General features: G+C 35.8%; 12 protein-coding genes, 1 long non-coding RNA gene and 1 other non-coding gene across 34 annotated transcripts; 4 read left to right on the forward strand and 10 right to left on the reverse strand.

The window, feature by feature from the left end:
* Nucleotides 1-2,583: 2,583 nt before the first annotated feature.
* LOC121261601 (histidine-containing phosphotransfer protein 1-like) lies at nt 2,584-7,165 on the reverse strand. 2 transcript variants are annotated; one of them, XR_005939931.1, is made up of 7 exons: nt 6,972-7,165; nt 6,483-6,613; nt 6,280-6,348; nt 5,888-5,959; nt 3,670-3,742; nt 3,130-3,299; nt 2,584-2,962 (listed from the first exon to the last, which is right to left on the reverse strand). XR_005939931.1 is itself a non-coding variant. In XM_041164047.1 (6 exons), exons 1-6 carry the CDS (start codon nt 7,032-7,034, stop codon nt 3,267-3,269), a joined length of 441 nt encoding a protein of 146 aa, XP_041019981.1. In that variant the 5' UTR covers nt 7,035-7,165; the 3' UTR covers nt 2,977-3,266. The 2 variants fall into 2 exon arrangements, 1 of the variants encoding a protein (XP_041019981.1); XM_041164047.1 differs by lacking the exon at nt 2,584-2,962 and having other exon boundaries at nt 2,977-3,299.
* Nucleotides 7,166-11,461: 4,296 nt separating this feature from the next.
* LOC121259503 (autophagy-related protein 18g-like) lies at nt 11,462-23,966 on the reverse strand. 2 transcript variants are annotated; one of them, XM_041161111.1, is made up of 10 exons: nt 23,159-23,966; nt 20,172-20,636; nt 16,069-16,506; nt 15,305-15,550; nt 15,062-15,191; nt 14,352-14,881; nt 14,113-14,270; nt 12,956-13,089; nt 12,272-12,784; nt 11,462-12,085 (listed from the first exon to the last, which is right to left on the reverse strand). In XM_041161111.1, the coding sequence occupies exons 1-10, from the start codon at nt 23,336-23,338 to the stop codon at nt 12,081-12,083; spliced, it is 2,799 nt and encodes a 932-aa protein (XP_041017045.1). In that variant the 5' UTR covers nt 23,339-23,966; the 3' UTR covers nt 11,462-12,080. The 2 variants fall into 2 exon arrangements, with proteins under 2 accessions (XP_041017045.1, XP_041017044.1); XM_041161110.1 differs by having other exon boundaries at nt 14,352-15,191.
* Nucleotides 23,967-31,423: 7,457 nt separating this feature from the next.
* Nucleotides 31,424-34,875, reverse strand: LOC121261707 (receptor-like cytosolic serine/threonine-protein kinase RBK2). Of its 3 annotated transcripts, none has more exons than XM_041164200.1 (9): nt 34,712-34,875; nt 34,177-34,252; nt 33,680-34,036; nt 33,312-33,563; nt 33,052-33,206; nt 32,880-32,959; nt 32,663-32,798; nt 32,407-32,556; nt 31,424-31,917 (listed from the first exon to the last, which is right to left on the reverse strand). In XM_041164200.1, exons 3-9 carry the CDS (start codon nt 34,032-34,034, stop codon nt 31,789-31,791), a joined length of 1,257 nt encoding a protein of 418 aa, XP_041020134.1. In that variant the 5' UTR covers nt 34,035-34,036; nt 34,177-34,252; nt 34,712-34,875; the 3' UTR covers nt 31,424-31,788. The 3 variants fall into 3 exon arrangements, with proteins under 3 accessions (XP_041020134.1, XP_041020133.1, XP_041020132.1); XM_041164199.1 differs by having other exon boundaries at nt 33,680-34,051; XM_041164198.1 differs by having other exon boundaries at nt 33,680-34,054; nt 34,712-34,874.
* Nucleotides 34,876-38,035: 3,160 nt separating this feature from the next.
* Nucleotides 38,036-38,108, forward strand: TRNAA-UGC. Its single transcript has one exon. It is a non-coding gene; the product is annotated as a tRNA-Ala (tRNA).
* A 69-nt stretch (nt 38,109-38,177) lies between these two features.
* On the forward strand, nt 38,178-47,471 carry LOC121260899 (protein tas-like). Of its 3 annotated transcripts, XM_041162973.1 has the most exons (12): nt 38,180-38,363; nt 38,449-38,548; nt 38,737-38,845; nt 39,566-39,654; nt 41,835-41,891; nt 42,059-42,167; nt 42,256-42,357; nt 42,498-42,562; nt 43,616-43,719; nt 43,818-43,882; nt 46,408-46,462; nt 46,802-47,471. In XM_041162973.1, the coding sequence occupies exons 1-12, from the start codon at nt 38,306-38,308 to the stop codon at nt 46,960-46,962; spliced, it is 1,074 nt and encodes a 357-aa protein (XP_041018907.1). In that variant the 5' UTR covers nt 38,180-38,305; the 3' UTR covers nt 46,963-47,471. The 3 variants fall into 3 exon arrangements, with proteins under 3 accessions (XP_041018906.1, XP_041018905.1, XP_041018907.1); XM_041162972.1 differs by having other exon boundaries at nt 38,178-38,363; nt 43,622-43,719; nt 46,408-46,943; XM_041162971.1 differs by having other exon boundaries at nt 38,179-38,363; nt 46,408-46,943.
* Nucleotides 47,472-52,849: 5,378 nt separating this feature from the next.
* On the forward strand, nt 52,850-61,825 carry LOC121259254 (serine/threonine-protein phosphatase BSL1-like). 2 transcript variants are annotated; one of them, XM_041160761.1, is made up of 21 exons: nt 52,850-53,229; nt 53,322-53,382; nt 53,486-53,564; nt 53,705-53,784; nt 53,888-53,982; nt 54,462-54,561; nt 54,662-54,731; nt 56,130-56,231; nt 56,536-56,617; nt 57,178-57,348; nt 58,220-58,409; nt 58,514-58,706; nt 58,789-58,956; nt 59,041-59,279; nt 59,961-60,045; nt 60,154-60,252; nt 60,327-60,526; nt 60,605-60,680; nt 60,885-61,020; nt 61,095-61,234; nt 61,350-61,825. In XM_041160761.1, exons 1-21 carry the CDS (start codon nt 53,025-53,027, stop codon nt 61,431-61,433), a joined length of 2,655 nt encoding a protein of 884 aa, XP_041016695.1. In that variant the 5' UTR covers nt 52,850-53,024; the 3' UTR covers nt 61,434-61,825. The 2 variants fall into 2 exon arrangements, with proteins under 2 accessions (XP_041016695.1, XP_041016696.1); XM_041160762.1 differs by lacking the exon at nt 52,850-53,229 and having other exon boundaries at nt 53,715-53,784.
* Nucleotides 61,826-62,746: 921 nt separating this feature from the next.
* LOC121259258 (SOSS complex subunit B homolog) lies at nt 62,747-64,286 on the reverse strand. Its single transcript, XM_041160778.1, has one exon. The coding sequence runs from the start codon at nt 63,290-63,292 to the stop codon at nt 62,882-62,884; it is 411 nt and encodes a 136-aa protein (XP_041016712.1). The 5' UTR covers nt 63,293-64,286; the 3' UTR covers nt 62,747-62,881.
* Nucleotides 64,287-64,482: 196 nt separating this feature from the next.
* Nucleotides 64,483-70,468, forward strand: LOC121259255 (pentatricopeptide repeat-containing protein At2g22410, mitochondrial-like). Of its 13 annotated transcripts, none has more exons than XM_041160765.1 (5): nt 64,486-64,851; nt 64,951-65,200; nt 65,308-67,276; nt 68,324-68,576; nt 69,951-70,159. In XM_041160765.1, exons 3-5 carry the CDS (start codon nt 65,377-65,379, stop codon nt 70,018-70,020), a joined length of 2,223 nt encoding a protein of 740 aa, XP_041016699.1. In that variant the 5' UTR covers nt 64,486-64,851; nt 64,951-65,200; nt 65,308-65,376; the 3' UTR covers nt 70,021-70,159. The 13 variants fall into 13 exon arrangements, with proteins under 13 accessions (XP_041016701.1, XP_041016699.1, XP_041016700.1 ...); XM_041160766.1 differs by having other exon boundaries at nt 64,487-64,851; nt 69,961-70,095; XM_041160767.1 differs by lacking the exon at nt 68,324-68,576 and having other exon boundaries at nt 64,483-64,851; nt 69,951-70,103.
* A 187-nt stretch (nt 70,469-70,655) lies between these two features.
* Nucleotides 70,656-74,291, reverse strand: LOC121260214 (sister-chromatid cohesion protein 3-like). Its single transcript, XM_041162052.1, has 9 exons — nt 74,188-74,291; nt 73,433-73,513; nt 73,163-73,308; nt 72,961-73,076; nt 71,998-72,171; nt 71,469-71,630; nt 71,177-71,377; nt 70,964-71,101; nt 70,656-70,865 (listed from the first exon to the last, which is right to left on the reverse strand). Exons 1-9 carry the CDS (start codon nt 74,289-74,291, stop codon nt 70,656-70,658), a joined length of 1,332 nt encoding a protein of 443 aa, XP_041017986.1.
* A 1,042-nt stretch (nt 74,292-75,333) lies between these two features.
* LOC121259257 (protein SLOW WALKER 1) lies at nt 75,334-77,296 on the reverse strand. The gene has a single exon (XM_041160777.1). The coding sequence runs from the start codon at nt 77,101-77,103 to the stop codon at nt 75,532-75,534; it is 1,572 nt and encodes a 523-aa protein (XP_041016711.1). The 5' UTR covers nt 77,104-77,296; the 3' UTR covers nt 75,334-75,531.
* A 3,018-nt stretch (nt 77,297-80,314) lies between these two features.
* LOC121259253 (sister-chromatid cohesion protein 3) lies at nt 80,315-90,985 on the reverse strand. Of its 2 annotated transcripts, none has more exons than XM_041160759.1 (23): nt 90,717-90,985; nt 90,390-90,612; nt 89,114-89,226; nt 88,781-88,873; nt 88,442-88,605; nt 88,113-88,349; nt 87,880-88,024; nt 87,600-87,778; nt 87,331-87,476; nt 87,117-87,244; nt 86,153-86,326; nt 85,624-85,785; nt 85,332-85,532; nt 85,120-85,257; nt 84,818-85,021; nt 84,509-84,653; nt 83,674-83,807; nt 83,400-83,537; nt 82,613-82,878; nt 82,195-82,319; nt 81,560-81,850; nt 80,775-80,847; nt 80,315-80,654 (listed from the first exon to the last, which is right to left on the reverse strand). In XM_041160759.1, the coding sequence occupies exons 1-22, from the start codon at nt 90,762-90,764 to the stop codon at nt 80,834-80,836; spliced, it is 3,468 nt and encodes a 1,155-aa protein (XP_041016693.1). In that variant the 5' UTR covers nt 90,765-90,985; the 3' UTR covers nt 80,315-80,654; nt 80,775-80,833. The 2 variants fall into 2 exon arrangements, with proteins under 2 accessions (XP_041016693.1, XP_041016694.1); XM_041160760.1 differs by having other exon boundaries at nt 83,674-83,780; nt 90,717-90,984.
* A 4,522-nt stretch (nt 90,986-95,507) lies between these two features.
* Nucleotides 95,508-99,956, reverse strand: LOC121259259 (NPL4-like protein 1). The gene is made up of 2 exons (XM_041160779.1): nt 98,739-99,956; nt 95,508-96,111 (listed from the first exon to the last, which is right to left on the reverse strand). Exons 1-2 carry the CDS (start codon nt 99,717-99,719, stop codon nt 95,860-95,862), a joined length of 1,233 nt encoding a protein of 410 aa, XP_041016713.1. The 5' UTR covers nt 99,720-99,956; the 3' UTR covers nt 95,508-95,859.
* Nucleotides 99,957-104,012: 4,056 nt separating this feature from the next.
* Nucleotides 104,013-105,560, reverse strand: LOC121259260 (peroxidase 3-like). The gene is made up of 4 exons (XM_041160780.1): nt 105,282-105,560; nt 104,805-104,996; nt 104,517-104,682; nt 104,013-104,416 (listed from the first exon to the last, which is right to left on the reverse strand). Exons 1-4 carry the CDS (start codon nt 105,498-105,500, stop codon nt 104,013-104,015), a joined length of 981 nt encoding a protein of 326 aa, XP_041016714.1. The 5' UTR covers nt 105,501-105,560.
* A 6,485-nt stretch (nt 105,561-112,045) lies between these two features.
* On the reverse strand, nt 112,046-113,260 carry LOC121259261. The gene is made up of 3 exons (XR_005939545.1): nt 113,221-113,260; nt 113,047-113,116; nt 112,046-112,233 (listed from the first exon to the last, which is right to left on the reverse strand). It is a non-coding gene; the product is annotated as an uncharacterized LOC121259261 (long non-coding RNA).
* Nucleotides 113,261-126,234: the final 12,974 nt, after the last annotated feature.

Raw genomic sequence — 126,234 nt, forward strand, 5'->3', positions numbered from 1 at the left:
GTCATTACTTTCCTAGCTTTTGCTTCTGTAGTTACTTGCTCGATCGGCATGTGTATTTATGTAACTTCCTTGTGTTGTCCTTTTCCTCCACCCACGCTATATACGTACGTACCTTCCTTACCACGACCCTTCCATTACATGATCGAATATGATTCTCGGATCATTTGTCTTCAACATCACCTTCATCACTAAAAATAAATCAAATATTACATAAAAATATTCAACTAAATTAGGCTTTATTTGAAATTTAAAATCATCTCAACTCATCTAAACTTATCATTATAATTTTTTCAAATTCCAATACAAAATATAATAAACAATTTAATTTTTTCAAATCTCAAAATAATAATAATATTAAAAAATAATATTCTAATAATATTTTATCATTTCAACTCAACTCAGTTCAATATCTAAATATAATCTTATAATATATAGATCAATAATATATATTTATATATATGCTTATGATATATTAAGGATGGCCACCCATTCTAAGAGATAGTTCGACCACTCCAAGACAGTGTTTGGGTTGGGCTAACCACCTCAGTTATAGTAGCTATGGTGGGCTAACCACCCTAGTTATAGTAGCTACCTCCCACCCTAGTTATAGTAGCTACCTCATGGATGGTAGGCCGGCAACAACCACGTACGTACCTTGTGGTGGTTTTGAATCTTTGATCCACCCATGCGAGGTTTACATAGTTCACCCTCACATTTTAATTGCAATATATGAAAACTTTAGATGTAAAATTATAGTATTAATCATGAAAAAATGCAAATTTAAAATTTATTTTTTTCGTTCTTATTTTTTACATATTTTATTTTTCACTTTCTTAAAGGTATTCCTAAAAATCTCAATTCAACTATTAATTCAACACCAAAAATTATATAATAAATTTTGAAGAATAATCTAATTTAGTGCAACCTTATTGAAAAATTGTAGAATTCTTATGTGGCCCCGTCTATGATTTGAGGGTGTATCGTGAGAGTAGATGTTCGCCAGCTAACTTCTTCATTTTTTAAAAAAATTTAATTTAATTTCTGTCATAATTAATATATAGTGTACTATTAAACTATTGACTTTTAAATTTATTATTCTAAAAAAACAAGAATTTATCTTGATGGACAATACCACATTGGTATAATATGAGGAGAGTGAGATATGAATATAGAATATAATATAACTAGCTTGGTTTGTTTTCGCATAAGAGATGAGACAAATTGAGATTCAAGTTGAAAATTGAATAAAATATTATTAAAATATATTTTTTTGATATTATTTTTGTCTTGAGATTTAAAAAATTGAATTATTTATTTTACTTTGCGTGAAAATTTGAGATAATTGTAATGATTATATGAGATGAAACATTTTTTATATCCAAAAGGGTCTAAATGTTGCCTACAGTTTTAAGCTAAAACAAACTCATTGAATACACAAATTAACCATGCATTAAGATCATATAAAGAGGGTTGAATATATATGATATCTGTTACAACAACTAATTATATGAGTGAGGAATCCAAGACATTATATATTAAAAATCTCTCTCCTATAATATTTTGTTATTAATCTTCCCTTGTCAAAAGGGCTCTCATCATGTCTACATGAATCAGCAAGATCAGTAGTTTGCTGATCAATGCATGCATGAGGATCGTAAATTTGGTCTCAGGATGAAACCAGAAAATGAGGTTTATACAATACGTCATAGCATCATTTGTCCATTTTGTATTATAAAAGCAACCCCATTTAGCGATCAAACAAAAAACCTTCAAATACGTTGTTCTATTTCGAGCGAGGCAGACCAGACCGTAGACTCCACGAGGACTCTCTCTCAAAATGTTTCCAGATAGCATTTTCTTATCTTGAGATGATTACTCTTCTGTGGTCGTATTTATTCTTACATATTAAAATGTCTGAGGCTGCCAGCTTCATGCACTAATACTCTCTCTCTCTCTCTCTCTCTCTCTCTCCCCCCCCCCCCCCCCCCCCCCAATCTAATGGCTAATCCTATGATGCACAGCCCTCGACAAAAAAAGAATTCCCAAATAGAAGAGAGGGTTATAGAATGACAACATTCTTGTTGTCATGCTATGATTTTTCTCCCGTTTTTGGAAGTTAGAATCATTCCAAATTGGGTTATGGGAACACACTACATGGCCTCCTCATATGATGATGTGGCATGTATGGTAATGTGGCATGACTTGTGGACTCACATCATATTGAGGCAAGAATATTAGGGGGAAATCATTTCACTACAACAATTACATACAAGTTTAGTTCTGGCAAATCAGGGTTTGTAATTCCAAGCTTTTCTTGCTTGAATGAAATGGAATAGAGAGCCCAGAAAAAAGGGCTGGAAATCCATAGAAATGCTAAAACAGGCTTCGTTTGGATTTAGAGATAAATTGAGATGATTTTAGATAAGTTGAATAAAATATTGTTAAAATATTATTTTTAATATTATTATTGTTTTGAGATTTGAAAAAATTGAATTGTTTATTATATTTTATATGAAAATTTGAAAAAGTTGTAATGATGAGATGAGTCGAGATGAGTCTCAAATCCAAACAAGGCCTGATAACTATTCCTCAGCTGGTTGTTATTTGAGATTTTCTGAGTCAAATCTCCATCATTTAGGCACTTGAACTAAAGGTCAATCACTCCATCCAGAAATGTCAGGTAATTAACAAGATGCCCTGGTAAGGAACTAACAAAGAAAATTATACTATAGATGTATATCTAGAGAAACATCCCATTAAAATGGGACCATCATGACCTTGGTAGCATGCTCAATAACTGAGCAAGCTGCTGCAATTGTTACAACCGTCTCAGGACCACAGCCATTATAAAATTCTACACTGCTTTCAATCACCTTTAGTGCCATGAATTTGTGCAGTGTATATAAAAGTTAATTGCTAACATGAACCTGTGATTCTTGGAGGCTTGCAAATGAAAATTCCCCTTCACCCATCAAAGAAAGAAACACGAACATTAGCCATGCATTTTTAAATTGGTGGGTAACAAAAACAACGTTTGGAAAAGTCCAACCATCTGATCAAAGAAATATAAAAGAAACTCTGAATGGTGGACAGGAACAGAAACAAACTATACGTTCTGTAGATACTCACATTAGCATTTTTCTCTCGTAGAAGCTTTCAACATAAATCTTCGTAAGTCTGAGAATATACTTTCTACATTAATATAAATAATCTGTAACATCAAATCCTTCACTTCTTTTTCCAGCCTTCATGGGATAAGATCAAGACTACCCACCAGCAGCTCGGATCTGTTGCTCCAGCTACAGTGATCAAACAGAGAGAAGTAATTATTTGTAAAATACAGATCATAAGCTAATGTTAAAACAAACCATATAATCAGCCAAGGGCTAATGTTCAAGGATGCTTTTGAGCGTCTACCGGGAAGAAGCATTCAAAGAATTCTCCCTTCAATGATTCGGCATCATGGGATGAAAAACATAATCAATGCTCAAACCATGATGGGGTTTTAAAAGGCCAAAAAATGAAATTTCAATGATTTTTTTAGCATACAAGAGGTTATTTTCCTCTTGAAGAAGTAATTACTATATGGACATATTTCCTGGTTCACTGGAGGATCGAAAACATTCTCAAACAAAATACCAGCTTCCTTCAACAGAAGTATAGACTTACCCTGAATAAATATTCAAGCTGGTTTTTCAGTACAGAGTATTCAAATTGCAGTTTCCGTGTACATCTCAAACACCTGCACCAAACAATCTTGTGTCATTCTGGTTCTGAAAAACAATTAGTTCATTAGCCTAATTCATCATGTTTAGGATTGTGTGAAGGAACTTTTTCAATATTTCGGTCTCCTCCAAGAATGTTTTCTAGCACGAATATCTTGTGATGCTAATTGTAGTCAATTTTGATCAGATTAAAATAATGTGAGGTAGGTAGGAACCTAAGGTTTAGCAATTCGAAAATTGGGGTTTCCTCTATATGATCTTTAAATGTGGGAACCTTGAAATTACATTACATATTGGAACATCTGATTTTTTGAGTTGTGATCAAATTGATCGAATGAAAGTTTAGGAATTTGTAGCTCCAAAATTGGGATTTTATGTTCTCCAGTCATTCATATTCTGGTGCAAGATCCACACGAGTCTTATCTTTTATCTTTCAATTGTGACATTACGATTGTCAAGTAATCTTTTAGCTTCTGAATGGACTATGAAGCCCATAGATGTCTTGGCCTAGTAATGAGTTACTATTATCAAGGAATAAATGTTGCCGGTCCAGAGTCTATCAACTGAAAAAACAAAGAGAATTTTTTTTAGGGTTTATTTAAATTTATGATATCATTCAAAGAAAGACCTAAATTATATTCAAAATATTAGAAATTCAAAGAGCAACACAATCCACACGACTCTCAACTTTTATCATTCACTTGTTACTCTAAGATTGTTAGGTAATCTTTTGGGAATATTAGAAATTAGTCCCTGCATTAAAAAAAAAAAAAAAAAAAATTGATCCTTATGTTTTGTGATTTTTTTAGATGGTTCTTCCATCAAATTTTCAATGAAAATTTAACCAAAATGCGGATGTGGCATGCCAAGTGGGTCATTATGGACATGTGGAATGCCACGTATGCAACAAAAAAAATGTAGAAAAAAATTAAAATATGTAAAAAGAAAATTTCAAAAAGGCAAAATAAATAAAATTCAAGCAATTAGGAAGTCATAAAAACATAAAATAAAATAAAAAAATACGAAAAGGTAATTATAATATAAAAAATCCAAAAAAATAAAAGACTTAAAAAATAAAGCTAAAAATATAAACAAAACAAAGCATAAAATGTAAATATAAAAAATGACTTAGATAGAATGCAATAAGATTATAAGAAAAATTAATAAATCATTAAAATAAAAAATAAAAGCAAAAAAAATAATTAAAAAAAATGCATATTAAAAAAAAAAAAATCATCAGGAAAGGTTTCCCCCTCAGCTCCTACACCTTGCCAGGCAGGAGTTCGTGTTTCCTTGCCCACCCACTAGCCCCGTCCAAGGAGCCCCCAAGTGGGAGGGAAATGCGGGAGAATGGGGACCTGCCTTACACCGTGGGTGCAGGATGGAATTGGGGGTACACCTCCCACATAATTTCTTCTTTCTAAATTTTGTTTTTTTAATGACCATTTTTTAAATAATCACAAAACCTACAAAAATTTCTTTTTTGAAACCCAGGATCCTTTTTTTTTAAGTGGTGTAAATCCAAAGATTAATTTTTAATGTCCCTAACCTTTTAGCTTCTGAATGGACTATGAAGCCCATAGTCTTGGCCAAGTAAAACAGATGTTGTCAGTTCAAACCTATGAACTGAAAAAATGGTAATTAAGTTTTTTGAGGATCAACCTTATCTTATGAGATCTTTCAAAGAAGACCTAACTTATATTCAAAACATTAGATCATCAAAAGAGTAACGCATCTCTAAGGTCTCGCAAAAATGACCAACTCATGATTCTGAGTGAAAAGAAACTGCCAGCTGCAGCTAATCCATATATTGAGTGAACCCTAAAAACTCTCCACATTTGAAGACTTTTGGACAATTAATCCAGAATCCCTAAAGAAAGAAAGGAACTATAATCCCCTCATTTTAGTTACTTTTTAAATAAATCATAGCCGTGAGTGAATTAAGTAAATTGTCCAAGACTAGAGCATTTCAACAAACATTTGCTACAGTCAGACATCAAGGACTTCATGATTATGGACATAATCAACAACGCGCAGACTAGTCCAGAGATTTTTTGGAAAAAAAAATATCAAATAGACAATGGATCAGTTCTGAGAATTTTATGGTGCATGAGAAATGGGAAGGAAATAAGAACTGCACCATGAGAATGCAGATAACTCACTCTTCAAGGTTCTGTGCCTCACAGTAATTTCTGAACTCGATGCACACATTTTTAACTCTCATGGCACCGATGCTGTACGACATAGGAAGATAGAAGGCAAATGTTTAAATTAACATTTTAAAATGTTAAACCAAGCAAACAATCAAATAAACACACTAGATGCAAAACCATATTATCTATAGGATGTAATCTTAATTTTGAAATACAAACAGATCCAGTTTCAGATTCTTCCTAGTACCATATAAGCAATACCAGGGAAGTAACTGCGCACATCATAGCCATTTCCAAGTGTTTGGAGAATTTAATTCGGCACAAGATAAGATAACCACATCAGGCATTTTAAAAAACGGGAAAGAAACAAAAAGAGTGTAAAGGAGAAAATCAGCAAATACCTGGCACTACTCCCCTTGAACTGATGAACATGGGCATCTACCTGTTTGAAATCCACAACTTTCTGTTCTCTACGAAAGTGAAAAAAATTCAATTCAAATTTTCCACTATTAGTGAAGCACTTTCCTTCCACTCAACAACAAAATGTAAATACATAAACCCACTCTCTCCAAAATCAACCATATAGATTAGACAAAATACTCACAGAGCTCTGGCCATATTGCTGAGGAGTTTTTCAGAATCATCAAAGAAAATAGACACAACCTCGATCACAAAATCTGGGCTGCTCTCGTCTTGCAGTTTCTGAAGTTGTTCAAACTGGTCGTCCAAATATCCCTTCTCTCCAACAAAAATCCATCATCAGAATTCCTCTAGTTTAAATTCTGCTTGTCTCAATTGTAAACGGGTTAATTTCCGGGAGACTTTGAAAGACTTCATATGTTTTGATCAATTTTAAGTCTATACGTATGGAAGAAAAACATAGTATGTCATCAATTTCATCTGGGCAACTAAGATATTCGTTTTATTATTCCTCCAGGAAAAACTAATCTATTCCCAAATCAAAAATCCCAGAAAGAATTTCCAAAGAAATAAACAGATGCTTAACAGAACAAAACCCACCCACCAAGAGATCCTTTTTACAAAATCATATTTTGAACAAATGATGATGATGATGATGATGATAAAAACTGACCTCCTTACGCAGAAAAGCCGAGTGTTCAAGCCACTGTCTCTGCAACTGGCTCATAACATCCATGGCTGCTTCTTAGTCCCAACTGTGGGACTTTGTCACTCACCGAGAACGACCCAAAAACGATGTGTCGAAATAATATCCCGGATTATGAGGGTTATGGCTAATAGTGAGTTAATCAGACGTGACGGCTGCTCCAGTAGCTCGCTCATTTGATCGATAGTTAATTTTGTAATTTTTTTGTAATTTTATAATTTATACTTTTTTAATATATTTAAATATTTTTAAAAAATAAAACAATATATATATATATATATATATATATATATATCAATACATTTAAAATTACTTTTTTAACCACTAAATAAAAATAAAAAGAAAAAACTTTCCAAACGGTCAGAACGGCACAACTTGGCAAATTAATTTTTTCCTTTTGGGCAAGCGTACAAATGACTTGCCAAAACAGGGACTCGACGCTAATTTAGTTATTGCCCATTTTCATAATTGTAATTTGTACGTACAACATTTAATTCTCTTTTTCTATGGAAAAAAAAAAAACACATTCCATCTATTTAGATCTAATTTATTTTTATAGATAAGATGAGATGGATTAAAATTAAAATTAAAATTAAATAAAATATTATTAAAATATATTTGTTTAATATTATTTTTATTTTAGAATTTGAAAAAGATGAATTATTTATTTTATTTTGTGTAAAAATTTAAGAAAATTGTAATGATTAGATGAGATGAGTTGAAAGGAATTGTGAAAACAAACAAGGCCTTAGAGCATCCTCAATAGATTAGCTAAAAACTAAATCTATTGAGTATTTAGCTATTAAAAAATAAAAAAGGATCACAATGAATTAGTCAAATTCCTATAGTCACATTCAAAATAATTTCCAAATTTGAATGAGCTTGTTCATAGGCTAAATTCTTATTTTATGAATTATTTCTCTCTCTAGCAAACCAATATGTCCAGTTTTTAGAAATATTTGTTAAATGAATGCTCTCTTCAAGTGCACGGGTTCATGGATACTCTGTCCAAATTTGATAAAAAAAAAAAATATATATATATATATATATATATATATAATTGAATGGAAATGATAGAAATTAGTAAAATATGATAAAATAAAATAAATTAGTAATTAAAAAAATATTTTTTTAATATTAATTACTCATTGCTATATAATGAATAAATGGATAATCCAATGTAAAAATTTGATGTGAATATCCAAAGCCAAATTTATTTTATTTTATTTTATTATTATATAATGAAAAAATAACTATTCTAATGTGGAGATTTTTGTGAATGGAATAGTCAAAAGTTAAATTCATCGTACATTCATAAAAAATGTACTTTGGCTTTAGTTAATCCATTGAGAGTGCTCTAATTAGTGCTGGTTTGAATTCAGAGGTGAAATAAGATGGTTTTAAATAAAAGATAAAAATTGAATAAAATATTGTTAGAATATCATTTTTTAATATTATTATTATTTTGAGATTTGAAAAAGTTAAATTATTTATTATATTTTGTTTGAAAATTTAAAAAAATTATAATAATGAGATGAGTTCCTTTCCGAATCTAAATCAGACCATATTATTTAAGAGCATTATCTATATTCCCTCGTAGAAATGTTACAGATACACCAACTCCTTTTCTGAGTAGTGTTAAACAGTATAGGTTGATGCCCTTGACACATTTTGTTTGATGCTACAATGATCTTTCACCTCAACTAAAAAGAAAAAGCAGGTTTGAAAATCTAAAGGGGTTTTTCAAATGTATCTAAAGGAGTTTTAGGGAAGAATCGAGTGTTTGAGATTTGACTTGAGATCTCTCTTGGGTAAGGAAAAAAGGTGGACAAATTATAGATGAGTAGTGCTACCGACACATAAAGATCTCATAAAAATAAATTTATAAATTGATATCGTTTTATATGATACATTAGATCTATTTTATAATAAAATAATTTTATAATCTAATACACAATATTAAATCTAATTTATAAATTTATAAAATTTTATTATGACTAAAACATTTTTCATGTGAAAGGCGAGAGAGATTCTGATGGAGGTGATGGAGTTTGAAGTTCCTCCATCCATTTCTAGATGAAGGTTTTTACTAACATTCTTGTGAAAAACTTTGTACCTCCTCCTACATTATCTCTTTCATTTTCAAATATTTCTTTATATTTAAGCTATTTATTTTAACAGCTTGGTTTTTTTTTTTTTTTTTTTCCCTTTAACCAAAGATTTTAAACTTTCAAACACCGAACTTTCTCTCTCTTAATTTACAGTTTTACACTTCCTGTAAAATTTCTTCAACTTCATTGTCAATTTCATTTTGGATTCAATTTCAAAAAAAATAAGAATAAGAAAACCATTTACTATTTGAATTAATTTTTTGAATTTCTGCTGAGACAATAATATATTTGTACATTTCTTGTGCCGATGCAAGAAAATTCATATATTTATATTAAGAATAATACTAGATACAGTCACGAGCTATGTAAGTATTGTGCATTATTTTTAACAAAGAGTAGAGTCTATCATTAATGTAGATCCTATATTAACGTACTTTTTTAAAAAAGAATACACGGTGCAACGGTTTTGCACTCTATAACTGTAGATATGATTTTTTTTTTTTTATTAACTCTTTGATGTAGTACAATAAAAGAAAAAGCATTGCGGAGTTCAGTAAAATTCACTTTAGATTATTTCAGGACCTAAAAGAACATCAAGCTTCGTTTTAATAGTTGATTGGGAAAAAAAAAAACTTTAAATATATTAAGAAATAATTATTTTGCCATTCGATCTCTTTGTTAATGCTAAATGGATATAAATTTATTTTTAATATATAAATTTATTTTTAAATCATGACTTCGTCCCTGACACCATACATGCAGAGCAAAATGAAAATAACTTAATGATAAGGATGGAGAGAGTGCATGATTCTACCTTTTTTTTTTTTTTGTAGTTCTTGATATTCCACTTGCATCCACCATGATTAGGGTTTTCATAATAATGTGATGTTTGGCTTTCAATTAAAGTAAAAGAATGACGGGATAAGTATCAAGATTGAGCCATTTGTTGGTGCCTTTTTTTGAGCTCGACAGTTGATTATATGATCTTTATAATGGCTCAGATGGCAGAGGTGTGAATCCATAATTTAATAAAATAATTAGAAAAAAAAAAGATACCAGAATTTAAAGTAGTTTTAACACTATAAGAGACAGTTTGGATTGGAAAATGAATTGAGATCACTACTATTTATTATTATTCACAAATTTCAATTTATAAATTTTACTATTATTTATAAACAATTCATCTCATCTATGAATCCAAACGGGACCTGAGATCTACGTGGATGGATTAAAAGAGAATAATTCCTCTATAAATGCATTTTTTTATACAAATTTCCGGCTGGAGGAAATAATGTGAAGCCATAGCAGTTTTATCTCCACCAATATTAGTCAGCATTTTTCTTTCCGAGTATGCTCAAATTCAGAAGGAAAAAGAAAAGGCAGTTAGTCATACCTTACATTATTAGTATTTTGTGATGTGATTGTGAAAGATGATTGTGTTTATTTGGTGGTAGGCAGATGCTTTTTGTAAGGCTTTTGGAGAACATGAATCTACACCAAAGAAATTAGGAGACCCATCAATTTATAGGTAAGAGGAAAGGTGGATGATTGGATAAATATCCAAAAGATCCCCAAATCTGTGGTTCACAAACTCTCCCCATAAAGGCTCCTAAAATCTATCTACACTGCAAAATATTGTAGAGAAATTCTATTCATCATTTCCACACTACACATCACATATGATTTTTTAATTTTTTTTTTTTTTTTTGACTTACCAAATGTGTGGTGTATGAATTATGAATAGAAGAACTTAATTACTTTAGAAGGAATAAAATCAAAAAACATTAAAAATAAATAAAAATAAGTGTTGTATAGAATGATGAGTAAAAAAACTTTGTTATAAGGAGAAAAAGGAAAATTTTTCTCATCAGTTATTATTCACTACTTCACATTTCACATCCTATGAAAATCACCCACACACTCTATAAAAAAAAAAAAAAATTGTAGATTTAGAAGTATGGAAGTAAATAGTGACTGATGTATAACATTTCACTGCCAATGAATTTCATTCTTTCCTAAGCAACGAATATTGTTTCACTTGGGACCATATTCATTATTCCACAAAATTAGCCATTATTTGCACATTCATTTTCCATTACATGCAGTAGTCATTGCAGATGTAAGCAATCATTAAAAGTTGATGCCACTTGTTTTTGGTTAAAATTGAATTGTCAACATAATTCCCCCAAATAAGGTGCAATTAATTTGAGTAACAATAAATTTCTGCTATTTACAAGTTTATAGGTAAACACACTACTTATTATGCAATTAGAAAAACATCTTTGTTGACCTTTCCCTGACTAGGTTCTCGTTATATTGATGATGCAAAATAGGTGACATTCCAAATAGCACAAAACATCAGATATATTCCTCATCCCCACCACTTTCCATCTTTTTTCTGTTTTTGGAACACCATGCCGACCCGTCCAAATCTCCAATGCTCATGCTATGCACCTTCCACCAGCCACAGTCAAGGGAAAAATAAGAAGAAATTGTGAACACCATGTCATTTTGTATATGTTTTTTTTCATTGTCATTTTCCTTCTTAATTTTTTCGCCCCCAGACGAAATTAAAAAAACGTAACGTTATACACATCGAAAAACTTGCCCACACCAATTCTTCTGTACAGAAGGTCTTCACTGCGACTCAAGACCAGAAAGGTAAACCCATCTCTACTTTCTACCAGAGTTCTATAACTCACCCCCTTCCCCAAAACAAGCACCCCGCACAAATTTATGAATTTCAATCTACAGAATGTACATTAGACGGATGAATCACATACTCACCCTGGCAACGCTTCACTTAATTCGTCGCCCACCCATCACATATTATTTACGGTTCAGTTCAGTTTTATAGTGAAAAAGTTCTACACCGTCAATTGAAGACCCAAAGCAGTGCTTCCACCAAATCTTCAATGAACCGTCTCCATAAATGGCACAATAGAGGCTTCTCTTAATTTATGCATCAGCCTGCGAAAAATTGGGAGAATGACAAGCACATATGAAGTGTATCACATAAAACTAACAGCAACAGAATTCACTGTAATCAGAAATAATCAGTCATTATTAGTCAAGCAGTTGTTACATATATGGCTTCAAGCACTTGTGAAAAAAAAAATACTAATCAAAAAACATATGTGGCTTCAGTTTTTGTACCTTCTTCGGAAAAGGCAAACATGCCACCAAGCATATCATCATCGTCCCCTGGTTTTTCCCTCTCACAGTGGTTACTGTTGCAGTCAACATCAACAGCACCAACTTCAGTTAATCCATGGCTACCATTGCAGGGAATCACCTCAAAGTGGCCTGCCTGAAATAAAGATCCAAAATCTACGGGATTGTGCACGGTTATAGGCTCCTCATCAGGAGTAATCAAATTAGAAGCATATCGGTCAGAAGTTAAAACCAATACATCAGTTCTCCCACTACTGCTTAGGCACAGGGCTTCTCTTTTGATACAACCATCAACTTGAGAATCAGTATTTTTTGGATGTTCAGATAGAATAGGTACAACGTTTGAAGAGTTCCGCTTCAGAATGGAATGCTCAACAATGGCACACCCTCTTCTTTCATGGTAAATCTCATTCAACAAATGGAAACCGGGTGCACAAGGCTTCTCACTATTAATTTGATCCAAGTCAAGTAAATTCTCGATTCTTCTTGATGACCCTGACAGGAATTTGAACATCAACAAAATAAAGTAGTATTCATATGGACTACATTTGTTCAAGTAAAAAATAATAATTCACTTTTAGCAGTTTGATGTAGATTGCTTCTATCAATAACAATATTAAAAGATGATGTCTTAATATAATCTCTCTTTGAAAATGTATTTCTTACCCCCATCCGAGCTTTCAGTTGAACTAAGCGAAGATGGTTTTGAGTGACAAATGACAGTCTCTTCTGTGATCTTGCCTTCACCTGGACGAGGCCCTGAGGACGTTGAAGTTGGATATCTTCCACCAGAAAGGTCTCTGAATCAAAGCAACCAAGCATGCAGTTAAAAAATAACAGAAACAATCAGCATAATAAAACAGATACACGCAGATACAGAGCCTCTACAGGACAACTGAATCACTGATAGGCTTGATGATGATAGATAAATTTTGGCAGTATCTGACTGATTGAAAATCTCAGTAAGCAGATGACAGTCCAATGAGTCCTACTTGCAAGCCGGTGTGGGGGATAATCTCCACAATGCTGACATGACAGGAGTTGACTTCAAAGAAAGTTCAAAAATTTGAATTCTAAATTGTGGAGGACACACCCCTGACATGGCAGAAGTTGACTTGAAAGAGGTTCAGATTTTTGAATTTTTATTTTTTAAAATCTAAGATGTTTGACTTTTAAACTAGCTTTTGTCAGGTGTGTGTTCTCCGCACCAGCTAGCAAATATTTTTCTTTTGGAGTAGTTAACGCTACAAAGTTGACATATGCAGAAGTAAAGATGATTTGGACTTTCTCAGCAAATGCCTCTAGACCCCGTGATAGCACATTTAAATCACTGGACAGCTGTAAATTGTAACAGCCAAGTAGTCAGTGTCTATATCAGGTATATAATTTGTTATCAGTATGTTTACGACGAAATATTGAAAGAAAAAAATGCAGTTGTAGGCATCGATCTTTATTCTAAAGCATATATAAAATTGACTTGAGGGGATAAACCTCAAGGCTATAGTGACAAAGCTATAAGCCATCATCAAATATTTTGAGATGCTCTACCATCTCAGTGCTTTGGTATCAATGACAATAAGGACCCACACTTGTTCCTCTCCCATGACAGTGACAAGAAGATCAGTTGAAAAAAGGTTGTTGAAAGGTTACTTTGACACGTCCCTTTTCAATTAGCATTCCAGTAAACCATCATCCATGTCCAACACTAAGAAAGATTAAACCAATCTTAACTAGAATCTTTTATCAAGATACAACACCAAAATATCAGGATAGGAACCACTATACCAATTCTTATGTAGATATTAAAGGCAGAAAGGAATTACCTGTCACTCCAGTCTGATTTTATGCTAAGGAAATGGTCGAAAACAGGCAATAATTCCTTCCGCCTTATTTCCACTTCATGGATGTGAACTTTTTCAATTTCATACTCTCCACCAGCAAGAGTGTCAACTCTTGGAGATTCCATCATATAAAAACAAATCTAGAACAATGAAATAAATAAATGACAAACAAAATATAGCAGAACCTAATGGGCATCACAACTTTTAACTCAAACAAATACCTTGGATTTTTGCCATATTGGTAACCTGCCAGAGCTTATCTGCACCTCTGCATTGGATAGGTACCAGTGAGATCTTTCATGAGGCTTTCCAGAATAAGTCTTCACCATATTTGTCCCCGTCATACCACCATTTATGCACAGAAAATCTATTCCATAGTCATCTGCTGAAATGGAATTATTCTGAATAACACCAGCAGCATCCTGTCCATGAATATTGGTACCAGAACCAAATTCCTCTCTTTCTTGCCAATCTGACCTTCTGCATACATCCCACCACTGATTAGGTTCAACTTTAACTCTTAACTCATCCTCCTGCATATGTACAAATGAAGCTGATTGGGTCCTCAAACCGCTGTCAGATCCTTCGATCCCTACTGATGGCAAAAGTTCATGTTGAACTACATATCCTGATGGAGTATAAACCAACAGATGCTCCAAGGTATTGGCCTTCAAGTTAGCATGCTGAAGAGTTTGAGATAACGAGTTATGGAAAATAGCAGCAACAGCTCCAGATGGCACAAAAACCTTTCCTGTTGCAGAAGCAGTGGGATTGCTAACCGTATTAAGCCATCCAAAACTACTATATTTTATTCTGCTCACAACAGAGAGAGCAATAGGTGGTGGTGGAGGAAAAGATTGCTGATGAATGACGCAAGATGAAGTAGACCACCAAGGCGCAGACAAAGCTGGAAACAGGGAGGGCTCCTCACCTTGGGAACTTATAATTCTGAAACCCGCATCACCACCAAATGGGGACAAAACAAAAACATGGCAAGTCCCCTTGGACGAAACAACTGCAATCCACTGACTATAATGACTAAAGCAAATGTCCTGGATTATCTGCGAGATAAATAAAACAGAAAAAGGAACAAAAATAAAACCTCATAAATCAAGTCCATACAAAAAAAGAATCATAGAAAGCAACAATAATTTTTAAGTTCAATTATACGGACAGCTGATGTTATTCCACGATGTAGCTGGTAAAGATGCACGTGAGAAGAGCTCCAATCATAACTGAGAACACCCGATCCACTTCGAGTGCAAGATGGCATTATCCGGAAAATATTTATGTTATTCCCATACACTGAGGCAGTAACCAGAAGAGTCCCACTAGGGTCAAAGCATAGTGCAGATATTGGACTGGTATGTGCTTTAAATTGTGATATAACAGCTCGGGAAACAAAGTCCTTGACAACAACCTGCAGTCAACCATTGTTAGAGAGAGTCACCAACTATATCTCACTTCAATATCATTATGAGGAATACTAAATGATACATTAGTTTGGTTCAACATGAAAGAACCCTAAAGGTAGACAAGCATTATATTCAGGTAATTTTCACACATGTTCAGCTTTTAATGATGATCAACAATATAATGAAAACTTTGCATCATACAACAAGAAAGCATCAATGAACTTGCCCAGCAAACCAAAAGACTATAAATCTAGTCTAAAAGGGAGTTCATTTCCAGCATTTGGGTGAAGTTTCATGTCGTAATATAGCATATCGTAATATAGCATATGATTTTATCATGATGCAAGCATAAAAATAATATGGTTGGCAAGCACATTTTCAGCATAAACAACAAACAGAGCCCTAGTTTATAAAAGAAGTAAACTTTAATGCTTAACAGGAATAGCACAGATACTAATAACCTTCACAAAATTTTATATAATGGTTAAAATACTTAGCATATACATAGGGAATTAATACTAACCATCCCTGCGTTATCCATATCTGTTCCTGAATGCCTACCAACTTTCCAGCCTGAATTTGGTGATACCGGAGAGTTAGATCCATCAGGGAGCAGTTCTTGATAGTATTTTGACAAAGTTTTGTATCCCATGTCTCCCAGGTTGATTATTCCAGCAGCCAATTGTTTACTAGATTCCTTTGCATAACGGGCAACCAAACTACCACTTCCAGGTGATGTCGACGGACTAACTCCTGGAGAGGGAGTGAGGTTTTGTGGGCTTAATCGACCCATATTAGAAACCAGAGGATTGTTGGATGCATAAGCTAACCATCTTGGACCCACAGCCATTGGACCATAACCAACATTAACCCCAGTGGCTCCCTGTCCTGCTAACTGAGGAACAGGATAGGTAAGAACACTGAATTTATTCTCGAGAGTGAGCGCATCAATGCAGTAAATCTGCCACCAAATACCATGAAGTTTTAGTCAATTGGGTGATCCATAAGCCTTACATTACAAATACTGCCGTCAATAGATTGGTAACAGGGCATCACACCTACAGAGTAAGATCGACTTCTTAAGTCCTGACTACCACAAAAAACTACAAATTTTTTTTTTTTTTTTTTTATATGTAAGAGATAAACTTTATTGATATGAATGAAATAGGCATGTACCAAGTACACAGGAAGTATATAAAAGAACACCTAAATACATTCTAAGAGCTATGAACTAAGGACAAGAAATCATGAATATCATCCCCGTTTAATACAATTGTGGAAAACCAAAGCAATAAAGTATGTAGAAAAATTCTTCAGCTCCACCATTGTGCGTTCCTTATCTTCAAAACATCGCGTATTCCTTTCCGTCCAAATACACCAGATGATACACAACGGAATCATCCTCCAAACTGCTGCCACTTGATGACTGCCTTGCAATTTTCTCCAACAACCCATCAAATCCACCACCCTCATAGGCATTACCCAAGCAACACCAACCCTTCGAAAGATCTCATCCCACAATACCCTTGTTACGTCACAATGTAGTAAGAGATGATCCACCGATTCTCCATTCTTTTTACACATGTAGCACCAATCCAACACTACACATCCTCTTTTCCTCAAGTTGTCCGTGGTCAAGATCTTCTCAAGAGCGGCATTCCAAACAAAAAAAGCAATTTTAGAGGGCACATGAGACCTCCAAATGTTCTTCCAAGGGAATGGAGTGTGATCCTATGTAGTCAATAGGTTATAATACACCTTTACTGTACATTTCTTGTGATCCTGAAACCTCCACTTCAAGCTATCATGTTATGCCATAGTAATCCCCGAGGAATGTAATAGGCTGAAAAAGTCTGAAACCATAGATAATTCTCAGTCATGAATATCCCTATTAAACAAAATATTCCACTGATGCGAACCATGAGCTGATAACCGCACATTCGCCATTGAAGCCTCCCTATTAGCCGCAATACGATATAAAGCCGGAAAAACCTTTTCCAATGCATGATCTCCACACCACACATCCCGCCAAAAGCTGATTCGGTTGCCCTCACCGGCGACAAAGTGAATATGATTTTCAAAGCATGTCCACCTCTTCCTTATAAACTTCCATAACCCCACTCCATACACCCTCTACTTCTTTGGAATACCAACCACCCAAAGTAACACCATATCTAGCGTCTATAGTTTCCTTCCACAATGATCCCCCTTCCAAATGATATCTCCAAAGCCATTTCCCCAATAACGCTTTATTAAAGGTTCTCAAATTACAAACACCCAACCCCCCATTCACAACTAGGGCACATACTGTCTTCCAACTAACCAAATGAAATTTTTGTTTCTCCCCTGTGCCTCCCCATAAAAACGCCCTAAAAAGCTTCTCAATCCTATTCACCACCCCTACAGGCATAGGAAAGAGAGATAAAAAATATGTGGGGGAGGGTGCTCTTGATAAGAGTGAGACGGCCCCCTTTTGATAGATACACCATTTTCCATCCAGACAACCTTTTATTTATCTTCTCCACCACCTCATCCCATATTCCTCTATTCTTGAAAGTTGCACCTAACAGAAGGCCCAAATATTTTATTGGGAAAGAGGACACCCTGCAATCCAAAACACTTGCTAAACTGCGTATATTAGGGACCACACCCACTGGAACCATCTCAGACTTGCCAAAGTTCACCTTGAGCCCTGACACTGCTTCAAAACAAAGTAATAATATACATAACGTTTGGACCTGGCTACTATCACTTCACAAAATACCAGAGTGTCATCTGCAAAAAGAAGATGTTAGATGATAAAAGGGCCACGAGCCATTTCCCACCTGAAAACCAGATAAAAAACCTCCACCAACAGTATCATGCACCATCCTACTCAACGCCTCCATAACAATAACAAATAGAAGAGGAGATAACGGATTACCCTGTTACAAACCCCTCGAGCTATCAAAAAAACCAGCAGGAGTGCCGTTAACTAGAACTGAGAATCAGGCAGTTGAAATACAATGACTCATCCAAGAAATCCAACTATCCCCAAAGCCACACCTCTTAAGCAAGTACAAAAGGAATTCTCAATTCACACAATCATAAGCCTTCTCCATGTCAAGCTTGCAAAGAATACCTGGACCTCCCTCTCGCAATCTAGCATCTAGGCTCTCATTTGCTATGAGCACTGAATCGAGTATATCTCACCCATGAATAAAAGCATTATGAGGCTTGGAAATAATATTTTCCAACACTGGACTAAGCCAGTTAGCAAGAACCTTTGATATAATCTTAGAGACACTACTAACCAAACTTATTGGACAAAAATCCTCAATACTCAAAGCCCCATGTTTCTTGGGAATGAGAGCAATGAAAGTCTCATTAAGTGATTTTCAAACTTCTGAAAAGCATGAAATTCACTGAACACCAGCAAGACATTACCTTTCATCTCATCCCAATAAGTTTGGAAGAAACCCATTGAGAAACCGTCCGGGCCCGGTGCTTTATCCTTAGCCATACCAGAGATGACCTTGAAAATCTCTTCTTCATCGAAAGGTCTCTCCAAGACACTTACATTTTGCGGATCAATTGCCTCAAAAGACAAGGCATCAAGCTTCGGCCTCCAAGTTGCCGATTCGGTGAGAAGAGTCTCGTAATAATGTGCAATATGATTTTCTAGTTCAGGGGGAGAGGATAGCACCTAAGTACCTAAATGAAGCGACTTGATAGCATTGTTACGCCGATGTGAATTAGCCACTTTGTTAAAGAACTTCGTACACCTATCACCATCTTTCAACCAAAGGGCTCTGGATTTTTGGCGCCATAATGTCTCCTCTGACAACAAAACCCTTTCCAACTCTGCCACCACCGTGGCCTTCCTCAATAACACCTCCTCCAAGGCCTCTCCCAATAGTTCCTTGCCCTCTAACTCCTGCAATTCCTCCAACAATGTAGACTTTTGATTGTCAGTGTGACAAAAAACTTCCAAATTTCACTTTTTCAGATCTTGCTTTAGAGCCTTCAGCTTACCTGCAAGAATGAAACTTGAAGTACCACTAAACTGGTACGATGCCCACCAAGTACGCACCAACTCTACAAACCCATTCGCTTTAAGCCACATGTTCTCAAACTTGAAATACCGACGACCCCGGTGAATGCCCCCACAATCTAGGAGAATGGAAAAATGATCTGAACAGTCTCGAGCTAACCTTTTCTGACTTACTTCTAGATAGTGGGCTTCCCATGACGGCGAGACAAGGAATCTATCCAACAGTTACTGACTGAAAAATACCATTATCATTAACAACTTGAGTAGATATCCTTAGATTCATGATAAGAGTGGTTCTCATTATATGTCCTATGTACTTGGGCACTTGCCAATTCTTAAATCAATAAAAATAAAAAAAATAAAAATAAAAATAAAAAAGTTAGCAATAAAAAAAAAAAAAAAAAAAAGAGTGGCGCTCACTCCAATGTCCGCCTCAACAAGAAAATGTTTAAGTGAACAAGTTTGAAAGCCAGACAAATGAAAAGTACTGAAAAGGGGTAAAATCTATATGAAGGTTGATATCATTCAACCTACATATCTGTACTTCTAAACTTAATAGTGAAGACTAAATGCCACAGATAAGGCCATCTTACTTGTGTTGCAAGACCCACGGCTACAATTCGAGGACTGCATCTAACCATGCACACTGCAGACCGGAATCTCAGGACATGCACGTAGCAATGAGACCTAAGAGAGTAAAATCGAACAGCTGTAGGAGAGTTGGCAGAGTTTCCTGATCGGGACTCCAAATTACCATCTCTTCCTAAACCACCCAGATTGCTACGATGTTGACTGAGGCCTGAACTGTTCATTTCATCTCCAGCAACAACCAGCAATAAAGGATGTGATGTTTTAAATCCTTCACCACCATCACTCAATGCAGGGAAGGGCTGAATCTGTAAGAATGAAACCGGGCCATCACGCTTCGAAACAAGTTCACTGAAACTAGAGGCATCCTCCACATCAAGGACTTGAAAACCATTCTGATAACCAAGCAAGAGAACATGTTTGAAGACAGATGGACCAAACTCAAGCCTGTCAAAGCCAGCCCAGGTTACCTGTCCACGTACAAAAATTCAGAAGGCAATCTGGTGAATGCAATTCTAGAGAAAAGAGGCCAGATACATAAAGCAAAATAATCAGGAATCCAATACATGTTGCAGCAGGAAGTACACAAACACCCAACAAATTTACTGAATATGTTTCATGCCAGCCCTCATAAGCTGGAAGAAATACAACTAGAGACAACACCAAGAACATTATCTAAAAAAAAGCACTAAGCACCATTCTATAAATTTAGATGCCAAAATAATTGCCTGAATGACATAATTCATTTGTCTTTTCAATAAGGCAAAGTAGTCATATTACTTGTGAAACTTATATAAATTGGAAGTAAAAATATTATATGTGCAAAGGGCATAACTCGAGCACACAGGAAGTACACAAACACCCAACAAATAGCAAAGATAATGAAAAGGAGTACAAAACTCTACAAAATTAGAAACATTAGTGAGGGAATTAAGAAACCAAAGTTGTAAAGCATTTCCAAATAGCATTGTTTCTTCAAATTAAGGTTATATTTCAAATACAATTCAACTACTAAATATTGTTGGGAGGAACTATAGACTCAGGCATCTTAACTTCAATTCTACTAAATATTGTTGGGACGACCTATAGAGTCAGGCATCCTAACTTCAATTCCCAACCAGGAGTTCCCTTAGATTATTTGATACACAATTCTAGTGGGTGGGTAGTGTGTCCAAGATTTACTCCCCAATGATAGGTCCAAAGGGCCCCACCTTCGTGAAGTTTCACATCATAAAAAAACTAAACGTAGTGACATTAGAATGACTTTCACTTCCCCACAAGGGTCGTTGTCGTGCTCTTTTAGATTTTCTTCCAAACTAAATTTCACCATCTTCTGGTAAGCACTGACAACGGATGGGAAGAAACAAATGCACCAGATTTTGTAAATAGTCTATGTTCTTCACCCATCTGTGTGACAGGCCAATGCCCATAGAAATAAGATGTGTTAAAAGAAACTTCTTGGCTCACCCAAAGTGCATTCTCGATCTTCTCCTGCCTTTCCTTTCAAGCGAACTGCACCACATGAAGCATAAATTAATCAAATTCCATATAGCAGAAATAGGAGAATTGCCCCGAAGACCTATCCAACAAGCAAAAATATCCACAACCCTTCTAGGCATCACCCAAGCCAATCCAAACCTTCTAAAAATTCCATCCAATAACACCCTTGCCACCTCAGAATGAAGTAATAGCCAATTCACCGCAATTTTTACGCATAAAGCACCAATCCATAACTATAAGCCCACACTTCCTTAGTTTGTCAATGGTTAGGATCTTCCCAAGAGAGGCTGTCCAAACAAAGAAAGCAACCTCGGATGGCACTTTACACCTCCAAATGCAATTCCAAGGAGAAGGATTATGGTGCTAACAAGATAAAACCTAGTATATGGATTTAACAGTAAACTTCTTGTTCCCAGAGTGGATCCAAATCATCTTACCGCCTCAACCCGGCCAATACTTGTAGCATACAGCAAACCAAACAGATCAGAAATACCACCAATCTCCAACTCCTCCACAACTCTAAGAAAGCACACATTCCACATAGAAGATCCACTAGAGATAACCAAAAGATCCGCCACCAAAGCATCCTGATTATGGGCAATCCAGTAGAGTGCAGGGAATGAAACCTCAAGGGATGCGCTACCACAACAATAGTCATGCTAGAAGCCGACTCTGGAGCCCTCACCAATCACAAAACGAACATGGCTAGTGAAATCTACCCAGCCACTCCTAATATACTTCCACAACCCTACACCATGTGTGCCTTTATTATACAATGATATAAAGTGTTTTGCACATGAAACGAGTGCACCTTTCACATAGTAAAGTTTCCATTCTCAATATCATCTTTAAGCATAACTTTTCTGGAATTTTTTACGTGAAAAATATACCATATCATAACTCACAACTTTCCTAAAACACCAAATATTCGCTAGACACCTTTTCATTTGAAATTAGTTTGTGTATGTACGCATAAGTACAACTATATAAGTACACATATTCCATAGGTTTTAAAGTTTGGTTTTCAGATATACCATTTATCCAAAATATTGTGGGACTTCCAATCTCTCCCCCAATACTATGTTGGTTTTCTTCCCTCTCTTCTTATAGTTACCAAAAAAACAAACTTATTAGATTGAAGGGAAGAAAAAATGCGTAGTTTTATATACAGTGTGGCATATAGGTTCATATTTAGACATCTTGTAAGTCCATGTGTGTTAAAAGCCCATTATTATATCTATAGTCCAGAAGAACTGCATATACTTAAACCACTTCAAAACTGAACTAAAAGTCAAAGTCTCAATGACTAGCTAGCTATGTAATGAAACTGAGAAATGTACAAGGTGCAAGAGAGCTTAAAATTAAAAGTACTTCATGCGAGGTAGGAAATGATGAAGAGTATTAACTTAAATTTGGGGTATGTATCAAGTCGGTACAAAATTTACAAAGAAGATAGAAATTGGAATAGAGAAATGAAAAATCAAAGCGATACCTGATCTTTGTGATCGTCAGAGGAAGCGGAAGAAATCGAAGCAGCGACCGAGGAGCCGGCCGAGCGGACAGTGGAAGCGACGGTGCTGGCATTCGTGGACACGGTCTTGAGGCAGGAAGATATGATCCTCAGAGAGTTGGGCAACAGGCCGTTGTTCTTTCCCTTACCCTTCTTCATCATCCTCCACCTCTCCCAACCACCACTGCCGATGCCGACTCGCCGGAGCTACTCCCACTGCCACCGCCTTCTGCCTCCGGAACAGCCGGCACCAAAGCCGCAGACAAACATAACCGATCTCCAAAGACGATCGGAAAGGTCATCCGATAACTTCAACACGATCGCAATCGGACACAAAAAATAAAAAAACAATAATAATCAAGCAAACAGAAAACACCAACACAGATATCTTCCCCGTTCCCTTAAGAGTTTGACTTGGAAACCTTGACAACGAAGCAGCCGTCTGCCTCAGTCGCTCTATAGAGTTGCTTCAATCGAAGTTCACTCTAGTTTCACTCGCTTCCTTTCGCTTTCCCTCTCTCATCTCGATTATCATCTGCGTGCTGTGCTAGTGTAAAGAGTTGGAGGCACACCGCTTGGGAGGGTGTAATCGAAATTGTAAAAGTTATTGTGTGTTCGTTTTAAAAATGGGGGAATATTATGGAACAAAATGGGAATTTAAAGAAAGAAATTACAACTTCTTCGACAGACATCACCGCTACTGGGGAGTGGCGAGACCTCTTAAGAATATCTCTTTGTGATGCTCAAAGTTAACCACTGACACACGCTGCGAGGGACAGGGACTCTCTCTCTCTCTCTCTCTCTCTCTCTCCTTTTTTTTTCTTAAAAAAAAAAATTGAAAGTGAAAGTTGTTTGAGTTTCTTTCTTTGTTTTTCCTTTATTTTAGATTTTAAAAAATTAAAAAAATATTAATTTTCATTAAAATTAATTTTCATCTAATTATAAACCAAACATAAAAATCCAAGAGTAATATTGATAGATACTACACCCATCGAGAATTCTACCAATTGTTTTTTATTTTTTTTCAAATATTTTTTAAATTTTCTTAAACATTTAAAAATACTCGTAAAGTTATTAAAAAAAATACTTCTTTAGCTATTAAATAGAAAAAAAAAATAACCGGTGAGAATTCTCGATAGCTACTCTAGAATCTCGCTGAGAGTGGCATTTTTCATATTAGATACAGTCTAAAGTGTAAGATTCACGCACTTCTTTTATAATAATTACTTTTAAAAAAATTATATTCCAACATATTTTAAATTCTATTTATCTATTTTTATAACTCTAGTATAAAACATATTTTTTAAAAAAATTCTTCAAAAAATTCTCTTTTTTTCTTAAACCTAATAAATAATACAGCTTAACAAAAAAATTTATTTTATGTTCCAATGAGATATTAACATTTTTTAATTCACAGATTGAGCTGGATTGGGCTTGCCAAATATTTTTAGTTTACAATATTTTGAAATTTAATGTTTAAATTAAACCTGTTTTATTAATTGAGGCTGTAAAGGGTTGCCATTTAGGTTCATAAATCCGGTTAGTGTTTAGTGTTGTCATGTAAATAAGATTATACGGCTCAAGTCTAAGGGAATTCATTTCTTTAAATAAGTCAAATCAAATACGACACAACCATGTTCATAAATGAATTGTATCATATCAGCCACATAACTCATTTAATACATTAATTATTTTGAATTGATTTGAATATCATACCCATTGATTTATTTTGATGGATTTGACATATTAATTATATTTACTAATAACTAAATTAATTTGATATTTGACTTCGTAACACTAACTTTTTTTTATCGCTTGTTGGGTTCATTATCCTTGTATTAAATATTATCAATCTTATTTAAATGACTGATTTTGGAATTCAATTTAAAAGTTATCAAAATGACAACATTTTTTGTCATGTTTGCTTTAATCATTGTCAAGGTGAGACCATTTTGGCTGGAAAATTGCCTTGAGAGATGAGGTCATATATTCTATATAGCATTAGAATGAGAAAAAAACTATTTTGTCCTCCCAAATTTACCGCTCAATTTGATCGCTTGCCATTTTTTTTTTTTATTTAGTGATTAAGGAAGTGATTTTAAATGTATTGGAATTATTTTTATTTTTTTTTAAATATTTAAATATATATTTAAAAATGTAAAAAATAAAAAAAATAAAAAAAAAAACCAAAAACTGAATAGCGGTAAGCTTGAACGAGCTACTCTGCAGCCCGATTCGTAGAATAAATATAATTGAAGTTTTGCTCATTTTGTACTTTAATTGACTTTTTCATTAATTGTACATAATCAACTCTACTATTTTTCATCCAAAATTTACTTTTTATCCACTTGTTGGGTTCATATTTGAGAGTTGTATTAAATATTATCGATGTTATTTAAACATTTGATTTTGGGATTCAATTTAAGAGTTATCAAAATGACATCATTTTTTGTCCTATTTACTTCGATTATGGTCAAGGTGAGACCATTTTTGTGACTTGAGAGATGAGGTCATATCATATGAGTGAAGTGTTGCTCATTTTGTAACTTTAATTTCAGTATGTTGTGGATAAATGACTTCCCTTTTTTTTCCTGAGGCGTGCCTCTTTGATTAAAGTAAGGGACAAAACAGTGTCATTTCAATGAAACTGTTGTAATTTATTGTTAGAAATACTAGATCATAATACACAATGGAAGCAATATTACCGTCGAAAATATGTTGGATCTAATGCAGTTGTTCCATGGATTTTTCGTCGTTGTTGTTCATCCGAAATCTTTACGTATTGATGGTGAAGTGTGCTACATGATAAGACCGAGCAACACCCATATATTCCACAGCCTAAATACCGAGACTAGAGAGAACTATATTGAGAGAGATTTTCAGAAGCTATATAATATAGCCCCTCTAAGTGTAACCATTGGCTGGCCATTAAGGGTCAGCCAGCAAGGCTTATAACCCCTAAGAGAATGGGAAGGGGTGCCCACTATGGGTGCCCCTTTATTACGTCTCTCACTCGTATATAATGGGCAAGATCTCAGACCTACATTTCTCAATATATTCTCAATCTTTTTCTTACTAACAAATAAGTTGTGCGACTGTCGAGCACATCCGTAAAAGAAAAATGAAAGCACTATATCAAATCTCTCTGAGAGAAGACCAGCATAGCAACATCCCTAAAACTACCCTTGGTTTGGGTTGTGAGAATACCTGAGAAGTGTTAAGAATGTTTGTGAATAGTAATGAAAAAGTAATAATAAAATATTGAATAGTAATAAAAAGTAGGTGAAAAGTAATAATAAAGTAAAGAATAGTAGTGATAGTACTTGAGTCCGAATGACTCAGAGCAATGCTCAATCTCCATAAAACATGATGTACTCATAACTATATCGCAACTTTCAAGAAGCAACATAACTTGCCAGTAGTGAGTACACACCAATATCAATGTGTTACCAAATAGTCTTCCATTCGCCCTCATGTTTTTTAGTTTCAGTCCAGTTGTTTTCCTAGCAATGCTTCTTTACACCTCATCATCCATAGTCATAGATAACATGTCTAAGTAGAAGGCACTAAAATATCAACCTCATGACACAATCAAATGTCTGATAAGGACATAAATAAATTAAGATCACACAATTATGACCTATAGGACTCACAGGATAAGGAAGCAGGGATCCACTCACTCACCTTTACTGTTGGTAACAAGCACATGTAGTTTAAAATATATGCTATGGTGGAGTTCTCTTTCCAAAGAAAGAGCATATATCTAATCTCAATACACTGTACAGATCTTAGTTTAATCGTTATCTCAGCACCTAACCCGAATACCTCCATTTGCTCGATATCCGAAGCGCTAAAAAGGATCTCGCATATGGCTAAACCACAGGCTACATGGATTGTGGGTAATTATGCACGGTCCTCTTAAATATGACGGATCTCATCTTAGCTTTCACTAAGGCTGCATATCTTTTGTGTCTTACAACTTATCCCTCTTTGGACAAGTATCAAGTGACAAATTGTCTCATCTTTGCTAGCTACCCATTTGTAAAAATAATCGCTCGTGTGAGTGAACTGGTCTATGCATGTCGACATACCTTTTTCACCGTAACTCCCAAATTTATGCTTACAAAAAAAAAAAAAGCTTTCAGTCACACCACATGATCATAGAACACATTAGTGTCATGTGCACGAAGAGCAATACCATAACAGAGAGAAATCACATGCTTAATTAAAAATAATCAAACCATAACTCTCAAGTGGTGTTTTAGAACCATTTATCTCCATGTGCATTATCATGTGTAGTAACTTTTCAAAAACATGTGTCTACTAAGAGACTCTGTTTTTTATAAATAAATAAATAAATAAATAACTTTGCGCAATCGTGAAGTCAATGATTCATCGGGAATTTCACTTAAGGCTAAATTCACAATATAAACCGTATATTCTAGTCAGCAAATATAACTGTGACTTTTAAGAATATACAAAGTGACCACAAATAACGTTTAGCAAACTTAATTTGTGATTTCAGGATTTCATATGAATCTCTTATACTTAACAACAACATGTGAGATAACCAAATTTTGTTATTTATTAAGAGTAAAGCGATTAAGACCTTAGCCCCCAAAGATAATTACAACAATCTAGCTATTACTTTTAATGATTTATTTAACTCGCATCACAAATTCACTTTAGCAAGTAAGTCATATTTACCCCTTAATAAAATCTCAACCTCTAACTCTCATGAGTAAACCATAATAGAAACACCAAATAGTATATGTAAAACTATTTTTTGACATTTTTCATCTCATTAATTGGCTATGAATTTTGAACAAAAGTTCTTAGAAACTATTTTGCTTGTAAACAATCTCACAAGACATGAAATTTGAGCTATTTTTCATAAACTCATGTCCACTATCTCATAGTATAGAAAATTACTCATTAGGCGACAATTAATTATATAAGACAACCAGATCATCATCTCTATTAAGAGGACATTTTTCTAAGATTGTCAATAGTGTTCAAAAAACCTCATTTTATTCAATAGGTCATTAATAAAAATGACTAGGTACATTGAGCATTTTTGAATAGACAGTTCGTTTAAGCCACATGTAAACAGTACGAGCATCATTCATTTGCTTTTTGTACCAAAATAGTACAAGCAACAATCATGCACTCATAGTACTTTGTGCCTAAATATCACAAAAAGCTAATTATCTAATTCTCCTGCAAGAATCAACTATTTGACTCTTTCAAGAAAAGTTCCAATAAAATTGCGAGATAAATTGCTCTCACCATGTAATTCATACAATTGTGATTCAGAAAATATTTTACCTTAAAAATATATATTTTTTTAAATAAATAAATAAAATTTGAAATCTCATCCTTATGATGAGACAATTTTTTTATTTATTTCATGTCCTTAGTATGCATGTTTAGGAACTTTAACATAAAAAAATACTCATATTGCATTTTCTCATTGACTCTACTAAATAAAAGAGAGAGATCTTATTAGCGAGAAAACCTTTAATTTTTCAAACTTCACACCCATCATCTTATGCGTTCACCACACATTTTAACATATTATCTATCCACCTGAGAAATAATATTATTGAGATAATAAGTGACCATTCAACTTCTAAACATCTAGGAATCCTCACTAACAACACTACTTTCAATGAGTCTTAAATCAAATTAGGTCTAAACTTCACTAATATCGCATTAAAAGTGCTAAAAAAATCTCCTTCTACAATAAATACAGTCTACGACGTTTTAGCAGCTAACTAGTGATATCCCTATTTCTCGCTTAATATTTTTCATTTTCTCCAATTCACTATAGGAGAGAAAAGAAAACCTTGCGAGAAATTATCTTAGTCTAAACCCCATCTTGCATCAGTTCAACCACAAGCAAGACTTTTCAGTTTAATTAAGTCGTACCTAATTTGTTAACCGTTGCCAATTGCAGTGTGCCGTCCATTAATAGCGACTCTGAAGCTCTTGGCAGAGGCACCAAGTCGTGGAAGCGCTGCCCCACGCTACACAGTGTGCTGTGCTACACCATGGCAGGGTTCCTGACATTGTATCCTGCGCAGCTAGCACCTTTGGGCAGAATGCTGTATCTTGGGGGTGACGGCCTAGTTGGTGTGCGCAAAGCCATGTGCGGTGCAGTACCCCGATGGTGTGCCCACACTAGTGCTTTGTACACTGTGCCACGTCACGGTGTGGAGAACGTGACTAGTTCTAGCTATGACACCGGTTGACATAGCACCGAGGCAAGCACATCACCACTAGAGTGCACTGTGCACAACAGGTGGGCACTATGTCTTGGGAACGCAACACTCAGCTGATGTGTGCAACACCCTTGTCAACGTAGCGCCATGAGTGGCGCACCATTGCTACACCTAGATGTGCTTGTTGTTCCACCTAGATCACGCTGCTCTTGCTGTTGCGCAACACCACATACGCCGCTGCTTATCGCGTAGCACCCAGTGTGGCACTGCTTGTCGCGTAGCACCCATACATCATTTTGTATGGCTGGTGCTCGTAGTGACATGGGCAGTGAGATCTCACTATGCCCATCTAGTTAGCGAGGTATGGGTGCGGGTTGCACCATGAGCCAGCCTTCATGGTAGCGTTGTTCCTTCCATGCGCACGATACAGTGGCCAAAGTGCCACCTAATGAAACAGGGATGACAATGGTCTGGTGCGTACTATTGTATGACCTAGTCGCTCTGGGCGAAACAAATCTCGCGCACAACATCTTTTTCTATGTTATGGCTATTTGCAGCACCTCTCAAGCAGCCATAGTTATCGATAGAGGAAAAAATTCTTGAAAATGTTTTTGGAAAAAATGCAATACAGACAACAAAATATAAATTGGGAAGAAACCGATCATGCTCTGATATCAATTTTAGAAATACTAGATTATAATACATAGCGGAAGTGCTATTACCGTCGAAAATATCTTGGATCTAGTGTAATTGTTCCAAGGATTTTTCGTCGCCGTTGTTCATCTAAAATCTTCAAGTATCAATAGTGGAGTGTGTTATGTGGTGAAACCAGAGCAATACATACATATTCCACAACCTAAATACCAGAACTAGAAAGAACTATATTGAGAGAGATTTTCACTTTCATATTCACATGTATTCATCCAAAATGGGGAGGTACTGTATAATAGTGCCTCTAAGTGTATCTGTTGGCTAGTTATTAAGAGTCAACCATCAAGGCTCATAATCCCAAGAGAAGGGAAAAGGGTGCCAACTATGGGTGCCCCTTTATTACATTTATGTTTTCTCAGTTGATATTAATAGAACTTGCAATAATGACATAATGTCATCCAATTATAGGTATAGACCATTTGAATTGTCATCGCTTTTAATTGAGCAACGTTTTCTTGACTTGGTAGATCATTGTGAGAAGAGTTGATGATTCTATGAAGAAAAAATATGAGTTTTGTTATGTACAAGCAAGTTTGTATACCAATCTGCGTACTAATGTTGTTTCTTTCATATTCCAAATTCAAATTAGTACTGTTTTCAATAAAATCTACTTTCTGATCAATCATATTGAATGGGTGTGCATATTAGTGCGCATAATCGCTTTCAATTAGATTTTCCAATATATATATATATATATATAAATTGAGATTTTTGTGATACATCAAGTCACATTTAGCAATAAAAATAGTCTTATATTTTGATATATTACATCCAAACACATCAATTTATAAATAATTTCTATTATTATGAAGTCTCTCTTTATTATTTTGAGGCATGTTTCATTCTAGAGAGAATGAAAATCCCACGACAAGCAACCCCAAAAGAATAATGGTAAATCGAGACTGATGAAAGCCAACCCTTGATAAGAATGGGGGGTTTGACTTAAGTGCTAATAGATAATTAATGGTAGACATTATCTACTCGGCCGATTCATTTTAGCTGTGATTATTGTATGGCTAACCATACTCAGTCCGCACAATCTTTCCCCCTATTCTACTCATTTTAGGTGTTGCATTAATAAAAATAAAGTTTACAAATTGACTCTGATGCATCTGATTATAAATTTAATTTTACAGTAAAGAAAATCTAACATATCATATCTAAACTATGTCAGTTTGTGAATTTTATTTTGTGACGTCTTAGCATTTCTCTTAACTAGGAAAAGCATTTGACAGCTCCAAATTGCTGTTCAATGAATATCAGACACTCTTAAGAAGGATATGCAACTGCAAATGACCTTGAAGAAAGTTTCTTTAACTTGATCCATGTAAATTAAACTGTACAGCGTATTCTCTACAATGAAAGCTAATTTGACATTTTCAAGCTTCGTTTCCTATATTCTTTTTGTGCACTTAGGTTTAAAACCAATGTCATTCATTCCATTTGTTTTTTAACTAAGTACACAGGTTAAAAAGCATAAACATTCCTTTCTTCCATCTCCAACAGAAGCATATAATTATTCTTTTCTTCTGGGTCCAACATACTATATGGTTGATGGGGCAAGATGAACCAAAGCTTTGTTTCATTCATCAACAGCATAAAAGATGAATGATGAGATACGATCATCGTTGCTGGGAATTCCATATCTGATCCACCAATGATGATGTTTAATGCTAACTAAATCTTGGTTGCGTAGCACTCTTCTGCATTGATGAACTCTTCATGGAATGCTTTTCGGAAGAATTCGGTTCGGCTCTTTCTCATGCATTTCAAGCAGCTAAGGTCGCCACTCAGAAGCTGCAGAACCTGGTACCCATGTTCAAATGTAAGCAATGGAATTTGTCACACATGGTGTTGTGTAGCTACAGAGTTATCTAATGTCAATATAAAACAAGTATCATAGCTTACTTTTACACCTACTAGGAAAGACAGGACATTCACTTATAAAATAATAAGTAGATCAAATTAACTGACCGAAAAGCTAAAGAATTACAAGCTCAGTTATCATACTCAAGACCTAGCAGCCAATCGGATATAAAAAAGTTACCCAATACCATATTACTAGAATGTCTTGAAAATGAGAGACAACAATGAAGCACTGACATTGAAAAACATGTATATATTAGTCTTACTAAATTTCCCTAAACCTTGCCTTATCTTTTATAATTAACTAATATATGATAAAGTCAGTCTTTCAGGTAAGTAACATTCCAAGAATCAACCATTGTGTCCCTCTCAACAGTTACCGGGAAGTTTATCCCTTAATTTCATTATCACTTCAAGAACAGAACATGCCTGGCTCATACAGGGCCGTCGAATTGAGGACTGTTGAATGCATAAAGAAGCAACCAAGAGCACAAGATTTATCTGAGGAGAGTTGTAGTTATCACCAAGAGAAGGATCAATGAGCTCGTTGATGTGGTTCTTCTTAATCAAAGGTTTTGCCTGATCCAGTACAAAGAGAGGCACTAATCAATAGCCACCCATCTGAGTTGTAAATTTAAGATACAAGTCCAGTACCTGCACATGACCAAATAAGCAAGAAACATACCCATAAAACAAGGCTTTGCTGGGAGTAATCTAGTGCTCGGCGTCCAGTGACTATTTCCAATAGCAGCACACCAAAGGCAAAAACATCAGTCTTTTCATCAACTATGCCATGCAGTAAGTACTCGGGAGCAAGATACCTGCACTCTAAGAATTGAAGCAATGAGTCTTCAAGCTAAACATGTGGTGGATAACTGCACAAAACTAAGTTGGTTTCAAACCCAAATGTGCCTTCAAATTTTGATACGATATGGTGAGTCCACTGCTCTGGCAGCCATTTTGCAAGTCCAAAATCACAAATCTGTACAAAAGATCAGTACTGAGTCCATACTACAATAATGTCCAAACAAAGGTTGCTTACATAAGTTGATGTTAACTGACTAAAAAGGGTACCTGAGGCTCAAAGTCCCCTGTAAGCAAAATGTTTGAAGCCTTAATGTCTCTGTGGATAATTCTTCTCTGACAACCCTCATGAAGATAAAGTAAACCCTTAGCTGTCCCTAGTGCAATCTTATATCTAATACCCCATTCCAGCTTCTCTTTTGAACCTATAAAAACATGCATCCCATTTTGCCGCAGGAGAAGAATTAATGAGGATCCATTGAATCAATCGTCAAGATTTGAAAAATAGTAACCCAAAAACGATAACTGACCATAAAGCAGGGAAGCTAAGCTCCCATGTGGAGATAGTTCAAGAACGAGGTGCATTCCTCCTTCAACCCCATAACCAATTAACTTAGCAGTATTTGGATGGTTCACATGTGCCATTACTCCAAGCTCTGATAAGAAGTCCGCTACAATTTCGTCGGCTTTCCCTTTTGTCAGACGTTTGATTGCTACCAGCTGCCCATCTCGTAAACACCCCTTGTAAACTTCAGCATAACCACCCTTTCCAATCAGATTCTCTACACCAAAGCAAAGCTTTATCTTGGTATGGCAGAACTAATTTCAAATGGGTGTGCTAATAAATAAATTTCCAGATGTAAAATTGAAATCTTGAAGCATACTACAAAGTACAAACCGTGGCTGAAATAATTGGTAGCAGTTTGTAGCTCATACAAGCTGAAATTCTTCCATGGTAAATTGGTATAAGTCAAATCGGGATGGACACGAAAAAAAGGCACCATGGACATGGCCTCCCTCATACTACCACTCATTCTTCTTGAGAGCTTGGTGACACTGAGAGGATGCAATGTGTCTAATGATTTCTTGGATCTATTTCTTAATAACTGGACAAATCCACGCCAGCCTGAAACGGGTTTTGAGTTTTTGGAGACTATAGCTAGTTCTTTCGAGGAACATGTTTCCGATTCTGAGCTCTTAAAGTAGTCCTCAAGAACTCCAACAGGAGAAGATGAATCTACCTTCTTTTTCATATCTGAAGATCAGAAACCTACTGAGAAAAGAAAAAGAAAAAGAAAAAGAAAAGAATGTATACAACATCACTATCATGCTAGCAATGGTATTAGAGAAATGTGCAATTTTGAGTAAAATAAGTGAGAAGATGGGAATTTTTACCTTAAGGAGAATCAGAGGCAGCATAGATAGCATCTGTTGTTCTTATTTTGATTTCGTTAATAGCATTTCGTTTTCTCTGCAAATACGACCCCCCCCCACATTTGGATTAGAAGGCAAACCATGAACAAAAGAAGCCAATTACAAGTAAAAACCAAGAAAAAGTCTAAATCAGAGAGAAAATTTATATATACATATTGATTAATGCCTTAAAAACATATGAAACAGACACTGACGTAGGTACAAAGAAATTGAACTGATGTGACACTGGGGAAGAAACTGGCGTCTTGGAAGAGCAATAAAAACATATGAAACAAATACCGACACCCTTAAAATTAAAAAACCACAACAATAATCTGAAGCCTATTGAAGTACCAGACCAAAAAAGAGAATAACAAACAAAATTAATGAATTATGAAGAGAAGCGTGACCCCACATCAGAAACAAAACTCAAAGTTGATGCCATAGACAAAAAATTCATAATTTTGGGATAGAAATTCAAATCACTAAAGCAAGTTAAACTCGGGTTTGGACATACCATGAAGAAGAAACTGAAGGTTATATATCATGTACGTTCCATCGACAAACAGAACAAAGAAACAGAAGAAGCTAAAACCAGAAGAGAAGATAACGCAGAGAGAGAGAGAGAGAGAGAGGAGAAGAGAGAAGATGCGGGGTTTGATTCGGGTGAAGTCTTGGCGCTGCTTTTGTATGTTTCCCGGGTTACTGTTCACAGTTTTTTTTTTTTCTTTTTTTTACGAGTTTCAATTTTGATAATCCTATTGAAATTACTTCTTTTTTTTTTTTTTTTTCCAATTCAATTTTTGTATACCTTAAATTTTTTTTAAAATAATTCACAACAACATTAAAAACACTCATTTTAATCACTAAAAAAAAAAAAAAAATTTGTCGGGACCGACGATGAGAGTAGCATTTTTTTCGCAAAACCGACGGTTGATGACATGTTTGTGTCCTGGACAGGACAAGGATCGAAAAGGATCTTCTTCTTATCCGGACAAAACATGGTAACTTCATTGGTCAGAGACGCTTCTTTTGCCTTATTGGTCGGTCTCCTTTGAATGAAGCGTGCAGCCTTACCTTTTGGAGCACAAAAACATGTCTTATAACCAATTTTAGAAACCATTTAATATTTCTCTTTGAATTTATCATCTTGAAAATTCAACACAATACATTACTACGAAAAAAGAGTCTAATTTAAAATTAATAATAAATTAGGGTAAAATAATTTCGATTATTATAATATGGACTACAAATCAAGACGTAAAAATAGCTCCACGAGTGATATCTACTCATCTTATTATTATTATCATCATCATCATCATGTTAATCAACAAATTAATACTATTACGACGAAAATGATATTGTGAGGTCAAAACTTTTCTACTCATGCACGCTTCCTTAGCTATGTCATGTATTTTTTTGTTTCGGATTTAGCTATGTCATGTTGCAGCGCTATAATACAACCTTTCTCGTCCCCACAGATACACGACAGCCGGTAGCTAGCCTTTACTTGTATGTGCTACAAATCCATTGCGTCGTGGTTACAAATGCCTTTGAAAATATAACAACAATTTTAAAAAATAAAATGCTAGGTGCATATAGTACGGATCGAGCTGATCTTCCTTGTAGGAGGCATTAGATCTTTAGGAGAGATTTAAATAGTGAGTTGAGATGAGATGAAATTTAAAAATTAAATAAAAATTATAATGATTAAATGAGATAATGAATAATTTCTCTCTTAGTTGTGAAAATAGTAATTTCAAAATTTCGATTTTAGGATTTGTCATAATCTACGGTCTTTGTAACATGGTATTTCTCTACCTTACGTGACGACTTTAATAGAATTTGGGGCATAAACTTTTATTTTTTAACTAAAAAAGTGGTTGCATAAATCAACATTTGGTAAGCAATTTTTCAAATCATTTGCTTGGAAATCATTCCAAACATAAATTAATTAACACAATCATGCATTAAGCATTAAACCAAAAATCCCCATGCACGCAAGGAGCTATATAAAGTATATAATGGGGTATGATGAAGGGCATTCTTCACCAACAATTCAAGACAGCTCATGTACCAACTGATACTATCATATCGATCTAAAGAATTATACACTCAATTGAGTCAGTTTCCTTCTTTTTTTTTTTTTTTTTGGTCTTGTCTTTTCTATAATTATATATACAATGTAATATTTATTGTTGCTTCTTTCACAAGCTTGTTGATCCGGTGAAGGTCCTTATTTAGATTATAAATATCAATTAATTTAAGAGTAATACTAGATACAATCATAGATTGTATAAGCGTTACGTACTATTTTTAAAAATGAGTGAGATCTACAATTAAAAAATCCTATATTCATTTTTTTTTAAAAGAAGTGCGTAATGCTTACGTATTCTATAATTGTAAATATCACTTCTCTTAATTTAATTGAGTTGGATTAATGGTAGAGATGGACGTAATTAAGGAGTGTTTACATCCCAATTTGTGTGTGGTTGGTTGGTGGCTCATAATTACCATCTTACCTTAAAGTATATGTATTTGTTAAGATAGGTATACTATTTATCAACGACCCTTTGGTTGACAGCAACTTATGATCTTGTTCTCTCTCCGACATAAAGTTGACCAATAATTGAATTTAGTGACACTTTAACTAAGTATAATTTATTCCACTCAATATATAATTACTTGAGAGTTTCAAAAATAGGTTAAAAATTATTTAAGATCTTTAAATTGTCTCAACATCTCTAATTAAAAAATAATAATTTAGACACTATTTTTTACAATATTTTATACAACTTTGTTTTAAATGAGAGGTATTTTTATAAAACATCTATAAAAATAATATAATTTTACAAAAATATTCTTATTTTATAACATTGTTATATAATATATTGTATAATGTATTATATATATATATCATTACTCTTAAAATATATATATATAGTTTTGATTGAAAAGCAGCCAAGGAAATAATGAAAATTAAATTGTATTTTTTTTGGAACAAAGGGGTTGGGCAGAGGATGGCCAATCACCACGTACTTCGAGTCAAGGGCTGGTGAAAGTGTGTTCGCTATAGCTACTTTCATACAAAAATATCTCCCAATGTCACGCTCATAACTCATTAAGCCAAAGATTCCAATTGAGATTTCTTGTAATTTTTAGTCCAAATATTTTGTTAGAATCAGGATAGAGACATCTACAATATGTAAATTTCACTATACTTAGACTTAGATTGGGTAGTAGAGTGGGTAGTGAGAACACTATACTACTATTTATTATTTTATCATTACTTTTTATATATTTTTTTACTAATATTCACTAGTATTTAATATTTTATTATTATTTTTTAATTACTATTAACAAAATATCTGAGACTATTTTACTATCTAAATGAAATCTAAGATGTTATCTGTGAATTATTTTGGTATAACATTTAATATAGTGGAATTTACGTGTGTCTATTTCTTTCTAAATTGTACAAAATATTTATATAAAAAAAATTGTAAGAAATCTTGATTGCAAAGATCCACTGTGAAAGTGAAACTTCAATCTTTAGAGATGGCTGCTCAAAATTCTAAAAAAGAATGATTTGTACAAGTTTCAAATAGATAAATATCATACAAATTTTTATAAAAAAAATGGACTCCATCTTAAAAAAAAGGTGTAAATAAATATTTTTTATTGATAAAACTTACTTTTTTATACAAGACTTATATATAACTTGTTTATTTGAGACTTGTACCTAGAAATTAAAATTAAAGCAGAGTCGGTGGCCAACACAAATTATTTTAAGAAATATTTTTAGAGTTTTAAAATATAAGTGATGGACGTTGTATCGAAAGGGGATGTAGCTCAAATGGTAGAGCGCTCGCTTTGCATGCGAGAGGTACAGGGTTCGATCCCCTGCATCTCCACTTAGTAGTGTTTTGACTTTTCGTCTTAGGGGAATCTTCTTATTCCAGACTTGACTTTACTCCTCGCTTAGTTTTTTCATTTTTTGTAGGATAATTGGGTCTACTCCTTCCTCACTTGGCGCTTTTATCAGCAAACTTGAAACTAGTTACGATTGCTTTTCATCTCTCGTTGCGTCGACCACTGCTCACACGACACAATGTCTGTTCCTCTCTTCAACCTCGCTCCCAATCTGACAGTTTCAAGGCTTTGCTTAGGTCTGGCTACTTTTGCTCTTTTATGGAAGTCGCTACTCTCTAATTCTTCAAACCGAGATTAACTTTATTTTTTTGTTTTCCTCAGGAACCATGACTTTTGGTGAACAAAACAGCTTGCCCCAGTCCTTTCACCTTCTCGACGAAGCTTTCAGTGCCGGAATCAACTTCTTCGACTCTGCAGAAATGTATACCCCCTTTATCCCTTAAGGTTCCTTTCTGGGTTCTTTTTTTTTTTTTTTTTTTGGTTCTTTTTCAAGTTAGTCTTTCTTCGGCTACCCCCATGTATATGTTATATGTCTATAATTCTGGACGCCCTTCTTAAGTTCTATATGCTTTTTAGATTCAACTTCTGGGTACGTTGCTATGTTTGTAGGTATCCAGTGCCTCAGCGTGCTGAGACTCAGGGTAGGAGCGAAGAGTACCTGGGCCGTTGGGTTAGAAATAGGAAAATTTCTAGGGATCGCGTCGTCTTGGCCACAAAGGTCTCAACTCAACTCTAAAGCTGTTGACGTTTATAGTATATGGCATACTTCTCGGGTAGCCTATTACCGAGTTAGTTCCAAAAGGATCATCTTTAATGTATTTGCTTTATTGCTTTGCTCTTAAGTTTTATCTTCCCTTCTGTATTTGCTTTAGTCACTTATCTGTCTGAGGACCAAATTTTCAATTCTAGTACATGACCAAATTGACAGTTTGTTGAGGGTTTCTATAGTAGTCCCCTGTGAAAATTTCTGCTCTGTATGCGATTGCTTTCAGTTAGACGTGCTCTTAGGATCGGTTAAACTTAAATGTCACAGAAATGTACAATTTTGTGCTATTTTTTTAGGCAATTGTGAATGCATTTCAATCTGACTTTCATTTGTTGAATTTGGTTTTTGCTCCATAATTATTTCTTTTGGGTGGTGGGTAAAACGCTGAGGTATATTTTCTGGATTAAGGTGAGAGATTCTATAAGCACATGAAGGTACCTTTTCTGTGGCCTCTGTACTATCGTTTTACTGTAATTATTGCTGTAATAATTCCAAGTCATGTATGTTATACGCCTCTTCGTACTCGTCTGACCCTAGTGTACTACCGTAATGACAGTAAGGCTGTATATAGCAGGAAGTTTGTGAGCTTTAATAGACAGTTTATGATCCATGTTAGTTTTTTATAATTGTTTGAAATTTGAGCTTTGAACATTGTGATTTGTTTCTATCTAGGTGACTGGACCATCTGGGCAAATGACTTGGATACGAGGTGGGCCAATGTGTTTAGATGCCTGGAATATTACCAAGGCCATTGACAACAGGTTTGACTTTAATGGCATGGACCTTCATGACTTTCTTATTTCTTTGGCGCCTTCTTAATTAGGGCACACAGTGTTTTTTTCTTATTTGTATCGGGCTTTGCCTAATTCTTTAATTAATAAAGTTTTGTTTACCTATTAAAAAAACAGGTTTGTTTTTACACCTACTCATGTGAAGTTGTTGTAAGCCCAGATATCTTGTATTAACGCTGTCAGATGGACTAAACTAGTGAGAAGTTAGTCCTAATTGTTTGCATTTTATGTACACAATATATGTTGGCCAGCTTGCTATTGTCTTTTATTTTTTAATTCATATTACATTGAGGTATTTGTTAGTCCCATCCCCACCTACTCCCATGCCCCTGGTGTTCTTAGGTAGTCATCTCTTGGTTCTCTTGTATGGTGAAGATAATCTCTCATGATTTCTTGTCTTATCTTAGCATGTTTGCTCAGACAGACTTAGTTCAGTCTGCAGTAGATTCAAGTTTTGGAGATCTACATTCTTTTATAAGTAATAATTCTTTTATATAAGGTGCAAAAGGCACAACCAAAGTAGACAGGAAGCATACAAGAGAGACATCTATCTAGAAGGAAATGGACATTAACATTCTTGAAACTAACCAGTCCTCCAAAAGAATGCTCTAGCGTATGTAAATCCTTTTTTTTTTTTCGTTTTTCTTTTTTTTTTTTAAATTTTATTTTGATAAGTAAAATGAAAATTTTATTGATACGAATGAAGTAGGCGAAACCTGTGTACATAGGAAGTATACAAAAGAACACATAAATAAATTCTAGGAACCTAAAATTAAAGACAGAAAATCATGAACACTAGTTCCAGTAAGCACAATGGCTGAAAACCAAAGCAATAAGGTGTGTACAAAAAAGTTCTGAAGTTCCTCCAACGTGCTCTCCCTATCTTCAAAGCACCGATCATTCTTTTCCATCCAGATACACCACTTAATGCACAAAGGAATTGTCCTCCAAATTGCAGCCACCTGGGGGAAGCCTTGAATATTTTTCCAGCAGGCTAATAAATCCACCACCCTCAAAGGCTTAACCCAAGCCACGCCATTTTTTTTTTTTTTTCTATAAGTAAGATAACATTTTATTAATAGAAGTAAATAGGCATAGCCCAAGTATACATGAGGTATACAAACAACATACACCTAGTTACATAAAAAGGAGCTAGAAAGAGATTTCAGAAACTCATTGAAGCAAGCTCCATTAAGAACACAAGAAGATGCCCAAAGAAATAAAGAATGGAAAAAGAAACTTCTAAGCTCATCCGGAGAACGTTCCTTGTTTTCAAAACGTTCCTAGTGTATGTAAATGCTATTCCATCGTGATTGAAAAAACGTTGATTTGGAAGCATAATTTGCCATTTGACTATCTCTGAACTAGGTTTTGTACTCCAATATGATATCCACACTAATGGGGCCTAAAGAGTGTGGGATGAGATTTCTCCAAAATATAGTATTATCAGTGGCCATTGCCTATGCTTCCCAAAATAACATTAAGCAAAAGTCATACAATGTCTTCTGTTTTTATTCAATAAGTTAATATAAATTTTGTTAATTATAACAATGGGCGAAGCCCAGGTACACAAATACAGGCAAACAGTTGGAATTAGAAACCGATAGTACACAAATACAGGCAAACACCAGTTGGAATTAGAAACCGATACAAGGAAATCATGAGACTTAATTCATTAAAATCTAAAGCTATTGCCCAAAGGAACAGAGTTTTTGATAGGTGCCCAATGGAACAGAGTTTTATAGAAGAAAGTGTCGAGTTCATCCAATGACCGTGCACAATCTTCTAAGTTTCTATCGTTTGTCCTCCGAATACACCACAGTAGACAAATGGGGACCATCTTCCACATAGCAGCAATTTGTGTGTTGCCACTAAAACCCTCTCTTGGCAGCAAAGAGATATACACATTTTATTAATATAAATAGGCATAACCCAAGTACACTGGATTTATACAATAGAAAAAACCTAGAACTCATACTGAAGTTATACAATGTTATATTTGGTGTTAGTATGATATTTTTACCTAAGATTTACAGCCCATGGTTTCTTTTAATGGAATTGTTATAGCATTATGGAGGATGAGATTATTTACAGTTATTTTTAAGTAATTTGTATCATGGTTTGATGAGTTATTTATTGTATTGGTGCAGCTTGCTGCGCATGCAAACTGACTACATTGATCTTTATCAGATTCATTGGCCAGATCGGTTTGTATGTGGATCTTTACCTCAAATATCTGTAGGCATTAAAGTAGCTGCATGGCTAAACACAATTTGGGGATATATGAAAAAAATAATGCTCATCTTTCAGTTTTGTTTTCTTTCACACCAACCCAATGTTGTACTCTTGAATTAACTAATGGCTGATTTTGTAGCTATGTTCCCATGTTTGGAGAAACTGAATATGATCCAATCCGACAGTTCAGTTCAGTTGGCATAGAGGAACAACTTGATGCTCTTGGCAGAGCTGTTGATGCTGGTAAAGTGAGTGATGATATCATCCGTTCTGCCTCTATATTTCATCTGTAAATAACGTGACCTTTCGAAGTTTGATGGAAATTTTTGTTTGTAGATCAGATACACTGGTCTCAGTAATGAAACCCCATATGGTGTCATGAAGTTCATTCAGACAGCTGAAAGGGCTTCTCGTTGTCCTAGGATAGTATCAGTACAGGTTGTGTGAGTCATCTGGTTCAGAACCGCGAGGCTTCCTGTTCTGTTTTCTTATTCCTATTCCTCCATTTCTCTTGCTATTTTTCTCTCTTTACTTTTTTTATTACAATGCTGATGTACAACTCATTGTCTCTGTGATAGAACTCATACAGCTTGCTTTGTCGAAATTTTGATTCTGGAATGGCTGAGTGCTGTCACCATGAGAGGTAGTCATGTGTTTATGTCAATGTATTGATGATTTAGGGTGGAATTTAAACTGATCTACTCGGGTATGAAATGACATTTAAAATTTGCTCAACTTGCACAAGCTAATTTATGAATAAAGCTGTTTTAAAAAAGGTTATGGCATTCAGATATAGTTACGTGGAGTTTCTTGGGTTTATGACTGTTAATTAAAAATGTTGAATATGTTGGCATCATCGGAATCGTGAAAGTAATGTTCAGGTTGTTTGAAGTAGCAACGTGATTCAATGATGGCTACTTGGCATAGTCTTATTATTAGTCATACCAACTTCGAGGCTTAGAAGATGGTCCCCTTATGTCTCATTTGGTGTACTTGGTGGAGCACAATGCCTGGATTTTTTAAGATTGGGAGAGGACAGTGATAGATTTACGAGTCCTTATGTTCAATTCTTCTTATGTATCGATGGTGGTGCAATTAGTTTCAGCTCCTATAGCTTTCTAGAATTTATGGATTTGTGTTCTTTCTCTCCTTCCCTATAGTTGGATGTTTTCTATTGGGTTGTGTTCATTTGTGCTTTGAATAAAATTTGCGATACTTATAAAAACTTTGTAACTTGATTCAAAGCAGCTGCCCCTTGCTCTGCCTTCAAGAGAAGATTTAGTATTTGATTCAATATGCGCTGTGTTGGTGCTTTCCCACTTGTGTATGGAATTCATTGCTAATGATTTCGAATTTGGTTTAAATATCCTTTTTTTCCAGAGTGGTGCAGGATGGATTCAACTAAAAAGAAGTGATTTTTGTGTACATGGTTATTATTTATGTGAAACAGGAAAATTAATTAATGATATTTAAACTTGGGACTTCAAAGATGTATATAGGGGCAAGGATTTTTCTGCCAATGAGAAACTTTGGTTTGGTTTTACTTATCATGTGTGGCTGCACTTTAGATGGACAAAACCCATGTGGGGTATCTTAAATGGGTCTTGCTGCATTCATATCGTTGTAGTTTGAAAATCGAAACAATCTGCTGAAAGTAATTGTCTTATATTTGACCTCCTTTTCATTATATTTTTAGGATCAGCTTATTGGCCTACAGCCCCCTGGCAATGGGCATTCTCTCAGGGAAGTATTTTTTGCCTGATGGGGGTTCAGCACATGCTCGGTTGAATCTTTTTAAAGGTTACTAACAAATTACCTACATTAATAATTGGCAATTATCTGCAAAATACTAGTGAACTTTTCTCATGTGGAACTGTTGTTTTGTTCATCCTTCTCAGGTAGGTATTCAGAAGGGGAATCGAGGTATAACATGTCCAATAGCATCATAAAAGCAGCTAGCATGGTAAGCAGATGCTCATCAGATTTGATTTTAGTAGTCTGAGGGGCTTATTAAGAAGCTGTATAGTTTTTTTTTAATAAGTAAATGTAATATATTCAATCTCATCAGGTGGTGACATCCAAGTCCCCAAAGAGTATTTGATATATACACCTAAACATTAGAAGAAAAAAGAAAGAAAGTCCTGATGTAGAAGATCATTATCCCAGATATGACTGACCACCCAAAGAAATAGGGTTTTAGTGAAAATAAATAAATTCTAGTTATCCACTGATTTCTTACAGTCCTCGAAGCAGCAATCATTTTGTTCTCTCCATAGACACCTCCAACGTGCAAGAAGATCCACTACGCTTCTAAAGTAGGCTGAAAGTATTCCACAGAGCATTTGCCACTTCACAATGAAGCAAAAGATGGTCAACAGTTCACTTCTATGGTACATACAAGTTACAATACCAAGCAATCACCAATTGTTCAATGTGAGAAATGGCAAGTTTTGCCTATGGCAGCTGTCTGCACAAAATAGACCACCCTGTGTGGAACATTAGTCCTCCTAATTCTCTTCCGAGGAAAGGATTAGACCCCAGACCTGTAACTTGGAAGTGAAATCTTTTTTTTTATTTTTTTGATAAGTAAGAAAATTTTATTCATTGAATGAAATAGATGAAGCCTATGTACATAGGAAGTAATACAACAGAAACAAACTTATAAAAAAAAAAGTATACAAAAGAAGCACCTAATTATATTCTAGGAGCATAAAACGAAAACAAAAACTCATGAACAGTCCCTCCATTAAGTACAATAGCAGAGAACCATTGAAGCAAGGAGAACAAAAAAAAATTTCCAGATTTCCTCTACAGTGAGCTCCTTATTATTAAAGCACCGCTCATTCCTTTCCAGCCAAATACACTAGATAATGCACAAAGGAATCATCTTCTATGCAGCTGCCACTTGAGAACAACTATGAAGCCTATTCCAACGCGCAAGTAAGTCCACCACTTTCTTAGGCATTACCCAAACCAGCCCAGCTCTACTAAATACATCATCCCATAAAGCCTTAGCCACCTCACAGTGTAAAAGTAAATGATCCACTGATTCACCATATATCTTACATGAAGCACCACACCATAACAATCATGTCACGCTTCCTCAAATTATCAATCGTCAAAATATTCTCAAGTGATGCAGTCCAAATAAAAAAGGCAACTTTGGACAGCACGTGAACTCTCCAAATACTCTTCCACAGAAAAGAAGTGTGATGCTGAACTACACCTCATAATATGACCGAACCGAAAAATTTTTACTCCCTATATGCTTCCATAACATTCAATCGCTCTCATTTCCTCCAATATCCAGAGAATACAAGAAACTGAAAAAATCCGCAACCTCATCAAGTTCCCAATCCTGAACAGCTCTAATAAAACTAACATCCCATTGCACAGCTCCATTAGAACGGATCAACAAATCTGAAACAGATTCCTGCTGATTAGCAACCATTCGAAAATAGCCAGAAACACTCTAAAAAGAGCATGTTCACCACACCAAACATCAAACCAGAAACTAATTCTTGAACCCTCTCCAACATCAAACTTAATTTGTTTCGCGAAATCTTCCCACCCCTTTCTAATAAATTTCCAAAGACACACTATAAGTCCCCCTAATCTCCTTAGAACACCAACACCCCCCCCCCCCCCCCCCCCCCCCCCCCAAAAAAAAAATCACTCCCATATTTCCGATCAATAACCTCCCACCACATCGATTCCCCTTCCAGTTGATACATCCACAGTCACTTTCCCAATAAAGCCTTATTAAAACTACTCAAATCTCGAACCCCTAAATCTCCAATAACAATAGGACAGCAAACTCTATTCCAGCTCACAAGATGAAATTTATTCTCCTCTCCCACACCACTGCACAAATATGCTCTAAATAACTTCTCAATCCAATTTGCCACACCTACAGGTAATGAGAATAATGAAAGAAAATAAGTAGGAAGGTTGGAAATGGTACTTTTGATAAGAGTGATTCTACCCCCTTTTCCAACCCACCAATCTTTTCTCAATCTTCTCTACAACCCCATCCCAAATATTCTTTGCCTTGAAAAACGCCCTCAACGGAAGACCAAGATATTTCATAGGAAGAGAAGCAACTCTATAACCCAAAAGTTCCGCCAAGCAGTTGATATTCCTCACATCCCCCACCGGAACCCAAAAGTGAAATCTTTATTCATGATTCATTGTTGACTAGTAGCAGAAATAAAGACTGGTCTGAAACTTGATTGGGAAATGGTGATTGTTTAAGCAGATTTTTCTGTTAGACTTGTTTGAATCTGATTATCACATACCATTGTATAGCAATTAATGGCTTGCACTGTCTTTTCAAAGCAATTAAGAATACATACTTTTTCATGTATTTTGTGGATCTTTGCCGCTTTCATTGTTTAGGTTAGCATTATATTTTCATGTCTGCCCTGTGCATGTTGATCTGACTGATTCCTCTATACTCTCTCTCTCTCTCTCTCTCTCTGTGCGCAGGAATATCTTCATATTGCTGGAAAATATGGTCTTCATCCTGTATCCCTTGCAATTGGTTTGATATCCTTCCTCTCACTCCCTCATGCCATGTATACCCATTTAATGAAAAAATATCATGCCATCTATGAAGTTATGGTTATCTGTGCATGGTATTACCATTTGAAACATATACTCAGTTCAATGAATGGAGCTTCTCAACTGATGGGTGCTCTAAGTTTGGAATGTCTTTAATGTTTAGATAGAGTCTACACATACCTATAAATTGGAAAGATCGTTAATATCCTCCATTGATTGTGGTCCTTGAACATATCGAGCATGGGTGATCATTTTATAAGCTATAGTTTATCCATTCTTAGTCTATTTATTTATCTAAGTAATATAGTTCATTTGGCAGCCTTTGTTTTGAGACATCCTCTTGTTGCAAGTGCTGTTTTTGGGGCTACTAAGTTGTGGCAGCTTCAGGAGGTTCTCGATGCAATGAAAGTTGAGCTCACATCTGAAATAATTGGTGACATAAACAAGATTCATGCAAGGTTTCCTAATCCATGCCCCTGATCAATCGTTAACGCTGTTCAATTTCATTCCTATCAGGAAGATTTACTAGGCTGGCTAAATGGATCACCTGTACCTCCTGCACTTCCTTTTTTAATGTTAAATTTATGACATTATTGGCAACGTTGGGCTGCAAAAGATCCTGCTTTCTTGTTGGAAAATTCAGAAGTTACAATTAGTTAGTAGGAACAGAAGCCTGCCTTTTGTCCTACCATAAATTTTCTTAAGAAAGCAAAAGAAGGTTGCCACTTTAGTAAGTGCTTTGCTGGTGGGGAAGCCATATGAAAAAAATTGATGCCTGTCATGGAGTGCATCATCAGCAATTTCTTCAAGAGAAACATGACAGTAAAGGTTCGCTGGGCACTGTTCCATCTTGATAATTGTTCATGTGGGTAGCACATGTGAACCAATTTAGTTTTGTATACTTGGGGCTCATGTGGACCCAGATTTAAAAAACGGTTGCATCTGAAGTTGACAAAAACTAATATATTTTTTAGAATTTATTGCGGTGATACTCTGCACCTATTGAGTGCCTATTGTGTGGGCATCAATTGCCATACTCCTGCTTTTCTGTGATCAAACGCTTTCTTAGGATTTGGAAAGTTATTGGGTCGTAGGCTCTGGGTCCCAAACTTACAGGTCCACCTGGTAATGACAATGTAGTTGAAGTTTATCTTTTCGGTTTCTTTATTGTTGAGTGTTGAATGAGCACCGCTCATGAACTTTCTGAGAAATGATCTGATCAATGCATGCGTGCAGAGAGTGTAGATAATTCCTCCTCTTTGCAGCGAGGACAGTCGAAAACCATGATCCAAGGATGCTCAGGGTGCGGAGAATAACTTGGGGTTGTCTTTACAGTGAAGGAAAGGCAAAGCCCTTTCTGCATATATTTTGACATTTTCATTTTCTATGTACAGAGTGATCAAAGCACATGTTAACCCCCAAAAATATGAGCTTCTTCCATGCTAAACAGCCCCCACCTTGTTCCACCATTCTTCTACTGCGTGGTTGGTACCTTTTCTTGACGGATTGATTGGGAAAACAATAGGGGCACGTGAAGATCTTGAAAAAGGGTCCTGTTTACTGCATAACGCAATAATTCAATCTTAGAGAGATCTTAACAGCATGGACTTGAGGGAATATAAAAGGAGCTTACCACTATGGATTGCATGATTGTTTGTCTATCCTTATGGTCCACATAATGTGATTGCAAGACAAATTTTACCTCCTCTCTAACTCCCAAATTCCCCATACAACAAATGGAAAACCTCATGGTTTTGAACACCCAAATCGAGGAATCAGACAATGTGATTCACTCTCACCATTCCTCTTCATTTTAGGTAGTGAAGTTCTCTCTAAATTGATAGTCAGACAAGAACAAATGGGAATAATTTGAGGGATTCAAATCAGTTGGAATGAGCCTTACTTTTCCCATCTGCTTTTTGCAGATGATTTAATTCTTTTTGGCACAACCACTGCTCAAAATGCACAAGCTTTTGAATAATGCCTTGAGATTTATCAATTTTGGTCTGGCCAAAAGATCAACTTAGCCAAGTCCTCCATTCAATTTAGTACGAATGGTAGGCAGCATTTGATAAGAGAAGTTAAAGCAACCTTTAATTTTAAGCTTTCCCAATCAAAAATCAAGTACTTAGGTCTGCCACTCAATGTTGGGGTTCCTATGAAACAACATTGTCAAGAAATCATTAAAAAAATTCAAAACAAACTGACTAGTCGGAAATCAAAACTCCTCTCTAAAGCTGGAAGAACAATACTTATTAAGTCAGTAGCTAGCACAATCTATTCCTATACTATGGCTACCACTTGGCTTCCTAAGAAAATCACCAAACAAATTGATAGAATTCAAATGCGGTTTTGGTGGGGGTTTAAGGCTAACAAAACTCACAATCTTATACTAAAATCTTGGAAATCAATTTGTTGACCTAAATCCTTAAGAGGTCTAGGAATGAGAACTGCAACAAATTTTAATAAAGTCCTTCTGAGTAAAGTTACCTAGCACCTTATCAATAAGTAAACAAGTACATGCAAATAAATGCTCATTCAAAAATGCATGAGACATTCAAATTGGAACAATATCTCTGCAAAACCAAAAGATTCTAGTTTCTGGAAAAGCATTCTCAAACAAAAAGATTTCATTCTCTCGAATCTCTGTATCTAGATCAACAATGGGGCATGAACTAAAGTTTGGTCAGATCCATGGGTACCTTTTATTGATAGATTCACTCCAAAACCAAAAACACCTGATACATGGCAAGACCCTCAAATGACAGTTTCTGAACTCATTCTTAAAGAGCCAAGAAGATGGAACATAATTTTATTACAAGCTCTTTTTACTCAAGAAACAGTAATTGAAATAATAATAAAAAAAAAATCCATTTAACTAAGCACCATTATCATAATCAAGTGGACAATTCAAGATGGACTCAACATACAACAGGTCTTTTTTTGTAAAATCAACTTATGCAGCTATTTTTCTCCAACAAAATGAACAAAATTCAACAAACCTCACTCTCTCATGGAAAAAACTCTAGTCCCTTAAACTTCAAGACAGGCTGAAGCTTTTCCTTTAGAAAGTGTTAAATGACATTTTAATTACTAAGAGCCTTCTTAGTAGGTTTATAGCACTTTCTGAGGAACCAAAAATCTGTCCCATTTTTCATCAGGATGAGGAGACTAATGAGCATCTTTTTCTAAGTTGCCTTTTCACAAGAATACTTTGGAGACAGTCACCTTAGCCACTAGACATAGAAGCATTCAAACCTTTAGGGATCAGAACTTGGATTGAAAATATTCTTAACCCTACCAAGCTAAATCTCTTTGATGAAGAAGCTCATCATTTTCAAATTTTTGCTATTGTGGCAATGGATAATATTTGGTTCACTAGAAATCATAAAATTCATACAAACAACAATATAGCAGTAGATCAATTTGTCAAAAAAACCTTAGACATGTATCAGGAACATTGTAAAGCATGGTAGAAGAAATGTTCAAAATCTGACCCTAATTCCAACTGGAAACCACCTGAACTCGAAGACACCTACTCCATCACAATTGATGTTGTAGTGAGACAACATGGTAGTACATCAGCAACAATTTGCAGATAAAATATGGAGAAGTTCAATTTGTAGTGACAAGGTTTGTATGTAGTACTGATCCCAATCAGAGTGAAGCGATGACAGTCTACATAGGAGTTCAAGAAGCATTCACAAGAAATATCAGAAAAGTTGTCATTGAAGGGGATTCACTAAATGTTATTAACAACATTAATCACTCACAAAAATCAAGCAATTGGAAATAAGAAGGAGTGGCAAGGGATACCAGATTTTTGTTAAAAGACTTGGAAGAGTTGAGAGCGGTCAAGATATATCCTAATAGAAATCCCTCTAATAGAAATCTCAGTATGTTTATTAGATTTTCATAGTGGGAATGACTCTCCTTTAGATATTAGAAGCATCATCTCATTAAATGATTTGTAATATAACCTACTCTTGTACTAATGCTATTTTATTAAAGAAGTCACTTGAGAAAGAAGGGGAAAAAAAAAAAAAAAACTACTTTAGAAATGGTTCTGGGCATTACTCCCAAAATAATAACACATACTCAAGCCCACAATTCAGCATTGAATAATGATCTTCACCCTCTTTCTCGGCTCGTCCACTGATAAAATCTTCCCTAAAGCTATTATCCTTACAAATAAAAGAAGCAAACTTTTTTCGGATGTTGTCTCGTTTATTTTTACAACTTCTTTTAATTCGTTTTAATTCATTTCATCTAATCATTACAATTTTTTTAAATTTTCACACAAAATAAAATAAATAATTCAACTTCTTCAAATCACAAAAAAAATATATATATTAAAAAAATATATTCTGACAATATTTTATTTAATTTTTAACTTTAGTCTCAATTCATCTCATTTGTAAAAACAAACGAGACTTTAATGTTGTATGTGCTCAATCCAACTTTATAATACAAACCATTGAATTTGAGAAGTACTCTACTTTTCTATTGCTATAAAACCATCAATGCTTCACAACTAAGGTATAATTAGAGTCTAGAGAAGAAGTAAGAACAACTCAAGTAAATAATCACCCTATTCTTCTGTTAAACATACCACCTTCAATCCACCAAATGAGATTTAGGTCGTGTTTGGCAAACATGAAAATATCTCAAAATTTTTTATAATTTTATTCTAAAACATCATTCAAACACAAAATATGTCAATTCTAAAATTTTAACTTTTCCATCTAATAATTATCTAAGAAGATAATAATTAGATTTTACCATTATCAATATTGTTTTTACAAACTTCAAAACAAAAAGTATATTTAAAAATTATATTCAAATAAATTTTTAAATTTATCTATTCATTTTCATTTTTCACCAACTCCACCACAATACTTATTTTAAAATATATTTTTATCGATTTTTTTTCTCTTTTCCAAAATCATCCAAATATGCATTTAATTAATCACCAACACCATTCCATGAAAAATCATCGTTCTCCTTAATTCCCTTCTAATTTAGATAGACTCACTTAATTCAAACTCTGCCTTATTAAATTCTGGAATATGGAATCTCCTCTCTGCATTCATTCAGCTTCTAGAATAACATGATGTAATCAACTAAGAGCTTTCATAATCAATATAAAAAAGTAAATGAGCTGGTCTTCCTTCTTTTCATAGGCAGGTTTCCGGCCACCAGAAAGAAATGGCCTGCACTTTTTCCTTTTTTTCTTTTTTCTTTTTTAAAGCAATATATAAAAATGAATAATGCTACATCCATAATATAATTATATAAAAATAATTTTATAAATTGATGTAATTTTGTTTGATATATTAAATCTATTTTACAATAAAAATAATTTTATAATTTGATAAATCATATTGAATTACATCAATTTATAAAATTATTTATATATAATCTATTTATAGTTAGAATATTTTTCTAATTCCAATAGATGCCAGAGAAGATGGATCCATACACAAGGAAACCGCTACATCTGCAGTGCCACTTGGATTTTACTGCGAACTTTCTTTCCTCTACCTCCTACTTCTTCTTGCCTTGTAAAAATTCTAGATATTTAGATTATGCTTTCTATTTTTATCTGTATTTGGGATTATTAAAATCCCACGAGATTAAAACATATATATATTTTTAAAAATAGTATGTTTAGTAAATTTATAAAAAAAAAAAAAAAAGGTTTTAAGCATTCTATTTTTTTTTTTTTAAGATCTAAAATTAAAATTTTGGTTGAAATTGCCTCGAAAGATTAGCAACACACGGAAAGTAATTTAAATATATATTTTGAATAGTGTAGAGTCTAACATGGATTCGACAGGAGTTGTACCTCAATCAACCTCGTCAACCTTTTTGACAAAAAAAGTTCATAGGTAGACTAGTAGTAAAATCCAGAGACGCTTGCCATTTTTTTTAGCTCTTGCCAAAGTAATTACTCAAATAAAGAAATTTCTCAAATATAGAAATTATTTACCTCTTGCCATTTTTTTTTAATTCTTTCATTTTCGTTTAGATATTGAATTAAATTGAATTAAATTGAAATAAATTAAATTTAGATAATAAAATATTATTTTTTAATATTATTATTATTTAAAAATTTAAAAAAATTAAATTATTTATTATATTTTATATTAAAATTTAAAAAAATTATAATAATAAATTAATATGAGTTGATAAACTAATTGTATTATAAAATAAATAATTTAAATTTAAATTTTTTTTAAAAAAAAAAAAAGAAGAAAAAAAAACACCAAAGCTCCGTCAAAGTTTGAACTGAAACCCCCCGAAACCAAAAGTAAAGAAAAAAAAAAAAGCCGAAAGCCAAAACCCAAACCCCTCCGGTCGGAATTAAAAAAATTCAACCGAGCTGGGTCCGGAGCCTAGCCCCGCCCGGGCCCCACTTCCAGCACCCCTCTCCTCCACCATTTCTGGTACCTCTCTCGCTTCTCCTTCTCATTGGTTTTTCTCTCCTTCTCGCTTGGGGGGTGCTGCCTCCGTATAGGAGCGAATCTAGAGACAGATAGATGGATTCGAAGCCATGGCTGTCCCCGGCTCCTACCTATCGTAGCTTAGAGACCTATTGGGATACCGACGACGACGCCCCTGGTCCCCGGTGTAGTCACACGCTCACCGCCGTCGCCGCCACCAAATCCCTAGGCCCCCGCCTCATCCTCTTCGGCGGCGCCACTGCCATCGAAGGCGGCGCATCCTCCTCCGCCCCTGGCATCAGTATGTGATGATAACTCTTTTTTCGTTTGCTCTGTCTGCTTCAAAATTCAAATGGAACTTACTTGTTTCATTGCTTGTTATTAATTTTGTAGGGTTAGCCGGTGTGACCAATTCGGTTCATTCTTACGATGTTCTCACCAGGAAATGGACCAGGTGATTTCTGGTTCCTTATTATTATTTTTGCTTTACGGTTTTGAATTGAGTTAGATTGGATTTGATTCACAGTTTTGCTAAATGGGGTGCATGCATTTTGCAGAATTAGGCCGGCCGGCGAGCCTCCTTCACCTCGGGCTGCGCACGCAGCGACTGCAGTTGGTACTATGGTCGTTTTTCAGGTGATTAAAAAATAACTTTATTTGAAAAACAATAGAATTCTAAGCATATCGTTCTTCGGGCTTTTTTTTTTTTGTAGAGGCTTTTGTTGCTGCAGTTTGATAATATGTTTAATAGTTATTGATTCGTGCTGTATGGCTAGGGTGGGATAGGTCCTGCTGGGCATTCTACAGATGACCTATACGTGCTGGACTTGACGAATGACAAGTTTAAGTGGCACAGGTGAGATTAGTTGGCTGCAGTTAATCGGCATTTTCTTTTTCTGGGTTTCTTGAATTTTGATTACATTCTGATATTGATCATTCTAATTCTCATATGAGCATAGAGTGGTCGTACAAGGACAGGGACCTGGACCTCGCTACGGGCATGTAATGGACTTGGTTGCTCAAAGATACCTTGTCACTGTCAGTGGCAATGACGGTGAGGGAGATTCACTGTCCAGTTATATTTTATCTGTCTGACTTGTTTTTTTAAAAATAAAAAATTGATTGTAGTATGCATTTTTGGAAGAGACGGCATGTCAAAATCCAAAGGAAACTTGATTTCTTATTAGACGCATATTGTGATTTGTTGATTTTTGCTTCTTTAAACTCTGTACCCAATAATTTATATGTACACCATGTGCCTGCGAAAGTATTTTGGGGCACTGATTGGATCTATTCACTGAATGTTATACTTCTAGTACTTATAGTCTGACATAGTTAGGATGATAATATTCTCACAACCTCCCTTCACCTAACCTTTTGCTGTGACTTATTGTTTATTTTTTATTGCTTGAGTTCAAACTTGATCATGACTAGTTTCAGAAAAGAGAATGCTTTTGCTTGTTGATTTGTTGCTGCAGTAAGAATGCATTTTGTCACATATCAAAACCATGTAATATTTTTTTTTGGGGTTAGGAAAAAGAGCTCTGTCTGATGCTTGGGCTTTGGATACTGCCCAGAAACCTTATGCATGGCAGAGGCTGAGCCCGGAAGGTGATAGACCTTCTGCTAGAATGTGAGTGTCTTTAGTTTGTTGGGAATCACAAAATTATTTACTTGTGTATTCGTTCAACTGTCCATGTGTAGAATAGTTATGATTCAACATTCTTTTGTAGGTATGCTACAGCTAGTGCCCGTTCAGATGGCATGTTTTTGTTGTGTGGTGGAAGAGACTCTACTGGCACGGTAATGATATACTTATGTATGAAGCATTCAATTTATAACAAATAGTCTCTGCATGTTTGCCAATTTGGTTTACTGGGCTCCTATGTTTTTGCTTGGTTTTTGGGCATCTAGCTCAATTTTAATTTTGAATTGGTGTGTTATTGTGATTTGCTTAGAATTTTTAAGGCACATGAAAGATGTGAGGAATTAGACGATTAAACCAAGGATGACTTTAATGTGCCAATTTGTGTCTGCTAATTTGTAGCATCTGCATGGAGAGCGTGTCCCTTGAAACTCAATTTGCTTTGGATAGCATATACCCTGCAAGTTGAACAAACTTAACTATTGAAAACTACAAACTCCAGTTTAAATAAAAGTAGGTATCGAAGAAGAAATGTCTAATTTCATCCAGTGAGCATTCCTTATCTTCAAAGTTCCGATCCTTCCTTTCCCTCCAAATGCACCATAGTAGGCATATGGAAACCATCTTCCATACTGCTGCAATTTGCAGCATACCATGTAAACCTTTCCAGCTGGCGAGGAGATTGACCACTTACCTAGGCATCACTCATTCTAGTACCAGTATTGAAAATATCATCCCATAGCACCTAGGCATCACCCATGCTAATCCCAAATCATAAGGTATTCATCAAAAAGAAAAAAACCAAAATCATATGGGAAACATGAAGCTATATTTTTTTTATAAGGAATAAATGTTTATTAAAAAGCGCAAAAGGTGAAACCCAACATAAAGCTAGAACTGATTTGGCATGGATAAGAACTTGGGGAGTATTCATGTGAAGCTCTGATAAACTGAGGGAACTCATGATGACCTTAAATAAGAGAGAAAATGAGAACCTAGTCCGAGTTGATTAAATAATTCTAGTGAAATTTCAAGGAAAAAGTTAAATGATATATTTTGATAAGTAAAAGGTTTAAGAAATATCAGGAAAGAAAGGAAAAGTATCACAAATATCACACAAAATATTATTATTTTGAGTTTACATAAAGCAACATTATTTTTTTTAATATTTTTTTTTACAAAAAAAATTACACATAAGAATGCAAAACATGGTGAATTTTGTTGCTTATTAAAATGAACATGGTGAATTTTGTTTGTTGAGCTTTCCCTCGGAATGATCTGGAAGTTCCCCAGTAGTGCTCCAACTGTTTCAAAACAAATTTCCCCAATATCTTCAAAATTATTTCCTGTGCTTACCCATTGTACAAAACCTGTTGCCCTAAGTTGTATGGAAGTTGCATCTTAATTCCATGTAACTAGTGAGTCCAATCTTACTTACTTGCCCCTTTATGTAACTTTCTGAAGTTTGTGTAACTAGTGAGGTGCATTTGGTTCTATGTAATAAATGAATCTTTAAGCATTTTAGATCTAACTCTCCAATGTGTATGCTTCCACAGCCACTCGCAGATGCTTATGGGCTGCTCATGCATAGGAATGGTCAGTGGGAATGGACTCTTGCACCAGGTGTATCTCCTTCACCAAGGTATCAACATGCTGCGGTAAGTAATGACATATACAGTAGGAGTTATTATTGTCAATTTGTTAGTTATTATGTATGCATATATCTTCATCCATTGTGTGCTTAGGCATAAATCTAAAGTATTGTTAGTTTTATGTATTTTTTAATATATTCTTTGTAGTGATTTAGTTAGACACAGTTTTTAATGGGCCTGCACAGTTCATTGAAACAAGTTGGTTGGTTTAGATGATAGGTTTTTTACACTGTGCTGTCTCTTGAGTGAACAAACTCTCAAATCCCGAGCATTATTTCTTATCACTGAACATAAGATTTCTGGCTATCAGGTTTTTGTTGGTGCACGATTGCATGTTACAGGAGGTGCTCTCAGAGGAGGACGTGGAGTGGAAGGTGAAGCAACTGTTGCAGGTAATCTCTTGGCTTTTAAATTCATCTGAGATATACATATATATTATGTGTTATTGTGTGCAGAAGAGGAGGGCCACACTTCTTATTTTCATCATAATAAAGGGGCACAGCTCATATCATTAATACAATCGTTTACTTATAAAAAAAAATAAATAAAGGGGCACAGCTCATGCAGAGGATCAATCCTTAATGAGATTGAGTGCTGTTGCCCTTGATTTCCTGAACGGGGGGGTACACTTGGCCCCCCTGAAACATCATGTTTTCATATCCTATCATCTGAGAAATCAGGTGATATGACTGTTTTATTCTGCTTGAAGCCAAGCAGAAAGGCGATTCTTGCTGCAGATCATATTTCTGACCTTTTCTTCAGTCTTTGTTGAGCAGTCAGTTGCTTCATTCCATTGAATGGATTGAATATCCTTAATCTCCCCTGCCCGCCCTTTTTTCCTTTCACGCTTGCAGGATAATCCATTTCTTTTCTTGTATTGTTTATTATGATTGATATATAGATATGGGGGTATTCTTCCTGCAGAAAATCTTATACATCTTTTATTTGGTAGTATTGGACACCGCTGCTGGAATTTGGTTAGATAGAAGTGGGCTGGTCACCTCTTCACGCACAAGCAAGGGACAAACTGAATATGATCCTTTTTTGGAGCTTATGCGTCGTTGTCGCCATGCAGCTGCATCTGTTGGTGTTCGAATATACATCTATGGTGGTCTCAAGGGAGGTAAAACTCTAAATGCAGTCTTGAAAACATATTGAATGTCACTATAGAAGTGAAAATGTCCCTATTTTATATTTTGAAGAACAGATGTACTGAAAAATGTTTTAGGAAGGATGCAACAGTTGCAACTGATAGAGTGGACTACCAGTTATTCTTGGGTTTGAAGTTTAGGTTTCCTCTATTGCAAGATTCCGGGCTAAAACTTTAGATCCTTTTTTAATAAAAAATGATTTTTTTAATAAATTCTATGAAACCCTAGAGAACGTAAAAGCTCCAGTCCAAAATTATGAAGTTGTGCAATTACTTGTCAAAAGAAGAAGAAAGGGAAATCTGAAGCTTTGACTTAAGTGTCAAAATTTGTGCGTGCCAACTGCCAAGGTTGCTATACCCCACTGAGAAACTAGAGAGGAAACTGTCATCCGCATCACCTGAAATCATTTTACTGTGAGTCACGACCATAACAAAAGTAATGGAGATAATGGATCACCCTGTCACAAACCACGAGAACTGTTGAAGAAGTCCAATGGTGTACCATTCACCAATATAAAAGAGCAGACTGAAAAATAGTGAAATACAATGCTATCCAAGAACACCATTTCCCCCCAAAATCACTACACTGAGGCATGAGCTTAAGTTCACGCAAGAAGTAGAGTGCATATTCCAACTCTTCCTTGGATGACATGGTTAAAGAAATGAATCATTAATGGGATGTTATCTCCAGCTAGGTTGACAACATAATTTCACATTTATTGATGTTCTTGCTTCTTTCATTATGTTTACTGGTCTTGCTATGTGTTCTCTTGTTTTTTTTTTTCTACAGCTATTGTTGCAAGTCTTGTGACAAAAATATAGTCAAATATGTTACTCTGTGCAGATGTGCTGTTGGATGATTTTCTGGTTGCAGAAAATTCACCTTATCAGCCTGACATTAATTCTCCTGCAATAACATCTGAGAGAGCTCCACCAGTAACAAGTACCAAAGTGAATCAATCTAGTATGATTCCTTTTGAGACAACACCAACTTTGGATGGTGGAGCAGAGATTCTTTCATTGGGTGGCATGAGGTATCACTCACTGTCTCCTTCCCTCCCTCTCTCTCTCTCTCTCTCTCTCTCTCAAATGCTCTCTTCATACTTATAAGAACTTTCATGATGCACATCCTAAGCAGCATGGACAAAAATTCTATGGAGAAACTGAGGGAGGCTTCTGCTGCTGAAGCAGAAGCAGCTAGTGCTGTCTGGCAAGCTGTGCAGGCTGCATCTGCTGAAGAGACATCTGTCTCGGATGACAACTCTCAAGCAACAGAAACAATTTCAGATGGTAGTGATACTGAGGCAGATGTTCGTCTTCATCCAAGAGCTGTATGGCCTTCGCATCATTGTCGTATATCCAGATTTTTATTCCTTCTTCAAGCTGCAAAATCATACTCTTCTATGGTTGCAGGTTGTAGTTGCTAAAGAGGCTGTCGGTAACCTGGGTGGGATGGTAAGACAGTTATCTTTGGATCAGTTTGAGAATGAGAGCAGACGAATGATTCCATTGAACAATGACCTTTCATACCCTACTAAAAAGTTCGCCAGACAGAAGTCTCCTCAGGGCTTACATAAGAAGGTAAGCATTATTTAAATTTGATGTTCTTCGTTATTTCTTTTGGATTAGGTTTATGTACTCAGTTGTTAGTTGTACCCTTGCCAGATTATTTACACATTGCTCAGGCCTCGGAACTGGAAAGCTCCTCCAAATAGGAGGTTCTTTCTGGATTCTTATGAAGTGGGTGAGCTCTGTTATGCTGCTGAACAGATCTTTATGCATGAGCCAACAGTTCTTCAGCTGAAAGCGCCTGTTAAGGTATTTGGTGATCTTCATGGACAATTTGGCGATTTAATGCGGCTATTTGATGAATATGGATTTCCTTCCACTGCAGGAGACATAACGTAAGTTTGACATTTCAGTATGATATTTAGTTTAGCTGGTTTTTGGTAGTAAATCTGATTTCAAATAAGATATTATCAGCTTTAGCTTTAGATTTTATGTATTGTTAGTTATGTCATGACTATGAGTCTCGGGTCCTTACTGTAGAACTCCAAATTCTATGTTGTGGTTCTATTATAACTTAGGAGAATGTTAAATCTTATGGGATTTGCAGTGAAAGCTATGTCCTAACGTCCTGTAAAATGAACCAATTGCACACATTTGTAGAAGCACAAATTGTTGCCTTGTTTTAAGAGTACACACCCAACATTGGAAAAAGGTTGCAGAATCTTGCCTGCAGTTGACGCTGTTCAGGGTCAGGGTTGCAACTAACTACGTATATTAATTGGAAGCTATCTTTTCCTAAAAGTTGGGATCTATGTGCTAGACCTTCCCTTAATGGATTAAACCGAGTGGATTAGTAGAAGCTTGTACTTTGTATGAAAAAAAGTATATGTTTCCCTTAGCCTGTTTGGATGTTCTCTGTGATAATGTTGCCTGTGCAGGACATGTTCTTCTAGTTAATGATCAAGGGAAACTTGATAGAAGGCATCTTGTGGTGGTTTATTTAAATCTCTATCTTAATTAAGAATCTTAAAAAACACATTGGAGTTGTTTGATGAGCCTATATATTTATGTTTCAGGTATATAGACTACTTGTTTTTGGGAGACTATGTTGATCGAGGACAGCATAGCTTGGAGACCATAACTTTGCTCCTAGCTCTTAAGGCATACATCTGTTATAGTATTCTAACTTTGGGATGTAGCTCGATTGTGTCATATTGTATCATATTTACATATATTTGACACCCTATTGCCTTGTTTATAATTTTGCAGATAGAGTATCCTGAGAATGTCCACTTAATACGTGGAAACCATGAGGCAGCTGACATAAATGCTCTCTTTGGTTTTCGCCTTGAATGCATTGAGAGAATGGTATGGATGACTTTGCATATTATAATAGATTCTGCAATTATGTGAATGCGCCCCTATAACATGTCAACTTGTAGGGAGAGAATGATGGAATATGGGCATGGACACGATTTAATCAGCTATTCAACTGTCTTCCACTTGCTGCACTTATTGAGAAGAAAATTATCTGTATGCATGGTGGCATTGGGAGGTCTATACATTCAGTAGAACAGATAGAGAAGCTTGAAAGACCTATAACAATGGATGCTGGATCTATAATCTTGATGGATCTCCTATGGTAGGATCTCGCCCAATTCATCTCTCTATTTACTATTTCTGGTTTTATTTACCAGTTCTAATAGATCTAATCTTACAGGTCTGATCCTACAGAAAATGATAGTGTGGAGGGTTTAAGACCAAATGCTAGAGGGCCTGGTCTTGTCACTTTTGGGGTACGTGTTATTGTTTAGTTGGAAAGTGTTGGATTGAATCTTGAAGGTATTTTGTCATATTTTTAAAGTACAGAGCCCCCCCCACCCCACCCAACCCCACCCCCCAAGGCCAAATAATTCTTTTGGCTATGAGCCACTCACAGGGATACTGTTTTGAAATAATGTGCTAGCATGACTCAGCTATTTAAGTCTTGCTGCTTGCAGCCTGATCGTGTCACAGATTTCTGTAAGAAGAACAAATTACAGCTCATTATAAGGGCCCATGAATGTGTCATGGATGGTTTTGAACGGTTTGCTCAGGGACAGTTGATAACCCTTTTTTCTGCAACGAACTATTGTGGTACGTAAAATTGCTTTGGGATTTCTCCTCTTCGAGTGCAAGTATACGTGGTCTCATGCTTCATATATATGTAGGGACGGCAAACAATGCTGGAGCTATATTGGTAGTTGGCAGGGGGTTGGTTGTGGTTCCAAAATTAATCCATCCCTTACCACCACCACTTCAGTCTCCAGAGACATCTCCTGAACATGTCATTGAGGACACGTGGATGCAGGTTGGTTTTTGCACTTACAAATGTTTGAATTGTGCCTTTGTATATAAGGCAATCTGAAAAATAATGAATTATTTTGACCGGCTTGTGTGATACTCTGTGTTCTGGTGCTCTGCAGGAGCTTAACATTCAAAGACCACCAACTCCTACTCGTGGTCGACCACAGCCTGACCTTGACCGGAGCTCACTTGCATATATATAATGTTACCTGACAAAGTTGTGTAATTTACAACATGTCAGAGTGCCAATTATGCACGTCTCTGACAGGTTTGACCCACACAGGATCAGATAAGTTTTCCAACCATGGCGGATATGCTATGTTCCTATTGTATTTTGAAAATATGAGTTGCAGAAGATAAATCATTGTCTATTGTTCACATAGCTCGAGAATGGTAGAAGCTGTAGCAGTTAGCCAATTGTCTATTGAAAATATGCTGTCTATTGCTCATAGTCTCCAGGTTTGTCATATATGTACAATTTAGAATGTGAAGAGGCTGCAGCCACCATACAGAGAACTTATAGGGAGAGTTTGTTTAGCAACCGTGTATTGTAATATAAACTATAATATACAAGTAATTCCTTTATAGCGTGTAATTGCTTTTGATGATGCAATTTTCAGAAAAAAAAGTTTGGACTGGCGAGTATGTATGGTCGGTCTCCACTAACACAACAGTTTTTTAAGGTTGTCAAATTTTGGTTTGGGAGTTAACTAAAGAAGGCTTTTGTAGTTGATCAAAGATGTGTTCTTTTATAGTCGCTATTGCTCACAATTTTATGTTACCTGCAGCGCAGTCGTGAGTCCAAGTCCAACCATTTATAGGTTTGTCATACATGGGATACTCATTCTTATTGCAGACCAGCATTGATGATGGGATAGACGTATTTGCTCATTGAATGATTTCTTTTTATTTTTTATTTTTAAAAACGGACCATTTAAGAGCAAAACCTTCTTTCTTGGAGCAACTCAGCCCAAGCCCTGCAGTAAATTACATTACAGTTTTACAGAATATGTAGTGTTTGGTCTGTTCTGTGCTAAGATAAGAGCTCGAATTCAAAACCATCCTTACACAATTAAAAAACCTAAACGTGGAAGTTTGTAAATCATTGTCTAATTTATTTCTTTTTATCACTCTCTATTTATTTTTGTCTTTTACGATCAAGTTTTATCACTCTGTAGAAGAGCCCTTATTGCATCATGGCATCCATGCTAAAACGATACCTTCTCAAACTATCGAAAAATTGCAATAATACCCAATAATCAAAATTCTGCTGAAGTGTTTTTTTTTTTTTCGGAAGTGGTAATTTTATGATGCAATATCTCAAAAATAGTAATTTGGACACCATTGCAGAAGAGGTGACAATTTAGGAACGAAAAGGTAGTGCTGCCTAGAGTGATCATGGTCGGATCAGAGGCATTTCTTCATTTGCATGAAATGGTATTTCGGACACAAACTCCCCAAATCAGATAGATAAAGAATGGTTCACCAACCTTGAAACAAATTCCGAGATGGCCCATTGCAAGTAAAATCCCTTTGTTGATTAAAGATGATTTGAAGAGAGTAAGAAATACATGAAACTACAATCTCATCAATGTTGATAATTCTGAAATGCAGTGAGAAGGGCCATTACGTGAAACAAAAGGTGCAAAAGTTAAGGTAATGGCGGGAAAATGCGTGAATGGGGTGAAATAACAGCCTTCTGCACGAACTTGGACTTGCTTGGATCATGAACCCATTCAATCTCGCTCATGTTGGGTGTCTCAACATATGCCATGGTGAATTCTCCCACCTTCTCTACCTTCCCTCTCTTGCCTGCCCTCAACACCCAACTTCTCCGGTTGCAAGAGAATATTCCATTTGTTAGACGGATAATATCACCAGGCTCAAAGGCATCACACTCATCCCCCCAGAGCTGGAAGTGAACTGCGGCTGTCTCATCAGCCACAAGTGCCAAGCATGTCTTACTTTGGCCCTCTGATGCTGTCTTGCCTTTGTTCAGAACTATGAACTGTGTATTTATGTTGTTCTCAGCTGCAGGCACAATGTCTTTAAGAGAGTACATAGCTTGCTTTCTAACTGCAAAAATCTAAACAAAATGAAATTATTTCATGTCCAACCCTTTCTTGAGAAGAAATGATAAATTAATGTTCATCATGCAGATGAGTGATGGTAGCCTATATGGGACCAGGATGTTCTAAACAAAACATAATTGGTTGGGAAACTGACTTTGAATGAAGCAAATATTTTAATCATTTCTACAGCATATGGGCAGTGGGAATGGCACACGTACTTGGTGGTAATTATAGTGTCAATGAAAGCAAGAAAATTCAGCATGAGCGATCACAACAGAGCAAACAACACCAATGAAACATTAAAATCTGCATGGTTTACCCAACTAGGGCTTATGTCCATGTGTGAAAACAAATCAATGAATACCAATACATACAACTCAGTTCCTATTATTTGGCAAAAAATAGATAGATAAACTAACACTTCAAACCAAAAAAATCCCCCCAGCACAGAAAGTGAAACTAAGAAACTTCTAATTGGCAAGTTACACACGCACACACCAAATGTCTAACCCAAAATCTGACCCCATTCATCTCATTCTTATAAAGCGACAGATACCAATATTGCCTGAGCCGGTTGGCAAGACTAGAGATCATGCAGTAAATCTTTTCTAAAACTCACTAAAGATTGATACAGAGTTACAAACTTCACTAGAACACCTATTTAGCTCCAGCTAACATAGTAATATCAGAAGCCACATGTGAGTACAATGATTTTGAGGACCTTCTCTGCATCAATGAAGGGAAATTTTATAGTGAATATAGTAGCAAAGCAGGCATCCTGATTCCAAGCATAAAGGTACTAATCCATTGGAATCATATCTTCGAACATCTAGCATGCACGCCAGTCAAAGCATTGCAATTTAAATAACACCAAACTCTCAATTTTAGTTCGAAAGGATGGCGATTCTATTAATGCAGGGGCACATAACGAAAAAAATCAGTCATAAAAAATATTGCAGAGTATCACAGACTTCTTGTAACATCCAGACCCAAAAAGTGTGATTTTATAATAATAATTATTACTACTATTTTATTATATTATTAGATATGTATTGACGTAGTAATTTGTTTTGAATAGGGAAAAAAAAAAAAATTGTTTTGAATAGGATTTCTCTACTGTTAAACTATACAGCTATTTTATTTTCTGTTTGGTCTCTTAGATTGGAATAGGTTGCATATGATCCACGATACCCCTTCTCCTTGCCCATAAAACCCACCCGAGACCTCCAGAAATAAACACAAGAAAACTTTATACACATAGCCACCGTAGCAGCTTCCGCAAACCAAGAAAACCACTCTGACATCCAACCGAGACACTTACCTCGCCGGAATCCACCACAGACGCCGCCGACGGCAAGCTCTCCTCCCACCTAGACGTACGCCGTCGCCGTTCAAGCCTTTCCCGTCGTTTTTCCTTCTGCCGTTAGTGACCAAAGTCGCTGGGTGTTGTGGCTAGCCACCGTCGACCACTCTAGAAGACGTCAGACCACCTCTACAAGGCCACAGAGATCGCCAACCTGCCCAACCCCGTCGAGCCCACTCCTTTCCGGTAAGCCACTGCCGTCCGCCACCCTCCGCTCCCTCTATTTATGTCGATTTTGATAGTTCCTCTCTAAACTCTCCCTCTCTCGGTGTCGCACCAACATAGGTACCCCCAGCTGCGCCGCCAGTCCCTCCCAGCCACCCAGAGCCGCCGCCGCGCATCAGCTCATTGTCTCGGTGAGTCCACTGTTATCACACGGCAAATTCCTTCAGTTGTGTTCGGTGAATACTGTGTCTTGCGAAGTTTCCATGGTCGGGGATCGGAGGAGTAAAGAGGATGGCTTTGTGTAATTTTACAAATGCTGCTGCCGAGGTTCTAAATGGCTCAACTGTTGGTTCAGATATGGTCAAAGTATGTCAACAAAAAGATTTTTTTTTTCTTTTAAATAAAAATAAAAGCAATGGGATTTTTGCCCAAGCCCTTGAACAATTTATACAAGAACAATTTATATATGCCACGTATTTGCTAGTACAACGCCCTGCACCCGCACCTTCGTGATGCATTTCAACGCCCGCTCCATTCCAAACTCACATGAAACCCCTTTTCCCTTGTACTCAGAACTCAACCTCACTGCTATTTCTCTCTGCTTTCACTCTCAGGCCCCAAGTAGTACTCCACTTTCTCAGGCCATTCTCTTCAACCTCCACCAGGAGACCCAAATGGAACTCAACCACTAATGTTATCATCACCAACCCTACTCTGCTAATCATGGAGTCATGCACGACCATGCTCCAACTGAAGCAAATTCAAGCCCGCATGACCGTCAATGGCCTCATTACTCACACATTCCCTGTGAGCCGGGTTGTAGCCTTTTGTGCTCTTGCTGACATCGGTGACGTTGATTATGCCCATGAGTTGTTTTCTCAAATCGAAAATCCCAATACTTACATATGGAATACGATGATCAGAGGCTACGGTAAAGCTAAAATTCCCACTGTGGGTTTTTGGTTTTTTCGTCGTATGGTAAGAGAACGCGTCGAAATGGACCGCCGGAGCTTTGTTTTTGCGCTCAAGGTGTGCGAGCAGTTTTGTGCAATTTCAGGGGGGGAATCAGTTCACTGCAGGATTTGTAAGATGGGTTTTAGTTCGGATTTGATAGTACAAAATGGATTGGTTCATTTCTATGCTGAGCGCGGGTGTTTGGATTTTGCGCGCAAAATGTTCGATGAAACTCTGGTGAAGGATGTTGTTTCTTGGACCTCGATAATTGATGGACATGTGGTGCATAATTGCTCGGATGAGGCTTTGGAATTGTTCAATCTGATGCTGCTGAGTGATGTTGAGCCAAATGAGGTTACCATGATTCCGGTACTTTCGGCGTGCTCACTGAAAGGGGAATTAAGTATGGGGAAAAGTATCCATGAATACATACAAAAGAAAAAAATTTCTTGGAGCCCGAACTTGCAAAACGCCATGTTGGATATGTATGTAAAATGTGGTAGTTTGGTCACTGCTAGGGAGATTTTTGACAACATGAAGAATAAGGATGTGTTTTCATGGACTAGTATGGTTAATGGGTATGCAAAGTTCGGGAAATTGGAGCTGGCAAGGAAGCTTTTTGATGACATGCCCGTGAGAAACGTGATTTCTTGGAATGCAATGGTTGCTGGTTATTCTCAAAATAATCAACCAAAGGAAGCTTTGAAATTATTTCTTGACATGGTAGAGGCAGGATTGGCGGCAACAGAGAACACTTTGGTCTGTGTGCTTTCTGCTTGTGGTCAACTGGGTTCATTGGATTTGGGTCAATGGATTCACCACTATTATATCCATCAAAAGCGGATTCAATTTAGTTTGATTCTGGAAAATGCTTTTGTTGACATGTATGCAAAATGTGGGAGTCTTCATGCGGCTGCAACTATCTTCAATGAAATGGTGGAGAGAGATTTGGTTTCCTGGAATTCCATGGTTGCCGGATATGCTTCTCACGGACATGCTAAAAAAGCCCTCGTCCTGTTCGAGCAGATGACCCAATTGGGATTTAGGCCAGACGACATCACATTTGTGGGTGTGTTGTCAGCTTGCAGTCATGGGGGTTTAGTTTCAGAAGGTCAAAACTATTTCAAAAGCATGAAAAGAAATTTTGGGATAGAACCAAAAGTTGAACATTACGCTTGCATGATTGATTTGTATGGTCGAATTGGGCTACTAGAAGAAGCTTATAAATTTATAGCAAAAATGCCAATGGGAGCAAGTGTAGCAGCATGGGGTGCTCTTCTTAATGCTTGTAGAATGCACGGGAATGTTGAGCTGGCTAAGGTTTCTGCCTATAAGCTGTTAGAGTTGGATCCTGAAGACAGTGGCATTTATTCATTACTGGCAAATATTTTGGCTCATGAGAGAAGATGGGGTGATGTAAGGATGGTGAGATGTATGATGAGAGAGAAGGGTGTCAAGAAGACTCCTGGACGTAGCTTGATTGAGATAGAGGGTGAGTTTCATGACTTTTTGGTTGCTGATGAATCACACCCTCAATCTGAAGAGATGTATAGAGTATTAAACCAAATATTTTTGCTTTGCAAACTGGAAGACTGCATGCCCAATGACGAAAAGCTCATAAACTTTCATATGGATTATGCTGAGTTATAGATTTGAGAAGAATTTTAGAAACAAGATTCAGAAAAGATTTTAGAAGAATCTGTTGGCAAAAAAGCACATCACATGGACCACGGTCTTCGGGCCTTAAACAACTGGTGGTAGGTGATTGGTTTCAAGTGTAAAAGTTGACATTCAAGTTGAACAAAGCCTATCAATAATGCTAACCTCAGCCATATTTATTAATTTGGCGTATTTAACTGATATTGTATGTCCAAAAGCCACCTAAAAATGTATCATATCAGTGTTTACTAGTAGTATAGTGTGTTGTTAAGGTATTTATTAATTATTTTAAAAAAAAGGTACTTGCAGCTTTGTTTTCATGCCAACTGAAAGTTCTGCAATTTTGTTTCATGAGAGTTTACTGTGTTTTCTTTTCAATTTTATGAGGAACTTTAGTTACTTGTTAAGATTTATCATATCAAAGTCGTTCTTTTCCATTGACATTGTCATTCGATACCTTTTAGGTTGTGTTCTTCTATGATCTCAGAATGTACAACATAATAATAGGTGGTATATTTTTACTATGAGTAATACTACATGCATTTACAATTTTACGTACGGAGTAAAAGACCTATTTTATCAATTTTTTTTTAATTAAAATTTTGAATTTCAAATTTCATAATTTTCAACATATCAATAACTGACATGTTAGCACATATTATTATATGAGTAAAAATTGTAAGTATAAAGGAAAATACTATTTGTACTTGCATAACAATATGTGCTGACGTGTTGGTTATTGATATGCAAGTTCTTCTACGGATCAGCCACTGTTTATGGCTGATCCGTAGCACACCTTACCTGTCTTTTTTTTTTTTTGGTCTAAATGCTCATTTTACAAATACCCAATGCATTTCGAATTTGCATTGGGAGCCTGCAGTGCGTTTTACATTGGGAGCTCCATTTGAGATTTTGAAATCAGAAACCTCCCTCCCTCGCCCAGCGCCCACCTTTCTCCCTTTCGCCCCTCGCCCCTCTGCCCAGCGACTGGAGTTCTCCCTTTCACCCCTCCTCTCTTCTCTTCGTCTCTCCCTAATGGTGCTCCCGGTGATCTCTAATAAAGTCTTCTTCCTCTTCATGAAAGGTAAATCATTGCAGATCTTTGTTTGGTGCCCCTCTGCCCAGAGAAGCAGGTAACTTTGCTGTTCCAAATTTCTTCATTCAACTGTGTTACTGTGGTGCTTTGTTCGGTTTAATCTATCATACAACGAAAGATTTATGTTTTATTGTACTTCGGGCTGTCTCGTATAGAGAAAATCGGGATAACTGCGTACTAGTTAGCGATATTGGTGCCCCTTTGTCGGTTTCTCTATATCCCTCCGTTTCTCAATCTCAGTATTCTAAACAAATTTTACAATTTTATGATGTAGATTGTAAACATAAATTTAAAAAATGTTAACTTTTAAGTATTCCGGTTGGTTTCTCTTTTACTGCTCTGGGTTACTTGAATTTGAGGTTAACTTTCCATATGTGGCTACTTGATGCTCGAAAAGCCGCTTGAGATTGTCAATAGGTGAAGCTACTGGGGCTTTGTTTTTGTATTTTTGGTGGGGGTCGTTGTAATTGGATTACCATATTGCAAATCCCTCTGTTGAATATGAAGTTTTCTTGTAGAGAAATGTAGATTCCTACTCTTAGCAAAGGAGCATTGTGTTATTTTGTTCTATCCTGACAATGCATTGCCACCTGGGTCCATATGTCCTATCAAATTCCTGCTAGATGACATTCCCAATCAATAATCCAGAAGACTAGTCATTCCAATGTTTCACTTTTGCATAGATGCATGGAAGAAGTAAACTTTAGTGCTCTTCATGCTCATGTTTTTGCAAGTTTCATCAAGTTTTTAATGATTTCGTGAAGCTCAGATTTACTACATGATCTCTAGTCTTGCCAACCGGCTCAGGCAATATTGGTATCTCTCGCTTTATAAGAATGAGATGAATGGGGTCAGATTTTGGGTTAGACATTTGGTGTGTGCGTGTGTAACTTGCCAATTAGAAGTTTCTTAGTTTCACTTTCTGTGCTGTGGGGATTTTTTTGGTTTATAGTGTTAGTTTATCTATCTATTTTTTTCCAAATAATAGGAACTGAGTTGTATGTATTGGCATTCATTGATTTGTTTCCAAATAATAGGAACTGAGTTGTATGTATTGGCATTCATTGATTTGTTTCCACACATGGACATAAACCCAAGTTGGGTAAACCATGCAGATTTTTATGTTTCATTGGTGTTGTTTTCTCTGTTGTGATCTCTCATGCTGAATTTTCTTGCTTTCATTGACACTATCTATAATTACCACCAAGTACGTGTGCCATTTCCCCTGCCCATATGCTGTAGAAATGATTAAAATGTTTGCTTCATTCAAAGTCAGTTTCCCAACCAATTATGTTTTGTTTAGAACATCCTGGTCCCATATAGGCTACCATCACTCATCTGCATGATGGACATTAATTTATCATTTTTTCTCAAGAAAGGGTTGGACATGAAATAATTTGATTCTGTTTAGATTTTTGCAGTTAGAAAGCAAGCTATGTACTCTCTTAAAGACATTGTGCCTGCAGCTGAGAACAACATAAATACACAAGTCATAGTTTTGAACATAGGCAAGACAGCATCAGAGGGCCAAAACAAGACATGCTTGGCACTTGTGGCTGATGAGACAGCCGCAGTTCACTTCCAGCTCTGGGGGAATGAGTGTGATGCCTTTGAGCCTGGTGATATTATCCAACTAACAAATGGAATATTCTCTTGCAACCGGAGAAGTTGGGTGCTGAGGGCAGGCAAGAGAGGGAAGGTAGAGAAGGTGGGAGAATTCACCATGGCATATGTTGAGACACCCAACATGAGCGAGATTGAATGGGTTCATGATCCAAGCAAGTCCAAGTTCGTGCAGAAGGCTGTTATTTCACCCCATTCACGCATTTTCCCGCCATTACCTTAACTTTTGCACCTTTTGTTTCATGTAATGTTCCTTCTCACTGCATTTCAGAATTACCAACATTGATGAGATTGTAGTTTCATGTATTTCTTACTCTCTTCAAATCATCTTTAATCAACAGAGGGATTTTACTTGCAATGGGCTATCTCGGAATTTGTTTCAAGGTTGGTGAACCATTCTCTATCTATCTGATTTGGGGAGTTTGTGTTCGAAATACCATTTCATGCAAATGAAGAAATGCCTCTGATCCGACCATGATCACTCTAGGCAGCACTACCTTTTCGTTCCTAGCTGATTTCCATTTTTACCCACTTTCTCCCCTTCAGCGTAGGTGTTGAGAGAGTACTGAAGTAGCTCAAAAAAGGTACTGCGCTTAGATAATAGAGAAGATAAAGATGCTTCAGACACAGTTTCGCTATTTACAATGGAGTGCAGACACCACGCCAAATGCAAATACATGTTCAGAAGAAGAAAACTGACAACCTGTGCCAGCATGAGCAGCAAATGATTATATATAAATGTAACAAAGTGAGTAAGAGAAACAAATGTCTGATTCTTCCGCAAGCTAAGACTTGACACACCTCATCTTCCATATTTCTAAACCTAGTGAGAACCATGACAATACCGTCATATAAGCTCTCAATAGGCACGGCCCTTGACAAATGAAGCTCATACAACCTTTTCGAATTTACAAGAAGTGAATATTCATCGTCACCATCCTGCAGGGCTGAAACATATCACATTTTACCCACCACAAATCAAGGAAAAAAAGAATGATTATTACTGAAGCATACCGCTACTTCTTTGATTGCAGCTTTAAGTTTAGCAATAAGTTCATCCTCCAGTTCCTTTAATTTATTACGAGCAAAATCCTGCAGCTCCCCTTGACTCTCGGTGGAGCAAAAGCTAAAAGCCCTCACACAAGATCTCAGTGCCTCCTTCTCACCATGCTTAAAAAATGCCTCTTTCATAAGCTGAAGGACATTTTTAAAATTCTGAAAGGTAAAGCCTGTAAGCTTTTGCTTTGAATTTTAAGTTGTACAAATATCAAACAAACCGACAGGCACAAGAAATTCTGTGGCCCACCTGCTCCTGTCTCTTTAAGGAATAAAGCTCAAGATTCATTTGTAAAATAATCTCAACTAGTGATGGCATTTTTGCTTTGTCTGCCACGAATTTGCGTAAGAGCAATGGATAGTTCTTCATCATGGCAACAGTAATATCCCGTCTGTTGTTTTCAAATATTTCCTGACAATTGGAACAGAAGTAATTCAGAATGGTGTCCTAATATATGGTGTCCATGATAAACTGCATAAACTGAATTTCCAAAAGAAAACCAGTTTATTTAGTTCAATTTTTACTGACGTGGAACTTCACCCACGAAGACCCACCTCTAGAGAGTAAGCCCAAAAACACAAATCCACTCGCCATAATCGTGTATCAAAACCAATTTACTTTCTTAATAACACCTGATTATACAAAAAATGGATATTTTGGTACAAAACATGCTGTATTCTACTATAGTGCACAAAACATATTTAGAGCTGGCAATATGAAAAAGGTATATGAAGGTATTTGAGCAAAACAGGAACAAAATGCATGAGGAATTACACACTTTTTGAGCTTTAGGGTAATATTGCTTCCGATTATCAGTAGCAGGGACAATCCTCTCTCCAGCAGCCTTTTTGACAGATGCACAAAGAAGCCGAACCAAGTTTGTTGCATCCTCATCAGTAAGCTCAATCAACGGATTCTCATCCAAGAGAATGGAGACAATACACTTCAAATCCTGCAAGTGAAAAATCAACTACCATTATAAAGTGACCCAAGAAATTCAAGAGAAAGTTAATACTATTAGAAGATTTCATTATAAATCTAATCTAATTTATTATATACTGCACCACAACAGTGTCTTCTCTAAGTTCCACTCCAGAAATTTGTTGAATAGAAATGCCAACATAGAAAGTAACGCGCAGCTTAAAGGTGACCCAACCCCAACTGTCACAAGTTTAACACGCTGACCAAAACCATAACCCTCTGAGAATAAAAGTTGACCAACCCAAGTGGCTCTGCATCCCAGTTGGACAAGTTGGTGCAGCTACAACTTCCACCAGATCCTACATACATTGTGATCCCTAATGCTTCAAATATAATGTACAAATTAAATTTGAAATTACTCAACCAGGTATACATGAAAAACCAATATAAAGTTGTTTGGAAAAAAATATAAAGTTTCAGCATAAAAGAGAATTTTGTTTTCGAAAAAACACCAAAGCAGAAGAAAATATAAATGAAATCCATTAGAGCTACTTCAAATTTGGGACATAAAACTGCATTAATTCAATGTCGTCCTTGTTGCATGGTATGCTCAAAAAAAGAAGCTTGGTTCTAAACTTGCAATAAATTTTTAATGCAACTGAAGTTTGGGATCAAAGTACAGCCATGCCAAAATAGAAATATCAATGCCTACCCAACTGCATGTCAAGTAAAGTCAGCAAATCCTGACCCAGTCAGGTTCGCAAATCACACTCTCCCACCCACCCACCCATAGCCTACAATGTGAGTCATAAAAACATACCTTCATAGCCTTCATATACTCCCAATCATCATCAATGACGTAAATGCTTAAAATTGGATCTCTCAGAATTTGCAGCATTCTGCCAAGATGGACCTCTGAAGAACTGCTATCATCGCCTAGAATGAAAATAGTAGTCATCATAGTGAAAGTTGATAGAATCATAGCATACACATGAAACTAGAGAATCAAGGAAGACTAAAACCTTTTAAATCAGACTGGGAAGTACTAAACTTTTGAGCAATCAGATGATCACAAACTAATGCTCCTATGGCATGCCTGATTTCTGGTGGATCATCAATCAGTAAATCATAGAGAGGACCCAAGTCATGATCTGGTATAAGTTGATGTCTGCAACAGATAGCAGCCAATTCTCAGTGCATGAGTTTTGCATAAACAGTCACCAAGGGGAAAAAATGATTTATTGTTTACTGTTAACATTGAATTTTTCAAAAGGTTGATCGACAAGTATCACCTTAGTAGTTGTTTTACAAGTTCTATGGCACAAACAGCAACAGAAACATCAATGTCGTCAGCAAGCTCAATCATCAGATTTCTGTAAGAAGAACAAATTACAGATCATTATAAGGGCCCATGAATGTGTCATGGATGGTTTTGAACGGTTTGCTCAGGGACAGTTGATAACCCTTTTTTCTGCGACGAACTATTGTGGAACGTAAAATTGCTTTGGGATTTCTCCTCTTCGAGTGCAAGTATACGTGATCTCATGCTTCATATATATGTAGGGACGGCGAACTTGGAAGGGGGTTGGTTGTGGTTCCAAAATTAATTCATCCCTTACCACCACCACTTCAGTCTCCAGAGACATCTCCTGAACATGTCATTGAGGACACGTGGATGCAGGTGGGTTTTTGACTTACAAATGTTTGAATTGTGCCTTTGTATATGAGGAAATCTGAAAAATTATGAATTCTATTGACCGGCTTGTGTGATACTCTATGTTCTGGTGCTCTGCAGGAGCTTAACATTCAAAGACCACCAACTCCTACTCGTGGTCGACCACAGCCTGACCTTGACCGGAGCTCACTTGCATATATATAATGTTACCTGACAAAGTTGTGTAATTTACAACATGTCAGAGTGCCAATTATGCATCTCTGACAGGTTTGACCCACGCAGGATCATATAAGTTTTCCAACCATGGCCGATATGCTGTGTTGCATTGTGAAAATATGAGTTGCAGAAGATAAAGCATTGTCTATTGTTCACATAGCTCGAGAATGGTAGAAGATGTAGCAGTTAACCAATTGCTCATAGTCTCCAGGTTTGTCATATATGTACAATTTAGAAGGTGAAGAGGCTGCAGCCACCATACAGAGAACTTATAGGGAGAGTTTGTTTAGCAACCGTGTATTGTAATATAAACTATAATATACAATTAATTCCTTTATATCGTCTAATTGCTTTTGATGATGCAATTTTCAGAAAAAAAAAGTTCGGACTGGCGAGTATGTATGGTCGGTCTCCACTAACACAACAGTTATTTAAGGTTGTCAAATTTTGGTTTGGGAGTTAACTAAAGAAGGCTTTTTTAGTTGTTCAAAGATGTGTTCTTTTATAGTAGCTATTGCTCACAATTTTATGTTACCTGCAGCGCAGTCGTGAGTCCAAGTCCAACCATTTATAGGTTTGTCATACATGGGATATTCATTCTTATTGCAGACCAGCATTGATGATGGGATAGACGTATTTGCTCATTGAATGATTTCTTTTTATTTTTTATTTTAAAAAACGGACCATTTAAGAGCAAAACCTTCTTTCTTGGAGCAACTCAGCCCAAGCCCTGCAGTAAATTACATTACAGTTCTACAGAATATGTAGTGTTTGGTCTGTTCTGTGCTAAGATAAGAGCTCGAATTCAAAACCATCCTTACACAATTAAAAAACCTAAACGTGGAAGTTTGTAAATCATTGTCTAATTTACTTCTTTTTATCACTCTCTATTTATTTTTGTCTGTTACGATCAAGTTTTATCACTCTGTAGAAGAGCCCTTATTGCATCATGGCATCCAGCTAAAACGATACCTTCTCAAACTATCGAAAAATTGCAATAATACCCAATAATCAAAATTCTGCTGTAGTGTTTTTTTTTTTTGGAAGTGGTAATTTTATGATGCAATATCTCAAAAATAGCAATTTGGACACCATTGCAGAAGAGGTGACAATTTAGGAACGAAAAGGTAGTGCTGCCTAGAGTGATCATGTTCGGATCGGGGGCATTTACTCCGTACGTAAAATTGTAAATGCATGTAGTATTATTACTCATAGTAAAAATACACCACCTATTATTATGTTGTACATTCTGAGATCATAGAAGAACACAACCTAAAAGGTATCGAATAACAATGTCAATGGAAAAGAACGACTTTGATATGATAAATCTTAACAAGTAACTAAAGTTCCTCATAAAATTGAAAAGAAAACACAGTAAATTCTCATGAAACAAAATTGCAGAATTTTCAGTTGGCATGAAAACAAAGCTGTAAGCAGGTACAAAAATAATACAGCTACATCATAAAACAGGGAAATGCAATCAATATAAGTGTCATGTTTTCATCTCCTCCCAGCTATCCTCAACAAAGGAGAAATGATACCCTGTATCTCTTGCAATGAGTGTTGTATCCGTATCTCCTCCTCAACAGACCGCTTAAGGTTTCTAATTTGATCCTTTAAGGCCTCAGAACATCTAATATCTTCAATCCGCATTTCAAGCACCTTCTTCGTCAACCCCATCAACAAACCAGAGTATCTTGGCACCGTTGTGTACTTATGCAAGAACATCAACAACAATCCAAGCTCCTCATTGTCCAAATTCTCAACACATTTGAGCAATTTCCTCCTTGCCACCAATTCCTCCATCACTGCAACCACGTTCTCTGGATTCTTGCCGTCTAACACCGACACCAAAGCCTCTTTATGCCTAAACTTCTTAAGCAACTTATCATGCTCTGCCAACTTCAGCTTTTTTGGCCTCATTACCACATAATCCCCCTCCTTTGGCTTCTCCCCCTGCCCTCTCTGAAAATAGCGAAAATACGAAGGCCTCATAACCCTTCTCTCCTCCTGCCCTAAGCTCCAAAAACTCCTTACACCACTCTCCACATTCTCCTCCTTTGTTTTCTTCTTCCCAACATACAGTACCCCATTAGAACTACCAATCACTCTCATCCCACAATCTGGCGAAAACCCAATTGACATAAGTGGTGCCGGGAACCGCATGGAATGTGTGATTTTCATCCTACCATAATCAAAAACTTTCATATACCCATCCAATCCCACACTCAAAACCCTATTCTCCCTCCCCTCTTCTCCACTCTCCTTCCCAGCTCTCCCTGCACAAATGGAAGTAACTGTCTTGGTATGACTCTCCATTGAAAAAACCAGTCTCCCACCGCCAATCAAATCCCATATCTTAACCGAATTCCCACCTGCCGTAGCAACTAGCCCCCCAGAAGGCAAAAATATCACATCCTCAATGGGTTTTCCATGGTTCACCTCCAAAACCGATTTGGAATCGGCTACTCTCACATCCCATAGCTTAACCGTATGATCATATGATCCAGTCACACACAATTCATGACTAACAGGTGAAAAATCACCACTACGTACATAATCCTTATGTCCCTGAAGCTCTAATATTGGTGTCTCGGTGGCGACATCCCAGTACTTAACGAGGGCATCGTCGCCGCCAGAGACCAAATGGAGCTTATCATGAACTGGGTATTTGACAAAACGTACCGGGCGTGTGTGGGACCGGAGTTTACGCAGTGGGGTCCGGGTTTTGACATCGAATACTTTAATTAGTCCGGAGAGATCCGAGGCGGCAATCAAGAGGCCGTCACAGCGAAAGGAGGCGGAGGAAACGACGTCGGAGAAAGAGGAGATAGTGGAGGAGGGAGAGAGCGTCTGTGGGCTGAAGAGGGTAAGCGAGGTCGAGTAGGTGGCGGCGAAGGGGTGTGGAGTCGTGGGAGAGAAGGTGAGGGAGGTGACAGAGGAGATGAGGTTTGGGATTTGGTGGGTTTTGAAGGAGGACCAGTACTTGGACTCTGGGGTTTGCTTGGGGGTTCTGGGTTTGGGTTTGAGCTTGGGTTTCACAGGTTTAAAGCTTGAACTTGGTTCCGCCATTGAAGGAGGGTTGTGGAAGCTCAAAAAAGTTGCGCTAGGGTTTTTAGATACGGGAACAAGATGTTACACATCTGGCCGTAGGTGTTGTGAGGGTTGGGTGCAGCGGCATGAAGAGAGAAGTGAAAGGGAAGCTTGCGAAGTGGAATGTCGTAAGCCAAGTCTAGGGTTAGAAGGAGAAGACGCTGGAGTGTTCTGTGACCGTTGATCTGAGGAAAGGCTGAGATTATGCCAGCACATTAAAAGTGAAGATAAAGACTAGTGTTCTAGAAGATGTATTTCGGAAGAGGAGCCCGTTTTGAAGACATGTACACAGAGAGAGAAAGAGAGAGGTAACGCCTACCGTTATCGAGCTCGGCAATGGGCGGAGTCGACAGCAAATCTCAAGCACCCGTGATGGTGTACGACTAGGAAAGCCCACTGAGAATGACCGGCGTGAGGAGTCTCGGCAGCAACCCAAAATCCACAACCCACACAATTTCAGCAACAAACATCCAAGAAGAAAAATCGTGAAAGAGGGCGAGAGAGTGAGAGTAAGTTTGTTATGAGAATGTGAGGGTGAGGGGAAGATGCAGATGATTGAGCAACGGAAGGGTAAGTGGGGGGAAATGGGATTTCGTAGGAGAGCAAATGCGGAAGAAGGGTTAACGGGGAGGAGGGGATTTCGGGATGAAAGAAACTGTGAGAGAGAGAGACAGAGAGCGCGTCGGGGGTGGGGAGAAACAGAAGGGAAGAAAGCATCCCTGGCCATACGGCGTCGTTTGCTAGGGTCTTCGAAGGCACGGCGTCGTTTGGCTCATGAAATGGAGCTCGTTCGGCTCTGGGCGTTACATGATGGAAAAAAACACACAATTCTCTTCCTACCTATGAAGGAAGAGGTATTCATTTGAATCCACATTTGGAAGCAGCCAAGCTAGGCTTAACGGCAGTTTCTCTTAATTAAATGCCATCCCTCCTTTACTTGCTTCATCTGTAGTTCTTCTTGCAGTGAACCAAGAAAAGGGAATGGCTTTGTTCATGTCTTGCAAAGTTTCAGAATGTTAGGAATACTGTGTCTTGCAAAGTTTCCATGGTCGGGGATCGGAGGAGTAAAGAGGATGGCTTTGTGCAATTTTGAGTTCAAGGCATCTACAAATGCTGCTGCCGAGAATCAATGGCTCGACTTTTGGTTTAGTTATGGTCAAAGTATGTCAAGTCAACAAAAAGTTTTTTTTTTTTTTAAATAAAAGCAATGGGATTTTTGCCCAAGCCTTCAACAATTTATACAAATGATTTCGAAACTCCATGCCTTAAGCCGCAATAACCATCTCACAAAGTCCAAAATTTGTCCCAAAATTCACCTCTCTTATTATACAAGTAGAATAATAATACGGAAGGAAAAATGCACGTTGAAGTTACCTACGAAGCTGAGTAGAGAGAGCTCAAAACTCATGAGCAGAGGAGCGACGTTGGGCAGACCGAGGAGCCAACGAGGGGTGGCGCTAGAGCTGGACAGAGGGAGGGGCGTCGCAGGGTGGTGCTTGGCAGAGGGCGGGAGGGAGGGGCGACGCGGGTGGGGGGAAAGTGCAGACGGAACGCGGGGTTGGAGATGGGAAGAGGAGGTCTACTGGGCATTTCAAGGGTGAAATTTGAGAGAGGGAAAGAAAATGTATTTGCATCAGCCCATAGTCACAGCACAAAGCACGTAAAAAAAAATTAAAATAAAAAAATAATGTGAGGTGTGCTGCGGTTATAGGCTGATGCATAGAAATGCTCTGTGCTTTTTTATACAAAGAGAAATTGGTCATTTTATTAGGGGTGTGATCCGGCTTATATAAAATAGTGGTCTCCAGAATTTTTCATTAAGATGCTAAAAATTATGAAATTTAAAATTTGAGTTTAAAAAGAAAACTGATAAAATTGGTCTTGTATGTAAAATTGTAAGTATATGTAACACTATTCAAGTATAAATAACATTTTTATTTTATTATATTATCAAAGGCCAAATTTTGAAATTGAGATGTGGATGGGAAGCTTTCACAAATGAACTTTGCCTTTACAATGAGGATGGGTTGTTTCAGCGCTATCATATACTTGATGTTCCATTTACATGAGTTCCACTTACTAGTTCATGCAAACCTGGCTGTTTTATTGTGAATCTGGATTTATATATCTGATTGCCGATTGCTTTTAAGTCTTATGTATCTATCAGCCATTACACTTTTTTTTCATTTTGGGGGGGGGGGGGGGGGGGGGTTTAGGAGAGCAAGCCAGAAGACGGAAGGTAGCAGGGACCAACAGAAGTAAATTGTGGTAAGAAGTATGAAACAGGTGGCAGGTGAAAAATTAAAAATATTAGGTATTTGAAAGTTATTTTCTTGGCCCTTTTTATTTGTGGGGAAGATGCTGCTCACGCGTGTGCGATAAACACAAATTTAAAGCTTCTAATATAGAATCACTTTTAATGGTATGTAAAAATAGTGAGATGATCTCAGATGATCTGTGAATAATAATAATAAAATATTAAATAATAATAAAAAATAGATAAAATAATAATAATAAAATAATAAATAGTAATAGAGTGATCTTAGATCACTCCACTACCAAATCACATCCTTAAGCACCTATGACTACCTTTATAACCCTACCTATTCCTTAAGTTACACATGTTCGAATTGAGGTGTCCTAAACAAGTGATATCCTCTTAAATTTCCCCCTCAGAACATGAGATGTTCCAATATCATATCCACCTACATCTACACCATAATCATTAAAAGACTCGTCAATTTAAAACTTGCCTTAAAAAAAGCCCAATTTTAACGAGTAGTTTGCCAGTGTAGAACTTAACATCCATGACTACTTTTAGATAGGTTATTCGATTTTCCAATATGGGTCGGGTTACACTAAGGGCTTCGTTTGAAAAAAAAATTCATCCCAAAATTATCATTTCATCTACTCCCCAAATATCACTCGAACACAAATACTTTCAGACTAATCATTACAATTTTACTAAACTTTCAAATAAAAAATAAATACAATTCAAATTTTCAAATCCCCAAACAAAAATAATATTCTAACAATATTTTAACTCTATAATTTTTTTATTCAACTTTTTCTCTCATTTCTCATAACCCCATAAAACATCAAGTTTTTCTTCTGTTTACTGAATTATGGTCGGCGGTTCTGTTCACGTCGACCAGTTTCTGGTATGAGCCATCATTGACAAGGCAAAACATACACCCAAACCAACTCAGCTTACTTCCGTAATAAAGCTACAAGAGTCTACTACATCCATGGATCATGTTTCAATTGTTTCATACCAGATTTAGGCCAATGCCGATGGAGTATTAAAAAGGAGCGAGCGAAAGCCGTAAACTAGAATCGAGTTATCCTTGAAGATAAGACATATTGGACATGTCACAGACCAACTCCACAATTTTTCCTCGTCTGGTTTTCACAACATAAAACAAAACAAAGAAAGAGAAGAGCTGCTTCAAGGCTTGGAATTATGGGGTAGTCCGTCTTTCCCAGAAATCTCGGCTTTGCATTTGATCAACACTTTAATTAGAGATTACTTAACAATGCAGTTCAGCTATAAAGGCAAAAACATGGAAGTAACCTAAACAAAGATGAGCCAGAGCATACTGTTACAGATGGTACGGCTCCAAAGCCTCTTTTTTTTTTTTTTTTCCTACTTGGACCTATGCTGCCGTAGCTTGCTTGTATAAACAAGTCTGAAGTGTTCTTCTAGTCACTAGCTGGAGGCCCCTGCTCAAAGAAAAGATCAAATGGTCAAACAGAAAAAACTAAATATGATCAGCACAAATTATCAACTAAAATCTCTCAATTCAGAAACAATACATGAGCTTTTGATAAAGTTAAAAGCATAAACTACATTCCTTGTAGCACTCAGGAAAAAGAGGGATCACAAAAAGCAATATTTTTCAATCGCTAACTAATTGAAAGGGCTAGCCATTGCAATTGAAAAGTCAATATTCTTCAGTTGACTAACTATTTATCAGAGGTAATTTATTCAAGCAGAGAAGATATCATGATGTAGGATGGCTGCTCCATTTTATCATTAGCCAACCATGATGAAATTTTTGTACTTCGTGTGCGCATTTTGAGCTCTTTAACGAGCAAGGCACTAAGTTCTCATAAACATCAGGTTTAATATTAACAGATAAAATGCATATCAGTGGTTACATTTTTTTTATAGGTAAACAAGAAGTTTTATTTATAAGAAGCGTATCAGTGGTGGCATATTACCAACCAGGCTACCATTTTGCTCAGGTGGTACCTTAGTCTAACAGTAGTGCACCTTGAATGTGTGCTGACTGAATAATCATAAGTTGCAAACAGAAAAGCAAAACCTCCTCTCAAAGTGAAAAATGTACACAAAAGTTGAATCACTTTTTTCTTAGCCGATGAACACACAAAAAATGAAGCATATTCAGCAGAGGACAAAACGATTCCATACCTGATGTCGATGCAGCTACATTATCTCTTGCTCTTCCAGAATCTCTTGTCCTTGTCCGGCCTTTGTTTTCCTCTTTTGAAAGTCTCAATGCTCTCAACTTGGATGATGGCCTAACTGAACGTATCAAAGGAGCATCTTCCTCTTCCTCTTCATCTTGAGCATCTTCTCGGTCGGATGCACTAATTGAATCCTCTTCACTTGAACTGTGCTCATCAAAAAGTCTCTTTCCCTCTATATTACGCCGCTTAGGGGGACGACCCCTGCGCCTTACGGTGGCCCCTTCTTTCTCCTCTGCAAATCAATATATTAGTCTCACCCTCATAACTCTCATAGGCAAAAGATATATACACAACGATCAATAATTTTAAATGATTACATAATAACTTAAAAATAAACAAGTGTTTGCATGTGATTGTGAGAGAGAGGGGGGGGGGGAAGAAGAACGAAGAATAATGATAAATAAGAAAACAGCTTAATGAGATGCTTATTTTTTACCACTACAAAAAAGAATTGCTTATTGTTTAGCAAAAGGAAAGTTTTTTAAAGTAACAGTTATTGAGCAAAAAATGCTCAATAACGAGAAGTTACACACTTTAGATCTAGAGGGAAGCATTGAAAGTATATTACAGTGGTACCTTGAAAACCTTCATTCTTTGCATACTTCTCTCGTAAACTGTCAACAAATGTGTGGTAGGGGCGCCAGCCACTGGGATCTTCATCTGTATTTACATTCTCTGTACGTTTTTGGACATCCTTGATACTGTTTGCAAAGCAATTAGTGTCAAAGTGTGTCATATTGGAACTTTAATCTGAAATTATATTAGATTCCTACATTAAAAGAAAAAAAAAAAGAGAGAGAAGAAGAGAAAACTGTTATTCGTCACCCTTTTAACCATCATCCTCTCAACATCCCTTAATGTAACATCAAATGATTGGTAGACGAGTGAAATATAACAAATAATTTTTCAATCATTTAGTGCCACATCATAAGATGATAAGAACGATGAATAAAAGGATGATGAGTAGCATTACTCAGAAACAAATAACTCTTACATGTCGAGCACATCAGGTGTAGGAAGTTTGGATACGAAATGGAGGACGGCGCCTTCCAAAAATGACAACTGCTTCGGAGCATCTACAAAAGCATATTCAATACCGTCCTTGACAATTTTTAGGATGTCTGATCTATGCTTATTCCGAGCAGTGCCCATGAATGTTCCAGACAGCCGAGTAGCCAGCTCTTTACACTCGAGAAAAGACTTGCTAGTCAAGGGTTCGTCCTCACTTAAGGAAAGTTCCGCCATATACCGATGGAAGGCCTGTTTGAATCCAGAATAGGATGCTTTTAATAGTACTTAAAATAGCAGATCCATAATAGGATGCTTTCAATATTATCTAAATAACTAAAAACACGTAGACTACATAAATTAGAGGAAGGGACACTACCTTTCCCCTAACCTAACTAAATCCCAAAAAAGTTATCTGTACATCATCTCAAAGCAAGAAGTCCAGAGGGACTTGTGGCACCATTTTAACTTTGCTCATAACTTACCTAACAATAAAAAATGGATAAAAATTGAAGCTGAAAATAAAAAATACTGAAGCTAACGATTCAGAGGAGAGCTGAGATGAAAGGCAAAATTAGAAAAATCATATCACAAACTAAATCTCCTTTAGTATTTTCTCCATGAATCTCATTTTTATGGATCAACACGCTAAGAAAATGCAAGAAAGTCCCATTTTCATTCACCAAGTAAATTAAGACCATCTGTACATTAGAACATATTAGTCAGCATCTTAGATTAGATGAAATTCCTCGACCCAAAGTCATTATTCTCACCCTTTTCAGTGCTTCAAGAAAGATATTGGAAAGGTCATGATCTTTTTTCTTTAGAACAGTGATCAGATGCTTAACAATTTCTGCCACACCCGTTCCATGCATAACGAAATGAGATATAATCTCAGGACCGAGATATTCCTGCATTAATAATTGACAGCTCAGGATCACACAGATATCATACATGCAGAAAAAAATTGTCAACAGGTTTATCCCAAGTGCGACAAATAATCATACTCAAAAGACAAAACAGAGGACAAAACAGAACCATGTTCACCTTAGGAACTGCATCCCCAGCAACCAACTTTGCAGCAGCAATCATGACTGCATCTCTATTTGTCTCCTCAACATACTCTTTGTTCACCTCTTCATCTTCTGTCTCGTCTGTAAGAAATGTGCAGGAATAAGAATCTAGATTTCTAAACATGGAAATCCAAATAAGTACAGCAGGGAACAAAGCTGGTAATCGTATCTTCTAAGTATCAACCTTGATCAAATTATTAAGTCCATAACTGTTGTTGAGTCTAGAACCCAAACACAAACAAGAAGCAGTACACTAGAAGTATCAAAATTCCTGATGATACCAGTTTTTTAACAAAATGTTCAATTCAATTTTACAAACCAGCAAATGAGCATTTAATTAGGATGAGATAAACTATGATAAGGCACCACTTGATCGAGATTGATAGGACATCACTCATTTTCTCATGTATCAATAGTTTTATAAAAATTTAAACTATTCAATAAATTAAGATAAAATTAAGACAGTCCTACTTGACAAATAAAAATTTCAAAAAGATGAAATTCAGTGTTTCCATAAAATTAACAATGTACTTTTGACCCATACATGTAATGCCATTGATTGTTCAAATCTCAGGAAAAATGCAAAAGACTCTCACCTACATTGTTTTTAGATCTATTCCTTATCGAAAAAGAAAATGAAACCCATCCAAAAAGATCTATTTGAATGTATTGTATCAATAAACAATCCCACAAAAATATGTAAAAACGAGTGACAGCATAGCCTTTCAATCTTGATGTGATCTATCATAGTTATTCCAATCATAGCACCATACTACTAGCCAAAAGAGGAAGCAAAAATGTTGAGTCACCTGAAATGTTGAGCTGCTGTTCACAAAGTTTCCAGAACTTTTGAAGAGTAGAAGCCTCAGGACAATATCCTAGTCTTTCCAGCTTCGTAGAAGAATAATTTGTCTTTCTAAACAAAAACCATGCTTCGGCAAGTATAGTACAAACCTTGGGCACAGCATACATTTAATTAGACCAAAATTGGGGCTTGCCAAAAAATCCCTTATAAATTTTTTTTTTATAGGTAAAAGTAAATTTTATTGAAATAAGGATAAATATTTTAACTGAGCTGTGGTTTGACATTGATAAAATCAAAGCAATAAAATGCTCACCCTGCAACCTAGCTGATTTCCATTTTTACCCACGTTCTCCCCTTCAGCGAAGGTGTTGAGAAAGTACTGAAGTTGCTCAAAAAAGGTTGTGCGTTTAGATAGTAGAGAAGATAAAGATGCTTCAGAGACAGTTTCGCTATTTACAATGGAGTGCAGACACCACGCCAAATGCAAATACATGTTCAGAAGAAGAAAACTGACAACCTGAGCCAGCATGAGCAGCAAATGATTATTTATAAATGTAATAAAGTGAGTAAGAGAAACAAATGTCTGATTCTTCCGCAAGCTAAGACTTGACACACCTCATCTTCCATATTTCTAAACCTAGTGAGAACCATGACAATATCATCATATAAGCTCTCAATAGGCACGGCCCTTGACAATTGAAGCTCATACAACCTTTTCGAATTTACAAGAAGTGAATATTCATCGTCACCATCCTGCAGGGCTGAAACATATCACATTTTACCCACCACAAATCAAGGAAAAAAGAATGATTATTGCTGAAGCATACCGCTACTTCTTTGATTGCAGCTTTAAGTTTAGCAATAAGTTCATCCTCCAGTTCCTTTAATTTATTACGAGCAAAATCCTGCAGCTCCCCTTGACTCTCGGTGGAGCAAAAGCTAATAGCCCTCACACAAGATCTCAGTGCCTCCTTCTCACCATGCTTAAAAAATGCCTCTTTCATAAGCTGAAGGACATTTTTAAAATTCTGAAAGGTAAAGCCCGTAAGCTTTTGCTTTGAATTTTAAGTTGTACAAATATCAAACAAACCGATAGGCACAAGAAATTCTGTGGCCCACCTGCTCCTGTCTCTTTAAGGAATAAAGCTCAAGATTCATTTGTAAAATAATCTCAACTAGTGATGGCATTTTTGCTTTGTCTGCCACGAATTTGCGTAAGAGCAAAGGATAGTACTTCATCATGGCAACAGTAATATCCCGTCTGTTGTTTTCAAATATTTCCTGACAATTGGAACAGAAGTAATTCAGAACGGTGTCCTAATATAAGGTGTCCATGATAAACTGCATAAACTGAATTTCCAAAAGAAAACCAGTTTATTTAATTCAATTTTTACTGACGTGGAACTTCACCCAGGAAGACCCACCTCTAGAAAGTAAGCCCAAAAACACAAATCCGCTTGCATAATCATGTATCAAAACCAATTTACTTTCTTAATAACACCTGATTATACAAAAAAATGGATATTTTGATACAAAACATGCTGTATTCTACTATAGCGCATAAAACATATTTAGAGCTGGCAATATGAAAAAGGTATATAAAGGTATTTGAGCAAAACAGGAACAAAATGCATAAGGAATTACACACTTTTTGAGCTTTAGGGTAATATTGCTTCCGATTATCAGTAGCAGGGACAATCCTCTCTCCAACAGCCTTTTTGACAGATGCACAAAGAAGCCGAACCAAGTTTGTTGCATCCTCATCAGTAAGCTCAATCAACGGATTCTCATCCAAGAGAATGGAGATAATACACTTCCAATCCTGCAAGTGAAAAATCAACTACTATTACAAAGTGACCCAAAAAAATCAAGAGAAAGTTAATACTATTAGAACATTTCATTATAAATCTAATCTAATTTATTATATACTGCACCACAACAGTATCTTCTCTAAGTTCCACTCCAGAAATTTATTGAATAGAAATGCCAACATAGAAAGTAACGCGCAGCTTAAAGGTGACCCAACCCCAACTGTCACTAGTTTAACACGCTGACCAAAACCATAACCCTCTGAGAATAAAAGTTGACCAACCCATGTGGCTTTGCATCCCAGTTGGACAAGTTGGTTCAGCTATAACTTCCAGCAGATCCTACATAGATTGTGATCCCTAATGCTTCAAATATAATGTACAAATTAAATTCGAAATTACTCAACCAGGTATACATGAAAAACCAATATAAAGTTGTTTGGAAAAAAATATAAAGTTACAGCATAAAAGAGAATTTTGTTTTTGAAAAAACACCAAAGCAGAAGAAAATCTAAATGAAATCCATTAGAGCTACTTCAAATTTGGGACATAAAACTGCATTAATTCAATGTCGTCCTTGTTGCATGGTATGCTCAAAAAAAGAAGCTTGGTTCTAAATTTGCAATAAATTTTTAATGCAACTGAAGTTTCGGATCAAAGTACAGCCATGCCGAAATAGAAATATCAATGCCTACCCAACTGCGTGTCAAGTAAAGTCAGCAAATCCTGACCCAGTCAGGTTCGTAAATCACACTCTCCCACCCAGCCCACCCATAGCCTACAATGTGAGTCATAAAAACATACCTTCATAGCCTTCATATACTCCCAAACATCATCAATGACGTAAATGCTTAAAATTGGATCTGTTGAAAATTCTCTCAGAATTTGCAGCATTCTGCCAAGATGGACCTCTGAAGAACTGCTATCATCGCCTAGAATGAAAATGGTAGTCATCATAGTGATAGTTGATAGAATCATAGCATACACATGAAAATAGAGAATCAAGGAAGACTAAAACCTTTTAAATCAGACTGGGAAGTACTAAACTTTTGAGCAATCAGATGATCATAAACTAATGCTCCTATGGCATGCCTGATTTCTGGTGGATCATCAATGAGTAAATCATAGAGAGGACCCAAGTCATCATCTGGTATAAGTTGATGTCTGCAACAGATAGCAGCCAATTCTCAGTGCATAAGTTTTGCATAAACAGTCACCAAGGGGAAGAAATGATTTATTGTTTATTGTTAACATTGAATTTTCAAAAGGTTGATAGACAAGTATCACCTTAGTAGTTGTTTTACAAGTCCTATGGCACAAACAGCCACAGAAACATCAATGTCGTCAGCAAGCTCAATCATCCGATTAGAAAATCTTTCAGTGAATAGACTAAGAGTTGGCACATTATCATCCGCCTCATAAAGATTTTGCAATGCAAGGACAGAAGCTTTTCTCACCCCAGCATTCTTCAGATTAAAGCAGATAAAAAATGAGCAAAATAAGATTTCTCTAGCATACCAGGAGAATCAAATATTATATTGACATTAATTTACAACTTTTAACTTACTTTATCATTCAGTGTCCACCCTAGATACTTTAAGTACAAATCTTGCAAGAACAGTGAAGGGAATGACAAAATCCATGCCCCAAGTGACTGTATGCATGATGTTCGAATGTTTGGGTCAATGTCTCGGTAACGATGGACAAATAACCTTGCAAAAGAAAGACAAACAAATTAGGAAGACTTCAATAATACCTGCACTAGTGCAGATAAATACATTTCATTGATTCCGATCCTACCCAGTGAATATTTTGCGCATCATCTCCTCTAACACTGTTATGTTTTCATGAGTCATTGAGAACCTTTTATTTAGAGACTCCACACGAGGCCCCTCAGTCCGTTTCTTCTTTTCAGCATCCAACTGTCTACGAGTAGTTTCACGTTGTGAACCAAGCATTTTAGCCACAGTTATGAAGGATGTGACAAGTTGGAGCCCCATCAAAGAAGCAACTTGACGGTAGACTCTTGGAGGAGTGCTGCATGGAAATAAAAGCCAAGGAAACACTAGAGTAAGCTACTTGGAAATTTTAGCATTTAAAATAAAACCATAAAATAGCTGCGAACTTACCAAGATAGTGCGATTATATAGTCCATGCACTTGTCAAACAAAACCTGATCAAATAATGGCCCATGTTGACTCTCACGAATCAAATTGTCCCAGAATAATTCAAGATTGTCTTTAAAGTTCTTATACTCCTTCCTTTTCGAATTTTGATAATCTTCAACTTCTCCCTAAGATTCCAGAGCAGTCAAGCTAAAACTATGGGCAAAAGATCTTGATGCATGAATGTTAATCATTTGATTATCACATCGGATTCTAGTAAAAAAAAATCTTTGAAGATATAAATAAATGGAAGAGTATAAAAAGGAAACAAGAAATAGCAATAATACGGTAAGGTTAGGATACCCTTCTAGCAAGATTGACAAGAGCAACCACAACATCATCGACATCCGTCTCATCCAAGTACTCTCCCTTGATATAGTACTTAGCTCCACATGCCTGAAAAAGTATAAATTTTACGAGTCACAAGACCGAAATATGTTAGTCAAGTCAATAAGGTTTAATGCTCTAATTAATTAGAGACGTGTCCTAATGAATTAGAAAATTCCAACGCACTTCTCTGTTTTAAATTTCTCTAAAAATATTATTTCAGACCGAGTCATATAGTATTTACAAATTCTATCACTTCAATATTTATCTTCTTGATCATAGAGTTGCTTAAAGAAAGCTTCCAGATACCTCAAACAGCATCATCAGGAGCTCAACCATTGCAGGTTTTGGATCTTTTTCATATTGCTCAACCCAAAGCTTTACCACTTGAGGAATAAGTTTGCCATTACCTTTGATGACCTCTGCATAAAAAACCACCAAAATCAACTCAACTTGTCAATATGCATTACCTGGGTCCCAAACAAGAAAATATTACTGCTCACTAAACATATAATGGACACTAATAGAATAATCAGCAACTTAAATAAATTTTAGAAAGAATATGATAGCAATACATACGAGAGGTGAATCTATGGAGACAACTCTGAAAATTGAAGCCCACAACAGTTAAAACAAGACGAGGTTGGATCCTTACGGTATATAGTTTTGATAGAATGCACTAAATAGTTTAATGCATGGGGAACAATCAGAGTAAAGTTGTTCTACCATCACGATAGGTTTCAAATGAGCAATGATCAACAAAGAGAAGTCTCTGGGGATTTTATGATTTGCATGTACCAAAATCGTTTTAGCACAATTAACATTATAATCCTGTAGAATCATGCTTCTAATTAGAAGTTCTTCCCTGTACTTGTCATAAACTATAAGGACCAGGGTGGTGCCATTTGGCCCAAGGGTCATTGGCGTACTTATCGTAAACTTACTATATCTAACAAGAATCTTATGTTGCCAGGCACAGGCATGTGGGTCCAAGTCTTGATAGCGGTCACTTCATGCAAAAATAAAGCCTGAAAGGTACGATTGTACCCAAAGCCCCCTACCCAGAGAACCCGCTTAACTGGGACTCAATAACTGATGACCCTAATAACGAAGAGCCACAGTACTTGCAGAAAATACATCCAAGCTACTCCTCTTCAATGATCTTCTGCAGTCATGGACGCACCCCTTCGTGAACCAACACAGCCGCAATAGCGCTATAATTGGCAAACAAACCACTGGCAGGATAAGTTATTTTCAACTTAGCAGTAATGAAGACCAGTGCTAGCATAACAATTCAAATTATTTCCCACTGACGGTCACACGCAGTCGTACGAAGTAAATTTAATTGTACACTGGAAGAGTAGGGAAAAAACGTACACTGGAAGCTCCCATTGAAGAGCGGCCAAAAAAACTTGTAATAACTGAAGATATTGATTCTATATAAACGTTAGCAACCTACCGATAAAAAAATAGAAACGTTTGCAACCCTAACGGTACATCTTTTGAAGCATTATCCATGTATCAAAGCTATGAGTATAAAAATTTCTGTATACTCTCAAAATTGTAAATTATGTCCAAGTATTACCAATTAAGCTCTGGTCGGTGGCTTTGAAAGCCAAGGCCGAAGTTCCATCGGAGGCACGATTACGCTTAGTCTTAGGAGCAGCGTCCTCGAAATCATCTTCGGGAGAACTCTCTCTGTCCACCTGGTCACTTGCTTCGCTGGCCCGGTCACGGTTCTCAGCACCAGTACCATTTGCCTTACTGGGTCGGTTCTCAGTAGTTTGAGCCTGAGCCCTAGTCCTTTTCTGCTTACTCAAAAAACAATTAGATCAAATTGCATAATGAGAGAGAGAGAGAGAGAGAGAGAGAGAGAGAGAGAGAGAGAGAGAGAAATGGAAATGAAACTCACGGAGCGGCGAGTAGAGGTTTCGGATGGTGGAGCCGGGTCCTCCTCCATGACTTTTTCAAGTGTTTGTGGCCAGAAGATTAACCCTAGAAATCTACACGCACGCACGAAGAGGTTGGGGTTGAGGGACGAGGGTGAAATTTAGCAGACACAGAGAGAGAGAGAGAGGAATGGGGAAATCTCCCGCCAAAGGAAAAGCTAGGGATCCATGGCCAGATTTTAACTAGAGAAATGCTTCTCCTCTCCGTTGTCGGGTCGCAATTCAATATTCGTAATTTTAATACGCGGAAGACTACTTTGCCTCGTAGCTCAAAGTGACTGCTTGAACCCTTTTTTTTTTTTTTTTTTTTACATAATAATTAATAAAATGATTTTAAGTATATTGTTATATTTTTTTATTTTTTAAAAATATTTAAGTATATTAAAAAAAATGTAAATAGAAAAATAAAAAGAAAAAATACACTATCGGTCAAATGAGCAGGTTATTTTAGACAACAGAGTAGCCCGACTCTTTTAATATTCATTTTAACGACTTTCCTTTTTTCATTTCACTCTCTCTGAGTAAGTAGAATTATTAGGAAACGTTTTGGACAATGAGATGAGAGTTTTTTATTTTAAATGTAAGTTTAAAATATTATTTTTTAATATTATTATTATTTTGATATTTAAAAAAATTAAATTGAGATTTGAAAAAGTTGAATTATTTATTATATTTTGTGTGAGAATTTGAAAAAATTATAGTGATAAAATAATGAAATGATAATTTTGTATCCCATCCTACTTACTAAACTTATCTTTAAATATATATTTTTTTTAACGGAGAGAAGTCTTATTTATTTTGATGACTAGAATATTATTATTATTAGAATATTATTTTTTAATATTATTTATTATTGGAGCCTATTTCAGCTCTTTGAATCTTCTATACCTTGGTAACATTTTTAGACCTCGATCACTTACACATGTCTTATGTTTTCCTTATTGTTTGAGTCTTGTATAACGGCTGGTTATGTGTTTCTCTTAATTGTTGTGAAGTCTTCCTGCAAATACTACCTGTTTTTGTACGATAAATATGAAAGATAGGTGGACTATCTTGCTACCAAAGACAGACAAGACGTGAAAAGTTTGTACAGAAGCTTGATTCATTACATATGTAATATGTAGTATTATGCATTGTATTAGTCTAATTAATTGTAATGTATTATTATTTATTTTATTTTTTATAAATTGATATTTTGTATTGTAATGTAAATAATGTAATTTGTAGTATGCATGTATTGTGCGTTGATGTATTATTATTTATTTTGTATAAATAATAATAATAAACATAAAGGCTTGTAAAAAAAAAACCTTTTAAATTTGTTAAAAAGAATTAAACATGATATTCGATTTTTTAAAAAAAAGTACTATAAAAGTATTTTTAAAATTTTTAAAATGTCTATAAAAAGAAAAAAAACAAAATGTACTCGGATATCCAGATTTATATCTAAAAAAGGTATAAAAATCCAAATATCCAATTATAACTTGGATATCAGGGTTCACATCCGGTTGCCGTCTAGATTATTTTCAGGTTTATCCCGATAGGTGGATAACCACCCTGTTTTTAAAATTTAGATACAGATCTGATTATAATTAGATGTATGTATCCGTATCTGATTTTTTATCTCTAATAAGATGAGATGAATTAAGAAGAATTGTGAAAACAAATGAAGCCGTTGAAAATTATAAAACAATTTGTAAATATTTTTGCATCATTTTGCGGTTTAAGATATTTTAAATTGATCTGAGCTCTAAATACTAAATAATCTCTCCATTCAACTCCATCAAATTTATAATGACAACTAATAATAAAATGACACTAGACATATATACAGTTAGCATGATAAAAATAATTAAGAATGCATAAAAAAAAAACATGTCACATTAATATAAAATACAAAATAAGTTTTAGAAAATAGAATAATTCATGTTTTAAAAGAATGCATATAAAAAAAAAATGTCACGTCATCTTAATCATGTTTATCGGTACCCTCGATAGGTAATGGATGGTGCCATGCACTGCGATGAATAAGCTTAGTGCGTGATGCATGACCGAGTTTAAAGCATTGTATTGGATTGATCAAATATTTTTTTATCTTTATATTTGATTAATTTTAACAATAACTGACTCACATTAAATTAGTCAAAGATTTTTTATCTTAAATATGAGTTACAATAATTTTATTTTTCTTTCCAAAGATGAAAAGTCCTGTAGCAAGTCTAAACCCATTGTTTATTATATTTCGGCTCATTCTCTCTCCCGCGGCTCTTTTCCTTGATATCGTGTGATGAAATTTTATTTATTAGATTGTGAAAATTAAAATGAATATGATTATTAGAGATTATAGAAGGTTATGAAAATAGAATTAATTAATTATAAAAATATAAAAATAATAAATAATAATATTTTATTATTATAGAGAGTGTAATGACTAATCCAATGTAGACTTTAAATTTTGAATAATTAGCTAAAAGTGAAAAAATTACATATTAATAAAAATTTAAAGAATAAAATAGTCAATCTGGTATTAGCCAATGTTAGTCTCTAGTTAAATTTTGGTTAATTTTTACTAAAGTGGTTTGTATTCAAAACTCATACTTCACTTTTGAGTTATAATAAAGTCATTTATTTCTTCAAATTTGATCCGCTACAATTCATTTCCAAAATAATATTTTACTTCAAAAATATTTCTAAAACCAATTTGGCCAGAAGAAATGTTGGAAAGAATTGTATATGTGATTGTTGCGTGTAAAAATGGTTCGCAAAATATATTTATAGGATAATTAGGTTGAAGAAAAAAATAGTTAGAAAACAATAATTTGAAGTAAAAATTAAATTATTAATTAATATATGGAGTGGATTTGTAAAATATAAAAAAAATTAAAAATTATTATTAAAATATATAATATTATATTATTATTTTAGCTTTGGAATAAATAATCCAATGTAGACTAGTTTTTTCAATGACTTTGGTTTTAGCCAAAACTTCACATTTTAGCCAAAATTTAGACATAAAGCTCTAGACGGAGTGACTGTCAACTGTTTTCAAAATGGAGCCTGATTTAACACCAAATAATATGTTTTCTTTCTAAATATAAGGACATAAACCAGTGTAAATTAGGAGTGACAATATGTCATACGACCCATGAATCTAATATGAACACGATACAAAATTAGCACGTTTGAATTTGATATAAATGTGTTCAAATCAAAACGGATTGACTCATTAAGGCACGATTAATAAGCGGGTCAATAATGTGTGAATCTGCATAACTCGAAATCAACTCACAATATCTCATTTAAATTTTATTTTAAAATTAAAAATTTATTATTATTGAATTGTACTATTAATATTTTTCAATATGCTTATTATAAGGGATTTTTTTCCCCTCTATCTTAACGTGCATGAGAAGGGCAACTAAAGGAATAAGAAGCAAAAGCTCAATCCAGAACAAGTAAGCTCTTAGGCCCGGCCCATGGGTAGACTTCCTTGGATGAAATCTCCATGAAGGAGCGTATTGCAAATGGATGAGACTTGCCGACCTAGAGACTCCTTAAACAGTGTTCAACTATTGAGTGCTTGTTTGCGTAATGGGTAGAAAGTATGGGGGACTCTCAAACCTCTAGCATGGAAGACATCGACGGACCACCAAGGACGCTAGCGAGGTGAGGCAAATCGAAGAATCATGCTGTATTAATGACACTATTACCTAAGTTACATGTCACATTAATGATGCTGTCGTAAAATCACGACGCATTAAAAGACTCTGACAAAAAGAATAATACGAAGGACATGGACTCCATGGGGCAGACATGATCTGTCTCTCCCAGACTCCTACTATAAATAGCAACTCCCAAGTACAAGAAACTTTCTATAATCTCTACACTCTCTCATTTATTTACAAACTTCCAAGAGACTTTACTGATTTTTGCATCGGAGACTCCTCAGTCTCAAAGCCACCTCTCCTAGTTGTTTTCTTCTCTATTTTCATAGGCCAGTTCTGAAGACTCGAGTTGCTAGAACCTGACCCAAAGACATATGAAACACGACATTAACATATTTTTATTGTTGAGATTGTAATTTTAGACCTATGCTCATATTTGTTATTGTTGAGTTTATAATATTGATTTTATTAAAGGTTAAAATCAGAAAAATATTAATATTTTTTGTTATTAGATAATATTATTGTTTTTTAAATATTGTGACTACTAATAAATATAGATTTTAACTATTACGTAGAATACAAATTAAGTCAAATGACTAATGCAGATTAATGCAACTCATTTACATAAAACGGATTGAAACATGCAGTTTCATTTTAACCAATTTTTAATTAATTATTAAACGGATCAAAATAAATCACGCTGTGATCCCTGTTATTTAAGTGGATCGTGCTAGAATTTAAACGTCTGACCCGTTGAACTTAGCTAATCATATTCAGATTGATCCATATAGACAAATGTTCATGACTTGACACGACTCTAAACCCAGAGAAGGCATAGATAAATAGCAATACTCTCAACTGATGGAGAAGGATATTAAAAAACGAATCTCACCTCTTTCGAATCTTTGACCACCAAGATTTGGACCCGTGACCTCTCCACCCACGAACCAAAACCTCAAGGTGAAACATCAAATATTCAGAAGGATGAAAGGAACCCCAAACAGTGCAGTACTTCTGGCTGCTCGATTGCAACTACAGATTGCAATCTCACACCTATAGGTGCCATCAAGTAACCATGTAGAACAGAAGTTAAGCCATAGAATTCATACTATAATCTCACATCTAAACATAAGATGATACATAATTTACTTGCAGTCGGTCGTAACACCACAACACATCCAACCATAAATCTCAGCTCCTTCCACCAAACATAAATATCCGGAGGATCCAGCGCAATCATAATTTTGATACAACCTTGAACTGCCAATGCCTGGATCCATTTTATAACTAAGACAGTGCACGAACACCTTTGGGGGAATGCATTACACTAGAAAGCAATAGAGATTTCTTAAGAGCACCTATTCAAATTGAGCATAAATAAATGTCCATAAACATCCTAAATGAAAATGTGTGTCAGATCTCAAAGGAGACACAACTAACATTAAGAACTGGCCAAGGACTCGATTAGGAGCTGGTAACCTTCTGGAACAGCTGTCTGTCTCTGCACACACTCAGCCAATGCGGGAACATCAGAACTGAGATCCAAAAATCTGGCCAGTAAAAGCAGTAAATGAAAATCCGATATGCGCTTCACAAAAGGAAGACTCTTTGTGCGGTCCAGATGATTCTTCAGCGCCCTCATGGCCACAGGGGTATTCCGGTTCTCAACAGGAAATGTTGATGTGAGTGGACCCTGCTTTGCAACAAAAGTGCACATTATTTCCACAGTATAACCCTTGAAATAGAGAAGCAAGTGAACAGGAATCTTATACTAACAAAAGAAAAAAAATGTTAAGGGCCTTGGAATTTATGTATAGCATGTTCTGCACATAAACTAGATCAGCTAAAAAATATATAGTTGAATATGATTGTGTTATAATAGCAATAAGGTCCACCTAGTAAATGGCTCTCATCCATATGTACCTGTATGCCGTACATGTTCAGGTCAGTGAGTAGTTCAAAGTGTAAAAGGCATGATGATGGATTCTTCAAACCTCTATAAATACCTCATTGCTGAGTTCCTACACCTAGAATGATCAACATTGCAGTGAAAGCAAGAACACGCTAAAGCATCCTTTTTTTTATTAGTAGAAAACCACGAACGTGCTAAAACATCCAACCATTGTACACCTTATTAAATATAAATGGAATTATGAACAACCAACAAAAGTAATCCAGCACCAAGCTTGAGAACAAATGACGACTCAGACTTTTCATTGAATAAAAGGCCAAAATGAAACCAAAAGTTAAGAAAACAAATATGATTCTATTTGTGGGCAAAATTAGCAAAGATTTAAGAATAACAGGCATTTAGCTAATAATGACTGTCCAACTCCACTCATTCTATGAGGCAATATGCAATCTGAGGTAGACAACATGCACAAGGGGAAGTGAGCAACTGAGCATCATACGTCCAAAAAAGGAACATTTTAATACTTGATGCCCAATGCTTGATGCCATAAGTGTTGAGAGCATTTTAATACTTTAAAGTTTAAACCATTGGATGTCAGAGGGTTCATCTTGCCAGGGTCACAAATCATAAGACCAGACCTATCAGTAAAATAATGACAGTACTGTTTCTTCAAAAATAGATATCTATAAAATACAAGCATTTTTTCACTTCACCTTTAATAAATAGACCGAACAACAGAACAAAGTTAATGAAGCATAAATCAGCAGAAAGATGAAGCTTCTGAAAATTCAGCAAGTAGCATAGACAAGAAACTATAAGCAAAAAGGCTAACTCAATCTAATGTTTGACCAGGACCAGGTCAGAGTTTTAAAAGTCATAATGCTTTGTCAAAGTTGTAGCTGACAAAACACAACCAAGCACACGCTCGCACGCACACGCGCCCACACCCACACCCACACCCACACACGCATGCATGTATTTATGTATGTATGTATTTGAGAAGTAAGATAAGTTTTATTAATATTGCAAGAAGCACAATCCAAGTACACAGGAAGAATACATCAGATACACCTAACTAGTGAATATGATGAACGAACACGTTAGAAGTTCCTAACACGTTGGTGAAAAAACTAGGAGAGTGGAGAATGATAAAGAGTTTAAAGACGAGAATCGGAGTGGATGAATAAAGGGCTTTTCTTCTGTAAAACAATAAAGATAAAACCCCGAGGGGGACGGTGCCGAAACTAAATTCCATTCTTGTTTCAAGAGCTCGAGAGTGGAGATCATAGATAGCCAAAAACCCAGATTGTGAATAACAAACGTAGTTGTAGGCATGCTTGTTGCATGGAGGTTCTTTAAGTTGCAAAGCACATGAAATATTCACTAACAAAGGTCTAGCCTAGTCTAGTAATAAGAGGTACTACAAGCCATATGATTGGCCATGGGCCAGCAATCTATCAAGTCCTCACTATCAAAGACATCGCGTGTGAGAATCTTTCTGGCAACAGTCTTTATTCTAAATCCGAGTATGCAAGGCACTGTCAAAAAATGGGAGCTGAAAATAAGTAGTTTCGAAATGACGAGTTTTTGCCATACTTTATTTGATTGTTTGTTTTCTTGAAAAGGGAGAGTAGAAAAAGTAACTAATCTACAAATTTTTTGTTGACAGTCAACTAATCCATAAAAATTGCAACTAATGATCCATAAACCATACGTATCACAAAGATATATTAACCTGTAAATACATCATCAACAACAATACATTTACCCTAAGTAAGGACTATAACCTAGCTTAGAGTCCAGATTACACCTAAGAAATGAGGGCAACCTTAATCATTTAGTTCTTCATTCCTCAACCTCAAATTTTCTTCCGTTAAATTTTTTGTCCCTTCATTTTCTGGTAAGTGGTATAGTTTTTTTTTTACATGTACTCCCCATGCCTCTCTTCAAAACTAAAGGGAAGTGTTTAACTTTATCATGATGCCGTAACCTCAACAAGCAACCTATCTGCCCTATCAAAGCCCTGATCGTGGTAAAGCTTACAATTGGTATACTTTCTATAAATAGCTAAAAAAAGATTTAAAAACAAATCAGTTTTTGTTTATATATATATATATATATCACATAAGACTGTGATAAAAACAAAACAAATAAGATCTAAAAACAAAACTTTTTTTATCCTAAATAGCATCCCAATGCTTATTTTGATACGTTACATGAGACTGTTAATAGTTAATGAGGGAGAAGCCCCAGTAATCTGGAAATTCATGGGAAAGTAGAAAGAGAAGACTCAACACTGTTATGAAACACTGTCCAATAATAACAATTCAATATAAACAAAGCAAACCCAATAACATGAACTGAGCACCCCTACTACGCAAGTAAAAGACACAGCAATATAGTCATACCTGGTGATCGAAGATCTTAACCACCACCAAGAAAAAATCATTGTCAACCTCCCTGGTATCCTTCACTCCAACCACTACATCCTTTTTCATCTTCGACAGCTTGGGATCGGCGTCCTGGGCGATCTCGGTCTCGAACCACCCTTCCTTGAACAACCTAATACACGTATCACTCATCTGAAACGCCTCAAAATGCACATCAGCCGCACCTTCCTCATTCACCTCGAGCTTCACCACAGCCGTGACCCACTCCTTCAGCCCACTCTCGGCGTGAAACTCCGCCGCCTGAAGCACCTCTCTGTTCGACAAAGTGTAGTCCTTCTTGTCCTGACTGATCGTCTGCGTGAATATGAACCCGACCTTCGTCATTCCCAACCCAACCGCAATCGCTTCCACAAACTTTTCCTCATCTGGGTTTCTCAGAATCGCCAAATTCTCCTCGGTACCTAGCTGTGGCGGCTCGTAGATGAAATCCACTTCAACTTTCCCTTCATCCGAGACAGTGCCGTACATGAACCCGGCACGTTTGACGGCGAACGCGAGCGTCTCGTTGACGTAGTGCTGGAACCCGTTGGCACAGTCGCGGTCGAAGGAGACGAGCTCGCAATGCGGGTTCTCCTGGCGCGTGACTCGCATCTGCTTCGCGATGAGGTCGTCCATGGTCATCTTGCGGCCGAAGGAACCGGCGGGGTGGAAGGTTGGGCCGGAAACAGTGCGCTCCCCATCGTAGGTGAGGAAAACAATGGAGCCGTGGGAGAGATTGAGCGCAGAGAGAGGGGTAGAAGGGTTTGACATGTCGGTGAATTTGAGAAGATCGGCAGGGGTTTTGGCCAAGAGTAGATTCTGATTGGTTGAGAGGGTCTGGTTTTGGACAGGGATTTGAAGCTGGGATTGGACTAGGGTTTTGAGTTGGGAGACTGTAATTTGTGGGCCGTCGATAGAAACTCGCTCCAAGCCGTCGCGGCTTCGGACTCTGAGCATCATATTTGAAGAACTGAACTGAGAAGAATTCAGAAACAGGAACAAAAACAACAGAATTGCTTGAAATCGCAGGCTTTCACGGTGGTTTTAGGTTGGAGTTCGATTATAAAGGATGGATGGTTCAGTTGGGGAGTGGAATACAATTCTGGAATCTGCTTTCTTGAGGAAGGGGGAAGAGGAAAAGAATACAGGATTTGGTGGGCAGAATCATATGGAAACTATCTATGGGAGGAGTCTGATTAGGATCATATCGTTACTATCGTGTATGAAACCATCTCTTATTGGACTGGGCTCTTCTCTCACAGAAAAGGCCCATTTAAAGTCTACATGTAACCAACCCACGTACGCATCAAACAAAATCAACCACGGGCATTAGTACTGACCTAATTTTAGAGTAACTAAAATTTGATTAAGATCTAATTTTAGAGATGAGATGAGATGAGATGAAAATTATATAAATAATGATAAGATAATTTGTAAATAATAATGAGATAGTTTGAGTTGAGTATTTTTTAAGTTTTGTAATATGAGAGAGAAAAAGTTTAATAAAAAATATTATAAAATTAAAATATTGTAAAAATTTAGTTTTATAATATTATTTTTGTTTGGAGACTTGAAAATGTTGAAATTATTTTTTTTTTATTTGAAAGTTTGAAAAAGTTATAATAATTAGTTTGAAAATTTTGTATTTAAATTATGTTTGAGAATAAGATTAAATGAGATTAAATCAGAATTTTGTGTCTCATCTAAGACCCCAAACAAGTCCAAAAAAATTCATTTTTCCTAATTTAGCTAGTCATTTTCAATAACATCAAATAAAAAATTCTTTAAATCTATCACTATTCTATTAAAATATTAATTTTAATATTTTTACTTATTTTAATTCTAATTCTAATGATAACTATAATATTTATTCATTATTAAAAAAATAAATATTAATTTTCTAACGTTTATATTATTCTAATGAATATAATTTTCTAATAGTTTTTTTTTAAAACGATCATATTCTTCTAACGAATATATTTTTTTAATGGTCATATCTTTTTAACGATTATATTCTTCCAACGAATATATTTTTTTAACGGCTATATTTTATCGATGGTTAATTGTTTCACTATAAAATATAACACTTCCACAACATGAATTACATGAATTTTATTCACTTCAATTAATTGTTATCTGTGACATCCTTTTTTTATTTTTTTTCAATGTATCGTTTGCTTTTTCACAATAATGAAATCCAATGGCAAGAAGTTTACTTGTAAAGAACAGAAAAACCAGCAGAAAAGCCAGGAGATTTTTTCATGCACAAGGCTTTCCAGAATGCTAGCCGTCACTACATGTGGCCAGCTGAATTCACTCAAGCTAATTTTATTGAGTTTTAGGTGTATTTTGAGTTAGCTAGCTAACTTCTGGCTAAATTTTACATATAACTAGCACACTACAAGTGTTCTAAGAGCACTAGTAATGATCTCAATAAATTTTGGCCAAAATTTGATTAGAAAATTCATTTTTATAAATTTAACTAGCCAATTTTTAACACTGCTAAATAATAGATTCAACAAATCTATCATTATTCTATTAAAATATTGATTTTGAGCTTTTTATTTTTTTTAATTCTAATTGTAATTTAAATATTTATTCGTTATTAATAAATTACACATTAATTTTTTAACGTTCATATTATTTCAATAGATAAAATTTTTTAAAGGTTTTTTTTTTTTTTACAAGGGTTATATTTTTTTAACTGATATATGTTTGTATTAAAGTTTATGGTCGTATTAAAGTTTTTAGGACAAAATGCTTGTGAAAAAAATCAACCAACTCTAACCAGAGCTTCATACGAAAAGTAATGAAAAATTAAACAAAAGAATAAGATACTGAGAAAACACCAACCCACGGGCACAAACCAACTAGAGCTTCATACGACAAGTAATAGCATGCGGGATGCGAAATTTTTTGCCAAAATATTATTTTTAATAAATTTAGCCAATGAAAATATTGAAAGTTAAAATTACTATAGTTTTGTTAAGTCCATTACAGCCCATTTTTGTATAATTTAGTTAAATTTTGGCCAAATTTTGACTAAGAAACTCACTTTTTTAAATTTAGCTAGTCACTTTTCAATGACAATAAATAATGAACTCTTTAAATCTATCATTATTCTATTAAAATATTGATTTCGACATTTTCATTTATTTTAATTTTAATGATAATTGAAATATTTATTCGTTATTAAAAAATTACGCATTAATTTTCTAACGTTCAATGAATATAATTTTTTAACGGTATTTTTTTAAAACAGTCATATTCTTCAAACGGTCGTATTTTTCTAACAGTCATATTTTCCAATGAATATATTTTTTAAACGGCTAGTATTTCTCCACTATAAAATATAACATTTTCTCAACAATTTTATTCACTTTAACTCAAATTTTTTTGTGAAATTATTTTTTTTATTTTCTCCCAATGGATTGTTCATTTTTTAACAAAATGACACTTATCAATTCAAATTCTGATGAAGAAAAATGAAAGTGGCATTTAGATGCAGTTTTGAAGATGAGAAATGTAATCAGCTTGTATTTTCATTTATTATAATCAATCTTTTTCTTGAGTAATATGTTAGTTTTTAAACTTATAAATAATTAAAATATTTAATGATAAATAAAAAATAATTGAACCATTACTATTGTTAAATGTATCAGTTTGATTATCTAGATTTAAATGAAAATGTGTCATGGTAACTTGAATCAATGCATGCTTCTTGGGGATACGAGTCTTAACCGTTTGCCAACCAAATAAAGGGTTGTGTCATTTGGTAAATTAGAAATATTTTCAATGTATTCTCTAATATTTAAGAAGTTGTGACTTTTCAAAAGTGCTCATTTATTTTAGTTGTGACTTTTCACAAATACTCTTTCATTTATATAAGTTGTGACTTTTTACAAGTACCATTTTATTTATATGATGTGACTTTTCACAAGTACAATTTCATTTAAATAAGTTGTGACTTTTTACAAGTGTCATTTAATTCCAATTGTGACTTTTCACAAGTGTCATCTCATTCTCTATAAATAGAGAATCTCACATATAAATTTATTCACTCCAAATTCTCTACAAAAATTAGAAAAACACTTTCTCATTCTTTTTGTATTTCTTTCTTTGGGCTTTGGCTATTTTATATCGGATTCAAGGATTTCTTTTTGTGTGCACCGACAATGAGATTAACGAGAACCAATTTTGTTGTATCTTGAGAGTAGACTATCAAGAAACCTAATGCAGGTTTAAATTTAGAGGCCGTAGAATCTATTCTAAAAAAAAGTTCCATCATAACATGCCTCAAAACTAGATTCTCTATTTTTAATTTGTTGTTATTATTTTACATATTCTCTAATTTATAAAACATTTCAAAATATTTCCCAACATAATAACAATAATCAAACAAAAAGATCGAAACACGAAGAAAAAACTGACCAAAATTCCTATCACACAGAAAAACAACACCATCCCCGAGATCCCTAATCAAACCAAAGAGACCGATGACGTTGCCCCTCGGCCGGGGGGGGAGAAAACTGTAATAATCTTTATGGAAAATCTCAGAATAAAAATGTAAATACAATTACCTATTAAAAAAAAAAAACTGTAAATACAGAAGGTAATGCTAAAAAGAACAGAAAATCGAGAAAATATTACCATCGAATAGAAGTTCTTCAGAATTGCAATAACGGCTTCAAAAACCAACCTAAAAACATCGGGACAGTCAAGAGTCAAGAGAGTAAAAACAAAAGCAGCATAGAAAGATGAAACCAATCCATGAACAAGGAGTAGAACTTCTCACCAGAAAGCATTGACCAGAAAATACTATCTCGATAAAAACAATCCAAGTCAAAGATTCTTACTAAAAGCAGAAAGTCCCACAGAGCAAAATATGAGAGAAATCTCAAGAAAATTAATGAACACGTAGATTCTAACCAGGGAGATGTCCGGATTTAAAGCGTTGATTCCGCTTATGATCATGATCATAACATGGATGGATATGGCCAAATACTTCGACTAATGGCTTACTTTTTCAGATTAAGAAACATTGAGATCAAACTGATTTTACAAGTACAGAAATGAAGACAATTAATACCTCCAACTTATTTTAAGTTCCCAATATTAATGGAACATTGACAGTTACTGCAAATTATGAACAATTAAAACGTGAATGCAAGTACTCCACGTTCTTAGTACTGCATCATGACATCCGAGACTATAATTAAATTACCAAAACCCAAAGCAGCAGCAGCTTAAAGACTAATTCACTTTCCCACATTGCTTCCTAATCTCACCGGCGGTGCCGGTGAGGACCTCGATCGCTCCCATCCTCTTCATCGACTGTGCAAATTCTGTGAAGAAATCTGTTTGGCTAACCAACTCCTTGACAGTGTTTCTGGCTTGCTTGCTGGTCAGAAGCGCCGCGTCTGATTGGAACAGACCCTTATTCTGCAGAAGGATTGCGTAGTAGCTGCTGCCAAATTTCTGGGAGCTACCTGGGTCCATTTCCACTGTTGTTATTGCGTCTGTGGGGCTCGGGCATTTTTTCTTCAAGAACTCGGCATAGGTTGGGTTCAAAGACGGATCTTGATCGCCTCTTCCAGTGAAGTTGTAGAGCCTGTTGGTGAAACCAATGCAGTGACCAATTCCAATGGTGTGACCACCTGCGTACATATATTTAAACATGCTTTGCGTTAATTAATGAAACTGTCGAAACTGAGTTTTTTGTTTTCAGAAAACCGATCTGATCTCTTCTTTAGGTACCTGATAACACGACAAGGTCATGCACGGTAAGGTTTTTACGGGCAAAATTGTTCTTGAGTTGGTCGAAGTTAAAGATAGCAGGTGGAAGGTTGGATAAGACTTCTGCGATGCGTGAAACGGTGCCATCTCTTCTACCTGTAAGCACTTCCCACATTGGTTTTTGGAACTGCGCGCGCATGCATGCAAACAGTATATTAGACATAAATAGTACTGAATTGAGATTTTGATTTTGTTATCGATCACAGTACCATCTGTATCATTGAGATTGATTTCACTTAATTAGCTTACTTGGAATGAAACAGAGTCCCGAGCTGCCAAAGACACAATATCTGCGCAAGATACAACTCCTTTGCATTCCTTCTCAACTTGTGCTTTAATGTCATCGATTACATCGAAACCAGACAAGCTTTGGTTTGGTGGTGACTCCTTCTCTGCAGTGTTATCTGCTGTTGAGTTCAATAGAATTGATGCATCGCAACCCTGCAAATTTTCATTGAATTCTTTGTAATTAGCTACAAATTTTCATATCTAGCAATTAGGTGGGCCTGGCCTGTTACGATCATTTATACTGGAGTATACATGCAAGCTGCCTCTAGTACTACTTATGTCAAAGAAGTTATTCTATGTACTATTTTGAAATCTCCTTGAAATATTAAGGACAAATATTCTTTAATAATTATAAAGTGACATGAGCATGCATGAAGAAAATTACAGGCAAAGTAGATATATTCAAAAGGAAACCCGGACATGACATGATTGCCTTACCCTGACAAAACAGTCGTGGAAATGCATCCTCAGCAGCTTTGCCGGCAAGTTGGGATTGCTGGAAACATGTTTCCAAGTGACATCATGGATTATCTTCTCTGCGCATGGACAGGATGTCTTATAGAAATTCTTCCTGAGATTGCCTCCTTGGCAAACCCCAAGAAAGCCAGTAACCACTATGCAGACCAACAGGAGAATTATGTTAGTCTCAATCTTCATCTCCGGATCCCTGTGAAGCAACTCTAATTATTAATCTAGGTCCGTAATCTAGGAAAGCAATTCTTGATCTCCAAGGCACGATGCCATGGTTACTGAGAGGTTCTTCCTTTTATACACGTCAGACAGAGATATTGGAATCGTAACAGTTGTATCCGGTTAAGCAAAACATATGTATCTTAATTAGTATATGTGGGTACACGAGAGTTTTGATTAATTATTTGGATTCAGACTTTTCAGAGACAATGATCGAGAGAAATGGACAAATAAAATAATAGGCCCCGTAGTATTTATAATTTTTTTTTGAAGGTAGAACAAACTTCATTATTTTATAACGGGATATTACAACTTTAACTTAGGACATACTGGATACAAGCCAACTATTGCTTCTAAGGCTTCCTATTACTTTTAAAGCTCCCTACTACACAAATTTCTTTGTGATTGACATGGTCTAATCCGTTACTGTAATTCTTTATAAACAAACTATTTGAAAGACAATATTCTATCCTAAGACATATTTAACAAACATCACATTCTATCTTAAGACAGAATTAAACAACCAAACACTGTCTAAGACGGAGTATTTATAATTGTTAGAGTAAATTTATCAGCCGACAGTAAAATATACTAAATAAATATTGTGGGATCTATATTATAAGTCTATCTCTTCCCCATCTAACTCTAGTGATTGAATTCTAAGAAATTTAAGTCCGAATTATATATTCTATATATATTAATAAGCTAGCTCCAGCAAGCATATATAACCTTTTTCATATTTGGTAAAAACAATAACCATGGTTAACCATATATATATATATATATATATGAGAAATAATAGTTACAATCGTGAGTGTGCAAGCGTCGCGCAATCATTTTGAGATCCACATAAAAATAAAAAATTAATTTTTTAATTGTAGATTTACTCTTTTTCAAAATAACTGTACGGTACTTTTACACTCCACGACTATATGTAACATTACTTTATCTTATCTTGTAATGATCAGTTGCATTTTTAATTCCTAAATTCGGGGGAAAAAAAAATTAGTTTCGGCCTGCAAGTGAGATCTAATCCGACGAAGTGGACAACATGCGATCCCCTCATCAGCCCTAGCAAGGGTAGGAAACAAAAAAAGAATATAATATATATCATAAAGTCAAACATATATATCATGGACCAAGTAATTAATGCAATATATATTATAGTATTGCAACAGGGCAAGCTGTATTCTCAACCGCTAATGATTGTTCCTTAATTGATGGGAATGAAGAAATAGTACTACTTATATAGTATATTATATGTATTAATGTCATTTACAAAATACAAATATTGCAACTAAACCCTCTGACCCTTATATTTTATACTTGTCAAACACGACTTAATCAATAGTACGTGGCGTGTGAGGAATTAGGTGAAGCTTGAGAACTATTAATGGAGACAAGACCACCTCGTCCGATCTGCCGCATGATAAGGGTCGCGACATGTAGCTAGCTAGCGTGAGTATGCCCATGATGCATGACTGATATACATATATATGTATATATATATGGTAAATTAAGTACGTAAATACTAGATCAATTCAAACATGATTAAATATTATTACTGGGAAGCATGTGTATATATATATATATATATATGTAGCAACTAAATATATATTGATATAGAATTATAATTAAAAAGCATGTTGCATGGACTATGGTACTCCAATATTTAGCTAATGATCACGGGGAAAGATCATCTCGTGAAAATATAGCTAAATAAATATTGATCCATCAAATGGTGTTTCATATTATATATATATATATGTATATATATATATATATATATATATATATATATATATATAAAGGAAGTAACGGATCATGATGATCCTGAGGAAATTGATCATCAAGATCTTTAATTCATGAGAGACTACCTAATCAATTGGAGATTAATATTAGCTAGTCATTAATTTGAAGGTTTGATTTATTACGATATGCATGCATGTTATATAGTACTAGGATTTGTAAAATATAATAAGTGGTATAATATATATATATATATACATACTTAATTTCCAAGCATCATGTAGAAATTTGTACGTTGTCATTTTAGATATATAAATTTATAGTAGTGTTATTGGACGTAGAAGTCTTGGTCGGCACATTCTCAAGATAAACATGAGATGTTAATGTTGCCTGCTGGCCTTTGAGTTAGCTGTTACACGTTTGAATGAATCGGCCAATTAAGTCAAGCTAGCTAATTTAATTACCGATTATATAGTTTGATCGATCCATAGCTGGTAGCTTGAATTAGCAGCTTCGACTCGTTTTTGCCAGCGGTACATTTGCCTTAATTTTGAGTATTTGTTTGCCGTTTGGAGCTCATAAGTTAAGTCTAGTACCATTAATATGGCCGGCAATTAAAAAAGCATGATCTGTTCACAATCATTGGGTTTGGTGGTTAATTTCATTATCAATTCCTCTAATTAAGTCTTAAACTTCATGACCTCGATCAATGAAAATTATTTCATCAATATTTATCTTTTATCACCTTGTTATTTTAATATAAACCCACTTACAATTTACACCACGGTGTAAATTGAAGAAAGAAATAAAGAAAATTTTTATTTATTATCATTTTTATATCATCGTCTCAACATTTCTTGATATAACATTAAATAATTAGCTCACAATTAATAGATCGAACATAACAAATAATCTTTAATCATTAAATATCATATCATGATATATGAAAACTGCACGGTAGCTAGTAAAAATGACGCTAAATAGCATTACTGATCAGGATTGATATTGCTAGCGTGCAAGTCCATGAGCTTAGCTTCTTATAGATTGAACTACGAAGTTGACACTATTATATGCCTTCACTTAAAAAATTAAGGTCAACCCTAATCCAAGTTCTTGTAAATTGACTTAAAAACTTGATGCTACCTGATCCGGTGGGTTAGATGAAAATATATATATATATTGGTCTAGTCAAATACAAATGAATCCTCATAGTTTAGCTATATATGAGTAAAAAATTTTGCATTGGACTAGCCAAACCAATTACAAAGCTCCACACACTACAATAAAATCGTCGCAAATATCCCTATTAATCTCTGCATTTGAGCATTTTTGGCGATTTTTAATTCGTTACATTTTCGACGAAATTAAAGTATCTTTTTTTTATCAATTTCAGCGATAGGCAAAAATCGTCTCAAAAAACTACTATTTCCTACGATTTTTGTGCTTCGCAATTGTTCCAAAATCGACGAAAATGTAATTTCCGTTTAATATTAAATCGTTGAAAAAAACCAATTGCAGTGATATATATCGTCACAATTGTTTGTAAAATCGCCGCAAAAGACTCATTATTATTTTCGGTGATTATAAATTATTGTCGCTATTACGTAGTCTTAGCAATAATTGTCGCCGAAATAGATTATTTCTGGCGACATTTACTAGCCAAAAATAATTAAATCGACAAAAAAATTATTTTCCGGCGAAATTTACTCGTCGGAAATAGCTTTCCAAAAAAGAAAAAAAAAATGCACAAAAACAGAGATGAACTATACCCATTTAGTATATATGAAGTATAACTTGGATATAGTTCACCTAAATAGTGTAGCAACCCCTCACATATATTATAATATATGTGAGGGAATGCTGTATTATATATAGTTACACATATATAATATATGTATATATAATTGTAATATATAATTAATTCACCTAAATAGTGCAGCAATCCCTCACATTGACTATTGTTTTAATACTACATACACACACAGTATGTATATATATATATATATATATATATATATATATATATATATCAATGAAATGAGAGATCTTGCTAGAAAATGATAAAAGCTCACTACCTATTTATTATTTACTCATCCTCACAACCAATTTTCGAAGTGTCTTTTTTTCCTTAAGTAGTCACTATATATAGTGTGATTCCAATGAGTATGAAGCTCATGTGTACGCAGTTAGTGTTGCATATTAAAGTGATCACAACTGCCCTATGATACATGTTCTAAATAGAATAGTAGCCTTAAATGCAAGAAAGAAGTTCTATTTCTTAGAAAAATATTGCCCCCCACTTAACAAATAACAGAATCAGTGGAATTTCATCCTCAAGATACAAATAGTCTTATATTACTAAAATCGTTTATCGTTTACATTGAAGGAAAGGATAATAATCAGAGAGTTCCAGAAATAGAAGAACAAAGATATTTAGTTTTAACAAAAGGTCAAGGAATTCCAATCCAAATACTCTGAAATGTTACAACATTGAAACTGTAAAGCAGGGAAGCATATTTCATACTCACAGTGAACAATGACATCATCAGAGACCAGTTAATGGTCTTTAAAAAATATATGCGTCCAACAAAAGTCACAAAATCAACACTTTCTTGCAATACAAAAAAAAATTTAGTTTGGTAGAGGTACATGAGAAACCAATAAATTTCTATTAAAAATGGAAATGTGAGAGATACATGAGAAACATGATGTTAGAAATGTATACTACCAAATTACATAAAAAAGTGGGAAGCACAAAACCAGAATATATAAAAAAACGTATTACACATCCAAATGAAATTACAGATCCAAATTACACATCCATAAAAAAACATATTACACATCTAAATTATATGAAACTGTAAAGCAGGGAAGCATAGTTTGGCTGCTATCTTTTTAGGTGCTAAACGTGAGGTAAGAGAGGGAAAAATGATGGGGTTTTAAACTAAACTGAAGTTAGTATTCTTACAAATGAAATTTAAGCCAAAGTTCCAACCTTGTAGAGTGAAGATATAAGCGAAAAATAAAGGGGAAACTGTTGCAGCACAAATAGAAAACATCACAAATTTTCTGATGTACTTTGAGCTCTAACAGGTGGGTTTAATCCTATTTACAGATCCTATTTTCCTTCTTTATGATTATCCACTCAAATACACAATGATATAGAAGAAAGATGTGAGAAAAGGAAGGTGCACACAGTATGTCATTGCACCCTCACATGATATAACTCAAATAACAAGTCTAAACTTAAAATACTGATACAGAAGGAAGAAAACATACTCACATGCCAAGAGTCACAAAAAGGGCTTAATGACCACTTTTTTAATAATTGAGCATGAAAAGGGCTTAATGTTTAAATCACTCACAAGTATACCAGAGGTTGCATCTCAATCATTTGGAAAATACTACAACAAGTAGCCATAACAATGATATAAGAACAAATAAATAAGCCACGACTATAATAAGCCATATGATGAGAATATTCTTCTTCTAGTCCAAGGGAACAAAAAACTCACAAAATCCAAGAAATGCCAAAAAGAGCATGACAACCGCAACAATGATAAGAGCCAGTCTTCTGCATAGCAGAACAGCAATAGCAGAGACAAATAATGGAAAAGGTTAGACCAAAAAGCACAAACCAAACACAAGGGTTTCTCAGTCATTCATTAAAATAAATAAAAAATTATACAATTATGAGCTAGTACTAGTATGTAAAAATTTGGCATTTCCCAAAAATTATACAACAATTCTAGATACTCTTAAAAATGGATCCTAGAATAAAATGACAAAATTTAAGAATGAAACATAATCAGGAATATACATGCATAAGTGACACAAAAACCTTTTAAGGTATCTGCTTTGCAAATACATACACATTTTCTCAGAGAAACCAGTATACAATTCACACTTTACAATGGGGGAGACTTTTACCTTGCAAATTGCAGTATTCAGCACTTAAAATGTAATTGAGATACTACCATAGTAACACTAGCATGTTGATCTTTTTTTGTTTATGGTATATATATAGATATATATATATATATATATTTTTTTATAAGTTTGTTTATGGTTATTTCAGTACAACTTATAATTGAACAAACATAATCTATAAAATAAGAATTGAAATGATAAATACTTTTTTCTTTGATTGATTAATAATAATTTTATTGATGGTAGAAAGTAGAAAGTAGGCATAGCCCATGTAAGGAGAATTATTAAACAGTGGCAGTGGTTGACAGGCCAAATGAGGCTCGATTGATGTATGAGAAGCTTCAATCTCACCCAAATGTGCAAGTAAGCAAGAACACAAGACAATTCATGTTCAGCTTTCAGGTAACTACCAATTTTCTGTCTGTATTTATAGGTGAAGATCTCATAGCAGCTGAAATGTTTAAATCTAGCATGGCAGTGTGAATGAAAGGTTCAAAGTTACTCATGTCAATGCCTAAGAACTATATTCTGTGTGGGCATTTTCTTTTCCTAATCATGGCAAGAATATAGTTTTTAGTTTGGTATATTCACTTTTCTTTTCTCCTGTTTCTATCTAATAGGCATTGTCAAATTACAACTCTAAGGGGCCATGGAGATGATGAAGTTCACAACAAGCACGCATTTTTAATCAAGAGCCCCTGTATTAGCATAAGGTTCAACCAAATGCACTCGAACAATGTACACCTATCTTCAAACTTATTGCAAGGTCGTACATCACAATCTGAAAAATTGAAAAACCCCCCAAGGCACTCACAAACTGAAAAATTCATGTAAGCACACAAGAATTTGATGCAACATTTAAGGAAGCACAACCAAATGCTGCCTTACCTTCATTTTACAACTATAGGGATCTAAATAATTTAAGCAATTGTCATAGATTAGTGTATCTAGTTTACCTTTGGACCATAGAGCTCGAGCAAGCACTTTGTCTGCAGATCCTCACCTCTATTTGAAGGTAATGCTGATTTCAAAAAACTAACACATAAGTGATCTATTCTAAAAGATTGAGTAGATATAACTTATAATCTGCATAATGTATTTAAAAAAAATACAAAGTAGGACAACTTTTTGCATGGAGATCTCATAGCAGATAGTCCATGAATGCTTTATATATATATATATATATATATATAAATATAAGTAGTTTAATCTATCAATACTTAGATAAAACTTATGGAATTTTTTTTAAAAAGTAAATTGAATATTGGTGGATCACAAAATGGAAAATAAAACTGGTAAAAATATGTGAAAAAAAATATAGCAGCAGGACCCAAATTTTAAACCAACCACCCCACCAACTTTTGAACCCTAAAGAAACCCAATTTCACCAATCCAGAACCACTACTCATATGCACAAAACAGACCCACAACACAGATGCACTAAAAAGACTCACAACTCAGATGCACAAAAAAAGAACCACAACTGTCTTCTGCACTAAAATGCCATTGCACTAAAACATCACTGCACTAAAACAGAACCACATAACAGTCTCAGTTTGTAGTGTGTGCAGTCACAAAGGCTAGTAGAATGCACAAAACACAAGCTGAAGACCACTTCTCTTTCTTTTATATTTTCTTTATAAGTTTTACTAATTTGAAATATAAAATAGATGTTAAACACATGTAGAGCATCTGAAAGCATGAACCTTATTGTTAAAAAAAAAGAGAAATGCACTAAAAATAGAGAGCAGTTACGATCTGTGATGAGTGAATTTGTGAGTGAAAAACTGAAGTGAGTGTTGCGTGAGCAGAGGAGAAATGAAAGGGAGCTTACCGCTGTGAGAGATTCTCAACAGGAACCCAAAATCGCACAAAACGTATGAAAAATCCCTAAAACCCACGGACTGCACAAATGAAATTCATTTCACAGAAATTTCATGGTAGTGGAAATTAACTTGAAGTGAATGTGGGTGTGTTCGTGAGAAGCTGAGAAGGAGAATGGCATTACCACTGATCGGCAACTCAGAACTCCAAGCACTCCCACAAACGCTCGCAACACCAAACCCACAAGTAATCTGCAGTGGAGAGAGAGAGAGAGGGTCTATTGTGAAGGCCCTGGGGTTCGAAGCGAGTAAGAGAGTGAGAGTGAGAGAGAGAGAGAGAGAGACAAAGATGATCACCGTGCAAGAGAGGAAGACTGTGCGAGAGAGAGACGAAGATGAGCACCGTGCGAGAGAGGAATACAAGATGAGTCTGGTTCGGGGGGGAAAAATAAAACATTTCGTGCGTTTTTTAGCCCGTTGCAAGATTTTTTTTTTTATTATTTTTACGGCGAAAACAATCGCCATACTATAATTAAAAATCACTGTAGATGAGTCTAACTCCATTTAAATCGCAAGTTGCTATTAAAATTCCTCGACGAATTTCGTTTCACTGCAAAAAGTGACTTATTGCAACGATTTTATTTGCAACAGAATAAAAATCGCCGCAATCGGTGATTTTTCTTGTAGTGACATATGAGCTATAGCAAATGCAAAGCTTTCTCCATCTTTGTTAAGTACTGTTCATAACCATAACAAATATTTTATTCCACTTTATTACCGCACAAAATAAGGAAGTCCCATCAATGATAGTCTAGGGCTGAGCACCAACCACGTCAGAGTCGAAGGGTGGGAGTCGGAAGTCCCACCCTCCGACTCCAAGATGTACAGAATCTGCTCTACCTCCGACTCTAACTTGTCGGAGAAAAGTCAGATTTTTGGACTTTTTTGGTCTTTCTTAACTTCATATTTGACCCACTTAAAAAAAAATTGTGGACTTTCAAATTTCAATTTTATAGTAGTATTAGAAATATTAAAAAAAAATTTGAGATGAGAGCTGAAAGTTAAATAAAATTTTGTTAGAATAAAATTTTTTAATATTAAATTTTTTTATTTGAAAAAGTTGAATTATTTATTATATTTTGTTTGAAAATTTAAAAAAATTGTAATGATTAAATGAGAAGAATTGAAATGATTTTTGAACCGAACAAGGCCGTTGTGGGTGGCATGTATATAAATCAAGTCTCACAGTATTTATGGCTAAGATTGGCTTTAATTAATTCCATTTACAATCAATCCATAAAAGCTCAAATTTCGTTAATTATATTGAGATGGGAACCTATTTGAACTATTATAAAAAATTAGTGATTTCAGATCTCTGTCTAATAATGTTAGGCTTTATTCATCACTTTCTCATAAATAAATTCAAATAGTAATTTAAATCATTACGAATGTGAATCTTCATATTATATATATATATATATATATAATATTTTCATGGAATTTTAAGATATATATATATATATATATGTATATATACACTATTATCATTAATAATTCTGTTTTTCCCATTAAAAAAAAAAGACTTGGCTGACAAATTAATTAGACACGGCTCGAATAAAAATATATATTTGAATCAATCTAAAAGATAGCGAAAGAGGGGAAAAAAAAAAATCAATTTGTAAGCCTTATTTTTTATATACCAGCATACTTCTAATTTAGGAATTTTTCACATCACCTATGCTAAAAAATAATTGGTATTTTGATTTTTTTAAATTATAAGGAGTCATTTTATGAGTGATCAATGCGTTAATACATCGACTTATATGTAACAAAACCCAAGAAAAAAATGATTAGTCTAAAACCAAACCGAGTTGATCAGTGTCTATTTTGATTCAACCACAAAACTGACTCAATTAATTGAACCCCAGTCGATTCCAGATTATTTTTTAGTGTGTTTCAAAGACGATTTTTTATATCAAAATATGAGAGTACCAAATATATATTATCATTTTCATCATTGTATCGTGAAAATGATAGAAAATTTGAAGGGTAAAATATGATTTTTATTTTTTATTTTTATTTAGGTCTCGTTTGGATTGAGAAGCGATTTCAACTCATCTCATTTTATCATTACAACTTTTTTAAATTTCTTCACAAAATATAATAAATAATTTTGTTATGTCGTATTTCGCGGGCCTCGACAAATCCACACTTCCGGTGCCGCGAAGTGAATTATTTGGAGCCCCCCAGCAGTATTCCGGTGCAACTGTACGGTGACGTTTCGTACGTCGATAGCAGTGAATGAAAAATAAATGCTGTAAAAATAAAAAGAAACGACATAAGATTTACGTGGTTCGGCAATATGTCTACGTCTAGGGGATTTGGGAAGAGAAGTCTCCAATATAATATATATTAGTTTACAATCACTCATAAATCCTCATATCTCACTGTATAGAAAACGTCGGAGCTCTTCTTGTTGAGGGCGATGTCTTCCTTGAAAGGTTGCTTGAAGAAGAAGATCTTACTAAGGGAGAGCCCGGTCCCTCCCCCTTATCCTCTGAGACCTTTTTTTTTAAGCCTGTCACATCTCTCGTCTCCTTCTTATCACTTCCTGGCCCCCTGACATGTGTAGCCCTCATGTCTCACTCATGTCCCTTCTTGTCTCTTCATGGTCTCCCTTTTGTCCTTAGTAAAGACTTGGAGGGCTGGGCCCTAGTTTTATGGGATATGGGTATTTTTTTCCCTCACAAATTTAATTTCTTTAAATCTCAAAATAATAATAATAATATTAAAAAATAATATTTTAACAATATTTTATTCAACTTTTAAATTTCAACTCAACTCTCTATCCAAACGGTACCTTAATTGGCTGAAAGAGGAAAAATTAGATCAGAAATGAGTATTTTGTAGTAAAGTTACTATATTTTTCATAACTAGATTACTTAAGGGTATTTATTTTCTTCATAAATAAGGATATCTGAGAAAATTAAATAAGGAAATCTGAATCATATAAATGATTTTTAGTCTTATTAAACTATTTCATTTAATGTATCGTATTTTTATCGAAGTTATTGCACGATATGTTTTCTATTAATAATGTTAATATATCTAATTTAAAATTTTTATGAATCGTCTATATTGGATTTAAAATGAACTGGTCCAGTCTATCGGAGGCTCATTGTCCAAAAAAAAAAAAAAAAATAATAAATAAATAAATAAAATAAAGAAGAGATAAAGTTAAAAGAAATTGACTGGCATTAAAAAATCTGAAAATGACACGAGGCAAGTAAAACTAGCTACTCCAAATAATGAATGAGACCCTTATAAAAGAAGACTACAAACCCTCGGATATCTAACAACTCTACGAGGATTATAACTCGTGGGACTTTCTCTCTCTCGCGGAAAAGCATTATGATTTACGGCCTATTTCATTGCTGTGTAGATCAATAGAATATTTAAGACACAGTCAATTAACTTGTGACTAAATTTAAGAACTCTTCGAAAATGAAAAATGTGATTAATGGGGTGATGTAAAAGATACTCATTTTCTAATTACCATAATTAAAATTAAAAATTTTCAATTAATCTCTTACTAACGTTGTCTCCAAAAATCAATGGATCTACTTGAGCCCCTAAATTATACAGTCATGCTAGGGTGCTAACCTGCAGTGATTGCTGGGCGTGCTCTTTAGGTAAAATTTTTCTTTCTAGTTTTTTTTCTTTTTCGTATTCATATTTTGAAACATTTTTAAAAAATATAAAAAAAATATCAATACACTAATAATCAATTTCTTAATCAGTAAATAAAAGAAAAAAAATATAAAAAAAATAAATACATGAGTGGCTAAAATAAAGAGGTAAATTAGGAAGATATAGTAGTATTATTCTAAATTATAATCCTAGTTCCGAATGCAATGGCATATTTTTTTCGGAATTATTTAATTATTTATCTCTTAATCAAAATTTTACTACATGTAGTAGCTAGCATTCCTTTTTTTTTTTTTTTTTGGGTTCAGAATTCTTTTGGGCTTGGTGTCCTTCGCCCCCGACCCCTTGTCTCCGCTGCTAGTTTGCCTCTACCTAATCACTTTTCGTTATTACTATTTTATATTTTGAAGTGATGGTAATTGATATTTGAGTTATTATAATTTTTTGTGTATTTTTATCACCGTTATTTCATATTATTTTTAAAAAAACTAAAACAATAAAATAAATTAATAATAAAAACACCAAGGAGAGGATCTCACTTGTGACCGTACCAACATCTCGTGGCTCGTGCAGGGTTGAAGAGGCCGTCAATTTGGTGGCCCCATTGGAGGTTATGCCTTTTCATGGCAACACGGGTTTTATACGGCAGCTCTGCTAGATTCAGCCGGCCTGCGAAACTGCAGTGCAATTGGCTATTATTTATTTCATTCTTAGATTAAAAAAAGAGAAGATCCACGACTACTTCCCGTCTTTTTATCTTTTATCTTCGTGTATGTGTACAACGCCACGAGACAAGTCTTACTACAAGAGCTCTCTATCGGATCTACCTTCAGCTTCATTTTTAGGAAAACACCAGCACCCTTTGAACAATAGTTTTTCGTTGGATAAGGAAACCAAAGTTAAAACTCTTTTCCTGCTATTCATGATTCTTATTATTGACCGAGACTGATTTCAACGATGCTAAAAAAAAATTAATCTGAAAGTTAAATTTGTCCTAATAACTTACATCTACGAATAAATAAAAGGAAAAATTTTGAGAATCTTTATAGCCTAAAATTTAAGAGATTCAAACTTAAGAAATTTCTTTACAAAACTCTGATAATGAGTCCATCTCTACTCGTCTTCGCGTGAACAACTGGTAATTAGCTATGCTACCCATTGGAGCAAAAGATTCCCAACTCTATGAGAGCAAATCCAAAAGGTCCACCCACAACCCATGGAAGAGGCCACAAATCAAAATCTTGAAGCTATGGAAGCCCTTATATCCAAGATTTTTAAAAGCATCTCCTCCCTAAAGTCAGATTACATCCAGCTTCAAGCTGCTCACACTCCTTATGACCTTGATAAAATCCAAGTTGCTGATAAATTGTAATTTCTGACCTGAAGAACTTGTCTGAACTCAAGCACTTTTACAAGGAGAAAAACCCCAAACCAGTATGTGTTTCTCCACAGGACTCTCGTTTAGCTGCAGAGATATAAGAACAACAGAGTCTACTGCAATGGGAAGAAGTGCAAATTTAAGACATTGCAGGTCTTGAAGGTTGTGGAGCCGATCGGAGAAAGGTGAAAATTCATCATTGTCTTCGTTGCCAACTTTAGTCGACCAGTGGAAGTGCCTCTTGGGGAGTGCTGTGGCTTCGTGAGTTCGTGGAAAAGAAGGGGGGAGTGGTCGTATGTGACTTCATGGAGAAGAAGATGGAATTCCGCAAGTGTTAGCTAAATTTTCTTATTCCTATCTATTGCAATGTAAAAATGAAACACTGTATTTAATTAATGACGTGGAGATTTCCCACCGATTGCAAGAAGCATTATTCTTTATATTGAAGTGGAGGGATTAGGCTGCGTTTAGTAAATCAAGTAAAATCATATTTCTTTATTATTATTCATAAATAATTCACTATTATTCACTACTTATTATTATTATTATTATTTTATTATTCATAAATTATTTAAAACCACCTCAACGTTTAAATATAGATACATATGTGCAATGGAATGTCGCCGTCAAAGTGCTCAGTTTCCAATTGTTGGGGAGATGGTGGGTGAGCCACGCAAATCTTCGTTTTATGTTTTTCAATTTTAATTTTAGAAAGTTTTTATTTTATATTTTTAAATTTATTAAATTGACTATTCTTGAAATTATCATTTTTTATTTTTCAAGTTACACGTTTAAATGACATATTTCAAAAAATTATTGATAGTGCTGATGTACACATTTGGATCAAAACTGCCCGATGAACATTAATCTAATTTGGCCTATCCAATCAAAACTAGATTCGACACTCAAGCTATTATTTTATAAGAACCAAATAAGACGATTCAATTTTCGATCGAGTTATGATGAAAGACAGAGAGAGAGATCTCAATTTCCCCTAAAAAGCAACTTATTTGACCTCATAGATGTTATGAAAAATGATGATGAATGTAGATCAATAATTTGGCTAGGATTAGGTGACTAAGATGATAGACTATATCTTATGTTGGGTTTTATAAATTGGATGAATGTAAAATATTTTGACTTTATCTAAAGTTGTTTTGATCTTATTTAGATGTTCTTAGGAAGTGTTTTAGATAAGTCAAAAGTGTAGAAGTTGAGTTCCAAGAGATAAGAGAAGAGTTCGAATATGAGACTGTCAATATTGAGAAGATAAGTATCAGGCACCTACAAGCCGTTAGCAGAATTCGTCAGCAAAGGTTCATTGTGACTTGGAAACTGATTCTAGAAATCTATTTAAACTATCATACTAGTTAGGATCTGGATAAATTCAGTTCTGTATATTTTTTAGAGCACTTTCCAGTGCATTTTTTGATGAGAAAATTCATTGGAGAATTTTCATATTGTTTCTCTCAAAGTGTGTGATCATTGATCCAAGATTGAGATAGCGTGATCGTGATTCAGCCACTGGAGAAAAGTCAATGTTTGAAGATCGTTAAAGGTTATGGCTGCTACTACGGTAGAGGCAAACAAGTCGTTTGTTGTGTCAAGTCAGAGAGTCAATTGACAAAGGTTTTGTAATTAGGACTTACTTGTACTTGATTTTCATAAAATAAAATTGATTTTTCTGGGTTTGGCTGTCCCGTAAGATTTTACCTTTATAAAGTTCTTTAAAGGGTTTTCCTTCGTTACCAATTTTGATGTTATGTAATTTATTTATTTTAGTTAATGTTTTCTTATCGTATAATTGCATGATTGAAGATTAACCAATTTATTGAGTGAATTGATAGAATGTTATATTACGATATAGGGACATTTAGGGAATTTCAATGAAAAGTAAAAATAAATAATAATCAAAGTACACAAATATTTGCACAACAAACCTTAATTTGCATGATAATGATTCGAGCTTCGATACGATGTTCTTAGCATTCATCCATATAATAAATAATAAATAAGTGAATAAAAGTACATAAAGAGAGACACAATGATTTATGTGATTCGGCATAATGCCTACGTCCACGGGTTGTTTAGGGGTGAAATCCACTATGATTGGTGATTTTACAATTTTTATAGTCTCACATATCGCTCAATACAATGGAGAAATTTAGGGGAGATCCTTCGTAGTCTTAATGTGTGGTGGAGTTTGGCGTATGGAACTTCTGTTGAGAGATTTTGTGTAGAGAGCTTGTGGAGAGTCCGTTCGTTTTGTGAGGGATCTCCTCATATATAGAGTGGTATATTTTCTTGGAGTGATTGGGTCAAACTTGTCTTGTGAAGGCTTTTCCTTTTAGAAGTTTGAGTCTCATTCCTTTTTAGAGTCTGTGTGTCTTTCCTCTAAGGAGTGTGAATCAACTTGTCCTATCTCTTCATGACTTTATCTCTTAACTTTATTTTCGGCCTTATCTCAAAGCTAAATTATAGGCTGCTGATTTGACCCATACAGTGTTATAAAAATTATGAATATAATTTATTTTAACAACTGCAGTACAAAGTTATTATGATAGGGCTCTTTTCTCGTCAATGATCAATATATGTTTTGCAATTTTATTTCTCCCCTTTTTTTAAGATCTTTTAAGCGGCTAGCAGCCACATCACATTTTATTGATTATAATGAGTTTTCTAAAATTTAATATGTACATGTTATTCTATTATTATTTTTAAGAATGAAATGGATATTTGAGCATCTACAATTTTAGCTAAGAGATAAAGTAAAGAAGGGACTCAGACTCCTAAGAGGGAGATGACACCGATTCCTAACAATGACTCAGACTTTTAAAAGGAAAAGGTTTCATAAGGTAAATCAAATTCTACCACTCCAAGAAAATAATCTCTATAAATAGCTTACGAGAGGTAACAAAAATTGAACTTGATTCACTTCTTCTTTACATACATTTATTCACATATTGTGTCACTGACTTAAGCATCAGAGACCCCACTGGGCAACCGGTGCCGCCCCTATGTTCGTTGCAGGTCATCCGTGTGGTTGGTGGTTTGTGGGATCCTGTCAGACTTGAACATAATTTTCACATGCCAACTATTACGCGATCACACTCAAACCGTGATTTGTTAATACCGAAAAGGAGAGTAGGAGAATTATGCGACTCACGAGATCCTCGAAAAAAAAAATACCAGATAAGATCACCTCAACATTGTTATTTCTCTCGTTGTTTACACTCTAACACTACAACAAATAAAAAAAAATACGAGGCAGAGGGTGCACGCAACATGCAATGTACAGGTGCTGCATGCACTTTGCGAGGGCAGCATGCACAACGCACGTAAAACGCTAGAGTTCATACCTGCTGCCACCACCCCCGGTAGGACGGCGAGGCTTGAAGACGTCTACCTTTCATGGCGGAGACACAATGAGGGTGCACGTAGCATGCAATGTGCAAGTGCTGCATGCACTGTGTGAGGGCAGCATGCACCGTGCATGGGCACATGCATAGTGCATGTAAACTGCTAGTGTTCGTATCTGTTGCCACCACCCCCTGGCAAGGCTTGAAGACGTCTACCCTTCATGGCGGAGACACAACGAGAGTGCACGCAACATGCAATGTGCAAGTGCTGCATGCACTGTGCAAGGGCAGCATGCACCATGCATGGGCACATGCACAGTACACGTAAACCATTGGAGTTCGTACCTGCAGCCACCACCCCCGTAGCATGGCGAGGCATGAAGAGTCTGGCCTTCATGGTGGAGACACAATGACGGTCGAGCCTTCCGCCGATCATTCACGGCAGCATAGCGTAGTGCATGTCATGCACAGTACGAGCAGAGAGCAATAAGTGGTTAGAGGCCTACACATCGGTGTCCGTAAGCTGGTGAAGCCACCTCCAGCCACCACCTGCACCGCTGACTATTTCTATTGCCGGTAGGATGGTTCCTCAACCACAGGTGTCGGGCACAACATGGGCAGAGCATGCACGTTGTCGTGCACCTCGAAGGGCCAGCCACCACCTAGCTCACTGGAGGTTTCTGTCATCGACGGTATGGCCTCCAACCACGGTGGCTTTTCTAGCCATCAGCCTGACCACCACCACGAAAGCACGTCGTAGGACCTGTTTGGCGCTGACACCACAATATGCTTGCCATCCCAGCCCAACCGTGTGCTTGTGGAGCCACCTATAGCCACGCCGTGGAGCTTCGGCACTTTTTGTCTCAATCACAGTGATCCTCGCCCACAAGCACCACCTAGCTAGTCGTCAACCTCACCACCACCACGAAAGCAAGTCGTAGGAGCTACTTGGCGCCAACACCACAATATGCTTGCCATTCCAGCCCAATCGTGAGCTTGTGATGCTGCCCACAGCCAAGCCGTGGAGCTCGAGGGCTTTCTGTCGTAGTCGCAGTGATCCTCGCCCACAACCACCACCCAGCTCGTCGTCAGCCTCACCACCACCACAAAAGCACATTGTAGGAGTTGCTTGGCACAGACAGCACAACACGCTCCCCAGCCCAACCCATCCATGAGCTCGTAGAGCCACCCATGGCCACACCGCAAACCTCTAGCATCCTCTGTTGTCACCATGGTGGCACTCACAACTATCAACCTAGTACGTGGTATGTCCACGACGTATGCCATGCACAAGCATGTGCATGGCCTAGTGCACTTGCATGCCCCCTGCGAGGATCACCGTGCATGGCCACCGTGCTGCCAGCCACCTCCATGTATGGCGCCGCCCAGGTCCAGGCTCCCAACTAACCAACCAGATGAACTACAGGCGAGAAGCAACGCTAAAAGGCGGGCCACGATTTCTACCACCATCCCACGGCTCCTACCACTCTCGTGCCGGGCAATGACCTCCATGCCTCTTCCACGACCAAGTGGAGTGGTAATGGCAACACCACACTAAATTGCGGTGACCAACGTGCACCACTTCGCTGCCCCATGTAGACCAAGCTTCACGCACCAGAAGCACCTCGCCAGATTTTGGGTGTCAACTATAGTGCATCTCGCCAGAAGCACCTCGCCAGATCCACGCAAGTCCAGATGATATCTCCCGACTGTTAACTGCATACATGACAAACAACACCTCTTGGCGGGCAATGAAAGCAGTTCTATTACTACCAAACAAGAACAACGCCTTGGGAAAATAACAAGAGCAACGTCTTTCGGCGAGCAAAAATTCGGTAGTCTCAACCGTACAAGATTATTACAAAAGCACAAAAAGACGGACAATTTCCCAAAGTAAAAATCATTCATCAGAGAACAATTCCAACTCCCTCCCAAAACTCATCGAGAAGACCAGTAGCTACATGCTTTGGGAATATACTCCACTGGAAGTCACCTATGTGACGTGACACATCTCGGGCACCACTCGAACATCTCAATTTGTCTTCAACAAAAATAGGCCATTCGGTATCACAAACATCCTGGACCTTCTAGCTGATATCATGGGCCGTCCGGCTAGTATCACAGGCATCTCGGGCTTTCCTCAATGCCAGGGCATGGCTGCGCACAGGCATTGCTTATGCATCACCAGCCTTCACCACACTTTAGCGGGATGACTCAGACTTACAAACCTCAAACTTGTAATTTGTGTTATGCTTACCTATTTTGTGTTAGTGAAAATCTCTTAGGACACGGTGTAATCAAGAAGGGCATGGAAGTCAAAGGATCCCACGACCCACTCAACAATTAAAAGGGCGTGAAGGTCAAAGGACCCCACGACCCACTCAACAATTAAGAAGGTCATGGAGGTCAAAGAACCCCACGACCCACTCAGCAATCAAGAAGGGCGTGGAGGTGAAAGAACACCACAACCCACTTAGAAACCAGAAGAAGACCCGAGCCCTTTGGCAGGCAACAAGACCCGCGCCGTTAGGCAGGCAACAAGACCAACACCTTGGGTGAGTAACCAGACCAACACCTCTTGGCAAGCAACAAAACCTGGCATCTCCACCATGCAACCAGATCAAGGTCTATGTGGAAAGCATATGTGGTTCTGTCACTGCCCGTGCCAGGGCATGGCTACCTGCGGGCATCGCCCATGTATTACCAGCCTTCACCACACTTTAGATGGGTGGCTCATTTTCACAAATCTCAAACTTGTAAATTGTATTACACTTACCTATTTTGTTTTTTGTGAGAACTTCTCAAGCCTCAAGGCACGGTGTAATTGAACGAGCGTGGAGGTTAGAAGACTACACGACCCTTTCTAGAAGTTAGTCACCAAAAGCTGAGTTACACACTCACGGTGCAATCGAATGGGCGTGGAGGTCAGAAGACCACAGGACCATTTCCAAATTTCACCATTGAACGGGTGTGGTGGTTAGAAGACCACACGAATCTCTCCAAAGTTAGCCACCAAAAGCTGAGTGACACACTCGCAGTGCAAGTCAACAGGCGGGAAAGGTCAGGGACCACCTGACCTCCCAAGAGCCTAACAGGCAGGCAACTCTCTAGACTGCCCGACCTCTCTCTTGGACAGCAATACAAGTACAACATATTTTCCAACAAATGCCGAGTGTTTATACTCGCGCCACAACCGCCTCGAATGGGTTACCTTCGAGAACGAGCCACCAGGCTTTACAACCGCCTTGAGCGGGTTACCTTTGGGAGCGGGCCGATGGGCTCAGCAATCGTCTAAGATGGACCCAGGGGATTGACAGACACCCTGACCATTTCAGCGCGGGTTACTACAAGCAAACAACAAAATGAGAGCACCGATAGAAATTTACACTAAATGGCAGAAAATCCACTACTACCAACAAATAACAAAATGAGAATACCAACAACAATTTACACCAATGAGGTAGAAAATCCATTACTACCAAGCAAAGCAAAAACGATTACAGAAATACACACAAAAAACCAATCATGAAAATATGCAATCTTCACCAACAATAAACAATCTTTCAGGCAAACATTCACACAAATAAACAAACTCAAAATTGAGCTCTGTGCTTACATATAATGTGGTCGAGTACATCTCATGCCTATCTCTCCAAGCTGAGCCACTCACCGCTTAGCATGAAACAAACAAAAAACCAAGGATCGAACAACAAACAAGGGACTGAACAACAAACCAGGGACCGAACAACAAACCAGTGACCAATTTTCTAAATTTATTTTGCAGATTATTGACTTGAAGATTCTTAAGGCCTTCTAATGCTTCACAAGGGTGTGGAGACACCTATATACTAACTAGTATGGACCCTTAGCGGGGTATGGAAAAACAAAAGTAGCCCATGAGCCAGAAGGGTAAGAGGCAAGTACAGAAAATGCAAAGTATTTAATTTCCTATGTGCCAACACAAAAAAAATTAGTGGGGTAACTCGAAGAGATATTTGAGGGACTTAGACTCCTAAGAAAGAGATGACTCAGACTCCTAACGATGACTCAAACTCCTAAAAGGAAAATGTTTCATAAGGCAAATCGGACTCTATCACTCCAAGGAAATTACCTCTATAAATAGCCTACAAGAGGTAAAAAAAACTGAACTTGATTCACTTCTTCTTTTCATACATTTATTCTCATGCTGTGTTACTGACTTAAGCATCCACTAGGCAACCAGTGCCGTCCCTTTGTTCATTGTAGGTCATCTGTATGGTTGGTAGTGTAAAACACGTCCTTAACAAAGAACAAAGACATTTTCTTAAGAGCATACATCGTTTTATTATTTTTTTTAATAACAAAGACGTTGAATATTTCTATGTTACTGTAGAATTTTATATGCTCCAACATGGAGAGTAAATGCTTCAAGATATGTTGACTTTAAAATTTAGAATAAAAAAAAAAACAGAAGTTTCATATTCACAAAAATCAAATTTATAAATTGATAGGAGATGACAAGTAATATTTATTTGCCAAAAGTTAGAATAATAGAATTGGTTCATATAAAATCTCTTTCAATAATTCAAACTCAAAAACAAGTTTATTTTTAAACGGACAGAAACCAATTTATATAAATTTTTGAACAAAAGTCAAATAATTTTTGTAGTCAATGAAATATGTTAATAGTTTATTTAATGAATATTATTTTCTGAGTCTTGGGCCTACAAAACTTTCAACTGAATGAACATTAACACTCAATTATAAATAAGGGG

Source organism: Juglans microcarpa x Juglans regia, chromosome 4D (genome assembly GCF_004785595.1).
Source record: "Juglans microcarpa x Juglans regia isolate MS1-56 chromosome 4D, Jm3101_v1.0, whole genome shotgun sequence".
NCBI classification, from domain to species: Eukaryota; Viridiplantae; Streptophyta; class Magnoliopsida; order Fagales; family Juglandaceae; genus Juglans; species Juglans microcarpa x Juglans regia.

Coding starts and splice junctions, on each gene's coding strand:
- LOC121261601 (XM_041164047.1), bottom strand. CDS start 7,034: ATGGATGTTATGAGCCAGTTGCAGAGACAGTGGCTTGAACACTCGGCT. Junction 6,349..6,482: donor AGCAATATGGCCAGAGCTCT/GTGAGTATTTTG, acceptor TCACTTTCGTAG/AGAACAGAAAGTTGTGGATT. Junction 5,960..6,279: donor TTCAAGGGGAGTAGTGCCAG/GTATTTGCTGAT, acceptor TATGTCGTACAG/CATCGGTGCCATGAGAGTTA.
- LOC121259503 (XM_041161110.1), bottom strand. CDS start 23,338: ATGATGAAGAAGGGTAAGGGAAAGAACAACGGCCTGTTGCCCAACTCT. Junction 14,271..14,351: donor CAATATGGCAAAAATCCAAG/GTATTTGTTTGA, acceptor TCATTGTTCTAG/ATTTGTTTTTATATGATGGA. Junction 13,090..14,112: donor AAATCAGACTGGAGTGACAG/GTAATTCCTTTC, acceptor GCTTTGATTCAG/AGACCTTTCTGGTGGAAGAT.
- LOC121261707 (XM_041164200.1), bottom strand. CDS start 34,034: ATGAAAAAGAAGGTAGATTCATCTTCTCCTGTTGGAGTTCTTGAGGAC. Junction 33,564..33,679: donor TACCAATTATTTCAGCCACG/GTTTGTACTTTG, acceptor GCTTTGGTGTAG/AGAATCTGATTGGAAAGGGT. Junction 32,557..32,662: donor AGCAAAGCCTTGTTTTATGG/GTATGTTTCTTG, acceptor GTACTGGATCAG/GCAAAACCTTTGATTAAGAA.
- LOC121260899 (XM_041162971.1), top strand. CDS start 38,306: ATGTCTGTTCCTCTCTTCAACCTCGCTCCCAATCTGACAGTTTCAAGG. Junction 38,549..38,736: donor TTCTTCGACTCTGCAGAAAT/GTATACCCCCTT, acceptor CTATGTTTGTAG/GTATCCAGTGCCTCAGCGTG. Junction 42,168..42,255: donor GAGCTGTTGATGCTGGTAAA/GTGAGTGATGAT, acceptor TTTTGTTTGTAG/ATCAGATACACTGGTCTCAG.
- LOC121259254 (XM_041160761.1), top strand. CDS start 53,025: ATGGATTCGAAGCCATGGCTGTCCCCGGCTCCTACCTATCGTAGCTTA. Junction 53,785..53,887: donor GACAAGTTTAAGTGGCACAG/GTGAGATTAGTT, acceptor ATATGAGCATAG/AGTGGTCGTACAAGGACAGG. Junction 57,349..58,219: donor CTATGGTGGTCTCAAGGGAG/GTAAAACTCTAA, acceptor TACTCTGTGCAG/ATGTGCTGTTGGATGATTTT.
- LOC121259258 (XM_041160778.1), bottom strand. CDS start 63,292: ATGTACTCTCTTAAAGACATTGTGCCTGCAGCTGAGAACAACATAAAT.
- LOC121259255 (XM_041160763.1), top strand. CDS start 65,377: ATGAAACCCCTTTTCCCTTGTACTCAGAACTCAACCTCACTGCTATTT. Junction 67,277..69,960: donor TAGCTTGATTGAGATAGAGG/GTGAGTTTCATG, acceptor AGATTTTTGCAG/TTAGAAAGCAAGCTATGTAC.
- LOC121260214 (XM_041162052.1), bottom strand. CDS start 74,291: ATGGTGGCTGCAGCCTCTTCACCTTCTAAATTGTACATATATGACAAA. Junction 73,514..74,187: donor TTCTACCATTCTCGAGCTAT/GTGAACAATAGA, acceptor TTCTTCTTACAG/AAATCTGATGATTGAGCTTG. Junction 72,172..72,960: donor AGTATATGAAGGCTATGAAG/GTATGTTTTTAT, acceptor TTTCACTTGCAG/GATTTGAAGTGTATTGTCTC.
- LOC121259257 (XM_041160777.1), bottom strand. CDS start 77,103: ATGGCGGAACCAAGTTCAAGCTTTAAACCTGTGAAACCCAAGCTCAAA.
- LOC121259253 (XM_041160759.1), bottom strand. CDS start 90,764: ATGGAGGAGGACCCGGCTCCACCATCCGAAACCTCTACTCGCCGCTCC. Junction 88,025..88,112: donor ATGCGCAAAATATTCACTGG/GTAGGATCGGAA, acceptor TTCTTTTGCAAG/GTTATTTGTCCATCGTTACC. Junction 82,320..82,612: donor ACACCTGATGTGCTCGACAT/GTAAGAGTTATT, acceptor CTTTGCAAACAG/TATCAAGGATGTCCAAAAAC.
- LOC121259259 (XM_041160779.1), bottom strand. CDS start 99,719: ATGATGCTCAGAGTCCGAAGCCGCGACGGCTTGGAGCGAGTTTCTATC. Junction 96,112..98,738: donor TTAAGATCTTCGATCACCAG/GTATGACTATAT, acceptor GTTGCAAAGCAG/GGTCCACTCACATCAACATT.
- LOC121259260 (XM_041160780.1), bottom strand. CDS start 105,500: ATGAAGATTGAGACTAACATAATTCTCCTGTTGGTCTGCATAGTGGTT. Junction 104,683..104,804: donor GGGACTCTGTTTCATTCCAA/GTAAGCTAATTA, acceptor ATGCGCGCGCAG/TTCCAAAAACCAATGTGGGA. Junction 104,417..104,516: donor TGACCTTGTCGTGTTATCAG/GTACCTAAAGAA, acceptor ATATGTACGCAG/GTGGTCACACCATTGGAATT.